We start from the raw sequence: 121,896 nt of genomic DNA, 5'->3' as shown, positions 1-121,896 counted from the left end.
AGTGAGGACACACACACATACACTCTCATCAGACGTACTTGTGGTTGGGAATCCTTGTGGTAATAGCTGACTAATGGCACCTCCTCAGCATTCCTGTTAGGGAACGTGCCTTTTTCCCTCCGACCAGTGCAGTCACTGGAATGTGACTAGAAGAGATTGCAAGATGTCCATTTATGTACAGAGCAGTGAGATGAAATCCACCATTCCCAGTGAATATGAATGTTTGCACAGATGCGGTGTAATGATGAGAACTACATGGTGTACAGCTACTGGTGCAGGCTATTTGTGTACAATATCAGCTGGTGACAAAGATAGCATTACGTTTCCACACATTTTAATCTGATCCATCTCTTGAAGGACATGTGATCTCTTGGGATTTATTAGACAGATGTTTGTGTTTTCATTTGACAATTCAACTTCCTGTTCCTTGTTAACTGAAACTACTGAGAGGCAACCAGTAATCTATGTTGTTGCCTGTGCTGGAGGTCTCTGAGGAGGTGAGCAAGGTTGCCAGGAGTGTGTTCTTGTTGTGTATCTTTGGCCGACAGATGAGCTCTGCCTGACCCTGCAGTGTCTCAGGCTGAATGAGCTATCCTGGCGTCAAAGGAGCATGACTGGAGTGCTTCAAAAGGCCAGGCTTTGTGCAACGACAACAAAGCAAGGGCCTCGATTGGGTTTGGGAGCTGGGACAGCAGAGCCGGCGTGTTTGGACAGTGAGTTTCAGAGAATACTGTATAGCCAACTGGAATGTCCTGTGTCATGTCCCAATCTGGGTCGTACTCTGTCAGCACGGTGATGATAAACCACAGCAATCTCACAGGTGAAACATTTGTGGATGCCACTCTGTTTCTGGTTAATTTACACGTGCTTCCTTTCAGAACTGTCAAACAGGATGCCTTATGTTGAGGGAAATGGAAGCTCTTATAAGAAATGACACAAAGGTCTAAATTTAGTATTACTCTGTAAGAAGAAGGAAGTGGAAGTACAATGTTATTTTATGGCAGGCTTTGCAAGCAAAATCTGCATCCCAGTTAAAAGATGATTGAATAGAGAAGTGCTGGTAGTAAGGGAAAACCAGAGGAAATCCTGTAAACAATGGTTGAACAAACTTGAGCATGAGATAATGTGGATGCGAGCAAGCCTCTCACCAACCCTGGTGATCACTCACAAAGCCTGATCACACAGGAAAATATGTGTCTGTGTGTGTGTGAGACCAGAGAAAGAGACAGAGAGGGACTCCGGAGAGGCAAAACAGACTACAGACTAACAGACTATTATTGGTTGATACAACCATGAGGTGAGACTTTTGGTGGGCAAATTATTCATCATCAATCACTGATTCCTATTTTATCCATTAAAAATCCATTTGAAAGCCTTAGGACTGTTAATACGCAATTGACTCCAAGCTTTGATACAGCCCAGGAGGACTGGGAGGGGCTGGATGGAGGCCTAGGAAATGGGTGGGGTGCAGACAGGGGGGCTGCACCACACACACCCACCTGGTGTTATTTTTTGTCAATCAAGAAGTGCTTCCAGCCCCTCACTGGATGTCAGACATGAAATTCAGTCATTCGGACCACTTCTGCTATTTGGCCCAACACATTCATCAAACGTATCTGAAGAACATCCAAATATCAGCACAACAGAAGTGCACACTCGCTCACTTTGGTCTCCATAGCAACTGCCTCCATCACTCTGCACCATGCTGTGTGTCCATGAGTCTGACCTATATGCCGGCCCGAGCCCCCACAATATCTTCAAGACCCTGCTCATAGTTCATCAAAACCTCTGTGGGAACAAATCTGATTCTTTCTGTTTGGCGGCTCTCTTATCCAGCTGTTACACATAACAAGATTGCTGGGCAGAGATTGGCGGGCGGCAGTCAGAGGATTAAATGTCAGACTGTGACAGGAAAGCCAAGGAAATGTCAGAATCTGTTTTGCTGCAATTGCAGAGCTGATATTTGGAAAGGCAACCGCTCTGCTTAACAGTTCCAGAGGTTGTCAAGCTGACAGCAAAATGTGATATAGCGGGAAGGTCTAATAAAGGAACATGATTTCACCATCCTGACATACAGTACCAACCAACAGCAGATTAGAACAAAAAAAAAAAAAAAAAAAAAGGATACTGCATCAACAGCAAGAATAGTCCACTACATCATAAATATTAGGCCTGAAGGATATTGCATACCAATGACACAAGGAGGCTTTGTCCCAACACCAACATCTCATTAGGCTAGGAGGTAAGGTAGTACAAGAACATGAGACAACTAATCAACTTTTCTAAGAAAATTTACACATGGTTATCACTAGCTCTGAGTATTTTAACAGTTTTCCTGTCAGTTTGCTGCTAGGGTAACAAATCTGCCGCCTCATCTATGCTTGCTAAAACACACAAGATACGGAGATGTATCAGTCTTCTCATTTCTCATTTCTCTTAGTTTGTACATCCTCGATTCCTTTTCTCGCGTCCTCTCCTCGCGTCTTAGTCCCTCCCACTTGAGATGTGAGCGGTGGATGCGAGGAAGAGACACGAGGAGAGAGGAGTCGAGGCAACCGGCATTTAACAAAATGAGACATCCTTGCTTCTGAGCTGTCATTTAAAAGCGACGTCAATTAAATATGACGTGTGGCACAGCTGCATCATCTGTCCATTGTCACGCGTCTATTATACGTCATGGTGCCAAAAAGACTTCTGCAAAGGATACACCTGTGCATCCTCACTCATAGCTCCTCCAGCAAGCCTCCTCTCCCCCCGAGATGTATTTTAGCATTTGAGACATCCTTCAAGATTAATTAATTAAGAGTTGAAGTAAAAGCAGGACAGAAAAAGGTAGTTATTGGAGTTACTATGATAGTGGTTTCCACTCTAGCCCTGGCCATAATTGCATTGAATATTAACGCAGTTCCTGTACCTCTATTCCATTGCTAGCTGCATAATCCACAACTCACTTTAGGTCATTTATATTCTGAATTAAAAATGTAGAAAACCCACCTTGTAAATCAGTTACTGCAGCACATAAAGAAGACCCGTGAATTCAAAAATGTCTTAAAAGCAGGGTCTCTGCCTTGTCAAACTGCATTAACTGCACCCATATTCTCATGCTGCCCATGAAAGTCTGAGATCACAGATCACTTCTTCCTTCATCTCAAAAAGAAACACAAACCCTGCTTACGCATATTTAGGATAAGCTCTGCCCGACTGGTGCTGATAAATATGTAAACAGCTGTTCTGCCCATGGGTGCAGCAAAGATAAACATCTGCCAGTAGAGGCTGACCTGTATACTCAGCCCAGCAAATGATCCTAATTGGCTTCTATGAAATAATTATGTAATCTCTTTAGATTCTAATGAAATTGAAACAGACAGGTAGCTGGTAGCTGTGCAACATCATGAAGGTGTGGAGAAAAATGTTTTAATGGAGGCACACAGACATTTCAAGATTGCACAATGTGTTTTATTGGCATCTAAGGAAACCAAATTTTGTATACACATGGATTTGCAAGATTAGTTTTCAGGAAAGTGACAACGTCTGTTTGAAATAAGTTAAAACATATTAACATGAACAATTAATTAAGTTCTTGAATTCTTTGTAACAACAGGAAATGGTTCATGTTGGTTTTTACCCTTATTAGAAACTGCATTGCCACTGATATTCAGTAATAAATATCTTTGACAAATGAACATAGGAAATTTTTACAGTACCATCTGCATGTGTGTTAATAGTGACACAGAGTGCATGCACTGGGAAATAAAACTTGAACTGGAATAACCACTTAACTATATATATATATATATATATATATATATATATATATATATATATATATACACACACACACACACACACACACACACACACATACACACACCGGTGTGATAGAACAAACACCCCTATGTGTATGTGGGATGCATCCTGCTATGAAACTTCTGTCTTGGTAATATTTGGCACCACTGCCAGAATCCTCTACCACTCCAGCAGAAGCCCAATTTAACTCCTCCATCATAAAGCCTGGTGATTATCTGCCAGAAGCAAGCCACAAACAGAAGGTTATACCATGTACAAGCCTACTTTGTGAGCCTTAATCCAAGCATGAATAGAGATCAAATTTTTAAAAGCTCGCTGCTGGTGAAAGCACGGGACAGGCTTTGTCATGCAGGTGTTTCTTGCTTTGGCTTTCCAATCACTTTCGCACAGCTCTCTCACTTTATTTGTCAGGCTAGGGCCATGCGTTGCGGCTGTTCTAGGTTGGCGCGGAATTTATCTAGAAACCGTGAGGCTAATTCGTCATCCACCAGTCGTCCGTCACTGGACAGTGTAACTGTCATCAGCTGCTGGGTGCGCAGGGTCTGGTCATCCTCGCACAGTCGCAGCTCGGCCCTGGAGGTCCCAATGGCAAGGATACACGCCTGAGGAGGGTTGATCACGGCGCTGAAGCCACTGATACCGAACATCCCCAGGTTAGATATACTGCCAGTGAGAGAAATGGAGAAGGAAGGGAGGAAGGGATGGGAAGAGAGAAGGGACAGTACACAAATTTCATCATCAGTCAAGCTCGGCAGGGGAGAAAATGCATAAAAATTAACAAAGTGGACATAATGGTGGTTCTCAAACCAGCTCCTTAATGCAAAAAAATTACATTACGTCCCAGAGCGAGTGAATTAATAATGAGAGGGTGAATTAAATATAGAAATGTAATTGGCTGTGAACATCTTATTTTACAAAATAGAGAACTGATAAGTAATGATTAATACAGCAGCACCAGCCTATAAATCGCTCCATAAATGTTATGTAAGGTGAGCAACACTGACCCGAGGGCAGTTTGCTGTTTGTCTTAATGAGAATTGTAGCTTAGGGGGATGGAAAACGAATAGAGGAAGGGCGTACACATATATCCTCAGGAGGACAAAGAGGGCTGCATCTCCATAGGAATTCATCGCTCCTGCCTGACACAGAAACCCCATTTATGTCTAAATGACACCATTAATTTAATTAGTTGAAAAGCCTCCCTTCCACTTTTCTGCAATTGATGGCACAGTAACTGATGGTACTTGTCACCCAAGACCACATTCAGTTCAGGCCTGCATGAAATGTAGAATATGCATAATATATCGACTATCTGTGAAACCTGATTTAAGTCATAATAGCGGAAATTTATGATGACTATCTTATCGTTGAGCTATAAAGGAAATTGTGAGATAGAATTAGGTGCGTTATATGACAGGGCCACTATTCTCACACACACACAAAAAAATAAGTTTATTGAATTGAGAAAATTGACTGTTACTTGAAAATTGAGTTATACTAAAGACTGAAGAGGAAAGACTGGAAAATAACATTACGTTTTATAATGCCATGACTTTCCATATGCCTCTTCTTTACACAAGAGATGATGTGTGTCATAGGCTTACCTGAAAGAGCCTCCCTGGTACTCCTCAGGTAGAAGTTTCCCATCTCGAGCCTTCTGGGCCAGTGCCTATGGAAACATTACACGTCACTCAAACTCTTTAGCTTAGTGTCAGCGAAGAAAAGATCCAAGAAGGTTATTAAGATAGGATACAGGATACATACAGTTATAAACAAATGCACACATGCATGTAATATATTTGACAAAGCTAATGTCCAAATCATTAGAAATACACGGGAGATACAACTAGAGCTCCTCATTTCACCATGTGAATAATAGGCATAAGCACACACAGTATTGGCTAAATGTTGTTAAATACCACACAATACACCACCTAATCAGGGAGGTGCTGTCTTTTTTAATTTGCTTTACAACTGTTGATTAAACCAACCAAGGAGTAAAATAGTGCAAACAATGTTTTAAAAAAATACGACTGTAATTTGATTTAACAGTCTACAGCCATTCTAGTAGCTCTTAGGCACATATGTGCCTTGAGCTAAAGGCTAATGTCAGCATGCTAAGAGCACCAGCACCTGCTTAACATCAGCATGTTAAGCAGGTGTAATGTTTCTCATGTTCTCCAGTGTGTTAGCATGCTATCATTTGCTAATTAGCACTAAACACAAAGTACAGCTGAGACTAATGGGAATGTCATTAGTTTGCAGGTATTTGGTCAAGTTATAGTATTGGACAAAATAAAATTTTGACCTGATGATGTCAGGGGATCACCAAAGTGATTACAAAGAATCCTGAGGGGGACATGAATGTCTGTACCAAAGTTCATGCCAATGCATCCAATAATTGTTGAGACATTTCACTCAAAACCACATATGTCAATCTCATGGTGGCGCTAGAGGAAAAGCCAGGGGACTACCAAAGTCAGTGGGATTCATCCTCTTGGTACCATGAATGCCTGTACAAAATCTTTTGCCTGTCCATCAAGTAGATGTTGAGATGTTTCACAGGATAAACGAAACCTTTGACCTGCTGGTGGCACTATAGGAAAAGTTAGGGGATCACCAAATTCACTAGAATTCATCCTCAGGGGACAATGAATATCTGTACAATATTTCATGCCATTGAGATATTTCAACCTGGACCAAAGTGGTGGGTCAACCGAGCGACAGACCATCCGACAATGCCATCCCTAGAGCCATGGTGCTAGCATAACTAAAAAAATAATCAAACCTTGTCGAACCTAACTAGTCAATAAGCCACAACGGACTTCTATTTTAGACAAACGTCTTATCCAGAGCTTTCAGTGTTGAAAGCCAGTTTCAGTCAGTTTTATAACATTCAGACCTTTGGGTGAAAGGCCACAATGGTCAATTTTCAAATATCAAATGTCCAATAGCAGGCAGTGAGATAAATAGAAACAATCAGACTGTGCATTGCTAAAATTAAGAAAGGGAACTGACAACACCCAGATGGGAAGATGAGGCATCTGGTGAGGAAAACTAACACATTACTGCAGCCAGGTTCTGTGAATTCATGTTCTTCCTAAGCATGAATGAGAGTGACAACCTTGGAGAAAACACAATGTATCTGTCAATAAAGAACAAAGTGGTGTAACAATGTGTGCATGCACATGATCCATTAGATGTTCATTAAGAAGCATTTCTGTGATTCTCTAAATATAAACAATTGTACCACAAATCAAGTATGAGCTTTTTAATCTGTACAGGCTACATTATACTACAGACCTCACTGTAATAATGAGTAGACTACTGTTGAAAAGCTATCATTAAATGTACCTTTTTCCAAGCTATTTCTCTCAGTTAGAGACCGCTGTATGGCCTGACGTGGTCTTCAACATGAATTTTATTTAAATGGAACTTTACTCAAATGGAAATGTACTTACGAACTAGAAAAGGTTAATGCAGGGACACAACCAACACAGAAAGTCGAGTATGACTCACATGATCATGAAACACAGTGGGATATAGTGGGCACATTTGAGATAAGAGCTCTAAGTACAAAAACAGTCTGATGTTCCACTCCCTCACGTCAATAGCCAGCAGCTCCTCTTTATGCTTCATTCAAACCACATGTTGACTTTAATTTGAGACCAATTTTGACCATTTTGAAGGCTTAAGTGGACTGAAATGTCTGCAGTGTTAGTGCTCATGCTTTATAGCAATTGCTGTGTCTGTATGTGAAATAGCGATGTAACGTTTTCATGCAGTGATTTGATCACTAAGTAAGGGTGCTCTGACCAGGATTTTTGATACCGATTACCATGTCTATTTGAAACCTTTTGTTTATTGTGTTACATTATTTATTTAACTATTCTTAACAACATTATATATTAAGTATTAAAATTAAGAGATGAGAAAGTATCATGAATTGACAACTGTTTATTTATTGGCAGGCAACATGTGCAACATATTCCACTATCTCTCTTAGAGACACAACTTAAATCATAGCAGTCTACACTTGGTTATTGGAAGCAGCGCAGAACATAACAAATATACAGTGTTTCCCACAGAATGGTGTTTCCCACAGAATGGTATATTTCTATTTCTAGTAGGTTAATTCTTATTTCACCATTTTAATTCTACTTAATTCTCCACCTTATTTTAGTGTTTACTCACAAACTACTTTAATTAGCTCACCTTGCTTGCCCCGCCCCGCCCCACCCTTTTCTGTTTCTTTCCCTGTATGGGTCTGCACTGTTGGCTTTCTTGGTCAGCAGTATGTTTTATAAAGTCACCAAAAAACCCACATTTTTCTTTACCAGCGATTCCATTTTTACAGCAGCAGGTGTGCCACGTGTGGAGGAAGCTTGTTCTTAATGAAGTAGCCTATCGTAACGTGGTACTGAATAACATCTGAAAACAGGTGTGTTCAGTGTTCACTGTTGCTTTACCTGGTGCAAAATATCCACGGTGTCCGTGTCTTCTAACATAATACCAGTTAATGTTTTCTCTCTCTCTCTCTCTCTCTCTCTCTCTCTCTCTCTCTCTCTCTCTCTCTGTGTTTCTCTGCAAACACTCGCTCGCTGGCCGTTAAGATACCTGTGTGTCATTGCGTCATCTGATCGGCTCTTCTAATCGGTCTTAATAGAGACCACGATCAAACTTTTTAGAACGAATATCAGCCGATTAGGATTGGTGGCCCATTGATCGAAGCACCTTAATCAGTAAGTACCAACAGACATTACATTATATGAACATACATAAAAAAAATGCAGCACACTATCTTTTTCTCTGGGGCTCACCATAGGGGCAAACTAATGTTACTAACACTGCATTTCAAAACTATCACTGGAAAACGTATAAAGAATGTTTTAAGCAACGTGTTTTCACAAAATAACTTGATTCACAGATTCACACAACTTGCTGCTGGACTGTTGGAAAACAACAAAAGCGGTAACATAAAACTTAATTTGATGGAGAGTAAACAATGTATGGTAAAATAACTGCAATCCTGTAATATAACACTATATGTCAAAAAATATATCTAACACCATCCAAAGTCATTAGACAGGGCACTTACAATGATACCAAATCCAAACACTAAACATCAACACTGAAAAACCCTTTCTCACTCTGTTAACATCTATGGTAATCGATACTAAAAATGGAACAGCTAATCTTTACCAAAGAGAGCACATTACAGCAATTCCATCAAATATTGGCTACAGTAACAAAAGGGATAGGGAAAAAAATGGAAAACAGAAATAAAGGAGACAGAGTAAAGACAGATTAAATAAAACAAGACTTTGCATTATTATTAAGTATTTCTGATTACAAAACAGTTATAAAATATTCTGTACTATATTGTATTTTAATATATCATATAACACTAATCGCTCACACTCTGTGCAATGCTATAAGCATTACTTTGTGATTTTATAATGTTTTGCAAATTTTTAATTAATTTTTAATTTTTGTGTTGTCTTATTACATATGGTGGACTGTGTTAAATGTCTTATTGTGTGTATATAATACATAGAACATAAAGGTTGAATGCTAAGTATGCTGTACTATGTATAAACTATGCATATATATGAGGAAAAATCTTGTACTAAAATGTCAGTACTTTGCACTTACTCTGCTATGTATAAAAAAAAATTAATACAAAAATTATGCACTCAAAGAGTTCATTAAAAACAAATGGGCGAAGTGTAAAAAAGTGTGTCAAATTGTAATGAAATACTTCACAACACTACTAATCTATACAACCACATGTTGAGGCAACACATAATTTCCATCAGCACTAAAGCACCATATTCAAAGCTAGTTTTGCTAACACTGGCAGTATAGCATTAGTGCGCTAAGATGTCTGTCCAGACAAACAGACAACACCTCACGGGGCTGAAGCAATCGCATCTATTGCAAGATCTGTTTGCATGGATTTATGCCATTACAGCATAGTCATAAATTTTGGAATCTGAGTAGAAGTATGTTTAAACCTAATTAAACACCCACTCACTCTCTCTCTCTCAAGAACTCTCACTGACACTCACAGGACATACGGTGTCTATTCCCCTAAAACCACCACACATATTCTTACCCCTGCCAAGTATAAATTGGTTTTGAGCACAACTACAAATGCTACTATACTAATACTACCTCAGCCACTGTCACTGCAACTACTATTACAGCTGCTACTGCTACGTCACTGCTACTACTACTGCTGCCGAGGCTGATGTGATATCAACACTGTTCAGGCTAACATTGTGTCATTAGGTTAAAACGCAGTCTTCCAACACTGTTAACAATACTGTTTTATGGAAACAGTCATGAGTCTTCCACATTTGTCTACTAGCTGTTGAATCAGACATCATATCTTCACTGAGACATAACAGGCATAAATATGGGCCCTGAACATTTAGGAATATTACACTAGGTCACTGCTGGTGAGAGACATTGCGTTCATTGTTGAAAAACTCATCTATTTGATCTCTGTATGTCTTTAAAGAGTGTATGTGTGTCTGTACATGCCTATCAGGTTTGAGAGCATATTTATATGTTTGTGAATAAATGCCTGTCCCCAGCTGCTGACTGTGAGCAGGAGAAAGAGCTAACCATTGTTGCTTTATACTCCATCTGTGGCCAGTGACAGCTGAGACCTGTAACCTAACAACCCAAAAATCAAACTATCCCAAATATAATCAGTTATCTACAGATCTATCCAATTGATCTGAAACTGCTATTTGTACTCTACATAATCTGACAGACAACAGGGAAAAAAAAAAGAGAGACTACTTTGTATGCAATGACGTTCTAGCCAGAAGGCGAGCACAACTCTACAGATGCCCACAAAGTTCGTTTTCTCATACAACTGGGCTGCAGTCATGTGTCAAATCCCTTATCTATTCCCACGTACAAATCAACAGGAAAACTCTATGTCTTCGACTGAAGTGATACACTGAATGCCCCCGCAGGTTGAAGTTATCACCTATAAACAGCAAAGCAAGCTTGAGAAAAATACCCTTGCGAGGAGGCTTTAGAAGACAACTCTCACATCAAGTTTACCTCATAACACATTATAACATAATGGTTTATTATGTTTTTTTGTCTTTAATTCCTCTGAACCGTGTGATTTTTACCTTAGCATTAGCTGAGATCTCCTGGACTCCTTTGTTTGCAGCATCCTTGATGATGGGGGTAATGAGGCCTTTGCAAGTCGCCACTGCGATTGAAATGTGAATTGAATCAAGTGCACGGGGTCCATCACCAGACCAGGTCACATTCACTTCTGGCATCTCCTAGGATAAAAAGTCAGAGGTCAGTCCAGTTCCTGACAGATATTAACAGGGGAATATAACTGGACAAAGAGAGATAAAATGCCTTCCTGATTTGGTTACATGGTGCTTCGGTGCAGTTCATGAGTGTGGAGAAGCAAATCAAAGTCTGATACAATACCAAAAAATGTTCATTTTCTATAATATGACCTGCAGTATGCATAGGAATCAATTATGATAACAATCAAAAAAGCATTATATTGAAGTAAATGTGGGAATTATTCAATTTGGTGGTGAACGTATACACTTGCTATCAGGCAAGCATATCTAAAAACAGATTTTCTGTATCTATAAAGACACTGTAGATGTCTATGCATAAATAATCTGAGGAATTTCAATGAAGTAGATCTTGATGAATCTGCTGTGGTAGAGCCTCATTAACATAATATTAGTTTAATCACAGAAAAGCTGCATCTGCCTACAAAAAGTACAGTGGAACACCTACACACACCAGTTTGTTAAAAAAGGTGGAACAAAATTGGTCTCAGAAGCCGCTTCCTCTTGTACTTAGGTCAACTCGGGTGAAAGTACAGTTGATTTTGCCAAATTTCTGATGTTACAGTGTTACACAAGAGAATCGCATTTCTCAGTTTAGGGCAGAAGCCAATCCAAAGAGGTATTTTGGCCATGTGAGATATTGCACTAACAGTAAAACATAGTGTCTGGACTGTGAGAGAGCCATGTGGTTCTTTGGCATTTTACAGTCACATTAACTGGGAAATATACACTTTTTGTTCCACATTCCTCACATTTACTGTAACACATGCACCAAACAGCTATGTTTCTCAGCTGTTGCTTGATCCCCATATAGCAGGATTTCATATTATATCTTCCTACACTTTGCATAGTGCAACATTGAGCTCCCATGACGTCTGGCACATGTTAATGCTTAAGGCCAACACATATTCAGTGAAGCAGATACAATATTCCATGATAAGTGATAAAGATACGTAGACGATAAGCAAAACTGTTCTTATCAGATGCCACTGAATAACTAAATTATAAGAAGACCAAATACATTTTCAACCTCCATTTCCCTCCATATATTCCTCAAATCATCATCAATCAGTATCTTTCTTTACAGCATTTATTTTGAAAAAAAAATATTTGAGCTGTAGCTGTAAACATGCATTTCTGAGATTTCTGTCCATCAATTTGTGTTCCTCAGAATTTCCATCAACTGACATAAAAGAGAACAAAATGAACAGAGTCTATATTTAGTCTTGTCTTATAATGGCAAGGCTTTTGCTACCAGTTGATTCACCATCTGAATAAGTTAGCAATGAGGACAACAGAATAATATAGAACTTAGTGACCAAATGATGTTGCCTTGGAAATCATATACAGTATGAATTACAGATTGCTGTGTGTCCACAGGCTTTGTTAAGCACTAAAAGTATATAAGCATAACAAATAAGTATAACCATGTGTATTATAAATATACACATGGTTCCGCGATAAATAAACAAGGATAAACAGGTTAAACTAACAAATTACAACAAAGAAGTGATTCTGACCAATACTTACTTTAAGTGTAACAGCAGCTGCCTTGATAATGAAATCATTAACAGACACTTTGATTTGTTCTGAAAAGACAAAGAAAAAACAGTCTGTTAGCCCAATTCAAGCTCTAATGAAAATCAAGTAATTTCTGCTTATCACCACGATAAAGGCTGTATGATGGCTGGATGGCTAATAAGAGGTGGTTCTAACTGCCTAGGTAGGGCCAAAGACAAATATTGGGTGACAACAAATGGACATATGGCATGTATTCTATACAAGACCTGTGAGTTATACTACACATTCCCTCAGAGGGAAGACAAATCTCTTATATCGCCTATATCTTGTTGACCTAGACTCCAGGTGATAAGAATCAGTCCCTCTCTGTATAAATCACTAGTCACTAGCATTTGCTCTACCCCCCTCTCCTTATGTGACACCAGTGGGTCAGGCGGGCTTGGCCTGGCATCGCTGCCAACTTTTACCAGTGTCCATTAGTGCAGTACCAGACCGTTATAAATGCTGTGAGCGGGATGATTAACGAGCTAACCGTGAAATCGCGCTGCCCCTGAACAATGAGGGTCCACAAAAACAACCGGGGAGAGAGAATCCCTCAGTACACACACAACCTCGCTAATAGGCCTGGAATGGCTGTCCCATTTCTTCCATGACAGAGACAGGATCCAGAGAGATTTACTGTTTGTTTGACAGCTAGGCAAAGTTAAGCTAAATAAAGCTAGTATGTTGAACTAAATGTTTAAAAATAGGAAATTGACAAAGTACTCTTACTATATCAATACAAAAAATGGCCCAAAGTAAGCATTGGTTAGATTTTAGGAATCCATGAAAGCCGTTAAGGATAAACGTTTTCTTGGCTGAAAGTACCAAAATGCTGAAAAATTACTGTTGTGACACATGAACAACGTTCCCTTTCTCTGGTTGTGGTGTAAGCCTCTCTTCACCTTACACACACACACACACACACACACACACACACACACACACACACACACACACACACACACACACACACACACATCCTGATGCAAGCCACACATGAAACTGCGGTTAGCTCAATAACAGTTGCTAGAGAAGACTGTGAGGCTGAGAAAGTAAAAGAGCAGCTTGCCAAAACATGAGGAAGACAGTGCTAGGTCCTGCTAGTATTTTATTTATTAGTCAAGCTCTACCAGGCTCAATCCATCGATACAGTACCTACCTTACTGATACTGTATGGATGGATGGACCAAGCTCTTTTCCTCTTGCTTATATTGCCCTCACACATATGCTTTTCTCCAGAGGCCTTTCATGCTTTTCCAGAATCTTTTATTACTTTATCTTGAATACTGTCATTTTTCACAAAAGGTGCACAAAAGAGCCAAACACTCTAAAGAATTCATTTGAAACACTATGAACTGGAGAGAAATGATTACTCTGGTAGAATACTGTCCTATAAGCACAAAGCAACAACTAAATGAATGAAACCTTACTGTTATAAATGAAAACAGGTTCCATTTCAACCAAATTATGTCACTGAACTGATACAATTTGCTTTCTAAACTGGAGTGAGCAATTTCAAGCTAGCAGAGGCAGCCACTCCATTAGTTAAATGTGAGAAACTGTAGATCAGAGTTATGTGCTATGTGTATGACTAACTGTGGGAGTGACATTATGTTGTATGGTGTGTGGTGTGAAGAAAGAGCAGATCTGACCAGTGTCAGATATGTTTCCAAGATTCCATTACGCAGCATTGAGCCCTCGGGGGGCGTTGGGCTTCTGGATCTGATTCAGCCATTTACGCCACATTTATACCCACTTCATAAACCATACAACATGTGAACTCTCACCCACCCACACCATGTCAGGTTATTCTTAGACACAGGGGATATACAGATGGGTGACAAATTAATGGAAAAACCTGAATAAATGAGTGGAAAAACATAACAAACGCAGATGCTTCCACACAGGTGCACTGTATGGCACAATTAAGCATTTAACATCCAATCATGCTCTATGCATGTATAAAAATTAGCAGGTCCAGTTGATTCTGATTTTGTATCAAGATGGCATAAGGAAAAGATTTAAGTTATTTTGAAAGAGGATTCATTGTTGGGGCACCGATGGCAGGAGCTTCAGTCACAAAGACTGCTCAACTGGCTAGTGTTTCAATAAGAACAGTAACTAAAAGGAAAACTATATTTAGATCTATGGGAAAGAAATCAGTAAATAGGGTCAGAAATTGTGGTCGATAGCGCACATTTGATGGCTGTGATGCTCGTGCATTAGTGCGATATGTAAGGAAAAACAGAAGAGCAACTCTTCCTCAGGTGACTAAGAATGTCAATGCAGGACGTGTTCAGACTGGGTCAGCAAGAACAGTCTGTCGGCAATTACATAGAGAGGGATATTATAGTAGGGTTGCAGGCCATAAACCCCTCATTACAAAGATGAATGCACATTTGAGAGTTAAGTGGTGTGAAAACCACAGGCACTGGTCTACGGAGAAGTGGGAAAAAAGTGATATGGTCAGATGAGTCATCCTTCACCATATTCTTGACAAGTGGGCGAGTGCGTGTGTGGCGTACACCAAGAGAACGGTACAGGCCTGACTACTTCACCCCTACAGTGAGGGGATCCGGTGGCTCTGTTGTGCTGTGGGGGGGAATTTTGCTGGCATGGCTTGGGTCCACTTGTCCCCTTAATTCAATTCAATTCAATTTTATTTATATAGTGCCATATCATAAAAGAAGTTATCTCAGGGTACTTGTCATATAGAGCAGGTCTAGACCATAATCTATAATACAGAGACCCAACAATAATAGTAAGACTAATAATAATAATTGTAGTAGCGGTTTTTAAGCAGGAACATGGGGGCAGTAGGTGGCCCGCAATCATAGATCACACTGCAAATCAATACAAAGTTTTTCTGAGTGATCACCTTTATCCTATGATGAAATATTTCTATCCTGGTGGGAGTGGTCTCTTCCAGGATGACAATGCCCTCATCCATAGGGCACGAGGGGTCACTGAATGGTTTCACGAGTACGAAAATGATGTGAATCATACGCTATTGCCTTTGCGGTCACCAGATCTCAACCCAATTGAACACCTGTGGGATATTTTGGACCGACGTGTTAGACAGTGCTCTCCACCACCACCACCACCATCATCATCATCATCATCATCATCATCATCATCATCAAAACCCCAAATAAAGGAAAATCTTTTGGAAGAATGGTGTTCCATCCCTCCAGTAGAGTTCCAGAGACTAGAATCAATGCCAAGGGGGACTGAAGGTGTTCTGGCAAGCAAGTGGTGGCCCAACACCTTACTAAGACACTTTATGTTGGTTTTTCCTTTAATCTCTCACATGCACACACACACACACACACACACACACACCAATTTCTCTGTATCAGAAAAAGAAAAGCCATCTCTACGGAATGGTAGAGATGTGTGTGTATGTTAGTTTGAACCAGGCGTACATGACTACCTTAACTGAGACGACATGTACCAGAGCTTAATTCAATGCAAAAGACTGTCTTCTTTGTCAAATGAGCAGTCATGTGAAAACCCTGAAATCCACATCTTCATGGAAAAGTTGTGCGCATGAAGAATAGTGCTAATGTGTACACACTCCCTCAAAGATTTGTGTTTTTACCATTGGCCAAGTCTTTGCGGAGGTCCATGACGGCAGCCATGTCACAGTCAACTGAGGCATACGCATGGGGGATGGTGGTCTTCGATTGCGTTAGTCTTTGAGCAATCACACGGCGGACATTTGAGGCCGGGATCTCTGTGAAAGTGCCCTGAGGAGGACACGTGGAGGGAAGGGGAGGTATATAATTGAATGAGGAGAAAAGGACATTTTGAGAGAGACAACAGGGAAAGACGGCAGACAAGAAAAAGAATGATAGTCAGACATATCTCAGCTGCCATCAATCACTCCAAAAATGCATGGCATTAACAATGTAAAGATGCTATTGTCAAACTTGTCACAATGAGTTCATGAATGAAAAATGTGTGCATCTGCACCAAGTCTTGGACATCAGTGGGTCATATTTTACAGCCTACACACTCATGAACACTATAATTTATCTTAAAAACAAAACAACAACAACAAAAAAGGGCTATAAACAAGAATAGAGTTCGCAAATAAAGATAAAATCTGTTTGTTGGGTACAGTGCTTGTGGTGTTCCACAGGCATACCAAAAGCAATTGAGCTATCAGAAGTTTTCTAATCTTGTATTATTTTAGCACTACCACAGAGAGAGAGAGAGTGACAGATAGCGTGGGGAGTGCTCACCGGTGCTCCTGGTTTCCCTGGTACAGAGAGGGGAGGTATGTTGGGTCTGCTGCCTGTGGGTGGAGGGGTAGCTGCTGGGGTGGGGACAGGACTTGGGGCAGCTGGGGCAGCCATGACTGGGGTTGCTTTGGGGGCAGGAGACATCTTCAAGAGATTCAACGCATCTCTGTTAAAGTAAAAACATTATATATGAGGGCATCATTTTATACAGTAGCGTTAACATTTTTAAATAATAAAATGTACACAATGATTTAATATTATTATAATGTTATTATTCTTTTACAAGACTAGACTAGAAACCCAAATATAACCCAATTGCCCAATTTCTAATGACACATCTGCATTGGTGAAGACCATGAGAACAGGAATTCCTGTGTATAGTATTCACTTTTTTTCAGTATTAATGTACATCTAGATTGGCATACTTTACTGTGGGATAAAACTGTGTATAAACAGGAAAAACTCTGGAGTTAAACTTGTGAGTAGGCCACTTGATATTTTTCATTATGGAGCTAGAGGGGGAGGGGAAGGAGGATGGATGGATCCATTATGTGGATGGAAATAAAAAGGGACAACAAGCTGTAAATATACCTGAACCACTATGGCAGCCAACACAGTGGAGCATTGGCTCAGAACTTGGACAAATATTATACCTGGATAAGATGAAATATTCATGAACACATTTTCAATTACAAACATTTACATGAGAACAAATGCTTCCCAGCCTCTTCTGAAATATTTTGCAGACTGCAATAACGCTTTTGTGTCAATTTTATTTGGGCCCATCTTTGTTGAACTGCACATGTAAACTGTAAGCTGCTGCAAAACTTTCTTTTCATCCTGTTCTTCTTCATTTCTGGAATTTATTAATGGTGGCATAATTTTTCTGTGAAAAAGTAAATCAAGCTATTTCTTTCTGAATGAAAAGTGCTGCTATTTCTTTTATTTTGCTTTGACCATTATAAATGAAATTACAAGTGAATGAAACAGAACTGGCACAGCTTATGACAGTACAATAATGCATTATTCACCCATATGCTCCCACTTGGCAAGCTTAGAAGTAGCACTCACCTAGTTTTATCTGGTTTGTATTTGTGAGACTTGTAGAATGAGGTAACTTTCAATTATCCTCCAGTGGATGGGCGTCGTGAGAATTATTTGTTAGTCACAAATAAACCCCATCAGAGTAAGGTCAGGCATATCAGTTTTATCACATTGGCCCGTTTATATATAATAGGGAACATTTCTCTGTATAAGGCATCTTCTACTGCTACATTTTCCACATACAGTATATTTCTAATACATCAAATTGCTGCCGTTTCATAAAGGTAGTAGAGGAAGTGATGATATGATTTGGTGAGGATACTGCAGACCGCTACACTGAGTATGGATAGACAGAGAAAAAGAGCGAGGTAAAGAAGGATGGAATCACGATTTACTGAAAGATCTACCCTGGTCAATCAGGTCCCTACTGGATCTACCCTGGATTCATTTTGGTCTTAGCAGTGAAACAAGTGGGAGGGGCAGGTATCAGGTGTGCCTGCTTGAAGCTCTCTGGTTCTAGTTCAGTGCACTGGGGTCCCCCTACCAACACGCATCCAGTCTTTTGTCTGGACCAGCTGCCTCTGACCTCACCATGTAGCCGCGAACAGTCTGGGCCCCACAGCTATTTTCTCCTATTTTTTTCCTCCCTCTCCAAGATGCATCTTTTTATTTCCTCTAGCACACTAGCTCCTTCCTTTCTCTCACTGATTGGAGTATTTGTTTTGGAGGGACTGAGGCAACTTGGAAATCCCCCCAGCTAACCTGAGAGGACCATGCTGAGTGTTTAATGATTACAGACCACCACATAAAAAAAGAAAACGGAGCATAGAAGTTATATGTGACTTATACTTTGAATGCTTGTAAAAAGAGGACGCAGCAAGCAAATTAACAAAATGATGATACAAATTAGATTAAACGATATTACAAGTAAAAAAGTAAAAAGAAAGATAAAAAAGGATCCAAAATGCTAAGTTGTGCAAAACCTGCCTTATTCTTGAGTGTGAATGTATTAGGAATATCCCATATAAATTCAAGAGGAACTCAAGACAGCTGCAGCCTACAGTGGCCACTTGACGATGACACCATAGATACCTTTTGTGTAGCTGGCTGGCATGTGCTATTCACACCAACCATTTACACCCTTACTAACAGCCGAGGCAAAGGAGCCTCTGAAAGACTGGGAGAGGAGAGTAGAATATTAAAAAGGGAACGAGGCAGTGCTCACATGCACATCACACACACACACACACACACACTAACAAACACACACACATAAAATGATCACCAAATGTACATATATGAATAAACTTTTACTGCCACCTAGGACAGGCGAAGATGGGAGAAAGGGTGTTCAGTCATTAAAGCTGCTCCACTGGACTGGTGTGCAATATGCCTTTTTCATCCGCATTAAAAAATGTAATGTATGAACAATCTTAAATACAAATTCAGGGAATTTAAACAAGCAATTATGGCTGAAATTGAGTCCAGTGTAAAAGAGGACAATGCTGTAGTCTGGTCATTTTCTAATAACGTTAAGAGAAGTTGCCTTTAGTAATATCACAGAGAAGCATCATGCATACACAGAAAGTACACCTAAGCCACATTAGCTAGTTAGTTTTGCAGTCAAAGTGTTGCAGCAAATGCTTTTGAAACAACAGAAGACTTTACAAAATAGAGTAACAATGTTGTTGGGAGACAATATGACAATATGGCTGACTTTGACATGCTACTACAAGGCAATAACATTCTTTTCTAACAGTCCTTTGTTATAGCCTTAGGTATAAGTCAATACTGTTAGATTGTGTTTTACCTGTAACATACTGTATGTATGTTACAGGTTACACGTAGGTTCTTTGTGTATTCTGATTAAGTGAACAATTTGAAGTAAAGTTAGTACTTTAACTGAAGCACAGTTCTGGTCCTGCACATGCCAGAGAGCCAGAGATAAAAAAATAAACCTGACCAATTACACCTAATAAATACTCTTTTGGGCCAGCCCCTATTGCTATGTAACCCCTTTTTGTGAGTTTTCCCATTCACAGTACTAAACTTCTAGGAAGCAATAGGAAGCAAAAAGTGAAATAAATAAAGATGTCACAATTCATAGACTTCACTATTGTTGTTCCTTGTTGAAGTTTCAAAATGGGTATCCTGCTTTAACTAATGTAATGCTTCATACTTAATAAATAAATCAGACGGGTTACTTATCAGTCCTTTATACACATCATAGATTTCTATTGTTATCCTCTCCACATAAATGGTTGCATTTCCCCTGCATTTCCACAGGGTACAGTCATACAATCGTTCTGTTTGTAAAGTATAAACACTAGTGGCATGACCCATTGTGAGGTAAAAATCATTGAAACCTTTACCTGTTACTGAGTTAGCCTTGCCTCCTGGCTACCATTGCTATTCATGACAATGATGAAAGATAAAAGGAGAAAAAAGTAGTGATAGAAATGTGTTTCTTTGTACCCAGTCTGTAACATGCTATGATCTCATTCCTGAGTTGCGTGACCTCTGTTATTCACTACAGAGGGGCCTCACTCGAGCAGAGGGTGGAATGGGAGGGGCACCTTTCCCTGGTTTCAGTCTTATCTGATGTGCCAAAGGACAAAGGAAGGGAAATCGGGTCTATTCTGCCCTCTCTTGAAGGAGCTAAGCCTATATGAAACTATTCTCTCCAAGGAGATTTAGTTTCCAACAAGAACAGAACTGTTCAGTCTCACAACATACCTAAGCTATAGCCTCTATTACCTAGGTTCAGCTATTCTGTGAAATCAAATTGAACATTACAACTAAATATCCAGAAGACACTGGCTAAAAAGGAAAAGGCTAAAATCACACCAATTTAAAAAGGTTGGTATCAATTGGCTACTCAGTATGTCCCAAATATGAACATTTTCCCCTCCAAATTATGCTAAATAGACCACTTCCAAAAGACTCCTCTTGTGCCGGCCACTGGTATGTGCATGGTCTTGCTTTACCATTCAGTAGTTGTCACTGGCTAACCTGATGCTATGAAGCTAAACTTTGGCCAATGAATTTCCAATCCAATTGAATTTTTAAGTAAGCAGCCATCAGACTTATCAATCAATTATTGTCTCACCTAGCATCTGAGTGAATGACACAGTTTGCATCTTTTAGCCCACGACACCAGCAGACTTGTAGTCTACAGAGCACAGATAACTAACTGATAACTTACTGTACTTCTATGGATGGATCATAGGGAACATTTTAAAGCATGTTTTTTTTCTATAATTATATTTGACACCCTACATATTACTGATTTATTAGCAGGTTTTCCCAACTAATAAAACATTTGCATTCATCTGTGTCCATTCCTGAAGTTATGTATTCAGCACCCTCAAATGCGTTGTTTTTCCAAACAGAAAAGCCACAAAATACACCTTTCATTCCCAAGCTAGGTGGTGCCTTAAAAGTGAAGCTTTGTGTAGTTCTTTCTATCTGTGGCTTGGCCAGCAAACTGTTTGTAACAGCAAATCATTCAATTCAGGAAGGCCTCTTAGCAAAGATACACATTGTTTTTTCGTAAACCTCTTTGCGTCCAGAGTCTTTCATCTCCTGCAGAACCTTCCTCTACTTTCTTTCAGAATCAACCGTCCTTTCTGAAGACTTTGTAAGCTAATTAGCCAGACTAGGTGTCAGTAAGGGAATTTGCAAGCCATTTGTGCAAATCTCGAGTCCAACACATGGTTTAAAGAGAGGTAAGTGAGCAATCATGCCAAATAAAATCCTTGGGATATAATTAAAACTACATTACTAATTAAACAATTTAAACTTCAAAACCTAAAAATCATGCTGACACCCACACACAGCACAGACCATGCTTGTGCTTATTAACCTAGACAATTAATTTCACCAAAGGAATGAGAGACAAAAAAAATATGAAACTGCCTTTTCTCAATGGTGTTCCTTTCTTGCTATCTAGGAAACTTTGTATCTTGAGTTGTGTCAATTTCTGTTGGCAGCAAGGGCTACATACCTGGAATCAAACTTCTAAGAAAAACACTAGATTTTAAATTGGCTAAATAAGAAGGCATATGAGACACTCTCTCAACTGTAAACACACTTGTAATTGGGAATGATAAAATGGGTGTTTGTAAACACATAAATCGTAGTGGTTATACTATAAATCCAGCTTTTTTGTTACATTTACAACAAGAGGAAAGGCTTCGCTGAATTTCTATGATTATCATTCTATACAGTGTTTAGTTTATGAAGCTTCATATACATTTCTCTTTTACTGTCTAAGAGACACATCCCCAAAAACATATGGTCTCTGTTTCTATGGTCACCAGTGGGTCCTGGAGACTGGGTTGCTATGGCAACCGAAGCTGCTTAATGAGATTCCCCAGCAGGATGTTAGGTGGGTAACGAGAGCATTCAATCAGGTCCCTACTGACAGAAGGTAGCCATTAGAGTGAATTCACCACATAAGCACCTGAAATTGTAACCACCTCTTAAGTCACATTTTTTCACTTCTAGTCTCGCCCACATTTTCATTCACACTGCCAACACTGTGGCTATAACCTGCCTTGCTCCGACTGACATTTCTTTCCTTCGGAGACACTGCAGCATTATGGTGGCCACAAGGGGACCCTTTCGAACTGTGCCCTCAGGCCTCTTACAATGCTAAACAAACACCTACTGCTGACACATCACTTCCTGTGTAAACAAATGAAGTAAATCACTGGCCGGAAGTCAAAGATGAAAAGATATGGTTAAAAAAATAATCCTCGATATATCACACTATTTTCAGTCACCAGTAGCTGTTAATTAAATTGCATTTAACTGAATTTATAATACAAAAAAAAAGCTTTTTATAACTGACTGAGCCCAATGAAACCGGTGTCAGCATGTTTGTTATGTAAGCAGGCAGTTTCTGTATCGTACATGTTTGCATAAAGGAGGGTATACCTCACATGGAGTATGTAACAGGCCTTGGAGTTAGCCCATTTATCCATACTCACTCCTTGGTGATAAGTCCTCTTGGTCCAGTGGGTGTGGCCAATTTTGGGTCTACACCATGGGTGTCCAGGATATGTCTTGCTGCTGGACTCAGACGTAACCTGGACAAGGAAATGAGAGTAAGGCACAATTTTACAGTAGTTCCATTTCAAGTTTTAAACTTCATGCTTTTGCTTTAAATGCCTAACATTAAGCCTGATTGTTTTGATTATAGAAAAATGCCAAATCCTATCTTTATTTATTAAGTCTTAGAAAGAAGAGTAGGTACCCAACAAACCAAGTCCTGGTCCAGCAAAAGGTTATTTAATGCATTTCAGTCTAGCTTTAGGAGATCATAGCACCTGCATTCACAGAACTTGGTAAAGGACCTATAAATTAGATCAGATGCCATCTCAGTTTTAGTTCTACTTGACCTAACTGCCTTAATTTAGCCCATTCCTATATCTATAGCCTAATAATCATGCTTGCTGCACAACACATCCACGTTTCATCTTTGACCCGTAAAGCTGACATAGCCAAGGTGCAAATCTGAATATGTGGACGTATTCAGCATAAAATGTTTGAATTACAAATAGCCTCTGTTTGTTCTGTGGCAGCTCTTTTGCTTTCCACAAGAGTATTTATTGTGTAAACAGGGGTAGGCAGGATCTCAGACATTTTGGAATTTGAACAGAGAAGTGTCTTAGACGGTAGAAGATACTGTAAAACCTGAAATCAGCAATGCTGTATACTGAACAAAAAGGGATGAGCTTTAGTTCACCTTTCATGTATCTTTATGCTACTGGACCTCGTTATCCAACTATGCCAGACTTCACTACAATTTAGTGACCACAGCCTGTGACATCATGATGGTCAACGGGGCCACCAAGACAAAACATACATCATAATACATTAGAACAGAGTGTTGGAAACGCCTTCAGCTCATGTCACTTTTTCCAAAGTGCTATGGGTTACAAAGGTTAGCTCTGTAAACTTGAACAAAGAGCTCTTTAATAGGAGTAGTTTAGTAATACTCTTTAAAATCAATATCTGTTAAGTAGCATGTCCTGATTTTGATGCTAACATTGCACTAGTCACAAGTATTAGCTAATTAGCAAATCAGATGTTTAACAGCACTATGACAATGAGCTGACCGACAACAACCTTGACATATAAACAAAACCAAGCTTATTTAGGGACAAAATGATCCGTTTTTGGGCTGAAACATACCATACAAATTGGTTAAGATGGCTAAATTGTAAGTTTAGATGTCCACAACCACTGCTGCCCAGAAGATGTGACCCTCCATTATGGCCATATTAGGCAAGGAGGTGAGTGTATAGACATGTATTCACTCTTGAGGTTTTAGCAAATCCACTGTCATTTGATTCATTTATACAGTCGACAAATATGATTTCAGCTGCTAAAAAGAAGGAAGGCGACACTCACTGTCCTGATGAGGCTGGTTTTGGTGGAGGAGGTGGAGAAGGAGCAGCAGGGGGCACAACTGGGGCAGCAGCTGCATGTATAGCAGGTGGAGCTGCAGCCTCTGGGGGGGGGATCTCAACCTGCTTCCAGTCATGCCCTTCCTCCACCATAAGGGCAATGAGAGTGCCCAGGGGCACGTTGCGACTGCCCTCCTCCATCTGTAAAGAGGGTGAAAGGGTGAGAGAGGCACTCATACAATAAAGGGAGAGCATTAGCAAAACTGATTCAGTCACAACTGACATTGCTAGATTAAAGGTGAAGGTCTCTTGTATGATTTTGAAGTAAAGAATAAAAAAAATTAATCAAGGGAAAGTGACGGTGAAGTTAATCAGGTAACCAGTTGTCATTAAACAGATAAACATTTCAAAAGCCATTATTAGGGGACCTCTTGAAAAATGTCACTGCCTTCTCATTCACATCAATTTCCATCATCTCATTTCCCCCCTCTGTTAACTTGAAAAACCTTACAAAAAACCAGACTGTGCTGGAATAGGTTCTTGGAGTGCAATGTGTTTTCATGCTGTTCAAAGCTGTCAACTATTGATTCACTATCTTGTTACAGGGTAATCCAAATCCATTGCAAGCATTTTGCTACTCTCCCCAATCTGTGCAAGGTGTTGTTCCTCAGTCAATATTGATCAGCCTAAATGAAAGGCCAGGCACAATACACAGGGTTGGGCTGCTGGACTTCATCTATTTTACGAAAGGTATCCACTTAGTGAGCTGCCTCTTAAAAGGTGTTGCTCGATACAAGAAGAAGAAGAAGAAGAAAGAAGAAGAAGAATAAAGGACTCGCAAGAAGAAATCAGATCCTGGCTGTGCTCTAGTATTTAATCATCCAACATCACCACTAATCAGCCAAGAGATGATTTGCAATCTGCAATTTTTATCAATTGACCAAATGAAAAAATAAGGTATAATTTCACAATAAAATGGTGAAAATTGAAAGCACCATTAGTAAATCCACAGTTATCAACATACTCCACCCCCACCCCTCCCTCTCGCAGGCTTGCAAAATCAAAAGCAGCATTCCATATCCGCCTAACTGGAAAGAACAGCAGAATATATGAACATCTGTGCTCACTGTTAGAAAGAGCTGCACTTCCATGCTTACTCTGGGCTACTTTAGTTACCTAATTGTCCTGCAGCAAGGTCATGAAGACAAAGAGACAAAGATGAACCTGCAAATCAGCTGTATAAAATGTATCATAATTCTGGTGCCAGTTTATCAAAATTATTTATCAAAACATATCACATTATACAGAATGTAGAATTAATTTGGACAACCCATCCACATAGAGTTTTTGTATTTTGTATTTGGTTTCTGTATTTTGTTTGTAAAGTATGTGAGGAAACACATTTGCAAGTACAGAGTGACTGGCACCCTAATAGAATGGTGCACTCTACAATTACAAGGTAGCTTGCGAATTTAATGCTGTTTTGCAGCTGACTCTCTATACTCAGTCCTGTTTGCAGCTGCTCCACCCCCCACCTCCCAGGATCAAGCACCACAAATAAATTCTCAACCTGTGGGAAATGTCAAATATTTATCCTACCCCTACTGTACTCTCGATCTGTGTAAATTTAGATAGCCTGATTGGATGTATACCTAACAAAAAACAAGGAACTGCAATTTCTAAAAGGCATATCATGTTGATGACCAATCAACGTTACAGTTAGCTTTACTGACAATCAGAATGTGTAAGTTGAGCAATACAAGAAAACCACGAAGTGCAAAAGTTGTGCCTGCAAGACAAGTGCATTTCTCACAAAAGTGGAAGCGCTACCATAAAACTTGGGTGGATACTTACAGTAAAATCACATGCACTGTTTACTGTATGCATGGTGGGTAGTTGCATAAACAGATGCTTAGGGCACTATAGTGGTGTGGAACTCAACACTGCCATCAAATGGCAATAGAACACATTGAAACCTATGGGATGCAGGACAAAGAACAAAATTAAGACTTTGGAGTGGCCTAGTCAAAGTCCTGACCTGAATCCTATTGAGATGCTGTGGCATGACCTTAAAAAGGCAGTTCATGCTCGAAAACCCTCTAATGTGGCTGAATTACTACAATTCTGCAAAGATGAGTGGGCCAAAACTCCTCCACAGCGCTGTAAAAGACTCATTGCAAGTTATCGCAAATGCTTGATTGCAGTTGTTGCTGCTAAGGGTGGCCAAACCAGTTATTAGGTTTAGGGGGCAATCACTATTTCACACAGGGCCATGTAGGTTTGGATTTTGTTTTCCCTTAATAATAACAACCTTCATTCAAAAACTGCATTTTGTGTTTACTTGTGTTATCTTTGACTAATATTTAAATTTGGTGATGATCTCAAACATTTAAGTGTGACATACATGCAAAAAAAAAAAAGAAATCAGGAAGGGGCAAACACTTTTTCACACCAGTGTATGAATGATACTCACACCTCAGCATTTGCAATGGTTCAAATATCCTCTGTTTGGCAAAGTTGGTTTCACTTATGCTCAAAGAGGTGCTGCTGACAAAGCTAGAAGTAAAATCCCATCTTCACTGTAAGCATGTCAAATTAGAAGAAATATTTCATCTTCACAGTCTTTCTGTACTTATATCTGGAGTGGTACACCATATAAACTTAAGAGTATGAAAAACTTCTAAAACAGTCTCTGTGATTACAGGGAGCATGGCAAAACACTTAACAACACTCTTTGGGCCAGATACAGTTTTTTCCAAAGATGTATAATATTTTGTATGAGTATGGTCAGATTGACAAAATTTACATTGAAGTGGGTGACCACTTCTGAATAAAACAATTGGGAAATGTGCAATCTCTGCTCTTCACGCTGTCTCCACAGACATCCTTTCTCTGATGCTTAATGAAAAAGGGCTCATGACTGTGAAGAAAGACACACTACCAGTCTGATCCAGTCTTTATCCTTTTCTATGGCAATATTCTCACTGTGAAAACTCTAACAGATCTCAGATAGGGCTCTTAAGGGACCTCACCAGAGCCCATCAGCTAGGCTAATGATATTATAGTCAGACTAGACCATTTATGAAGTTTAACCCACTTATCGCCAAGCTGTTATCATTCAGCCATACAAGCCCCCTGAGAGTCTAAACAGCTCAGTTACAATACGCTTCGCCAGTTATCAACATTATTTTAACTTTAACAGATTGTTGGTTGCTGTAGCGGTAAAGCTTTTGATGTAGATTCCATAAAACAGGTTTGTCATCCAGTTGTTACAGGGAGCATCAGATTGTGGTCAAACAGTGTATAGTCGAAGGTACAATTAAGGTGGAGTGTGTGGGTATGTTTATTTGTCAGGGTTCCTACACCTTAAGGCAAGTTAGATTGAAGACAATGCTTGTTCACTTGTCATTTTGGTCTCCTACTCCCAAGGGTGTAGTGCTATTTGCACTTATGACGTGTGAACGTGCACAGTTTGGAAGGTTATGATAAGGGTGGAAAGTTTACATGCATTAGTCAACTATAACTGACCACACAATCAAATGTTAGACTGACTTTATGAATAGTTTCATCGTGATGAGAATATTACGTGGCAGTCAGCCAAACATCTAACTAAGTAGTATTAGGCGATACCATGGGTGTGGTAGGTTGCTAATTTACTTGCCATTTGCTTACTTGTCCCGAACAAATGAAGCTGCATTCGAAACATCCATTCTGAGGAAAAGTTGCAGTGCATGCAGAGGTCAAGTTCATCTAATAAGCTAGCCTATGAAAACGTAGCTAAGCAAGCTTTTCTGCAGGCGTTGTGGATGCAGCACAAGCTGACCAAGTTTAACAGGCTGGCTTTGTAATAGGGCTGCACGATATGTAAAAAATCATATTGCGATTATTTTGACAGATATCACGATTGTGATATGATTCACAATTAGTAAGAATGATAATTTTTGCATCACAATTTTCATTTTCTCTGAAAAAACTATTAAAATCATGCTGATGTGACATTTGTTGGGGTCTGTACCAAACAAACATGTTTTCTTACATCTGGAAAACAAGATTTGTAGACCAAGGCATCTCTGCAGTGCTACAGTACTTCATTATAAAGCTGTTTTGTTACACATTTTATCAAAAAAGTGCAGCTTCTGCTCTTTTGGATGTTGCACTTGGCCATACTGCGATTTCAATAATATTTCAATTAATTGTGCAGCCCTACTTTGTAATGTTTCATTGCAAATACATCACAAATAAAGAAACTGCTGCCTTTTCATCTTTACTAGTTAGTGATAGCTAGCTATAGACTGCTGCTCAAAGGCAACCGGCAGCTACACCGGCAACTTTTAAAGTGGAATGTTTTCTTGCATGTTACTCAATGCTAGAATTGACACTGTGAATCAGTCAACACACCTTTAATGTCAATATGACAACTTTAACCATTCCATTTGTTTTTATTGGTTCTCTTGCATGACATGCGCTATACAACGTCAGAAAAAAAAAGATTCATAAAATCCTACTTACCATATCTTATCATTTTTAAGATTTTTGAAAGATTGATTTTAGACATTTTAATACCAATTAACAATCTGCAGGAACCCTGTTTGTAAAAGCAAGATGGATTTAGCCTAGAAAGGCATATAAACAGAAAAAAGAGAGAGAGATCTTGTTCAGAGAGTGTGACAAGGTTTGTGTCTGACAGAGCATGACAGATATCGCACAAAGAGGATTACAGCCACATCCTTCGTCTTAGCAATAACAGTCTGCCAGTCCAATGTAATCTCACACATAAAAACACAATTCAAGCTGCAACTCACAAGTCAACTCATTCTTTCTCAACATGTTTGTTTAGCTTTCTAATCATTAAAACAGTGACAATCGGGGTTTAAATTGGTCATTTCCCTTTTTCTAGCCTATATTTTATATTGCTCTCCACTCTTTGTTTTCGCTAAAGGCTAGATGCCATAAAAATAATGTGTCACTTCATTTCCATCCACTTTTCCCCAATGTACTGCTGGTCTTTCTTGAAAGAAAATATGGACTGTAAACTAATTCAATTCAGCCTTTTTGCCAACAGCCTACAGGCTATGTACTCCCATTTTGAAATTATTTGGTTAAAAATTCTGGAGCAGACAAAAGACACAGGTTTTTCATCCATTTGACCTAAGAATACTGCAAGGTTAGAAAGTGATTTATACTACCAATTGATAAATTGATCCCTTGGATGACAGTGTGTGGAGATGAAGAGAGAAGGGGACAGGGAATAATGAATGGGAAACTGACAGGTTAGCACTGCAAAACGTGTTGGATATCTTCATCAATTTATCCATCTACTGATACATGAATCAGACATCCATCAGTCCTTTCTGCCATGTACACATCAATCAATCAATCAATCAATCAATCAATCAATCAATCAATCAATCAATCCCTTTCTAGGCCAGTATTCTCCATTTCAAGCTCAATAGCATTCATCTTTACATACATCTGCACACAGAGGAGCGATGTGCATCTATAGTATGTATCTGCAAATGCATGTGTGTCATTTCCTACAGGCTATGATTGATTGTACCTGGGAAAGATTTTCAGATTGAAGCCCTCGGGTCAGGGTAGAGCAACACAGAAAGAGTATGATGAGATACAGTAATCTTTGTTCATGTTGCTGGTGCTCCTTCCCCCCCAACCTCCACATCCCAATATGAGCAGGATCTATCCTGTGTTCTCTCAGCCCCAAGAGTTGGTTGAAAATTGGTAGAGGGCCATAACAGTACTTGACCCCCATAAATAACCCCTGTGGAGCACGGGGAGTTCCACGTCTACTGCAGCCTGTGCAGGCATTTGGCCACAGGCAGGTAATTACTGTAGCCTCTAAATTAGAAACCTACTGAATGCTTGGAAAGGCACAATTACACCACGAAGGGCTAACACACTCTGACCCACAAAGCACTCTGACAAAGTGGATGCCACATTGGCCATGCCATGTAAGGGGACTGTACAAATCTCTGAAATATTGCCATTAGCTGCGGTTTTTCTTATTAACTATACACACACTCTCTATTACAGAGAGAGTGAGAGCTAGGGGGCTTATCTACTGCAGACCATCTTTCTCTGCCAGCTTCAGCTCTAAAGCCGCTACCCCCAATTCTTGGGTGGTTGCTATGGAAACTACCTCATCCCCACAGTGGCAAAGACAAGGATGGAGGAATGTGAGAGAATGGAAGCAAGTGAAGTGAAAGGAAGGAAAAACAAGCTATAAGCCAATGGTTTATAATTGACACTCCAATAATTAATTGATTAATTTAGCCATTTCTATGTTTGTGCCTGTGCATGTAAGAAAAGACTGTGTATTGTTCATGAACAATGTATCTGTGTGCTTATTTGTGATGTGTATTTGTTGGTGCAGACTGACAGTGTATTTGTTTTTTGTTAAGGTTGCACAAACACATCACGTAATTAAACCCTGATCCACTTGGGCTTCACCAGAATGTCAGCATGTCCAAAATTACATGGCCAGGGAACATGCTGTATTATTAGATAGGGAACACACACAGCAACACCTCACTGTCACTCCTCAGTTTTTAAAATAAGGAAGCTGAAATAGTTACTTAAATCTTGCTTAAACTTCTAGGAAATAATGACTTCCATTCCCTCTCACTTCACATAGTGGATTCGAATCTCTCACAGATCAGCCAATATTCAAAAGATAAAACATCTTCATCTTTCTGTTCAGGGGGACGAACATGTGGTTACGAACATGTGAGTACTGAGGAAAGACAACTGATCGCTCTGTCTTTGGCAGCCTATTAAAAATTCAAACGACAAACAGCACAATGGGGCGGATGGAAGGAGAGAAATATTTGTCACTGAAGACACCTCGTCAAAGCTTTGCTGTCACTGTATAGGGAGAGCAGATTTAATAAATGTAGCCAATTAGCATAGGCAACGAAGGAACCCTGAAACCTTCACACATAAATACTAACAGGACTATATTCTATGTGAATACAAACTCATTTCAAAAACATAACCATAACTACTGCAAATCGCTGACTTTACATAGTTTGAAGGCATACTAACACAAGAAGTGATAAGTGAAGCACTTTTGTCAAAAAGCACAATTTAAAATCCTGGTGCTGACACACACTTAAATACACAGCATTTAAATACTCCCTCAACCAACTGCTTTCATAGGTAACGCACCAAAGCCATACTCAGGGCTTAAGTATACCTGTTATTTGCAAATACATTCCCTTATCTAATCATCTCCTGCAGAAGAGGTTTATGTGTGTTTCTGCCCACTCACCATTATCTTTGCCAAGACACCATCGTCATTAGATTCCAAGGTAACAACAGCCTTGTCAGTCTCAATTTCACAAAGGGCATCACCTGCTGCCACTGCCTCACCTGTAAAAGTAAAAAAAAACAAATCCAAGAACTTTCAATATAATATAAACATTTATTTGCCATTTTAAGCACCTAATTCCCAAACAATCTTTTCATTATAAAATGGGTTTCTGACCTTAAAGCACAAATGATTCATTTTAGCTATGATTGTAAATGCATGAATCATGTCATTGGCAGTGTGTTCAAAGCAACTGCTCTTTCACTGGGTCTTTGCACACATAGAGAACAAATCAGTTGCCATGAAAATGAAAGAATTCCATATAAGGGACAAAAAGGTTGTGCAAGAAAATATTTGCTAGGGCTTTGGCCTACATATCAAATAAAAAGCCTAATCAATGTTTAATGGGAAAGAATGTTAGATACGGAAATGCAGCGTGTCAAATAGAAGCTGAAATCTTTGACTATCCTTAGAATCCCAGTAGATTCCCAGTGGTCCACCACATGAGAGAGCTGGAATATATTAGCATCTGCTTAGCAATGAAAGAGGATGGCAATTAGGAGCCACTGGTTTAGGTCTTCCATGCTCCTCTATCCATTTTGAGCAACACCTGTGTATTTTTCAACTGGAAGCCCATTTGAGTTATTGCACAGACAAATGGACCTTAATATTTCCTTGGACAAAAAGGAGAGTAGAACAAAAAAACTACTGTTGTCAGTTGTACAGCTCGTTTGTACAGGAAATTCTTGTTAGAAATCAATAGTTTAATGTGGAGATTAAAGAATGTTTTAGTTAACACTGTAGCCTGTAGCACTTTCTAGCCTTTAGCACTTGCAGTAAATCTATTTCATGGAGAGAGTCAAGAGTAGGCACAGTATGAGTGAATCATCTTTGTGACATATATCCATGTGTTAAGATGCGAGGAGGTAAGGTATATGAGATAAAGGTCAAAGGTTATCCAGATGTGACATCTGGTCACATTTCTATCTTCTGGCAGCTTTAAGAGGGTGCATTACCTGGGAATGTAGCAAAGAGTAGGAAACTCAAGGACGGTACGAAGGTAAAAATGTATCTTGCAAAACCTCAAATTAATACCTAAATTGAAAAGGACATGAGTTTGTAGGCTATGATTAAGGTAAAGAGATGAGTGGGAAGGAAAAAGGAGGAACAGGGTGGGTCAAGGGAATAGCAGATGGGGAAGGGTGAGTGGAAGGTTGAAAGAGCAGAGGGAGTATTGACGTTGGAAACCCCTGAGAGCAAACAGTAGTGGAGTCAAGATTGGATTTGTATGAGGCTTTAAGACTGCATGACCCCAGGGGTTAGGCGTGATGTGCAATATTAAAGATTAAAAAGGCGACCCCAAGACTTTTCACCTCTACTCTACCAGAAAGGCAATAGGCATAACAACAAAAAAAGATACTGAGACTACATATCTATGCAGGCCAGGGCTATGTTAACATACATTACCTGCACATGTGAATCTACTAAAATAAGATGCTGATATTGTTTCAGTTTTTTGAAGAAAATTCAAAATGGGCAACTATGTGGAAAAACAGCTTCTTTTACCTTTCCAGAGAGATGGTTTTATTTTATGTTAAATTCTAATTCAGGAAGCTAGAAAATAGGTGGTTTTCTTCAAGCAAGATTCCATTGTAGAACAATAAATCCCATTACCATCATACAAAATAAGTGCTTTTTGAAAGCTCTCTTATGATGAATTTATGGGTAGAAAGTAGCATCCTGGATGTGTTTTCTTGCCACTGAGAATTTATCTTTTCCTCTTTCCCTTTCTCACTTACACACACGTACATATCTCACCCCAAGTCAGAGAACACATGGCAACACAGCAGAGCAGCCAATCAGAATTCAGTATGCTGCCTCCTGATAAATGAGTGTGGCTGAGGCGCCTGGCTGAGCAGAGTTGCTAAGCAGTGATGAACAGTGACTGCCCTCAGGTACTCCAGTGCTCAGGCCTCTGCCTTACAGAGCAATGTGATGTCATCAAGTAAATGATTAATGCTACCGTTGGTCATCATCTGATGAGCACAGGTGCAGAGGGTGTTACTGTGAGAATTACATATGTTTGGACTAAACCTGCTAAAAGAAGCAGAAAAGTGTGGTAATGAGAACTGGCAAACAAAGTATTGTGTTTTACCTTCCTTCTTCAGCCATTTGACTATGTTTCCCTCCTCCATGGTGGGGGAGAGAGCAGGCATTTGCACTTTGAGTGGGCTGACACCTACAGGATAGAAAGAGAATAATACATTTTACATCAGGGGTCATCAGGCTTAAAACTAAAGCAGACATATTTCTATAAAAATCATATTCAGAATCTTCCTACAGACAGTTCTTTCAACATCAATTAGGCGATGTGAATTTCAAAATAAACCAAGTAACACGCCCTGAAGTAGCAGTCTTTGGTTGCAGCAAGGCCTCAGGGGGTGCAACACATTCAACTTGGCAGCAGAGCACAGGAAGAGACAGTGCCACTATGACAGAAGAATGTAGGCAGGTCACTAATGTAATTGTGATCCTGGTTGACACTGCACCAGAGGCTGCAGAGGCACTCGTACTCTTGCAGGCTTTTGAGACACCATCAAAGCCCCCACTGTCAACAGCTGCAGTCACTCAGAAGGCCAGGGTTCAAATGGCTCACAGCACTGTGTTGGACACTGGGTCCAGGCTGCCACAGAAAGCACAAATCCAAGCTGCAGAGGCATCACTGCTTTAACAGTCAAGCTTATTGCTTAGACATGGCACAACTCAAAAGGAACGCCCCTTTGTTTCGTGTATTCTACATGCTCAGTGAACTGCTCACATGTTGCAGGCATTTATGATGTATTGAAAGAGAACGTGATATAAATAGAATGTATAAGAGACAGAAAAAGCAGATGATGGGATTTTGTCAATATCTTTTGAGCTTTTTTTATTGGATGTGACCCAAACAGTTCAAATAGAACCTATAAGACCATGTTCTTGAGATATGATGCAGCTTGTACAGGCATAGATTTCTTAAATAATCACCATAAGAACTAAATAAAATCACAAAAGACATTTTGAGCTTTCTTTATATGTCTCCCAATTTAACAGTGCAAATTATTATTAATCCAATAGAAAAAATTAAGTATCAAAAAATCTTGTTTGGTCAACCCAGCAGTTTCCCCCCATGATTATATGTATTGGAACATAACACTTTTTAATCAAAGCTATTTTGAAAATCAAAGAAAGTAAAATAAATTCACTCAAAAAATCCAAATCGCACATTGACTCTGACATCAAATTATGTCAAGGAGGCAATGACTGATGGAAGTTTTTTTCCCTCGTCAAATTAGCCATTTTAGAGGCCATGTAGGGTTTGCTGCCTTTGCCTCATGTCAATAAATTCATCTTTCCATTAAAAAATGTGTAAATCCAGTGTGGCCATGTTGTGTGTTGGTGCCATCTGCTGGATATTTGGCAATGTCAAAAAACTTGCATGTGTGTATAAGGAAGACTAGTACAGCATATTCCAATAGTATCAAATTTTTTGTAAATTCACTTTCTAGATTTGCCTACAGTATCTGAAAATTAAGAATACCAATAACTGTTAAACATGTTTATCTGCCTTTGTAGAAAAGGTTTCAGTCGTAGTCATCTGGACAATGTTTTCAAATTCAAGACGTTTCGGCTCCCATCCGGAAGTAATTCTCAATTGTGAAAATGGTTCGAGAACTCAGAAATTTAAGCTACTCCAGCTACTGAGTAGCTTAAATGGAACACTCCTAGACGAATGAGAGACTACACCGTCATGTTTATCTGCCTGTTTATTGTCTGTGTGTCTGTGTGTATAAAGAACAATCTGTCTGACTCTTTTCTCATTAAAATATCAACATACTAATATTGAGTCTAACAGCAGTTAAAATGAATCAATCCTCTGTGTGTGTGTGTGTGTGTGTATAACATTTTGTCAATTAATAATACAATTAATAACATGAACGGCTACATTCCATTTAGGTGTGCCAATTCCAGAACCGTGCTAGTGTGCATGGTAATACATCCATGTTGCTTACTGGAATAGTTTAGAAATGGAGTCATCGTTAATGTGATTAGTTACTCCTGCTTTTCCTGCTAAGACACCGCAAACTGTCTGCAGTAAAACAACTGAAATCATGAGCAGCATTTTATCAGTCCAATATTTATAACATAAATGCCACATTTGAAAGAAAACCTATTAAACATTAACATAGCTCTAGGTTCTCAACATTCCCCTCAAATTATCCATTAGTTTCTTCCAACGACCAATTATTTCTGCCCTGAACCTGTGATCTCCTACTATGACAAGTCAAAATGTCTGCTGTGAATAAGACTTTTCAGTTTTGGACATTTATATATCTCATATATTTTCCAAATAATTTGTATTTGATTTTACCATAAAAGGAACTGTGAACAATCTAGCAAGTGTGAGAAACTACGGGTGGAATCAAATCACCTTCGGCCACCAGACTGAGACTGATCGCTTTGCGAAATAACGCTGGTTGCAGCCCGGACTAATGAGGCTTTCTGTCAGAGAAAATCAGTTTCATATAACTAACCTACAGCTTTTTCCCATCACAAAAAGGATGCCTGCTATCAAAGATGACGGACTTGAACCGAACCCAACACAAACAACTTTATGGTGCTGTTGGGTAGACTCCGACTACTTTTAATTACGTTTCCCCTCTCCTAATACCCAAACTCGTCAAAACCTCTCGAAAATTCACGATTGAGTTTAGCCCAAGTTTGTAACATTGTTACAGATGTGTTCTTTCCACATTGTTATGGGCACTGACTTGACCAAAATTAGTCCGTGTGTAAAGTAATCCCTTCACAATGTAAATGTTCCCATTGTTGATGGACAACGTTTTCCCGTAATCTGAGACCAAATAAAACCCTCACTATTCAGGCTGGATTGCGACATACCAGGCCTTCCGTTTAACAACACTGTTATTAGTGATCATGTTATGAAAAACGACAACTGCTCCATTAGTCGTGTAACCTAATTACACGACTAATGGAGTTAGAAAATGATGATAGCAAATGTTAGCGGCTGCCAGCATAGACAAGGACAAAAGCTATCCTTCTATTAAACTGTCATCACTCACCGAGGAACCATGGTGACTGAAAGAAGTGTCTGGCATGCTCTTGCCATGGGTGTGTGGCCCATAAACATTTATTAAAATTAGATAATCTGAGGCCAAATAAAATCCCTTGACGACCCAGATGCAAGGAGGCCGCCATGTTGTCGTCCTCCGTGGATGAGACGTGTCCACACAAATGCCTGACAGTAAAACAGCGGGGATTCATCAAATCCAGAAAACATTGAACGATACCCGACGGTCTGCGGCCTATTTAATGTAATTAATTATTATTAAATTAAAAAAGCATTATTGATTTAGTTTGTTTTAATCAAGCAGGCTAAAAAGAAGTAACTCTTTTGGGTCCTTCGTCGTTTGTACTGTTGTTCTGTTGCGTTCAAATGGTCGAAACTCACAGTACTCAGTGATCTACTGCCTTCTGCTGGGGAAAATGTCAAAGGCTCCTGTACAAAGTTGTTAGGCGTTTAAAACGTGTAAATCAAAATTAATTTCAGAACATTGTACGTGGATAAAGGGCTAATGCTCATAATCAAACTACTATTAAACATGGTAGCCCAATTTCTCACTGCTTATTGTTTTTATTGAACTTGTTTAGTGTATATTGCTGAATGTCAAAACCATGTCAGTAACTTTTTTATATATTATTTTACAATATGATATGATTTCATTGTTTTGATGCCTTGTGATTCCTACACAGATGACAACAAAACTTTAATTTGAAATACAGAGATTTAAGTCTGTAATGTATACAATCCATATATATAAATGTCATGTTACACATTTATATATTCCTAAGTATTAGGCACTGATGTCCTTTTGTTGATGTCCTTTTTAAATTCTCTGTCACAAGACTTGCTTGGTTTGTTGTTGTTGTGTGTCATTGCCATAATGAATATATGTAAAATGAATACTTTATGTATACAATAAATAAACCAATTAATAAATGTAAACATCAATAAGATACGGCAAGCCCTATTTTCTTGTCTCTAATTCAATTTATTAAATCAAATCAGCTTTTGGCTGATTCCATGAAAAACCATGTAAAATTCCACGAACACAAATCTGTAAATGTGTGTGGATGGGGGAAGGACAGGAAGTCATTATATGTAATCATACATGTAGCTAATTACAATTTCATGCGTCCAAATACACTTTTCACAAACAGTATCATCTGCTGTTTTTTTTACCTGTGGAAAGAATAAGATTCAGGTCAAGATGTGAAATAACTGTGATGTGATATGACCTTAATTTTATTTACTTTTCAAAATTACAAATAAATGTGATGCTTCGAATTTTTTATTTCACTTAATCACATGTGGGTTTGTCAAATGTGAGAAAAATAAAATTTCTTTGCACATGTCATTTTTCCCGTACAGCAAAACCACATGTGTTTAAACTTCATATTTGTAAAAAAAAAAAGGCAAATGTGACATCATGAAAGTCTACATGTGAATTATTTTGTGATGTGTATGCAAACAAGGAAATTAATTAGTGGGATGATGCTCTAAAGTACATGGGGAAACAAACATTAATGGAAAGTCCAAAAATCTGAGCAGGAAATTGGTTTTATAATAGGCTGGCATAACAAGAATATCTTTGTGTCACAGATACTTCCTCGTGTTTTTGTCATCAAAAATGCAGACCTGGCTGTAAATCACATGTCATTATCAACTGTTTATGTGAGCATTGTAACTTCACAGTTGGTTGTCGTTTCTTGTAAATCCAGAAAGAGTTGTTTGATTCTTAATTGCTGATTCATCACCAGCACATTTAAACTTTGGGAAAGTTGTTAATTTAACCTTTATACCTTCACTCACATGTTACTTTTTCGTTCATAAGATTATAAAGTAGTGTGTTATTTCTGACTGGGCAGTGAAGTGCGCCACAGTCCCCCCAAAAAGTAAAGCTGCATTAGTGACACAGTTCTAATCTGTCCAACTCACAGTTTGGGCTGAATGCCTCACAGGTCCATTTGAGTGTGAAGAGAAAATGATAAGGGGCCTGATAAACTGGTGCTGTGTATCTGCTGAGAGAAGACAATAGCCCCACTGAGCAGGCATGAGACACAGACACAAAATCCCAGCTGGCTGTCTTCATGCCCATGCTCAGGCTATCTTTCATCACTTCCCTGTTCTTCCACCAGCATCTATCTGATTGAATTAATGTACTCCCTTTTAAATAATAAAATAGCCCTTGCGTGGCTCATTCAAATCTGAAAATGATTTTCTGACAACAAGCGATAAAGGCACTACTGCATATTGTTTTTGGCAAAACAAAGGCAGGCATTGTTTCATCTGCGCACACAGTGCAGGAGGCAAATAGATTTTCCTTGTACATACATTTTGCTGTCATCTTCCTAGACAGTTGTCTGCACTAAAGTGAGACACATGGATTAAATATCTCCATAGTTGCATTTGTGTGTTTTTGTTCCTTCCCAGATCTATTACAACCGGTTTGGGTGCATGTTTGCCTAAGTGCCTGTCCCTAGTTCCCTACAACAAGGTGTTGTAAATACTTGTTACGCTGGTTTAATGGTGCTTTCCCAAAGAACAAAACACTATCGTATCTCGCTTACAGTTGATTCTCAAGAACCACTGAAGTCATAGGCCTCAGGGAATCAGCACAAAACTCCTCACATGTAGTATTATGCATATTAAAAGCCGCTGATATCCGATTTGAATCAGCTGTCAGTAGCTTTCATGGATCCTTACACACTGAGGGTATATGTAAAGCCTGGGTTTGCATTCACAGGGCAGTGGTCTGTTAGGAAAATCAAGCTCCAGTGCTGCAGATGTTAGATCAGTCCAGACAATTTGCCTAACTGTTGACTTATCTTCACTTGTTACATTAAACATGTCCCCATATTCACATTTCTCATTCCCAGTTCACAGCATCATTCACATTATTCAAAAGTGCAACTGATGCCGCAATTCAGATGTTTGTCTGTGCCTCTGATGATTATAAACTATCATTCATTTCCAAATTAATCTCTTTGTGCCAAGTTAATGTTCACGTACAATGCATAAAGTCTTAATGATGTGGTAATCAAATACAATGAAGCATTTGAGGTGAAGGGTAAATAATATGCTTAACAGTTGCACTTTGCTTCACAGCTATCAAACACAACCTCCTATTTCTTGTCATTATTTAAAAGCAGAATGAGTAGGATTTTCCAAAAAAAACAATGTATAGACGTATATAAAAATAATTCCTCTCATTATGACCCACTAGAAGTGTGTGGCGGTGTCTGTATCTGCAGAGACGCTGCCCTCTGCCTGTATTATCTTATTTTGCTGTGTTCAGGACGTTTCTGGGCATCAACCTCTGCCCCTCGCTCTGCCTCTGCCTCTGCCTCCAGCTCTCACTCCTTGGCCTCTTATTACCCGGGCTCAGTTCTGCCCTGGCTGACACTAATCGAAAAATCACTAATTTTCCCACAGGTAGTAAGGTACACTGCTCTTGAGTCGCTGCCTTATGTAGGTATGTGTTGCTGCAGGTGGTACACTGGGCTGTGTTCCGGCAACCACGGTCAGGGGCCATGCACTTCTGATGTCGCTGAGCCAACTTTGAATGTTGTGTTTACAATTCGCAACCGACAAATCCAATTCATTCTCATCAACTTATAATCATAACTTTTATTTTAGTGAAACATTAATCACTGCTATGTTTAATTTTGTATACATTTCAATTTTAAAGTGCATAATATGGATCATAACAAGTGCTCTAGAGAAACCATAAAGTATGATTGCTTCATGTGTATAATGTAACAACACAGAATCTAAACAATGGAATATGATGTATATGCACTTCAATTTGAATTGCATTGCTCTCTTGATTCATGTAATTCAACATTATGGCAATCAGTAGCTATTATTTCTCAATCCAATCAGGAGCAGTCACTGGTTATATTGTCTCTCTGTATGGAATGTTCTTCTCTAATCAGAGACAGTTTCCTGCTAACAGGAAGAAATGCTCTGATAATTGTTTAGAAATGCCATCAGGTCTGATACTAAAGCCAAAGCCAAAGTAGATCAGAATATTATCTGGTTCATGAATTGGCAGAATATCTCTCTACTGTCAGAAATAGAAAGCAGAGACAGATCCTACCCAAGTACAGGCTCAGTGACCATAAACAGGCAATCGAAAAAGGAAGACACAAAAAATCACAGCAACCAAAAGAAAACAGAATATGTGGTCATTGTTCGACAGGTGAGGTTGAGACAGAGATGCACTTCCTCCAACAATGTAAGATTAAATGAAATAAGGAATGTTTACTTTAACAAGTTCAACTCTGTAATCTCAGATTTCAAAGAACTAAATGAGCTCTCAAAATTAAAAATACTCCTAGGAGAAGGAGACAGGGCAGATCTTGCCACAACATCATTATCATTATCAACATGCCACAACCTGAGGGACAGTGACCTATACACACACACAAACACGCACACATTCATAAAAAAAAAAATGTTGCAATGTTTATGTAGTTTTCACTTACTTGTATTTGTATTTTTAACTGCAAGTCAATATATTATTATTTCATACATGCTTTGGCAATGTTAATATCTGTTTTCCATGCCAATATAGCCCCATTGAATTGAAAATACTAGAAGATTGTTCTGATCTAGTGCTTGATAAAGACATGTGGTGTCATTTCCTTCAGCTTGCATCATGACAGTATTGGCTAGCGACACTGATGTGTGTGAGAGCAGAGCGACGACACTGAAAGGGACGCAGCAGCAGTGGGCAAATTTTGAAGCCATCAGGAAAGATAATAACAGAACATGATGTCAATCAATGCCACGCTATGTAAAGAAGGGCTACAAAAGGCAGATAAATCAGAGTGATGATTAGACATGGATTTGCTTGTGAACACTGGCCAAAGAAAGGAGCCTTTTATTGACACTGCTTTTATCTTGTTGGCCATCGAGGCCCAGTCATTTGTCTGCTCCCAGCAGGAAGCAGCGTGGCAACTATGGCACGCAATGGCGAACACTTAACTGTTTGGTGTTTCACACTGTCGTGATAAAAGCAGAATGACCTGCACTATCTCTAAGCACATGGCTTTTCAAAGTCAAACTTGTAACAGATGCAGTGGGAACAAGGCTCAACTATGGATCTAAGTCACAATATTAATCAAGTCTGGGCAAGAAGAACTGCAATTTCGGTGGTAGATTTAACTCAAAATGCTGATTAATAATAGCACCTGCAGAATTTAAGAGCAAGCATATTAGCTTGCGCATACAGCTTGCGACACTGTCTGTGGATATCTTCATCATACGATAAGTCATTGACAATGTGATGGACGAGATATATAATCTCATTACCCACTTTATAAGCAATACTAGATAAGAAGAATTCAGGGCATACTAATTTTCTGTCTTCTTTACTTCTAAGAATCCTATTATTACTCTTATTAGCATTATATGTCAAAATCAATGCCATATTGTGAGCAAATCTTCAATAACTGTTGTAGGCCAGCACTATACAGACAGAAGATTACCAAATTATCTGCATACATGAGGAGATGAATCAATTGATTGATATGATTGATCAGAATACTATTTCATTGTCTCATAACAATTAAAAGTCACAGTCCTCTTCTTGATTTACACAATGACACCTAAATTGTACACATGCAATTCTGAAAAATGGCTTTCATAAAATAAAAACAATGACAAGCTTTATTTGAATTAAACATCAACAAACATTTACACACTTTCTTTACCGCTCAGTGGGTGCAAAGTATGAAATGAACGAAATAAGACAAACCATACTGTCATTTCAATGTAAATATGTATAGTTTTTCACTTGTTTATGCAGTCATGTACTTCATTGCTTATGGGATGTTATTATAATAATAATAATAATTTTTTAATTTTGTTTTTCGGCAGTGATCAAGCATCCTTCCCAAAGGACACTTCACAGTTTAAGTGTCAAAACACTCAGCATACATCTCTTTGCCTCATGTGTTTTGAATGCTATCAACATGTGCTCCTTTGGGAATTGCAGAAAGTACCTTAAAAAAATGGATTCAGGATTCACAATGTTTTATGTTAGCTTTTTGCGGTACTTTTTCTCCAGTGAGCACTTGTGTACGTGCGTGAGGTTTGACTGCTGACATGCTGGTATAATAAGCGAGTTTTCAATAAGGCACAGTAAAGAACATCTCAGTGCAGTGTCACAACAAAGGGATGAATTCAAAGAAACAAATAATGAGGCAAACATACAATTATTAACAATGTGTAAACAGTTCAAATATACAGTCTCTTTATCAAAAACAATGAAAATGAAAACTACACTATAAAACATCAGATTTGCATACAACATCAAAGAAAACATAAATTAATGAAATTGTCACTTCTCTGACTCCCTCCATCCTCTTGCATTCCTTCCAAACTTATAAACCAGTCTGCGTCCATCTACTCGTTCTAGGATTTCTCTTTTGTAGTAATATCTGTAACAGAGGACAGGTGAACTAGTAAATTAAATTCAAAATGAATTCATTACAGATGATCAAATTGTATGTGAAATTATAAATACTATATAAAAATGCAGTGTGATACTTTGTTATGTAGTCTGATTAACTGAATTACTTGTGGTTATTTTCTTAATTGCTATGCTCTGAATTAAAGCTTTCAATGGTGCAATATGAACAGAAGTGTTTTTATCTTTAAAGGATAAGTCTGGTGAATTGATCCTACTGACAAGTGCTGTCTGTGTATCCAACCAACATGGACACTAGTTTATTTTGAGTTGATACCACATACATTGTCCTGGTGGTGTAACTACTCACTAGCACACCAAATCTACGGCTAAAAATAGTCCCTAACAAATACGCTATTTCCTCTGGTTTGAGTAATGTTGGCTAAAAAGTTTTTGTCAGTTTCTTAGCCTTTTTAAAAAAATAAAAGAATATATTCGTTACCCATTTTTAAAGATTTATGTCTTCAGTGGGAAGGAATGGAATGGCTGCTGAAATCAGAAAGTATTGAGAGAAGGACAAACGCATTGCTGGTTTTGGTGTTTGTCTTCCACAACAACAACATACATAATTTGTGTGTTTCCCTGCCATTCAGTATGAGTAATCTGAATTTTTATATGAATATGATTTTATAAAGCAAGTGTATTGGACTATAGTTACTGCTTGTATTCAATCCAATATGTAATGAAAGTATGAGGTATCAATTACTCCTGGCTTATATTTAATGATTTGTTTTTCATTCAATGTCTTCATCAAGTGGCCGATAAGTAACTTTGTCAGTAGAGTTACAAGTTGCCTCAGTTTCTCTGTTGTTTGGCACATTTTTTTTCTTTCAAAATATGTTTCAGATTTCCTCAACGTGTAATCACATGAATTCAAATGAAAGGAAACTAAGTTAGTTTGGTTGTTATTCTTTTGCTTTTGTTATTCATGACAGAGAGTACCAATCTGTTTGGTGATGCCATCAAGCTGCAAATCCTTCTGCTGCACCACAGTAAAAAGAAAATTAGATTTGTGGTCACAGTGACAATACCTGCGGGCAAATTTTGTAGTTCCCAGTGGTTTGCACTACAATGAAATTAAGCTCATTAGATTAGCTCATTTGAATGTAAAGCTGTGACTATTGTTGGAGCCAGGAAGAGTTTCTGAGGAGAAGGCCATTTCAGTTTGTTTGGAAAAAAAGTTCAAAAAAATTTAGCCATTCAAAAATGAGTCCATTCTGGGTAATCAGTGATGGGAAATGGTAAATATGTGTTTTAAATGGTTGAGTTCACTGGTTTTAGATGTGTAATTCTTAATGATGTCACCTAAAGTACATTTCTTAGTCGTTACACTATGTTCTTTTCAGTAGCAAGTGCATTATAAGCTGCTTAAGTAAATTGGATTAGGAACAATGCAGTTTGAAATTTCTTCCTCATCACAGATTTTACAAGCTATTGCCAAATTAAAGCATGCCCCTGTGTACATGTAGGATGTTGACTGTATTGAAAGTGCAGGAACTTTATTTCTGCACACAAGTTTCACTCCCCTCTGGAGGGAAGTAACAACCTACATGATAACATTTAGTGGCAACAGTCTCTACTGAATACACTGAACAGCATTAAAATCAATGAGAGCTAAATGTCATCACTGTCTTAGTTAGTCTTAGTTATCAGATCAATTTTTCCAGTAATTTATAACTTGCTGTCTGGTTTTGTATTTGTGTAACTACATATATGATAGCTGTGCAGGTGTACCTCATTGCCCGGCTTAGTTTCTCATAGGTCATGCTGCTGTTATTCTTCTTCTTGCCCCATAACTGTGCCACTGCCTCTGACTTAAGGAAGCGGAATACCCCCTCTGTCCGATCCTCCCACTTGATCAGTCCTGGGTTTCGCTCTGGGTTCAGCAGAATGTCCCTGATGAACTCCCACAAGTGGGTCCCCCTTGGGTCTGCGGGGAAAGGAACTAGGTTCAACGGTAGGAATAAACATATCATGACATATGTGTTCTGGGAAAAAAAAGTATAATATGATGTAAAGATGCACTGATATTACTTACTGTTTTTTTTGACCTGATGAGGACGACTCAAAGACTTTTTGATATCTGAGAGAAAGAAATCAAAGTAGTGTTGAATCTTTTTATCTAATTTTTTAAAATTTGTAATACGTATTTTGCGGTTCTATTAAAAACCAGAATGTGTGAACTTGTTATGTTGTATGTATTGTGAATTCCTCACCAGGGCTAGAAGGGGTGGGAGAGGCAGGTGCAAGGGGGTGAATCAAGGGATCGTAGATTTCTAAGTTAACAGAGGAAAACAAAATCAAGTAATTTATTTCTTACATCATCCATTTCAAGTGAAGCATTAGTAGACATAACGCAGCAGATTGATATATTTATAGTACCTCCAGGAGGATAGCTGACATCTGGAAATGGACAGGAGAAGTCGACTATAATGGGGAAAAAAGGTAAGTAGAAGCATTTATTAAGACATGATGAGTCAACTGTGGGTGAGCCTATCTGTGTTGTGTCGAATAACTTGTTTGAGAGACTCTTACATTCTGGTTTGATTTCCAGTTGCCCTATTTCCACATGGTACTGCCCTGTGCAGGGATGAGAAAGAAAAAGGAAGTTAATTATTAGCACAAATCAGAGAATGAAATTTGTCAGTGTTGTTTAATATTTGAAGAGTGATCATTCACTTTCACATTCATGGTGAGACATCAAACAGCTATGAACCAAATCCTTGCTTAAAGTATTGAAAGCCTCTTTAGGTTAAATTGCATGTTACACCGTGAGGCAATTTGAGATTTTTAGCAGATTTAGTAGGGAATCTTTTGTGTTGCTTTATGGCATATGCAGATACTGTTTTACAGCCCAAAACAGGATGGTACTGTAGTCTCACTGCAAACAGAGCTACAACATTTACAGAATAATAATAATAAAAAAAAAAATCAGGCAGCAAAACAGAGAAGTAGCAACAAACATTTTTCAACAGGACGCAACATATATTTATGACAAAATTTTGATAACCACTGACACTTACAATTCCCACAGTGTAACTTACTACTAGTTTTGTGGTAATTGTACCCATGTATAACAAACAGTTTGACAATTATATTTGATGCATAAAAATGTAACCATGTCCCAATAAACTGAGTTGGTTTCTTAGAAGAACAATAGCCACATTGTGCTCTAGTTTAGTTTAACTTGACTTTCTCTGTAACCTGGAGGTTAAACCTGTTGTGCCTGGTCTCATGTCATTACTGCTGTTTTGAAATGCCATTAACCTAAGATCGTTGGATAAAATATGTTGCACTGATGTCATTTACCACATAATGTTACACAAGAATTTCCACCATTTTTTGCTTTAATTTCCTCTAAGCCACATTCTACACATAATAGTTATAGTTAAAAGCCTGAAAGTGAAGCCTCAGCCCTATGAACTCCAGTTTCTTTACAATAACCCTCATAGTCTAATTAAAAAATAGTGGATGAGCCAATTCTCAGCTTGTTTTTCTGCTTCATATCCCCTATGTGCTTTGTTATGAGACCCACTCTAGCAAGAGCAAACAACAAATCTATCATCTCTCTCGCTTTAAGCAGTCCTTCGGCCCTCTACAGCACCATGCAGTGCGACCCCTGAACGGCTCCCTTTTCAGCAACACTTTAGCAAGACTCTGTTCCAGAACCAACTCTAATCACCCAGCTTTTCTTTTATTGGGACTAATCAGCTTCCTTTTTTCCCCCTTTAGCCCCCCTCTCAGACTTTCAGACGCACCGCTCCACTTGAGCTCTGTGATGCTGTGGAAGAGAATGGGCCCCACGCTGCCAGCAGCACGAATGAAGTCCTGGTAGCTCAGGCTGCAGAGCTGATAGCCGTCCATATCAAAGTTTTGGAAGGGAATGTTCGAGGCATCGATCTGGTGCATGTCCATGACCTGTTGCAGCCACTCCCACACCTGGTACTTACTCCAGAACTGAGGCTGGGAGTCACGAGGCCACAGGCGACTTGTGTAACCAGACATCACCATTGGAACTGGGGACAGACATCAATGGTTGTGAAAGAAAACATTCTAAAAAACGCATTTGTCCACATCAGTGAAGTAATTATGTTTTAATGTAAATATGCATCTGATGAGAAAACATGAATTCCTCTACTGAAGGTATTTGTCAATAATTAATCTGAGCAGTTTACTGAAAGAGCTGTTGAGCTACTTCCCAGTTGGGAATCCCTAATTCATGCCTTGTGTTTCAGAGCTCTGGGCTCATCAGGTGAGCAATACATCAGTAGCTAATTGTTGAATGATTTTCATTTTGCATTGCAGTTTCATAACCAGTGAGAGAACTGGATTGTTGAATAGAGAGCAATCAGAATTCTTCAGCAGAACCAATTAGCATATTTTCTTGAGGCATTTTAGGATATTATTCAGACAATTTAATTAACCAATTTACGCCAGTGAAGAGTGCATACATAATGCTAGGAAGGCATACAGTTGATTCATTCAGTGTGTGTTAGTGTGGGTCATGGTCATGAGCCTTACCATCAGGGTAGGAGTTGGTAGGGCCCCAGGTAGTGGTCAGCTGGCTGTCCAGGGTGGTGGATGGAGTTACGCTCATATTGTAGCTGCTACACTCTGATGTACCATGGCCCAGGGGCTGAGGCAGGAGAGGAGTAGTTTACTGTATGGATAGATCAAAAATGAAACAATAATTTCAACTTCTTTAGGGTATCCAACGAAACACAAAACAACCATGCTTGAAATGTTCTAATGGTTACATTGTGATTTTAAATATTAACAAAATATTCTGATAATACATAAATGGTAAATGGACTGTACTTATATAGCGCCTTTCTAACTACTCAAAGCGTTTCAACTACATATCACATTCTCCCCATTCATACACTGATGGCAACTGCTCATCAGTTGGAGTACTAATCATTCACACACACTCACACACCAAGGGCACAGCCCTCGGGAGCAATTTGGGGTTCAGTGTCTTGCCCAAGGACTATTTGACATGTGGACTGGGGGAAGCTGGGATCGAACCGATCGAAACGATTCAACTGAATGTTTATGTACATTAAAATTATAATCCTTTTGATCATGAAATCAAACCCCGTTTTTGATACTATTTATGGCTGGTATTTTTTCACAATGCCATTCAATGTAACATTCTCTAATTATCTCTCTATATAGTAGTTTTGTTCATTAATGGTGAAGTCCGCCATTCCTGCACTGGATTCAGATTGCCAGGAGGGATTCACAGGAAAACTGCATGCATGTAATCCAGTGCAATTTTATCTTAATGATATCAGCCTCACAGTTTACTATTTGCTCTCTTTACACCGTATCGGAGCTGTTTTAAGTTTCTGCTAATGCAAACAGAAAATCCCACTGTTGCTGCTTCCCATTTAACAACAAAACACTGGTTGGTATCAACCAGGCCTGAAAACGTAAGGATTACAACTTTAAACTGCGTAAATAAGTTGATTTATTAAATTGTATTGTATTGAGCTACACAACTTACAAGTTGCTGCTGTTTGCATTACTGATGTTATTATATTTTCTACAAATATATTATATTTATTTAGTGTTTAGTGTAGCCTGCACATGCTCATGCTTCACATTTGCCGTTAGTATTCAAGGGTTTGCAGTGCTGTATACATATTGAGGTAAATAAGGCATGTTTGAGACTTAACCACTAGTATATTTGCATCCCATGTAAATAAAGCTTGTCAGAATTTCAGCAGCTTCACTGTTTTGCTCAGAAGGAGATGGAGACGTGTTGTACATGCACAATAGCTGAGTCAGGCCTGACACATCACTGCCAATATCAGGTTTTATGTTACTCTGTTAAGTTACATGGAAATGGATTCTGAATGTTTGGGACCTGAGACATAAAATTCCAGATTAAAACTTATTAGCATAGTCATCAATACTGCTGCTAAAATAGATGACTACTCCACAATTCTACATTTTAGTCTACATTGTGGGTTTTGTTTCCATATGTTCAATTATTATGTTGTTTACACAATCCGTGCCCCTTTTGAGTGGTAACATTAACCAACATTTTCACAAAGCTTTGTGGCTTTTTGAAGTGAACTTTGTTTTAAAATGTGCTTTAAACTGGACATTTATTCTCTGTCTAAGATAGGGAATCTTAAAAAAAAAGATGTTTGTGACTGTTAATGCTGGCGTTGTAAATGCTATTGGGTTATATGTCATAATCAAGCTGTAAAAAGGTCAATATGATGAGTGACACCTGTTTCAGATGGCTACACAATGAATCTAATTCTTTACACAGTGACCCATACTGCACCTGTTCTCTGGAAGATCTTGGTCACACTTTTATGGTAGGTTATAAACAAATTTACGCCAAGCCCTGTTACACATTTCAACAGTAAATAATGTGCTGCCAGCCTAACACATCTGTGACATACTGACAGGCAACCATATATCCTTACAAATCTGGCAAATCAGCTTTACAGTATAACAACCTAAAGTCAAGATCCCTGAATGAGATTTCTCTAGGAGATGTGGTGGCACATGCCATCATGCCAAGGTAGATCAGTTCCTCAGCTGACAATCTGCCAAATCACCTCAAACACCTTATGCTGTGTGTTAACCCTCACTGCTCTCTACTACTGCCAAACAGGTTATCTTATCAACAAGGCAGCAAGTAGTTTCTGTCAATGCAACAATTGTGTCGCAGCGCTAAAGAAACGAGACAAAGCCATAGTTATAGTTATGGATCAATAACCCGTTAGCTGAGTCATAGTGAAAAATCACTCCACTATATATGTCTTTGTGATGACGTGAAGAGATAAGCAACACTTATCTGAAGAAGTTCACACGAGTCAGAAGACTGTTGGTCATAGTAGCCCCCTGATAGTATTGAACCTAACTAGGGAGGTAGTTTTTCTGTTTTAATTCTCTCAATTTTTTGCTTTATTTTTTACTTTACATCTACTGTAAATATTGCTTTTGAAACTAACTTATAATTTAAACTGAGGTTGATGCCATGACATTAAATATGCAAACTTTCTGTGACACCAACAGCTCAAACAGAGTGAGGAGGTGCAGTGTTGACAGTGTGCTGAAAAATTACAAGCGTAGGGGAAAATATTAAAGATAATGCATTATTGTGCATAGCATTAAACAAAACATTTTTAGGAATTCCATATGCTCTCAGTAAATGTGAACAAATAAATATCCAATTGTGATACATGTGAGATAGCTGGAGGTCTAAACCCACTGGAAAAAAAATAAATCTTTTGCAGAATTGCACAAAAAACATTTGGATTTTTGTTTAAGATACAAAAACTGCCATTTTTAAAAACACTGAGCCTATTAGACCAGCCTTCAGTTCGATCATACTGTGTTCAGTCATTTTGAAAAGCACTGCTGGTTGCCCAGCACCAGTATGGCAGCCTACCAGAGCAGTAGAATGGGGTCCGACCAGGCCTGATAGATGTCTCACGTCGATCCACTCTCAACACTGCTAAATAGAGATCAATACAGTTTCTGGAGATTCCAATACTCTAGAGGACTAGTGTTTACAGTGAGAAGAGGTAAGTCCTTCTGCTTCCCAAATCGTTAAATTAACAGATGAAAGGTGGTGCCCCACCACAATGGGTGTTTTATCCTCCTAACTTCCTTATCCCATTCCAATTGGCCACCTGTCCAGACTCATACTAGGTAGGTATTTGCATAATGCACACCCACCCACCCACACACACACACACACCCACACACACATCTGACCAAGTTTTATATTCCCTATTGGCACTGTTCTCTTGCACTTGCTCTCTCAAACACACAAACACATGCTCACTCAAGCAAAAAAAAAAAAAACACACACACACACTCATGAGGACACATATGTACAGGCATTGATCCAAACACTCAAAAGCCCATAGAGGGAACGTTACATTTCTTAAAGTCATTGTTCATATAGTTGCTTAAAATAGTGTTTAACCTTCAGAGAAAATTCCCTCTGTGTTATTATGTTGCACAACATTTGTTTTCCTTATTTCATCATGTGAACGAGGTGCTGACAGTTTAGGTAAGAAGCCCTGAGAGGATTTGTTTTGTTTGCCTTTTTGAAAGTCACTGGAACTGCATGGTAGAAAAACATTAGTGGCTGTGTGCCTGAAAGGACTGTATGAAAACGCCCTCACCAGGGTTACACATTTACAAATGTCTCTCATTTTTCTACTGTGGCTTCTAACACAGTGGCCTCTTTCAGCTTGGAATTTGCAAACTAAATTCAAACCTTGCATGTGTTTGAGGGATCATCACTATTTAGGGCAAACTTATTAGAGCCTCACCTAGAACTATGGATGACCTTACGTCATTACAATCACATCAAACTTTGATATCCACAGATGTCTGAGTGACGACTGACAGATGACAATTACAGTAGTTTTGGTACAACAATGAAAGGTGTGGAGAATAAAAAGCAGCTTTATTATGTGTGAAATCTTTGCCAGTGTTCATATATGTTGTGTCAATATGTGTTGTCTTTCAATAATACTGTAAATATCATGTTAAGTCAATGTTATTGTTTTTTATCCAAAAAATAAAATCATGTTTTTAATCAAATCAGCCATTGTGCACTGCAAGGCTATACTATTAAAGAAAGACAGTGAATGTGAAGGTGAATTCCTCAAAACATGTTTGTCCTGTTTTGTCGTTGTTGTTTCCAACTCACATCAGCCAAATGCAGAGCACGTCTTTCCAAATCAGAACCGGATAGATTAAACAAACAGTATCCATGCAGAAGTAAATGTGTCAAGAAAGCATTTTATACTGAACTTTGTCACCCTTTATATCCGCTGTTGCCCTATACTGACAACGATCAGAGGGAGTTCAAACATTCTATTTTTGCTTGACTCCAATTAGGGTTTGGGCAAAATGTAACATCTTTGATCTGAGATCTAAATCTGATCTGTAGCCTTGTACCACTACAATACCTCTTGGGACCAGAGGCACTAACAGTATCATGTTGATAACTGAAGTGGCTTTGAGCAGGGTTGAACTGTATAATAGGCTGAAACAGGGAGAAGTCTGTCAGAAAGTATGTCAGGTTTCTCTCAGAGCCTCTTCAGCAGAGTCGTGTGGAAGGAAATATGAGGTGACGCTGAACAAATAAACTCAATTAATTTGTTATGCATCTATCGAGCCATGTAATCACATAAAGTCACTTCCAAGTCTTAATATTTAATCATCTCAAGAAAACTAGAATAAAACATGCATTGCACTATTAAACAGCATATTTTATTACCCAAATAGGTTGACATTAATGGCCTTTCTACCTTCCATAGCTCCCTGTGATCAACATAGTTCTGTGCTCTCCACTGTTCACACTGAGCTCACTTTAGAAGATCTCAGTCTCTCTCTGAGCGTGTGTGTGTGTGTGTGTGTGTGTGTGTGTGTGTGCGTGTGCGTGACTTGGACTCACGCCCACAGTTCAGCTTCAGAGGTAATGAGCGAATTCAGTATTAGCAAGATTATCTCTGAGAGCTCCCCTCATCTCCCCATGCACACCAGAACGCAGTCCTAATGGTAAAACCCACCACTCCTGATCTTCCTGCGACTCTCTGACATCGTCCTACCTGCACGGGTTACGGAAAAGTCGCCTCTGGCCCTCCCCGCAGCCCGTCTACTGCTTATTTGCAACACAGGTGCTATTTTCGGGATTTTTTGCAGCAGTTTCCCATCCTCTTTTTAAAGGGTAAAGTGCCTCCAGGGTGTAATTTGGGACCGCGTTTGGTGCCGCCCCACTGTGAATGCCTGACCAGAGTTTATTGCAGTAAGATTAATACGCCCATCAGCAGCGAACTAATGTCACACACTTCTCATTATGGCCAATAGTTAGGCCTGCTTCTCATTTTCTTTTCTTTTTTTTTGTTCTTCCTCTATCACTTTTTTTTTTTTTTTTTTTTTTGCCATGTCACAAGGAGAGCCTAGTATTTGGCATCTCATTTCATGGATCTTCGTTCTGCTTTTTCAGGGTGGATGTGGGTCGACATATGCAGAAGTCCACTGGGGGAATAGCAAAAGGGAGAGAGAGAGTGGGAAAGATCAAAGTCTGTCATATCAACTCCACTCTGTGTGAGTCAGCCTACCAACATCATGAGAGGCAGTGAAGACATCCCAGACACAAGAAAATGTCATCAAAAAGCTGGCATTATAGGCAGTTTCATCTATTTTTAAATAGAGAGTCAAGTAGAGGCTTATGTCAACCTCCAATAATAGTACACTACTGATCCATTTATAAAGAGGCTTATAACTTGCTTAGTGGTACTGTGAAATATTAATGTTTTATTTGAGGATGCGGTCAAAAGTCTCCCTTTGACAGGAAAGGCTGTCAAAGCTGTCAGTCAGAAGAAACAGACAAGACAGGAGGAGGGTACAGTTTGCATGCTCTAATGAACAGGAACTTATTAGCGGGAGTATGTCTATTACTGTTCCACTTGCCTCCCCTCTTTCATTAGCTGCTTATCATGCCCGTTAGTGTCTTCTTTAATACTTCACATTTTGATTAGCATATGATCCAAGGGGAAAGAAGGGAAAATCATTTTATTAGTGTCAATTACTGCTACAAATGACAATTTCACTGCCTAAATTGTAATTTTTACATTTCCTCCCTGTCAAAGAACAATGGCTGTGTAATTACAATAATGAGAAGTGCAACAGAAAAATGAATTATTCACAATCCTCTTCCTTTCTTGTTCTTTTAAACTCCACCATGTCTATTTGCTTGGCATATGGCTGGCTGTATTAATCACTCAGCATGAAGAGCACAGGTTCTGCATGTTTCAGAAGTGATATGTTCAGGTGCGGGAGTAGCATCAATGATGTAAAAATACATTTTCACCTGTACAGTGTCCAGGAGCCTGACCGCACATGAAGAGGTAGAGTGTAGATTGCTCTTCCGCCCATTGGTGACACTGTTGTCTCATACACTGCTGGGGATCTCTGAAAGCAAGGTTATGAGATGAGTGCAAAACACAGATGTGATATAAGACTGTGTAGGCGATGAAACATGCTTCCTGACAGTTACTGACTACGATGCCTGTGGATGGTGCTACTCATATAGGTTACAGTAACCTACATACACTATCTTTACCAATTCCTGAGGGACATATCTCAGCGGTGTAAGAAGGATACATGTGAGAGAAAGAGAGATGAGAAGGAGGGTCAGAGCTGACTTTGTTTGTTGTTGGTTGTGACATACACAGCAAGTGTCTACCCCTTGTCTTTCAATTAATACATCACAGAGATGGACCACCAACACAGTTTTTCCTAGGCATCAGGGACTGCTTATCTCTTAGTGTCCCAACTACTGCAGGTACAGTACATCAGTGAAACAGCCCGTCTTTTAAAACAAGACACCTCAACCCACACCAAGGCTGTAACCTCCGGCATGAATGTACAGAGTCATACTACAGGAACATCTAGCAGACCCTGGTCATTATCATTTGTTATTTGTCGTTATTAGGGAATAACTCAGTGATGTTTGCACTTTGGACCTCTAAGTTACAATTATTAATACTTAAAGCTGCTATAATCAGTCATTTTATATTACCAGTAGATCAAACTAACTGAAAGGGGTCGCACGCAGTGACAAACCCACAGATAATTATCACTCGACTTTGCAGTTCCCCTCAGCTCTTTAGAGCAGAATTGTTAGCAGTAATTGGTTGTTTTGGTTTTACATCCCCCAACTTCACTCTCACCGCTCCCATCAGCGTTGTATCCAGAGGCTGGCAGCTGTTTTCGGCGAAAAAGGCTCTAAGAACACACTGTATGCTACCAAACAGCAGACAGACAACATCTGCAGCTAGCTGGTGAACACAGTGGAGTATTTAGCAGCTAAAGGGCCAGATATTTCACTCAGGAGCTGGTAGAGAGCAAAAAAGGCTGGAAAAGAAGAATGAATATTGGACTATTTTTCAGGTGGCCAGAAACTTGACTCTAATTAGTATTGAGACCCACACCAGAAGAACAGCAGTGGAACAACTACAAACTGGAAATAAAAATGACTTTTTAAATAGCTGAACTTGCTTCCCTCTCTCTTAAGAACATCTCAGAAAGCTTTCCTTTACAATAAGATCTTACTGTCTGAGTGCAGAGAACAAAACCATGTTGTATGCTATACTGTTGCATGCATTTTCATTAAAATATAACTATGTTAGGAAGTGGCTGACAACTACTTGCTCTCATCCTCAATTAGCATTTTATTTTTGTGTCTTAATCTGCCATGGCTGAATTGGTTTAACTGAAAAAATCACCAATTAGTGCTTAACCAATTAGTATCTTAAATCAATCAAAGATATTACGTCAAAAGATTCTACAACTTGACATAATAATTCCATTTACATAAGTAACAGAGATATTCCGATTTTCATTCCTAATACTGGACCGAATCATATGACCCTATACAAAAAAAAAGATGTACACATTTATAATTAAATGTTGTCTTTATCTTAACTACTAGAACTACATACTGCATCAGTCAATATGTATGGTAGTGATGTTTATTTCATCCACATTTTTCCTTTATTTTTTTTCAAATATGTTCCTTATTGTAGTAAAAAATGCTTTTGAATAATCAACATTAAAGAGATTTTGTCAAAAATCCTTTGATATAGAGCTTTATTTGAGCAACCCAATATTTCAAAATAGCTCAAACTGTATGGTTTCACTCTTATAGAGACTTCATGAAATGTAAAACTAAATTTGCATTTTGAAATTTGTAAAAGACCAAAAGAATTTAAGGATACAAGGCTGAGATATTGGTCAATACAGCACTATCATCTCAACAGATCAACAATCTGCAAGGAAACTATTTCAATTTTATCTTGAATAACTACCATGTCAGCATCTTTGCAAGAGTGAGTCCAATGGAAGGAGGTGATAGAGCACACCACTAGCCACGATTTGGGTGAAATCATCGCTGAAAAGAGTGACAGTGGAATGGACATAAAAGAACAAGTCTGATTGTGTAATTAGTTGAGCGGTGGCAAGGCTTATGGGTATAGTAGTTGCCATGGAAACATACAGTATGCATCTCATCTTTGTCCACCCCTCAACACCACTACATGGTACAGGTTGTCTGCAATCAAGAACTGAATGAAATGTGACGAGTGGCTGAATTTAGAAAGATCAGTTGTTAAGCCAGAATTTCACATGACAACCGGTTCTGTAGGTTGAGCCATACTGTTAGTTAACCATGTGTGATGGCAGGGGGCTGATATTCTGGTCGTAGTGAATTAGCTGGAATGCCTTCAGAACTGTCAGCCTTTTCCTGAAATTACCAGATACCCCTTACTGCGTGTGTATGATTTTGCTAGTTTGATAATTCAGTGAAACTGCATGTTGTAGAGCAGATTAATCAATTTTGATCCTCCCCTGCTGAGTTAAAGCTGCTGTCATACTGTAGGATGATATTTTGCATTTCACACACTTTACAGGTGAATATGCACATGGGGAAGTAACAGAAAAAAGAAAAGAGCAGGATCCTGTGATAATGAGGTATAATATTTTTGGTGTGTCATATTTTATTGGTGAAAGAGAAAGCAGGGAGCATGATTTTTGGTTTCTGTGTGAATAGTACTGGTATTTATCATATTGTGGGAACTCTGTTCACACAGTTGCCTTGTGGGCACACAACTCCCATCTGGGGACAAGAAAGCTTTTCTCCACAAATTTGAATGGTATGGTTCAGATTTTTTTCAAGTCTACAACACAATACTCACACACCCATATCTACAATGTAAGAGTGACGCGAGTGGTCGCTGTTATCATTCCACCTGTATGAAATTGTCTCTTTGTGTTACACACCCTTACATGTCGCATCGCCTTACACACCCTTACATTTCACTTTGCCTCTCACACCGCTGTCACTAACATAAACACATGTACAGCCTGTTAATAATTTTTGATGTTATTTCAGGAGAAATATTTGGTAATCGTGCTCTACCTGTAAGCTAAAGTTAACTTGTGGTAGCACTTTCTAGTTAGCTTACAACATTATACTTCTGGTCACAACGTTAGCAATGCTACCAGAGTGGGAGCCTCTCGTTAGCTGGAGAGTGGTAAAGTGGCAGTGGAAATTATTTTTCACAATTCCTGGGGATATTTTGCTAATTTTAAACAGACTCCAAAACAAATCTGAATCAACCCTTTAAATAACAGTTGAGACTTTGTTTTAAGGTAAAAGTAGTATTTATGATTAGAAAAAGGTGAGGGTAAGCATGCAGAGGATTCATTCAGGAGATCCAATATCTTAATACAAATCTTTTCTAAAACAGAACAGAACAACCTGACCTGTTGCAGGATAGTGTGAATGTTGCAATGGGCTTATTCTGATCTTATTCTGATCCACATGTTCTCATGCTTCTCTCCCATAAGTGCTGACATGACCATTATGCCTCCATTAAGTATAAACACTAGTCTCTTTTTAGGGTAGTTAACCCTTTCTAATGATGCCACTAGAACTAGAACTAGAACACTTGAAATTGTAAATTCAGCAGCTTGTTTCTTTGGTAAAGGGTGTTTTACCACAGACAAAACCATGGATACATTTAATTTCCAAACTGTGTTCTACAGTATAAATACAGCAATTCATTTCTAGCAGACAAAGCAATTTCTCCCAAAAATAGAACCATTTGTGTCTATTGCGTTTTGTCCCTAATCAGTGTTAAAGTACTATAGTTCATCATGGCTCATTAAGAATCAATTAGTAGAGATGGGAAGGCTGGCTGCAGACAGCACCAAATGGGACTTTGCGTAGACAAACAAACAAACAATAAATTAATGAATCCACAGTTTGTTTTCCATTCACCGTTAGTTAATAATGTGTTTCCAGGCTCTGCTGCTTCATGATGCTTCAGACCAAATTCTTGGCTTTCTGGTTTCAAAAACAAAAGAGACAAGATCATTATCATACAGGACTGGACTCAATATCCCTCAATAACTGCAAAAAGTCAAGAGACTGAGGAGCTATGCAATTACATTGGCCCCTCTCGCTGACCATCACCTCATCAGTATACAGTTTTTGCTGACCTATTCCCTTATAGAAGCAGCGAGCGATGGATGATAGAGTGAGAGGGAGACAGAAAGCGATGAGGGGAGGGATAAAAGAAGTGTTCTTCCAGGACACGTGAATAACACATTTGGCTTCTAAAAGTGACTAAAGTCTAAGCCCTCCAGCCTGTCATTCCTACTTTTCCCTGTCTTTTAGTCTCACTCTGTCTCTCTGTCTCTCTCTCTCTCTGTCTCCATTATGAAGTTAATAGGTTCTCAGTGGGGAAATTTAAACTGTAATTTGAAAGCATTGCTGAACAACTTTGACAGTCTGAAAGTGGCACACTATGCCACCTGCAGAGTGAACAAACGAGGGGAAAGAAAGAGGATGTGAGAAACGGTATAGAAAGAAATTTGTGAGTAAGGGGAGGAGAGCAACAATTAGCATTCCTGAGGCTGCATGTGTAACTAATTATGTGTGAGCATTGTGACAGGGAGGCTGTTGAGTGCAGTAATGGGATCCCTGCTGCTTAATGAACATGTCACAAGCTTTTGTCTGAGCTGAAGGAAAGAGACAGTACTTGATGACCAGTGGGTATCCTGTGGACATTGTGCGTGTTGCATGTGTTTTTGTACATTGTGTCCCTTTGCATTTATGCATGCCTATGAGACCATTTGCTAGGGGGAGTGGTACGTCATTCCAAACACATTCTGATGGAGAGAACAGTCATTCTCCCTTGCTAATATTATCAACATTCAACATATTCTTTGAGTATTCCATAGTTACACACCTAATTTTGTATTAGGGCTCTTATATTCATACTATGAATGAATCAGCCATGAGAAAATCCTACAGCCTTTTAGATTCATGTGGCTCTGTATAAATCAATTCTTCTCTTGATAATCACCCTTGTATGGCTGTCTATCACTGTGACTTTTGCTGAAAAATATCCATGAAAACTTTTAAAAGGTGGAGTGAACAAATTATATGAGAGAGTGTGCACATTGCTCAGGCTGTGAGAAAGAAAGGAGATGGTAACGATCTAAATCTTGATTTTGAAGTCTACAGAGACTTTCAGACTTCCAATCTTTATCTTAATAAGTAATGATTGTTAATCATTGTTATTCAAAAATGCCCCCTTGCTGGCTCTGTCTTCATCAATAGTGGTTGCAGTGTTTGCATGCATATTATCATTATACAGGAAGCCAGCAGTCATTTCGTTTCTTCTACATGGCATTTAGTGGTCAAAACTTAGAAAACAAAACAGGATTGGTAAAATTTGTAAATTGGTAGCCATGCTAATGGCATGGCTCTAGGGATGCAATGTTGACGTATCTCAGCAACTATTGGATTGCCATGACACTTTTTTTTTTTTTAACAGATATTCAAGTTCCCCAGAGGATAAATTCTACAGACTTTGGTAATCAACTTTTCCTCTAGCACCAGCAGCCCAGAGGTCAAGGTTTTCACTTATTTGGTAAAATATCTCAACATTTAGTTGAGGGACTTACAAAAAATTTGTACAGGCAGTCATTGTTTTCAGTCAGTGTACCTAATGACTTTTGTGGTTCCATAATGTTTCCTCTAGTGCCACCATGAGGTTGGCATTTGTGGTTTTGAGTGAAAACTATTGGATAGATTGCAGACGATCGATGTCCCACTCATAACTTTGATATTGCCCTGACTTTTATCAAACGCCATCATCAGGTCAAACATTAATTTGTTCAATACTTTGGTTTATGATCAAATACCTGCAAAACCAATGATATCCCCATCAGTATCACCTATAATTTGTATAGCTATACTAGGGTTTACGGTTTAGTGCTAATTAGCGCATGCTAACACTAAACATTATACCTACTAAACATCAGTATGTTAGCATTATATTACTCAAATGTTATATTCACATGTTTGATTGAATCCATGCAGTCACAAAAAAGATTTATGCAAGTCATTGCCACTTCAGACGTCATCCCTGAGGTTTGAGTGGCACAGGAGAAATGCTGCTAATCTACATTTCCAAATTTTGACAAGTCCTCTTATAAGGTAAAAATATAAGGTAAAATATATACAATGTAGAGAAACTCCTCAAATATAATTAAGTCACCATAATCACTTTCTCAAGACGGCAGCGAGAAAAGAAAGATTAATGGTGTGGAAGAGTTGTGAGGGAGGGGACGTATTCTTCACCATCTTGCCCCTCTCGCTCACTTCCTTTCAGCCCCCATCCTTTTGAACAGCTGAAAAGGCTGAGATACATTATTGGAGCTAATCAGAGTTGAATGAGGAAAGCGCTGAGGTGAGACAGCAGAAATTACCTCCCTCCTCAGCCTGCCTGTTTTCTGTGCCCTCTTTCACTGAGCCTCTGTCCACATGTTCTCTGATAAAGGTGAAGGGAGATGATGGTGGTGGGGGTGCAGCTGAGGTGTAGTTGTAGAGCTGCGACTATTGCTCTCGTAAATCAAAAGGGTGATGAAATTATTTAGTAATACAGTGAAGCGAGAATGAAAAGAAATGAAGGTTACAATAGAGGGTGATTAAGACTTAATATAATTTAATTTTTTCTTTGTTGTCCAGATGGTGGCCCTTCTAACCAACATACCAATGACTTTACTTTAACCAGTGATCTAGTACAACATCCCCTCACATATTGATAAACCATGTCATAGTAGACTTTACAGTGGCTTCAATCCTCCATTAGGCCATTAGGTTGGGGGTGGGTGTCCAGAGGTAGCAGAGGGATGACAGGTGGGAAATACAATGCGTCTGGAAAGTATTCACAGCGTTTCACTTTTCCCACATTTTGTTATGTTACAGCCTTATTCCAAAATGGATTAAAGTCATTATTTTCCTCAAAATTCTCCAAACAATACCCCATAATGACAACGTGAAAGAAGTTTGAAATCTTTGCAAATTTATAAAAAAAAAAGAAGAAAAAAAAATCACATGTACATAAGTATACACAGCCTTTGCTCAATACTCAGTATTTTTGAGTATGATGCTACAAGCTTTTTGGGCCGTTTCTCCCATTCTTCTTTGCAGGACCTCTCAAGCTCCATCAGGTTAAATGGGGAGCGTCGGTGCACAGCCATTTTCAGATCTGTGGAGAGATCTGGTTCAAGTCTGAGCTCTGGCTGGGCCACTCAAGGACATTCACAGAGTTGACCCGTAGCCACTCCTTTTTTTATCTTGGCTGTGTGCTTAGGGTTGTTGTCCTGTTAGAAGATGAACCTTCACCCCAGCCTCAGGTCCAGAGCGCTCTGGAGCATGCTTTCATCAAAGATATCTCTGTACATTGCTTCATTCATCTTTCCCTAGATCCTGACTAGTCTCCCAGTTCCTGCCGCTGAAAAACATCCCCACAGCATGATGCTGCCACCACCATGCTTCACTGTAGGGACGGTATTGGCCAGGTGATGAGCGGTGCCTGGTTTCCTCCAGACATGACGCATGAGTTCAATCTTTGTTTCATCAGACCAGATAATTTTGTTTCTCATGGTCTGAGAGTCCTTCAGGTGCCTTTTGGCAAACTCCAGGTGGGTTGTCATGCGCCTTTTACTGAGGAGTGGCTTCCATCTGGCCACTCTACCATACAGGCCTGATTGGTGGAGTGCTGCAGAGATGGTTGTTCTTCTGGAAGGTTCTACTTTCTCCACAGAAACGCTGGCGCTCTGTCAGAGTGATAGTTCTTGGTCACCTCCCTGACTAAGGCCCTTCTCCTCCAATCGCTCAGTTTGGCCGGGCGGCTAGCTCTACGAAGAGTCCTGGTTGTTGCAAACTTCTTCCATTTAGGGATGATGGAGGCCACTGTGCTCACTGGGACCTTCAATGCTGCAGAAATTTTTCTGTACCCTTCCCCAGATCTGTGCCTTGATACAATCCTGTCTCAGAGGTCTACAGACAATTCCTTGGACTTCATGGCTTGGTTTGTGCTCTGACATGCACTTTTAACTGTGGGACCTTATATAGACAGGTGTTTGCCTTTCCAAATCATGTCCAATCAACTGAATTTACCACAGGTGGACTCCAATCAAGTTGTAGAAACATCTGAAGTATGATCAGTGGAAACAGGATGCACCTGAGCTCAATTTTGAGTGTCATGACAAAGGCTGTGAATACTTATGTACATGTGATTTTTTTGTTTTTTATTTTTAATAAATTTGCAAAGATTTCAAACAAACTTCTTTCAGGTTGTCATTATGGGGTATTGTTTGTAGAATTTTGAGGAAAATAATGAATTTAATCCATTTTGGAATAAGGCTGCAACATAACAAACTATGGAAAACGTGAAGCGCTGTGAATACTTTCTGGATGCACTGTAGGTGAGCCTGTGCCCTGGCAGATTCCCTGAATTAAGGTTTGGTGGCAGGTAGAGTCAGCAACCTCCTACGTGCTTACAGTAAAACACTGCAAGATTTCCTCTCAATCGTGTCCATCATATCAGCATTTACAGAAAATCTTAACTTCCTCATTCCTTCCTCTGAGATGTGTTTCCTCATTCCCTTGAGTTGTGTGTTGCTGTCTTCCCTCTCAACAGAGGCTCAGGGAATAATAAGCACAGTGAGACAAAGGGCTGAATTTAAGGTCTGAAAGCTGATCACAAAGAGGTTAGATAAAGGAAGTTTGTGGAGACTTGCTAATTTGAAGTTTATATGCTGACAGGAGGACTCCGAACCCAAGAATAATGAAGCGACTTTAAACAATTCTTTGTCGTGTTTATGAATCCTTTGTAGTTTATTGACTGGCCATTATATTACTGCTAGGGATGTTTGTTTCATATAAGTTTGAGAGTAGAGAGCGAGAAATAGACACACCCACCTGCACATTCATGCTTACACAAACAAACAGCATTGCCCTGTGATACATCCACCAGTATACTATCACCTCTTCAGCATCTGTCACCTCAGAGGATGATCACCAGGTTTTACGAAGTAGTGACAGCCCTTCTGCCTGTTCTCATTGTTCCTGCTGGCAGACCACTTCTCCCCCTGTCCCCTTGCATTATCTCTTTACACATGGTGCTCCTAGCCTTCGGATGGACAAGAGGGCTTCATTAGGATTTATTTTTGTTCATTTTGTGGTCTGCCTATGGAGTGTTATGGTGCCTCTGCAGCAGGACTAACCCTGCGGTTCAAACACTCTAACAGTCCATAAACAGAGACAAGGCCTGCAGATGACAACCTGCCACTGCCTGGGCTCTGTCATCTGCAGCTCACCAAGCCCTTTAAATAGGTGTCTGGGGTGTCATCGTCTCTGAGGGCTGCCTTATGGGGAGGTGTATAATAAAACCAAGACTATAAACATGAGTGTAAGTGGCACAGCCTTGCCTGTGGCTCATGCTGCAACTTTTGAGCAGCAGCAGCAGTAGCAGGAGCAACAGCAGAATCCGGGCTGTGTTACTTGTATGAAAGAGAGAGAGAGAGAGAGAGAGAGAGAGAGAGAAAGAGAGAGAGAGAGAGAGAGAGGAAGGATGAGAGAGAAGTAATGTAAGAGAGGCTTTATGACATGAAAAGATGAAGGCAGTAAATCAGCAGTATTTTGTCATCATTGTTCGGTTGTCCACCTGTGGCTGTGCGTATACTGTATGGTAGATTGTTATGCCACCTTATCATATGTTCATTATGTGCATTTAAAAGACTTGTGAATGAAAATGTGAATGAAAATTAAATTAAATTTAGTTGAATTTATCTGACACACCACAGCTTAATCTCAAACCACTGAGCCATTTTCTCTCTCTGAGGTTTATTTAGTTTAAGGTTGTGTTCCACCAAGTCCGAGAACTTGGCAGTTCTTGCAGTCTGGCCAATAATGATGTTTGCTGTGTTCACATTGTTGAGGAGAGATGGTCTTGGGTTTAAAAAGGCTTGTTTTCCAGCAGCTATAACTGCGTATGGCAGTATGATCCAGGGAGAAGAATGGCCAAGAGACAAAACCAGAACATCATAAGTGGCTACTGTGCTTTTATGCATATGTTTACTTGCATTTTTTTTTCTTACATTATGTTATTGATGTCTTGACCCTTGATTCCAGATGGAAGCATTCAAGTAGCTGGGAAAATAATAAATAAGGGAATAGAAGCTATTCACAGTCGTCCCGCTGATTTATGAATGCAAATGTTGTAAAAGGGTTGGTGTAGGGATTTAACGAGCTAAGTGTTCCGTGTATCTGCGTAGGATGAATGACTGATGCAGTTATTTTTCCCTTCAAATCTCCTTTCTCTATGATCTGTAATAGTGATGGCCAGGGGGAAGGGGTGAGGAAATGATGCACTGTATTACACGATCAGTGTCTGATCTTGTTTTCTTTCGGCTGCCGCATTGTAGCATATTGTTACCGTCACATGGATGGTTGTATTTGTGGCTCTTCTACCATATCTGCACAATGACCACCTTCTTGTAAAGGGTCCCTCTGAGAGTCATTATCCCTGATCCAATCATCAATGACAGGAGAAGGGAATGTAGAGGAAAGATGTAAGATGACAGGCGATGTGCTTTCTGATGTCCTCCTCGTGTCTCAAGGGGGACGACTCATAGCCCCCACTCTTACAAACAAATCTACAGAGCAACAAAAGTAATCAGGCCTCTTCAGCGTCAAACTTAAGGATTATGTTTTCTTTTCTGGGAAGCCACATATTTACTCATTGATGTGCTCCTTGAAGGGCAGCCTACCAGTTGTGTACAAGATAGCATCCAGGTCACTGGGGTTTAGAAGAAAGCCTCTTCATACGCCACATGTTCCATGACATTTGGATGTGATGTTGCTGTTGTGAAGGGACTAAAGTCCATATTTGACCCAAGGGCTGCGTGCATGGCGCAATGCTTTTTTCTTTTTGGCTTTGTATGCATCAGCAAGCTTTGTTTTGGTAATGAAAATGTTCCCTTTTCTTTGTAGAAATGAAAGAGCACCCATAGTCAACACATTTGTAAATATGTGCTGGATATTTGATTAAAATTGTTTATTTCAAATGTTGTATGATAAACCTTACAGAACACAACATGAGATTGCAATATAGTTTGTATTCCAATGATCACATTTCTCCATCTTGTGTTCCTTGACAGCCTGAACTAAGTGCACAGTAAAATTAATGTAGTTGAACTTTATTGTTGGAAATGAGACAATGAGACAACAAGAGATCTGACAGCTATGAAGAAAATATATTGTTAAAATGAAATAATAAATAAAATGTTTTAAATTTCAGCTTTAGAACCGTCAACAAATAACACAAGGCATCATAGACAAAACACAAACATTAGCATAGGGTATACAGTAGATAAAGGCCATCCTGTTTCATGTCAATTTATTTTTCATGTTAAGTTGAAAGGAGACATTCCCACATTCAACCCTTTATCCTTTAAATTATGTACATATCTGCATTAGGGATTTACAGTCATTGAAACATTTAATGCCAAGGCAGGAAGTAACATGATGGTCATACAGTATAGTGCAGTAAGTGAGTGTGTGGAGTTCAGGTGGATGAGGAGTGTGTAACTGCTAGGACAGGTGGAAGTCAGAGTTAATGTTGTTAGTATGTAACCTTGACTATATGATATGTCCCTAATCTTGACCAAGTGGTTTTAGTTTCATTAAATTAAACATATCCTAATCATGCCTTATCAGCCATGTGCAGATTTTGTAGCAATAAATGTCATCAAGGAAGATTTTGCAGATATGCTCACCATTCTGTATGAAATGTTGATAAAAAATGCAATCTGAAAGTTGTTATGTTTCACCCCAAATGTATTTTGCTGATGCAAACTAGTTGCATATGAATGTAAATTTGTAGGAGAAAAGACTGGAGGAATTATGCCACACTTGAGAGTATAGCTGGAGATGTTTGTGTATGAATTAACTAAAATATTTTGTTCTGACTGGCTGGAATTTAATGCATTCTGTTCAGAAGTGTTGCTGTGTCTCTTGTTTTCTTTTTACAGCTGGCTGAGTTGCTCTGCTGTAGGGAGCCATGCTTTCTTATATCAGCCGGGCTGCACAGCCAGGACGTACCTGCTGACACTGTACTTTGTCAAAGTGGTTCTGTATTTAATGCCATTCTCTATAGTCAGGCAATCTGAAACTCTGTTCTGTCTTTTTAGGGCTGCATAGCACTGCATTGGGCTTTTCCCTGTGTCCAAATGAATGTTGAAGTTTTGATGAAGTGTCGTAATTTGGTTCAGTCTCATTGGTTTGAGGGTCCTACTGAGGCACAAAAGTGACCTGGTGTCAGGAACAGTTAAGGGAGGAGGCTCTAAGGTTTGTAGAGTTTTGTGGTGGACAGGAATGAGGGTTTCTGGTTTTGAGATGTCACCATTTTTGGCAACATTTGTTTTAATCTAGTTAAGTAATGGTAATGTGCTTAATTAATCTCTGTTACTTGCAGAATGCCTTTGCAGAACTCTACAAAAAACATTTCCACTACCATAAAGGGGAATTAGTTTCAGAAGGGAACTGAAGCACTTGGCTTTTCTTTAACTGAACGTTTCAACACATTGTGCATCTTTTGTGTCTTCTTGGGACATTTCAGTACTGTGTGTTGGTATCATTGACTGCATTTGGGCTGTGATGATGCAAATAGCATTGAAAATCAAAATGCTATCCTGTCACCCAATGAATTAGTTATAAAGTCATGTGCTCCAATTTCCTTCTCATTTCAACTGTCATTTTCTTTCTCTGAGGGCACAGAGCAGGAAAAGGATAGTAGACAGTCGACAGGCTCAAGCACAAGTTCAAGTGCTTTGTGATTACAGGATGTTCATCCAGGATTGGTTCACTTTCATATTACCAAGCTGGAATTTTAATATAAATTGCATAGAATGCCCTGCATGCCTCCCTTCTCTGTTCATTAAATGCTGGATGCAGCTCTCATTACATCAAAGCTCAGTTCAATATATCACGTTAATGTGTAGATGGTTGTAGTTTTAACAGTTATCCAATTTGAGTGTCTGCAATTGAGTGTCTCCATTAAAAGTATGTAATGTTTCCCTGTGATCTGGATCTTTGTGGGATGTCATTATTTTAGTAGTTTAGTAGTAGTAGTTCTTTATGTTTTTTGTAGTTTTGCTTCCTGTCGTTGATTGCTTGCCCTTATTGGGTTCGCCTGTGTCTCATAGTCTCCCCTACCTGAGTGTATTTAGTCTGTGTTCTTCCTTTGTTCTGCATCAGATTGTCTTCGTTGCCTGCATGGCAAGTGTCCTGGTGTCTGGTTCTTCTCGGCCTGCCACTAAGTTTTGGAGTACTTATATGTTTCGTTTGGACCTTGCCAGTCCTTATGTTGGACTCTGTTGTTTGCTTCCTCGGACTGGTTTGCATTTGTTGGAATGCGTTCCGGGTGTTTGATTACTGCCTGGCTGAGAACTTTGTAAGCCTTTTGTTTTATTAAATGATTGAACCGTATACCTGCCTGTTTCCAATGTCTGCATCTGGGTCCAAGCCCTTGTGTTACGTGCTTGATCTAACAGGTTACCTTGTTTAGGAAATTGATAAAAATATAATTTAGGAGAGCAGTTAGACATACATTATGAATACTATAAAATTCACTAGTGAGAGAGCAATAACTTACAGCCTCAGAGATGGTGTCCATAAATTACTGAGTTCAGAAGCTATGCATTATGGGGCGCTATTTGCACACTGACCTGAACATGTTTAATTACATGCTTGTTTTTGTCGCTTAGCCTAATAACAAGCCATTATCTTGGGCTGTGTTAAGAATCTGGAAATAACAACAATTAATTTGAATCATAACAAAACAACATAATTAGCAGAGGTAAGGTGGCCACAAGGATCCTTTCTCTGTATGGCCTGTTTCTGCATTCAGTGTGACAGTCATTAGGCAGAGGCTGCAGGTTGTGGAGTTCGGCTCAGCTGACTACTGTACACAGCAACACTTGTCTTATCTGATTGCCAAGGATATGGTTGTATCAAAGCCACCAATCGGAGAGCTTTACCCCGCAGAAATCAAATAAGATGTGTGCTCAGTAGCATCTCTGCAGATTAGGCGGCTGAATAAAAAGAACTATAAGGAGATAGAACAGGTGTGAGATAAAATGGCACCCTGGAGGAACATCTCCTGCAGGCCTTGACAGCTTTATACGTTCATGCACATGCATGCACACTATACACATTGTACACCATTTTATAAAACACCTACATTCACTCACACTAACGTAAAAAAATATTGCAGCCATATGACTAGATAGTGCAAGATGTTAGAGGTAACACAAGTGGGGGAGGGTAGCAGGAAGGAAAATGGCCATCAATAAAAATAGCATCTGAAGTTTTATTTTTTTTATGACCTTGACAGTGACATTGCTGTTTCACCTCACTTGATTCCCTTCACACACACAAGCGTACTGTAAAATCTCAATCCATCAAGCCATATTCAACAGGCCTCTTGTAAACCATTCCAAGGGTACATTTATACGAAACATTAAACACAGCTTGGCTAGCTTTTGGTCTCTATTTACGTGTACTTCAGTGTGACCCCAATTACATCAGGTAAACTGCTGATTCAAACAACAGACTTTTAACAGACTATTAACAATAGTGGTAATAACCCAGATTGAGCTGAGAGCAGCAAAGGAAAAGATTTCTGCATGATGTTCATGTGAAAATACTACTCATGTAACATGATTAAATTGTGCCACATGTCTGTTTCTGTTGTCTCAGTAATGATCATGGACTGAGTTTCATTTGCATTTAATAAATATGAATGTTGTGAAGTATGTTTCACATCTGCTGCATGTAATGGTCAGTCATCTGAGATGAACACACCAGTCTGGTCATTTATTTATTTTTTATCCAGCAGCTCATGACAAATAATATATCAGCCCTGATAGTTTAAGTCATGCCTGTGTTATATTTTAGCTTCTTCTCCTGGAGTTATCTGACAGCTGGCTTCTTCCATAGGTGAAACATGTTAGGGTCAACTTAGAGTTGCAAAAGTGACGTGCAATGAAAGACTTAAAACAGGATCATGTGAAAGGGTCACACAAGAAAGAATGATTTATTACCCTTTGTCTCTCTCTCATTGTGGCACTGAAGACTGTGTGATGTATTGCATTTTATTCTCACTGAGAATTCTATTGTCTTCTAATGTGAATGATTCTGCATGGGTCGTACGGGACGGCTCAAGTGCTGTCAAGCTGTCTTTTATTTCACACATCAGTGGTCTCTACGCCTTGAGTATTATAGGCATGACGTGAATGCTTTTTGGATGGTTGATATATTATAATACTCACAGATAAAGGCGCAGTGCACAATTGGCTGCGCATGAAATATGATTTACCTATTATGATATCAAGACCAGAGAACTGTATGTCATTTCTGGTCCTGCATCCAATCTACATGCTCTAGAAAAATGCATCTGTGTCAGTTTTTATAGGTAATGTGCATTAGGCCGCGATAAGTGATTGTAACACATCGTCTTTGTGGTGCTCTCTGTGGGAATTCAATGAATAAATCACATTTTATTGAATATACCAGACTTTATTTGAGGCCATGCTGTTACTCATTATGTGCTTATAGAAGTTAACTTTGTGAGTGTGTGCTTTTTCTAATATGCACATTTTCAGCGACCTTCAAGAGAAAAAAGTCAACACCGGTGTATGTTTGAAAACAACTTCTGATTCCCCTGGCTTTGGAAAGTTACCTCTCTTTTAGAAACACTGCTCTTTTTATCACCTTGTTTTTCCTGATGTGCAAATGCAACATTACTTGGCCATCACTTTCTTTGCACTCTTCTTTGTCCCTCTTCCTTCTTCGTTGCCTCTTCTCTGTTGCTCCCACTGCAGACACCTAATGCCCTCTTCCTCCACCTGGTGTCTTCAAACACACACCTGCCTTTGACCGGTGAAGTTGCCACTCCGAATCCATCTTGTGTCAGGAATGTCATCTTCCACTCCCCCAATCACTGGTGCAACACCTCTGTATGGCAACAACACACCATTAGAGGTCTCTAGTCAACATGTGCACTTTCACAAGGCTGGCAAGGAGGTCCGCAGGGAGTTATCCGCGTGTGTGTGTGTGTGTGTGTGCGCGCTTTTTTCATTCCCTGTAAATCCCCTGAGAAAAAGCATTCACTCTATCTAAGAACACAACACTGAGGGCTGGTCACACCTCATTAATCAACCAGGAATCCTTGTTTTTTGCTGCCATACACCTGTATCCTTTGTATCAATCTTTCAACACATAAGGAAGATACGAGGACTGGTCTGTCTGGTGTGTGTAGGAGTAAGGTGAAACAAGCTCGATTTAACCACAGCTCCCACGTTTCTGTCCTTTCCTGTGTTCTTGTGACTACTGTCCAGGTTAGCCCAGATTTATAATTGGGTCCAGGATGGGACACTGGGTATGTAGATAATGGGACACCCCCATCACGCACACACACACACACCCACCTTCACCTATGATCCCCCGTCTCTCTCTTCAAGGCTACACACAACCTTTCTGTGTGTTTGTGTATGTGTCCCTTGAACCTATTAAGGTGAAAGCTAATGTCCCATTATGCTCACCAGTACAACCACCTATTAACCATAACGCATGATAAAATGACGGATAGCTTGGTTCAAGGCTCCTTCTGTGTTCACGTTTGGTTTCCAGTTAAGCTGTTCACACAACCTTGTATCCTGGTCTCTCTGCAGCTGCTGCACAGTCCTCCATTCCTGACTTTGCCATAACCACAAGGCTGTTAACAACAGGAGCTGACTGAAGAAGAGAATGAAAGCTGAGTGTGAGTATTCACCTTCAGGTGAGGTGGCACTTCATGCAATCCAGCGTGGGAGTGTGTGTGATATCCTGACCATTCCTCGTGTTTGTGTGACTGAATTATTAATACTTGACAAATGACAGCCATTTTGAATAGGACCTTCCACTCGACATCGATTAAATATAAACAATGCGCATGTGTGAGCAAATGTGTTTCTACCACTGCCATTGGAGCTGCAAGCCACTTTTAGCTTGGGAGAGGGAGGCAGAGATTGCGGTTGATGGCAGGGGTGAAATTTATAGTGCCAGACAGTCACTTGGTATGCAGGGAAGGGACAGGCAAGACTGTTTTCACATAATTGTTCCATCATCATCTTCTCAGAGATATGCTTTTGTTTGCAGGGTTTTTTTGTTCTTGTGTGCTTCTGTGTGTATCTTTATATGCTTGTGAGGGACAAAAAGAGAGTGTGAGTGGCAGAGAAGGGGGATACAGAGTGAAAATGGAATATAGAGAACATAGGAGTGCAAATTTGTGTTTTTAAGAGAAAAAGAGAAGTGGCAAGAGTAAGTACAAATGGAATATGGAGTGTATGACAGCACTTTGTTTGTGAGTGTGTGTGTCTACGTGTGTCCATGTGTTCACTGGTCTAAGTTCACCTGGGAGGGAGAAAGCTGAGAATGAGATCAAAGGCAAACAACTTTATTGGCGGTCTCCATAATTCAGCAGCTATACCAGGGGTCATAGTCTTTCCTTTGAGGTTGAGCTGCAGAGATGAATCTTTAATGCACTTCTGCCTAGGAATAATGGATGGCACGGGCCCGCTAGTACCCAGCCCTGCTGCAAAAGCTGGGAGCGGTGGAGAAATGATTGGGGGTGAGGGGGAGAGTATATGGAGGACATGTATGGACTGTGGACAGAGAGAGGAATGAACACAGCGAGGGCTGTGCAGAAGAGAAAGCATGAGAGGGAGGATTTGTGTTTAGTTGATAAAATATGTCAGCTCTCGTATGTGCATATCATGGTTGCCTGTATGGATGGTGTATGTGTGTCATGTGTGCAAGCATGCACTGCATGCTTTATCACAAGCCTTCCCCTGTACGTATATGGGGTGAATTTCCCCGGATGACAGTCTTTTCACAGCTGTGTAGCTCTGAGGTGCCCTTAGGGTAGAGGAATGATTGAGCTGCACCACCCCTTCCCACTGTGACCCACTAAGCCTCTCTACCCCATGTGGTCCCCTGGCAGTCCCGCCCCCGTCCACCTGCTCTCCCTGCACCTGGACTGGAACAGCAGACTCACTTGCACACTATCTCAGTGCACCTAGAGGCAGGGAAATGTTCAGGACCTCCTAGGGGAGCACGGACAAAGCTGCGGCACAGCAGGTATGCAGAACTATGGGTTTTGTGGCTTGGCACAGCAGATAATACCAGAATAAAGCTAGTGAGTTAATGTTACTGATAGTCTCTAGACCAAGCTGTGTTTTACAGCTTCCTCTCAGAGAATGATCCTTGTTAAGGAGGAAGGGGATTACTGCTTACTTGAACATGAACATTGCCAATGTCACCATGTAGCAAGTCTAAAAATTAGCTCAAACAGCCATCTACTATAGAAACAGGGCAAGTTTATGTTTATGTTGAGTTACCCATATGTTATCTTCCTTATGTGCTTCTCTGTACCCATAAACAGGCCATCTCTAAGTTTAAGTACCCCATGTTTATAACCCTGACGGCCCAGATGAGCTTTAGTCCTTCTGATGTTTAGAGTGCTGTCAGAGTGGTGTCACGCACTGCACTAACATGCTAACGTACTGCATAGCTGCGCCTGAGGGGATGGAGGAGAAACTATCGCAGTGGAAGCTAGAGTTTGCATTTTCCTCTCAGTGAACTAGTTTGTAAGTATATTGCATTAAATCATATCCACAAAGTGCAGTGTATTTACTAAAAGTAATGTATTAAAAGGGGAATGTTATATTATTAGAGAGAGTGAGAGAGTCACACTGAGGTTGTGAAACTGGGTCACCCGCAGCCGGAATGTGGAGCCGGCTCGTCTGAGCAGAAATGAGGTATAAAATACAAACAAATGAGCTTGCGATGCAATAAACCGAGCATCACACGTTGCCCCAGCCCTTTCCCTCTCTTACACACACATACACACACACAAGCACACACTTCACATCTCAGCTTGCACAAGATTACATCTCAGCATTTTACTTAATCAAAACCTTCCATTCCCTCCATCTCTATCTCTAAAGGTGGATGAGGGTGGGTAGGGCGTGGTGGGGGGAGGAGTAACAGGTTTTTTGGGTGGTGACAGAGCAAGAGAAGGAAAAGGACAGAGAGAAGGAGGGAAAAAACAGTTGTCTATAATCTGACAAAGAGTAGCTCAAAATATATTCCACGTTCAGTGGGTGTGAAAGCAGGCAGCCGCTTGGCAGCAGAATGCTCAGAATTGTGGAAGAGAGTTCATTATGGAATGACATTGACTCAGGCTGATTTGCTGAGACAAATCAGATTGCAAAAATGAGACATATGCATTTTTCCCCCCTCCTCTCTATTCCTATTCCCTGGCGTGCAATGAAATATTAACTCGTCCTGTATGGCAGCACCTTAAATTGCATGCGCGGCTCACACAAAGGACCTAGCAAATGTGCCATTACCTCGTTTTAATCTGAACCATTTTCTCGGCTGCCTGCCTGCTCTCGCCTACCCAGAGGACAGATTGTTGATCTGAGGGATCGAAATAGGGAACAGAGAGACAATCCTTCAGAGAGAGACTTACATTCCTCTCTCACCTCAATTTAAGGACACCCACCAGCTGATTAAGATTTATCATTTATCAAAAACTGAGATGAGCTGTCAATGAGCACGCAGTGACATGAGGATCTGCACTGTGGCAGGCTTGGCTCACAATGTTCTAGCGTTGATGATTAAAATGTGGATGATATCACTGCTGATATCACATTGACAAATAAAATCTGTGGTTAATCTGTATCTAAGAATAGCTATTTGAATAGACATCCACACTGAGCTCCATAGCACAATGGAGCACAAAATGCTGTTATATTTAGTTGGATGACACAGCTACTTTTAAATTAGGAATTCTAAGGGAGAAGAGTGTATAATTACGCAATTCAGTTTGAATACAATAAAAGTATTCTGTGATATTTGAATTTGAATACATTTTTTGGAGGGTGTTTCTTCAGGTACCATAGAGACATGAAATATGATCCAGGAAGTCCAGTTTGAGTAACAGATCCAGTTTAAAGGCTTATCAAACTGCATAGTGTCTGGCAAAAGTTGAGCCAGAAGTTGCAACGTTTTTGCCGGAGCCCTCTGCATTGGCGCTTCTGCTGTGCAAATGGACTGGCCTCATTCAAATGAATGAGGGGGCGGCATTTTTTCACACAGGGCTAAATTTGGTCTTTTGCAACATTAGGTGCAGGATTGTAGTACTCCTGTACCTTTCACTGACTACTCCTCGTGCTTCCTTCGTGTTAAAATTTGATAGTGGGAAATTGTATTTCTCTCACTTTTTTAGTGCCTCGTCTTTTAAAGCTTACTCATACCCTTGTCATTGTAAACCATTTTGAAAAGAAAAAAGACCAAGAATTATATAATGACAATTTTTATGTGCTATGAGTAGACAAAATAATGGCTGTGATTAATGGGATGTCAATGTCTAGGTATCTTTTCTTGAATCTTAGTCCCCCACCACCATCTTTCTACATTGGTCATCTTTCTCAGGGCAAAAAGGATTCAAAGGATACCTTGACTTGAAAATGTATAGTCTGTTACCTATGCTGTTTCCACAATACATTCAAATGAGCCAGATAATTTCACAGCAGTCTAACTTTATTGCATTCTTATTATCTCAACTATGGTGCTACTGCTACACCTCTAGTTCCCCTCCTAATGCTTCTCTCAGGGATTTTGTTGGGGCCTAATTAGCCATGTTGATGGATTGTATAGACCGTGTGCTATGCTCCTTACGCAGGGTGGTGGGCTGTGGGCTGAGTCTCTAGAGTCTATGTTAACGCAGTAGTTCCCTTTCTGAGAGCGCTAGCCATTAGCAGGCCTCCCACCCTGCCAACACATGGGATTATGGGAATAAAGGAATGAGACTGCATGACCTTGGCCTCACACAGCCTCTCCAGCATCAGCGCATCACATTGGGGTTGTGTGTTTGTCTGAAGCTCTGTGTTCACGTGTGTGTGTGTTCGTGTTCGTGCAAGAGTCTGTTAATGTTGGGAATGCATGTGCTGCTCTCTGAGCTATAAGGAAAAAATAGAGAGAGAAGGGTTCACACTTAAACACTTCCTTCAAGGGCAACACTTACAGCACAGGCCACCTATTCTCTGAGACCTTTGGCATCAAGTCAATGAGAAAAACAACTGAGATCTAAACATTATATGAATGCTCACCTCACCGCATGCTGAGACACCGACATTCTCCCCAGGATGAGCTGAAATTTCAAAGCAAACAATAGGGAATGGGGAATTGCACCTCAGAGTACTCAGCAGGAAGTCGTATTCTATCTTTTGGTATGTCAACCAATCAATTAACATCAAAATGATCCCATGGCACTTGACAGCCCTGCAGGAGCTTTATGACAAGCCTTTAAAGCCTCACTGTACTGTTACCTTGAGAGAAACACTCCAACCTGACAATGGGTTGAGTAGTGGAAAACAGGCCAGGAGACAAAAATGAATGCTCTTCTTTTCTACTGACGTATCTCACCTGCTGCTGGATAATGTGACCCAGCAGCAGATGATCTCTGTCACAACTGATCCCTTGTGCTGAGCACTTACGCTCAGCTGCCAACAACTCTATTTAAGGCGAATGCCATACATCCATCACCCGCAGAGATGAACTGCTGGTGAGTACAACATTTACAAACCATTTGCTTCTTTCCTTTTGCTGCTGTCTCTGTCCCTCCATTGCTATTCAGTTTCAGTCTCTTCTTTATCTTCTGTAGCATATCTTTCCTGTTCTACACTAACACAACACAAACACACAGACACGTATCAAGTGTTTGCCTGTATGCACAGGCACAGACATGCAAATATCAAGTTGTCTGGTGCAGATGGTGGTTGCACTTATAACCAGTAGAGGGAAACAAAGCGCTGTCATTTCCCCCAGTGCAGCTGCAGTCATGGTGGCCATCATCTGCTGTTGCAGTGCATGCAACAAGCGTACCATTAAAAGTCCCTTATCATTCTACACCCACAGAGGTATGTTTTGGGAGCTTGTTAATCATTTCAAGCAAAATTAGCTGCAACCAACACAGAGTGCCTTTATATTTAAAATAATTGTTTGAACATGTTTGTATTTGCAAAACAACATCAATTATGATGGAGAAAATTATGCAAATATAAAAGCATCAATATAAAGATAAAAAAGGTGTTAAACTGTTTTGTCAGACAATATTAAAGGTGTCTTACTCAATGAAGGTGTGTTATGCTGCCCAGCAGTTTAAAACTACAGATTATGTTGAGGGGAGAGGCAACACTCCACATCATTCACTCCTACCCACTAAGCAGTGTAGAGGTACAGGTGATCATTCTCCAGTCCAAAAGCTTATTCTGCAATGCATTTAAAATGAATCAGACCAGAATGTGTGAGATGGAGAGACCCATTCATTATAGTTATCTGCACAATACTAGAACAAGATTTTTCTTTCACCCTTATCTTTTTCCTCCACAATTTAGTTTTTCTTATTCACTGCTGAGCATACTTTGCAAGTTAACTGAAAAGGAACATTGTGTGTTGACCTGTGACCTTGTGATTTGGGCAGCAATAGAAGAAAACGCTTGGTTAATGTTCTCCCCATCACTGACTTAATTTAAATAGTGCACATCATCGGAATACATTATTCATATAATCAACTTGCTAATCATCTTTTTTACAGAACATCATCTAGGGAATGGCTATTTTTACTTTGCTCATTTTGATGCCTTGTTTTCATTCACTTCCAGCTGAGCAGAGAGTGACAATAATAACAATTAGGTAGATGCACAGAAAGTTATAGGTGATGTGAACATCAAGGGAGAGAACAAAATAACAGCAACACATAATAATGAATTCTAATACAGAACAACAACACCCACCCTGTGTGTACAGACAATTTTAGTCATTTGATGTTCATCCTATCTGGCTCAAAAGTGAGGAACAGAATGTATCTATGCCGAATTTCAGTCATAGTACTTTGCACCTAAAACCCCAGAAAGAGTAGTGAAGAGTTTCAGGAGGTGGACTAATATGTTACGACAGGTGCCAATGTCCATCATATCACTGTGTTGATATGCATGCTGCTGCTGTAAGCCAGCATGCCTGGCTCAGGCTTCCATTGCAGCCCCTCTACAGCTGACCAATCTCTCAGCGATGACAGGTTAAAACAACATTTTCAGCAGGATAGACAGTATGGCTCGGTTACAGAGACATACAGTAGACTGTTAAAACTTGGAACAGTCTTCTGATAATGGCAACATCAAAGTTGCTTTCAGTGTCGTAAGATTCAAGACAGCTTTGCAATGATCAAGGTGGATGTGGTTGGACTATGTTCGTAACTGAATCTACACAAACACTCAGATCATATAGTTTTTTACAACTTGACAAGACATAGCTCAAGGCTCCTGATGAAACCTTGGAACAAAGCAGTGTACTCGTTGGCAAAGTAAGAGAAGTCAAACATGCAGTGCTACTGACTGACTCTTTCTTAGTCGTGATTGTCTTTTATCAGTTGTTTCTGAATCAGCATTTCTTCATTCTGTTTGTTTCTCTATGGTTGGTGCCAGAAGGTGGAATACTCATTAAATCTCATTGATGGGGGGAAAATGCTAGGTTCATGCTATTTTGCATTTCATACTTGTTTGATGTTTTCATTTCTAGTGGCTCACTTTTTCACTTTCTGATTTCCTCATTCCTTATATTTTTTCAGCAGGCAAAAGATTCATATGAAGGCTTAAAACAGGCTCTGTGCGGGACAGATAGCAGAAGGAATTAACAGCCATTTCACGCTAGCACCTCGGTCGCCGAGCAGGGCAGTGGGAGAGGGAAGCAGCTTGAGTGCAGCAGGGGCAGTGACGGCCCCCGAGACACTCTGTAATTGTACTGCTCTGAAGAGCAGGTAGGTGTGCAAATTACCAAATGTGCCGTGTAAGCCCATTTCAGCCAGCTCAATCACTGTCAAGCATTTCCAAGTTTTGAGCAATTTCATTTTTGGTTTGTTTCTGGATTTCTCAGTGTCGTGAATGGAGCAGAATTTTTCTCTGTGGGTTTAAATACTACAGAGATGATATGTTAGATGTGCCATGTCTCTCTCTCAGGTGACTTCAATCAATTACATTCATTAAGTTTGTTTGATCAAAGGAAATTTCCATGTTTACTACTACTGTATATAGAGATATTACAGCTACAAAATTTGTTTTTTTCAGTTATAACTGTGTATACAAGAGCCTGGGTTTATAATCAATTAAATATGACTGATCATTATTATTATTATTATTATTATATAAGATTATGACCTTTTTGATAAGTCTAAAAAGTAGCTAGATTTGCTTACATGTTGATCAGCATTATATTTCTCTCTACATTCTACACCATTTTACATTTCACTTTGCCACTCTGTCCAACTTTTTACTGGACATAAATTCCTTCCCCTTGATGTATTGCCTTTATATAAGAAAGTGTCAAACCTGCAGGAATGTGAAGGATTGCAGGGCGACCTGGGAGCGCCTCGGGGTGGACAAAAAATACCAGCTGATGTCACCCGGGCTTACACTAACAGAGCTGCAGCCTCTGTAGGCAGAGTGGGGTTGAGGACCAGAGAGAGAACAAAGGAAACACTGACCCCTGGGTGTGTGACAATAAGGTGACACTACAAAACAGGGTAGACTGTACACAGAGTAGGCCTGGCACTGTGCACTGTGATTTCTATCTGGCCTCTCCAAGCATTCGCTGTCACTGACAGGCCACTCGTGAGGCATGTGCCAGGACTTCCAGGGCACAGGTCCTGTGAGCTGTCAGGTGTGGGGAGTAATGCTGACTGAGCAGGGGTTGGGGGTGGATAGTCCACATCACTGACCCGAAGCACTTGAACATTACCAACATCCTTGCACAAGGTAAGCTCATTGAGAATGACTTCTTGTATTCAGCACTCAGTACAATACCTGTGTAATATTTGGTAACAAATTCAAGTAATTTATTTAGCAAGTTTTAGTTAGTCATAGTTATAAAGCATCTTAAAGCAAAAGTTTGACACTTTGGGTAATATGCTTTCTGGTGGAAAGTTTGATGAGAAGATCGACACATTCTCATGTCTGTATGGTAAATATGGAGCTGCAGCTGGTTAGCTTAGCATAAAGACTGGAAACAGTTAGCCTGGCTATGTCTGAAGGTAACAAAATCCTCCTACCAGCACCTCTAAATCTCACTTATGAACGCATTATATCTCATTTGATTAATCCATATAAAAGAGTATAAACATGACACTGTGCACTGTTGTATAACCCCTGGTATTTCCATGTTTACTACGAATTGCCGTTCAGTCTTTGACTGTTTGGGAAATATGCTATTTACTTTATGGTGGATAGTTAGATGAGGATATTTTCTGTGTGGTAAATATAAGGACAGCCAGTAAAGTTTTGCTTTAATGTTTAGTGCTTTGGTCTAATGTCACATCCAAAAAGTTCAAATCAGGTGTTAATCCCAAGAGGTTTGAACATAAAAGTGAACAATTTAGGTTTCTTTTCATGTTTTGTAGTTTCTTAAATCCCATATAGCACTGTAACACAGTACTATTAGGCATTCTAGCCCATGTAAATATTATTTATGATGATGCATGATATAATGTAGCATGTTTCTAATTCAGAAATTGAGTTGGATGTGTTTCTACATTGCCTCAAAATTCAAGATCATAGCTTATAGAGGATTTTAATAAATTCAAAAGCCTACAGTATGTATTTGTCTGCCTGCCTTGGTTCAGTGATACACAACAGCATGGGACAAATACCCATGACCCAACCTCTACTTATTATGCATGTGGGTTTTTTTGTTTTTTGTTTTTGCTACCTATCCATCACATTGCCATGGGCTAAGCCCTGTATAATTAATAGTGATTTTTTAAATTTATTTGTAAAAATTACTTTAATTTAGATCTAACCAGAGAGAAGTTAAATCTGTCTGTTAAAGAGTGCAGGTGTGTGCAAGTGTTCAATAATTTATGCATTTTTTGCAGTCTGGAGCATGAATGACATTTGCAATTCAAAATAATATCAACTGAATGAAATAGGTATGGTCTGACATTTCAGCTGATGTAATTCATTATGAATCAACTAAATTCCATCCAAAATTCATTCCCACAGCATGTTTCAGATTATTGGCTATTATTACATTATACCAGTCAGATCGCAAGTTTAAAACAAAACAACATAAAAAGCAACTACAGAACCCTCTTGAGTCACATCTGCCACATCTCCACACTTTCAGCTGCAGTAATGGGGCACAATATTACACATAAGGCTGATGTCTAAATCCCTAGTGTGTGTGGGTAAGTTTGATTTACCTACAAAATGTGTCTAGATTTTTCCAAACTCAGAGGCAGCTAAGCTCTCTTAGGATAGGATTCTGGCCTTGACTTGATATGTAGCAGATTTTGTAGGCGCTATAGGCTACTAATCATTAACACACGCCACAAGTTTCAAGTTTTTTGTTTCATATACAGTATTTTTTCACAGCTTTCTGACTTTTTGGCTCTAAATTTGCTTTAAATTGGACCTCATACCAAAGGAGATGACAATACAATATACAATATAAACAATACTTACCAACAATCTCAGGGATTTGGATTGATCAAGTTTTACCATAAAGTGATTTTTCTGTACATCTTACAGGAATACTGTGAAATACAATAGATTTAAATGGGAAATTTAAATCTATAAGCTAAATACATGTTATTTAAGGAAAACTAACCTACTTTTTGATTTCCTACCAAATTCTGATTAGTTTTTTTTTCAATAATCCTATGTTTTTCTATGCTCTACTCTTTGGGTCTGGATATTCTGCATTTTCTGAATCCCATTTTTCATCTAAAAACCTGTCACAGTGAGACATTAAAATAGAATTCCTGTGTCAAGTCATGTTGCTTTGACGATAACAACAAAGGATAGGGACCAAAACGAGAGACAAAAAACACTTACTCCAGTGGCCACAATCCGCCACATTCTGTGGCTTCGAGTGCCACTCAAATAATGCTCTATTTGGAGCATTGCGGTGGCCACCAGCATCTATGGTGACAAATGCACCTCAACTGTAAAATTGGGCAGGCATGTTGACCCATGAGCTTCCGCTTTGGCCGCAGCTCCTCAGTATTCAGCCACCCAACCAGATCAGAAGCAACACCATCTCCTCCACTCATCTCACAATAGAGAGCCTCTCTGCCCATTTCACTCAAGTGCTCACGGTCCGCAGCGCAGCGATAAGACGACCTGTTGACGTGTGGCACCTAACTCTATGTGTCATGGTCTAGAGTGTTTTTCATTCTGTGCTTGTCACCGTAGTGGGTGGCCAGTTGCCACACTTGATTAGTTCTCTGAGCGGACAGAGATACTTCTACAGTGTTGTCGAAAAGAAAATGGTAAAAGAAAAATCATTGAGATTCACCAAGCAGCAATCTATGTGAGTGACTACAGCGGATAGGTTGCTCTAGTTCTACTTTGACTCATCACCTGAGCACAAAAGTGATGAATGTGGACTTGTAGGCCACTGTAGACAGACTATTGGGCACAGGGACTAAAGATGAATAGTTGGTTCTACTTTCAGCTGAGTCATCTGTGAAATCCTGGACACGGCTTCATATTTTGCTATTTTACAACTCCCACAGCTCTTGCAACACACATCTTCTTTTCTGTTGTCATTATTTGCTCTGGGAATACATTGAAGTCACCATTAATGAAAACACAAATACAGGACACCAGGCATTTAGGACTTCATCCCTCATCCACAGAGGGAGCAGAATCTACCGGGCTCTTATCTAAATGTTGACATTTGAACCTGAGAGTAATATCTCGAGGAATTATGGTTTTAAGCTGTCCTTAATGGTCGAGCCGATGGATCGAAATCAGCATTCATCCTGTAGCAGCAGACTTGCTGCTCCTAGAAACACTGAGAAGTGGAGAGACTTGATGAATAATATATCCAAAAGGGAAGGCAATATGACAGTAGGAAATTTAACACACTAATACAGGTACCGACGACAGGGCGATCAGGACTTAATTAAAGACTTTGAGGAGTAGAGGGCATGATTTAAGGCCAGAGATGTACTACTTTCCTGCTGACATCAACGATGAGCTAAGGATTATGGGGGCACTGCAACTGGGTGTGTTTCGGGAGACCTTGTGCCCTCTTATAACTCTTGTAATGAGTTTCTATTTCTGCTGTGGGATAATTACCACCCTCCACGTGTTAACATGATGTAAGTGTCTGGAGAAGAGTCAGCTTTCTAATAATACATGTGTTGGCAATGAGCTTTATGTCACCTCACACAGACCTCTGTTGTTAAAACACTGGACCTCTTAAAAGGAACTAAACAGAAAGGCATTCAGGGGGCTGTATAGGCAAAGCTACTGCTGTTTAATTATGTGTAAGTAAGTACCAGCATCTTTCTTAGTAGAACATCCCTCTTGTTGTACAGTAGCTGTTTAATAGAGATGCACTACACATGACAGATGTTGGGGTGAACCGGACAATCACTCAGAGAAACTACAGGTACAATCTATTACACAGGAGAAATGAAGGAAACGGGTAATAAAAACTCTACCACTCTCCCTCAGCTTTTAACAGCTGCATCGTACATCTCTCTTGGGGGGCCTGGAAAAATGTGGCTCAGGCTGCTATTCATCTTTGGTGACATGTTTATTTTTATTTACACTTTCTGTCCGGCTATTCAAGCATAATTTTATTTGCAACTGCACGTGTTGCCATGGTGTGTGGAGCCTCAACCTTTTCGCACATGGCCACAGATGCTGAGTGAAATCATCAAAGCTAATAGAGGAATTTCAATGATATTTACTCGGCATTGGAAAGGGAATTGCTGCCGTGTTTATGTATTACATGGTGCTACATTAATAATAAATAGTTGTAAGTAGTAAGAAAAAATGAAAGAATATGTTCGAAGAAGTACTGAATTCTGCCCCGCTGTTGGATCCTGCTGTGATGATTTTGGGCATACAATTATAGCATTTTTTCATTTCACTGATGTTTCAGTTTGTCATCTGCATGTCAGGTTTTACAATTTTAATTTCGTGGAGCTCCAGCAGTGGAGCAGTCTTTGAAATGCTTTCATTTGAGGGAGAAATGAGTTGCTGTTAATATTGAGTCAGGTTTTTGTGAAAATCTTAATTTTTCAAAGGTGAAAGCTTGTTGCTGTGGCACTCATTCAGGATAATTCAATAAGTCCTCATAAACATTTGAAGATATTTTTATCAAAGCAGACATAATGTCATTTTGAGGGTGAATTAAGCAGCTAGAAACAATCAACAAATCAAATGAGAACTGATGCTTATTTTTCTCTTTGAACTCCTCCAGTTCTACATATCTTCCACTCAACTGGTCCCTTCTCTTTCTCCACCTCTCTTTCCTACCTTCACTTCCCCCTCCCATAGATAGTGAATGTAAAGTTGATAAATGGAGCTAATTGTTTTATGGCATGGCTGGCCTGATGCTGGCAGCGCAATAAGGCTGAATGAGGAGGCCTTGGGGAGGCCATTACCCTTCCCATTGTTATAAAGGACAGGAGGATGAGGCTAGGCCAGTGCACTCTGGAGGGACTGGGTCACTGATGGAGACCCTCTAGCACTGTGCACTGTTGCAGCCTCTGAAACACACACATACACATATATGATCACCTCTAGAATTAAATAAAGGTTGGTGCAGTTCAAATCGTCCCAGTGCCGTTTGTGTAATGACTTTCACAACACTACTTTAACAGAATAGTACTGCTTTGTTTTATCACAAATTTGGAATCTCATTCCCGTTTAGTTAGAAATTTAAAGCTGCCATAATGAATATTTCAAATCTCAAATTCCTATGAGTAATGTGAAAGGGGTCACTCGTAGTGATGAACCCACAGAGAAGTACAACCCAAATCTTTAGTTCCCTTCAGCTCTACGGAGCTTTTTAGCATCTTTAACTCGTTGTTTTGGTTTTACGATCCACAAATTTACTGTTTTGGTTTACTCTCACCACTCACATTAATCTTGTTTCCTAACAAAGCAGAAAGTTGTTTTCAGCGAAAAAAATCTATTTTCCTGTCCACCACCAAACAGCAGACAGTTGGCGAATAGCTGGTGAACATGGTGGAGTACTTTGCTGCTGAAGAGCAAGGTATCCCTAAAGCGAGAATGAATATTGAGAAAGGAGAAGTGAAAAAGGAGAGTGAATATTGGACTTACATTCATCAGCTGGCCAGAAACACGACTCCAAATGATGCTAATGTTTTTTTTTGCTAATTGTTCTGTATCTGTTAGATGTATAAATAATCAACCGTGTGCTAACAAGTTTGCCATATTAACTTTATATGCTGATAATATGTCAGTGTTTTGTTTACAGTGTGTTTACTGCCTCCAAGTGACCAAAAAATTCAGCTTATGCAGGTTCAAGTATTTCACTCACAAGTGTGGCATTTTGACAAGATTATTATAAATACACATTATACCAGCCCAGCATCACACCTCACGATTAACATCTAATGCCAGCGTTCAATGCCAGTAGTTATGTAGCTAAGTAAGGGTGGAGGTTGGGGCATTGACATTCAAGCGTCCATCACAGACAAACTTCAATTAATGTTTGCTTTTTTTACCGTAACTACCATGTTTCCCTAACATTAACCTTACATAAATTGACTGTATGGCACTCTTGCAGTACCATACAGCCAACTACATGTGCATAGATATACGTACTGTATAAGTTCTATGGTCATTAATAGCAGTGGGCCCAGTTAGAATAAAATAATTTAAAGACATGCTACCTCTGCACGAATACAAAAATATGTGACAAAAATATATGTATTATATCTGCGTTACAGATGTACAGGATGTTACTGTAATCACCTGAGCAACCAAATGTTTCATTTAGTCATATATAATTTTTCTGATTTTAAGATTCAGATAGTCATTCCTCAGTTTGCTATATTTGTAAAGATAACACCGTGGTAGATAAGTCACCAACTTCTCAAGAAATTGCCATGTAGGACTTAAGGCAATCAAAATGACTGCTATCTGCTGCTATTTTAATAATGACAGCAAGTACATAGGTTATTGCAATCAGAGCCATTATGTCCCTGATGTGCGGAAACCTCTTCAGAATGTTTTTACACATTTCTATAAAGGGTAAAGTCAGCAGGGCAAAAGTTGTAAACACTGCAGGCATCTGTAGAGGCAGCCCATGCATTATAGTCAGAGCTGCCAGAGTTCCCATCCACTATTTTTATGCACATCTTGAATTTGAGCCAAAGAAAATCTGAAGGTAAACATCAGGTTCATAAAAAGTTCATACACTTAACTGAGATAGAAAAGTTGGCATAGTGATAAAAAGAAAATGTGCTAAAGTGAGATTGAAATGATTTTTTTTGAATAAATGAGGCCATGGTGGGATTTCTGTCAGTGTAGACTCAGCTCACAGCATCATTCATTCACCTGTTGCACACCTCCTCACCACCGCCACTGCTTACTCACTGATTCATATATCATGAATGCTTTATTTGAACGCTTTAATAAAGTGGTTCAAAAATGAGTTACTGGTGTTTATTTGATTATATATTCTTACATAACCTTGTTGGACCCTCTCCTCTGAGGGAAACAAATGTTTATTGGTATTGTCCCTTGTCCCATTTTTGGAAATTCGTATACAATTTGTGCAACAACAGAAATATCCCTGCTCTGCCCTGTTGCACTGTCAACAGTGACTGCACAACTGCCAACTGTTTGGATTTCAAAAGCCCAGCCTGAACCATAGCAAAGTCCAGCTTCACTGCCAAAATACAGCATCAGTTTGCTGCATTGGAAAACACTGCTCTTTCAGTTTACAGCCAATCTGAACTGGGGTCAGGTGTTGCATCACCTGGACAGTAAATAACATGGCCCAGGCAGTGGACTAGGCCGGGACAACAAGGTTTTCAGGGTGATAGCATGCTTGTATTTCCTGACCAAACACATTCACTCTCCAGTTAAGAGTGGAGGTCTGGTCGCAGGGAGAACATGCGGTGGCCCTGTAGGGACATTCAACTGTCTGCTACAACCATTGTCTACTCAAGTGGCAGCATTGGTCATCTGATGAGGAGTAAGGCAGCACACAATATGCAGAGATTTTGGGAGATTGAAGGGTCAAACTGAGGCAGTGTCACCTGACTATGACCAACAGCGGAGTCTCTTTCCTCTCAATGCTTCAGCAGAAAGTGAGCTAGGATCCCGTAATTGGCTATGGCACCTCCCACACTAGTGTCCGGAACCTGTAGAGAAGTCCTCACCTGCCTGTGAAGAACTGGACAGGTAGTGGTCAATCAGGTGCAATACAGAGATAAGCCATCTTACCTGTGACACTGTCAAGGAAGACACGAGGGCAGGCCAAATTAGCATAATTGACATGAATTAGAAACAATTGCATTGATTTACTGATACCTGTCTGACTAAGATCTGACACCTGTTGGTGACTTGAGAGTTAACATGACTCCAAAACACTTTCAACAATAGTATTTTAGCTGGCAGCAAACAAAACTCCCTATGTTGGTCCAAATTCTGGTGTTTCACTTCTTCTTCCTCATCATGGGATTTATAGCTTGCATCGACTACACATTTGCTTTGCTGCCCCTTACAGTCAGAAGGAATGTATCGGGTCACCTGCTTGCTCAAACCACTAATGCATGTGCGAGTAGAGCATGAGATACAACATGGATTTACTAATAAAAATATTGCTCCAAAATGCCTAAACATCATTAAAACAATCACTGAAAAATACTTTAACAGTGCAGTCCATACACACGCACAGGGATCTTTTCACTCTTATTGTGAAATATGTTCTGCTGTCCCATTTTGGTCTTGTGCTTGTTGCATATCAAAACTGTTCTTTGCCATTTAACCATGAAACCACAGAGCTTCTGACATGATTAGCTGTTCCATGTAACTGATTCTTGTTTTTCACTCTTTGCTCCTGTTACTGTTACTGTCAGAGAAAAAATAATTTTCTCCTTCCCCAGTTGTGTTCATGTCCTAAATGTACTTAAAGTTGCTGCAGAACAATGATTTTGGATTTAACCATGGTAATCTCTCCCCTAAGCGACATCTGAACAAGAACATTTTCAGTACCATTTTGGCATTGCGTGTCAGCTTTCAGTTCCAGCAGAAATGTGTTTCAGTGTCCTTCCAGCTTGGTCATTAATGTTTGTGTAAGGCTCAGCTGCACCCCTGTAAACCCAACACACAAAGTGCTGCTGCTGCCAAGAGAAACACAAGTACCACCTTTCCTAGCTCACCATCAGTGGAAATGCTGAGTTTCTTCCAGCTGTCGCTGCCTATCCAAATCAAGGCCACACTTTCCCCCAATGCATTTTTCTCCAATCACTGGAGCCGATTACAGACATAGCTCATCAGTTTCACAATGGTAGTGGATATGAAGGGAGTTAGTTTGTCAGAGAGCAATCAGTGCCAAATGGAGCCTCTTCACGCTTTGGTTCACCCTTGCCCATTAGTTAACCATGATTGTCTCCTTCCTCTAACAAGTCCCCTGCACCCTTCGGTTATGAAAACTCACTATGCAAAAAAAAAAAAATAAATAAATAAAAAATAGCAACTGATAACAATGTTAAATGCATAAATATATAAATATGTGATGGTTAAAATATAAACATTAAGGCTTTCTTAGTGTTTGCTTTTAGTGTTAATTTGATGTCACCCTCTTCAGTTTTCTTCTCTGCATAGCTGAAATTCAGCATTAGAAGAGGAAACCCCAACACTACCAGATGGTGGACACGGGATTAATGCAAATTAACTTAACAGCTTCAATACAGTGAGTTCAGTACCATGGCCATGGTAATAAAAATGATCTCAGTTTGAGTTTAACATATGAAAACCTTCATTACAACAGCATTTTCTTTGTTAGGCAAGTCACTAACAGTTGTCAAGCTAGGTACAACCGAGTGTGAATTTCTCCTGAAAATGTCTGTATTATGTTAGTGGGTAGAAGTAATTATCGATGGTTGCTCTCCCTGTAGACTGATAAGGTGGCCAAGCTGACAGATGGATTGCTGTGCTCTGCATATCTGGGGTTGGGAACATTGATCTCTGGGATTAATGCTGGCCCCAGAGGAGTTGATGGCAGTCAAATAGTGTTTCTGTAATTATACATTTACATGGAGCTACTATCTCTAAAGGTGCTGACACGCACAACTTAATGTTGCATAGCTCCTCAGGTGGGAAACGAATAGGTTTTATTTTCCTCACTTTTACAACATTACTTTGCAAGATGACAATGATCAATCCATTCTTCACAAATGCAACGATTTAAGATATTTCTAAAAGATTCATGGAATCTTTTTGTATCCTACCACATAAAATTTACTCAGAACTATGCTGGCAGCTAAACCTAAACCTAACCAAGTAGTTTTGGTGTCAAAATCAACTTAACGTAAACATGACGACAAAGCGACCTATTCTGTCATCTAGGTATGAGGATGTGTTGACTATTTTATTGTTAAAATGGTTGCTGATGATATTGATGAGCTCACTTTGAAACTCACTGGACTGTTATTTAGGCTGACCTACCTGAATCAGTACAGTACATACATTTTTCACGGTCACAATCATTTTCCATCTACAGCCTGCTGCTTGGCCATTGTAACAGCAAGCACTGAGATCAAAGAGATGGTTCTCACAAGTCAAACATTATAATGCTTGGTTTGTCCAGAGATCAAAGATCCAGTTTGAAATCAGCGCATAGCAGGTGCCCTCATCCTGCCTATGAGGGGAGGATGAATCCATGAATCTGTAGGTATTCTGTGGCTTCAGATCCTCACGTGGTGGTTGGAGAGTTTTGTCTTATATTGAATAAAGAATCATTTTGATCATTTGCAAACTGAGCTAAGTTTTTGGAATTACAACAATTGACTGACTGGCTGCCTCTTTAGGAAAGAGCAGCAAAATATACTTTAGTTGTCTCAGTTTACAAATAATCTTAATATATTATCTCCTTTGGGGTATCTACATTTGTATTCAGGAAATATAATAAACCATAAACAAACTACCACAGATATTTCTTGTGTTCTTCAGTTTGTATGTATGGTGAGTCATTGAGCGTGAATGTACCACAGATTCTTAACTCAATTAAGATGACAATAGTTTGGTGCAGTATGAATGCAGCAGAACTATTGTTCATGGTGTACCAGTTGAATAATTGATATTGGTGTTTGCTTCTATTAATTGGCAGAGGGGCAGCTAACGCTGAATCATGTGAAGGACAATGATGCAGTGGCTAAAGATAAGCCCTCTCAGTAATTACTATTGACATTGCTTTAAAGGTAAGCCACGAAAGAGTTCCTGTGGGGTATTGGTGTTCTCTTTTCTCAACAATTATACAACAGAAGAGAAAAGGTCATTTCAGTTAAACAACAAGAACAAGTCATATTAAATGAGATTTACAGAAAAGACATCATTTTACTTTGGCCACACTGGTTGTCAGTACAAATTCCTTCTGGACTTCACAGTCCACAGTTCACGTCACAACTACAAGTCGATAAATGGACAGATCAGGAGTGAAAATGAAATTACACACAATTGACCAGGGATAAATGTCAAAAGTGTCTGTTCTTTCAAAATATTTGCCCACTAATCATTTCACTTTATAAACATTTGACCTTACACAAATGATTGACTGCGCTTATAAAGCAGAGATATACCGTACACATATTTAGTTGATTTAAAAAAAATACATTTTCTCTTCTGTTTCTCTATATTTTATTCTGATAGCTTATAAACACTGGTCTTAGTGATGATTAGGAGAACAGAGCACAGTGGTGCTCTGAGCTAAATGCTAATATCAGCATGGTAACATGTTCATAATGACAATGCTAACATGCTCATGGTGCTGAGGTATCATGTTTACCATATTCACCATATTAAACATGTTAACATGCTAACATTTGATAAAACAAAGGGACTAATATACTGTAGTGGACAAAGTAAAACTTTGACCTTTTGATGGCACAAGAGGAAAGGTCAGGGGTCAAGTTATTCAATTCCATTCTTTGGGGAAGATGAATGTGTGTATCATATTTCACGATAACGACGTTGTCGACATAGTTCACTCAAAACCACAAATGTCAACCTCATGGTGGCGCTAGAGGAAAAGTCAGTGGATCACCAAAGTCATTAGGATTAATCCCCCTCATTTGTAATGCTCACTTTTTTTAGTTATGTGCTGTGATTGAAGCACAAAACATACCCTAAGTAAGTACACAAATGTGGATGCTTCGAGTTACACAAAGTTGATTTTTGCTCTTCGCTACATTCAAAAGTGTGTCACCTGAAATTCTAAACATGCAGTTTCACTGTGTCACAAGCGTCACTGTTAAGCACAGTGAGGTGGGCAGTAAGATGAAGCTGTCTTCTTTAATTTGTTCTTCAGATCTGTCTCTGTGTCATGGCTGCCTGGTTTGATGAGTCTCTTGCTGAATTGCCCCCTTGAGGACACAGGTGTTGTCATGCAGTTGTTGATACACACTGATTAAGCAAGGCCTAGTATGAAAATAATAAATAATATGTTATATACACGGTATACCTGTAGCGTAACAATCAGCACTGCTGCTCTTGTAAATGATAATTTAAATGTATTTGCGTGCCCCTGTGTGTTGCACACAGTTGTATGGAATCCATCTGAAGTTTTTGGTCATTATGTTGTTAAATTTCTGCTTGGATGAGCAGAGCATCCACGCAGCTGCAACTTTAGGCAGGCTACACGAATGATGGAAAACTGGGAGGCAGTGAAGTGAAGTGACTCACATCATATTCAGCTGAAGGGCCCTCTCCTGTCAAGCTTGATTTACAATCATCTGTCATCCTGTTGTAGAGATAGGTAATGCTACATATGCATGTATCAGACCAGGTGACAGAAAATAGTAATTGAGGCTTGCTATGAGACATCACAACAGTGTGTGCTTGCCTTAAAGTATTGCTCACATCAGATGCAGTATGACTGGAACAGACAGTTGGTCAGGCATTTCAGGCTGATCTTGTTGACAACTAAACTAAATTGATATTATCGCAACATTTTTCTTGATTTTGTTTTGTTTATGTTTGCCTTTGGACCTGCACCATTAACTCATTGTCCCTGTTATTATGGTGCAATACCACTGCCATGTGTGAGGCATATGCTTCCATCAAACTCTCATTAACCTTGTGTCTGATTATGTCCTGCATGGTGAGATTACTCTCTGAGATTTCCCTCACACAACAGAGCTCCATTTACAGCTCCATGATGATTAACAGTCCAAACAAACAGTTGCCCTCCAGACTGAGCTCAGACAACTGTGACTACAACGTGGTCTTCAGGTGCTGGAGAAAACAAAAGGCATGTACATTATTTTTGTTCTCAAAGTCGAAAAAGAGTTTCCCTACGGGGATCAATAAAGTATTTCTGATTCTGATTCTGAAAAGATGATATTGATTTTTAGTCATAGTGATTACATATAAGGAGCAGATTGTGGTGATGTGAAAAGAAAAGTTTGATAGTTTGGGAAAGCTTATTCGCTTTTTTGTCGAGAGTTAAATGAGAATATTGATACCACTCTCATATCTTGTACAGTAACTATGAAGCTACCACCAGCAGCTGGCAAAGTTAGCTTAGCACAAAGACTGTGGGAAACAGCTAGCTTGGCTCTGTCCAAAGTTGACAATATCCTCCTACTAAAGCTCACTAATAACACATCATATCTTGTTAGTTTAATCTGTACAAATGTGTAAAGATGACAAATTGCTGTTTTACCTCAGGAAGTTAATGGTTTCAATGAAGAAATAGCCCAGCACATAACATCCCCATAAAATGGCAATTTTTCCATCTTTACACTTTGGTTTTTGTATGGATTAAACAAATGATATATGATGTGTTAATTACTGAGCTTTAGAGGTGCTTGTAGGTGGATTTTGTTACAGAGCCAGGCCAGCTGTTTCCCCTTTTTCCAGTCTTTCTGCTAAGCCAATTTAGCTGACTGCTGGATGTGGCTTCATATTTAGCATACAGATATGAGAGTGGTATTAATCCTCTCATCTAACTCTCAGCAAGAAAGCGAATGAGCATATTTCCCAAAATGTCGAACTTTTCCTTTAAGTCTATAAGGCCCGATTGCTTCTGTCTGTGATACATACTGTATGACCCCTTAAAGGTGGGGCATGCGATTCTGGAGAAATCCAATAGCATGACAAATACCAGAATATAGAGTGAACGACACAGCAAGTAATATAACTAACGTTAGCTAGGTTGTGGGTTAGCAAACTGTCGCTACAGTTGCTGCTGCGAAGCTAACAGCCAGACAGTGATACTCACAACTCTCCTGCTGCTATAGCTAACATAATAACAGCATATCTTGGCAAACTAGAAAGTAAGCTGAGTGTCCATGGGCAAGTCATTTAACGTTACCTGACACACAAATCATGGCTGGAACAGTGTTGTGTGGCTTGGTCCGAGCCACTTTGTTTATTTCCCATTCACAGAGCCATGGCTGTGTACAAACACCGGAATTTTTTTTCAGTGCACACACTGAACGGACAGCTAGCGTACCATGAGGGGATATTCAATGAATTTGACAAAAAGACGTGAATTAGATTAAAATCACATACCTCACCTTTAAGCTGCAGAGTGCACAGCATTTTTCCTTTTTTGAAGATTTTCATTTGAGTAATTCTTGTATGTATAACTGGTAACTGTATTGCTCCTAATCCTTTCACATATGTGACACTGGTGCGCCTCCACTGCTCAGTTCTACTTGTCAGGAAATTAACAAAAATCTGTAGGCCATGCCTTGAATGAGCTAGAACCATAAGCTTGTTCAACTGCCTGCATCTGTGCTTTGATTTACACAGTCAGTGCCAATTGGCCAAGTTTCTTGCACACCTCGCAGTATTTCTTTATCCTAGAGGTCAATACACTTTTTATGTCCAGAATCTTCTTCACACAACTTTTGTGTGGAACTTTAGATATGGCTTAGATATTTGGCTCAAAGAATGACTCATACACAGGAGGCAAATGAATATCTGACTGCCTTTATACAACAGTCATCAGTGTTTACCTTCTGTGATAATTGCCTCACTCTACTTGAGATGAGAAGATGAACTTCTATTAAGGGGGTGATGTGTATATATAGTAAAGTGCCTGTTGCATAGAAGTCTTGCCTGCTCATAGGCTGATCATCAAAACAATTTGTAGACCAAAAAAAAAATGTATCTAAACTGTAACACATTTACAATAGTTAAACTAAATAAATCGGTTGTGCTCCAAAGAAAAGTAGCCTTTAGACTAAAGGGCAATTTGAACTTTGACAGTTTTTGTGCTCATTGAATGAACACAATTTCCATAAAATACACTGCTGTTTCACACTCACTGGCATTTCCTCACATTTGGATTTTCTCACCTCTCATGATTCACAGATGGCCAATGAAGAGGTCCATTAACACTGGCCAGAAAGAGAAGCTGAGATAAGTTTTAAATGGTATAAGATGGAGAGCCATCTATTTTCATCGAAGGGCAAAGTGTGGAAGGTTACCAATTACACAGCTAGTGGTGGGTCTAACTTCCCTTTCCTCAGACAGTAAATAGATGATGTGCATATACAAAATCTGAATTGATGAAATTAAGCAATTTATGCCACACCATTTAAAATTTAAATTGAAGTGGATAAATGGGGTGAGGGTCCTCCAAAATGGTGAGCTATCTGTTTGCATTCATTATGGGTCTAATAAAGTTTGCTGACGTGCCAGCATGTGATTAATATTTGTTTTAATTTCATTCAAGCTCTGAGTTAACACACAGCAATCAATATTTAATGTTTTCAGTGAATATTTATAATTGTGCTGCGAGAGAGTAATTGGTTAGCAGCACAATGGCCCAGATTCTCTCGGTGTGTGAGAAAGGAAAAATAAACATTTCTGCCATCTATTTCAGAAAAGACAGAGCAGTGTTGAAGTTTACATGGGTATCAACACACTGAACAAGTTGTGTATGTCCTTAAGCAGGAAGTCGAGCAGAACAATGTAATGCAAGTATGTATTGTTGAATTGCGGTGTTAATGCAACATGCCCCATCAGTCAGTTCAAAGCCAGGCCAAAATATCCCATCACAGTATTTTTTAAGAAAAACACACACACACACACACACACACACACACACACACACACACACACAAAAAGAACATACACACCCAGTATGATCCTCATTTATATTTCTATATTGTTGTTTGATTGTAATAACTTCTAAAAGCATCAATAACTGTGTTTGTTTTTTTTTTTCAATGGCCAACAGAAGGCTTTATTATTTTTCTTATACTCTGGCAACAGTCCAGCTAAAACTTCCTAATGAAATGGATCTGAAGCAAAGAGAACTTTGGAAGATGAGCTGACTTAACAATTTTACTCTGAGAAAGCTGCCCTCAGAGTCCAAGGTTAAGAGAGGCGAAGGGAAATTAAGTAAATATCGCTGTATTGTTTGTCTCCTAAGATTCAGAGATGAGGGGGCAGGGTGACATTAAAGGGAAAATTCTGCATTTTCTATGTGGATGTCAAGTCAGTGTTGATGGTAAATGTAGTTAATTTAAGCAATTAATTCCTCAGTAAGTGCTATATTGACAGAGAAGTAGTTCTTCCTGCATCCAGCACTGTCATTTGACAGGACAGTGACATAGTTGGAGGCAAGGAAGAACTACAGGCTACTTCAGCTAGGATTTCTAGTCTCTGCCTGCAGTGGGGAAGTTTTTGGTTTAGAAGTGGTTATTGTGGTGATATTCACGGTAGAAGTGCAGCTAGACTCAGTTAGCTTTGTTGTTATACAAAAGCCCACTGGGTGAGTGTGGGCGTCAGAAGCTAGTGCACAATGCATCCTGGTACACGTAGGAACTGCCAGCACGGTTCCGCTGGCAGTGCCACTGAGGAGAACTCAGCTTTCTCTGTCAATATAGCAAGCACTGAGGAATTTATCGCTTAAATTAAATACATTTGCCAACAACATTGACTGGACATCCACATAAAAAATGTTGATTTTTCCCTTTAACTGCTGCTGTGGGGAGAGCAACTGGATTTTAGAATGTTTCTGTATTAGACCACTGATCCATTAACATCACAGTAAAGTGCAAATTAAATTAATGAAAAATAATAAACCAACTGATCTTCACATTAGATTTAAGCATCAATGACACCAGTAGCATAAATCATATTTTTATTTATTTATCTATAGGTAAACACTAAGCATTTTAAGTTACAAAAAAGACAAAAGTAGTTATGTCAGTTATCTTTTCTGAAGAAAGTACAGATGGTAGAATTGCAGGGGTGTTCCTTTTATATGGAAATTAAAATCAAGAAGACAAAATCAAATAATGCAAGTGACCTCAAAACAGATCTTGATGAGTGTTGAAATATCTTCAACACTCATCAAGTCATCAAGTCATGCTTGGTTTTCATGGCTAATCTGTTACTTGTTTCCCACCTCTTTAAGCTACAAGCTTGCTTCATCAGAACTGCTTTTTCCTTGATGGGCTAGATGGAGCAAATTTTCATCTTGCAAAACATTTTTCCCACTATCAACTCTCGGTTATCTACCATAAAATACTATGTGCTTACAGTACTGCCTTTTTAATTCTTAATCTGAGATAAACTGATCTCTTCTTGGTAATTGCTTGAGGGTCGTAGAAAAATAGAGATCTTAAGTTAGTTAGTTAAGATCTTAAGTAAGATCTGAAAAAAGCTAACCTGCAGGGGTTGGATGGCGTCAGTCAGTGTTTGTAATATCAAACTGAGATCTGCCAGTGATGCTAAAACAAGGTCATACAATAACGGCGATACCAAAGCAACAGTTATTGATCTAGTAGATTATCAGCCCTCTGATGAATTGAATTGAATTTTTATCTTTGTTTGTCATGATTTCCTAAAGATTCCCCAGAGGCACTTGATGTCTGCAGTCTCCTTCTTTTGTCTGCTGCTAAAACCAGTCTCTGTAGTGCACAACTGCAAAAGCATCTCTGTAGCACCTCTTTATAAGTCTACAACAAGCTTCAATATGCTCACAACCATGCCACCTGTATGCTTGGTCACACCCGCTCCTGAGTCCACATCAGCTCCGTCCACTAGTGTCTCACTAGGATCCCAGGTCAATAACACTGCATCAATCAACTTTTTTAATCAGAACCTACAAGACCTTCCAGAGTCAGTTTAGGATAACTTTTTTCTACTAAAACTTTACCAAAATATTACTTTCTTTCCTTATAGTAACAAAGTTTGCCTCTATGAGTCAAAGTACCGATATATGAGATAGATGAGGGGAAAAGTTAATGAGATTAGGATTATTAGATAATGCACAAAGCATCCTTCTGCATTATAACTTCAGAGTAATTAAACCATTGCTCCTGCTATGAGGCTTAAAGCCACAAAGGACTTTGGTGATAGTTTTTCATTAGTTTTTTTCTTGTTAAACTTTGCTTAACCTTTGTCTTAAATTTGATGTTGAATTATAGAAACCTAACAAGGATATGTGGCATAATAAAGCATTAGATGGTTAGTGTCTCATCTACCAATGTCTCATCATATTGCCAATTAACCCTAATGTTCGCAAAACAATATTTTACCACAACAACAACGCAGGAAAAAGATCTGCTATAACTGTACAATTTACTCAAATGGACATCATTGCTAATGTACAACTTAATCACATCAGAAAGTTCTACTGCTTCGCTTGTGGGTTAAATGTGGGTTAATAAGAAATTAGACAAGGAATACGATTATGGACCACAGTATTTTGAAGTTATAAAAGTCATTAAAGGAATTGTTCATTATCATTTGTTAAAAAATCAGTTCCGCCTTTTCCAACATATTAAGCATGCATATCAGAGGATTGTAAAGCACTTCTTTGTTTGTCTGTATGCTTGCATCACTGTGAGAGTGAAGGTACTTCAGTGCAATTTCATTCAGGCAAAGTGCAACTTAGCCCAGACTGGTGAGGCCTAAAACTTTTATAGCTAAATATTGCCTGGCATGTCCCAGTCTGATCAGTGTCATTGGTTTCATTTGTCTCGAAAGACCAGCTGGTATGCCTTCAGGCCTCTTTCTGCTGTAAATGCTAGCAATGTTGGAGCCACACTCCAGACATGTAGCTGGAATTCCCTGAACAAAAGTGTAACTGTTAACAAGTTAAGAGAAGACGGCATCAGTCAGAATATTTCCTGATAAACATAACTGCATGCTGGCTGCTCATTTTCTTCTGGTTTCACTAACGCTATATTCCACCACAAACGAAAATGTAAAGAAAATGGTGCAGTTGGCAACAGTTATCAACAACCTGGGTTATTATGTTTCTGTCTGCTTAGTTTTCTTTCAGTAGATGGGAAGGTGGAAAAGCCAAATGGCCTCACAAAGGCTATGTCTGTCTTCCAGGGTCATATCATGGCCCTGTCCAAAGTCTAGCTGACATCACCCAGTGTCAAAGCTGGGTGAGGTCTGGTGTGGTCTGTTGAACTTGTGACTATACTCATCTGTGATGTTGCATTGCAAAATAGTACATTATGAAGTGTTGCATTGCACAGGGTGGGGAAAAAAGCGTACAGCAACTGTTATGTAGCAGCGCCAGCAGGGTTGTCAGCTCAGGTGAAGTTACTCTTTAAAGACTAATTTCTCATTTTGTCATCGTTTCACCCCAGAGACAGAGATGAGCAGCAGGTAAACTGCCCCTTTCAGAGCACACATTCCACTAGGCAAACAAGTTTTAGTTTTAAATGTACAAAGTTCCCTCTGAGGATTGATCCTCAGGACATTGTCCGCACTCCCTCGTCTCCTTGTAGAGAAACAAATGGTCAAAGACAGTCTTGAGCCAAACTACACAAAGGAGGGCTCCCCACGGGATCACAGGACTATTATTGTTTTTATATTTTTGTACTATTCCGCAGGTAACAATAAATCTATAAAACCAAAGGGATACCTGAAAAGTTAAATGAAAAAACAAGTCCATATATGTCGACCTGAAAGACAGAGAAATAAGGCAACGGAGACGAGAGGAGGACTAGAGACACAGAAGCATTTTTCACAACCAGCTGCTCAGGTACAGTACATTAGACAATCTGGAGAAGAGGGCTTGGCGACCCGTGTCCCCCACCTTTCAAATCCCATCTCCCTCAATGAAATCAGGTGTCAAAGTTTGCAGAGGATGTAGTGAAAACAAGCCAAACTCGATCATGGCTGGAGCTGTCACAGCTGTTGAGAGGGCTGATAAAATAACCTAATAAAGAAGAGAGAGTTGTCTTCAGCTCAGTATTGCCATTGTGTACAGCAGTGCAGAAACATTTTACAATGGCATCCGTGCATGAGATTGTGAAAGAGTAAACTTGCTTAACATTTTAAAGCATAGCAGTAAATCTGCGTGGTGTGTGTTGAACAATTTGGGAAGCAGCATGGAAAGTGTATTATATTTTATAGAATACCGATAGAAAATGCTTGTTTTGATACCAATGTTTCAAACCGATTATAATGGAAAATTCTAAAGCATTTGAAAGATACCAGCTTGATTTTAAATCAAAGGAAAGTAAGTGCTCTCCAATAAACAGTGATACATTGAATTATTACAGAGAGACAAAAGCAATTTGTAGTAATTAATCCTTAAGATTCCAGAAAACCATCTGCAGTTATATGATCTGATGATTGAAACATGCTACTTTTATCAAGTGTTCCAGTGATCTAAAAACTGCAGGAGCTTTCCTTACTTCCCTGATGTCAGTAGGACTGCAAAGATCATAACTAAGGCTGGGGACCCTCCTGAGAAAATTAGTTTTCCTGCAATTTATAAACCACAGTCTCTAATTCTGAAGTGGCAATGTATTTATTGCAGAGTACTTCCATCTGTTCATTCTGAAACCATTACTTCAAAAAATCTTGAATGAGCAATTGTCGTAACTATAGTAATAAGAGTTCTGTGCTATTTGCCATATATAAACATATATCAGTTACTCTGACAACAAGCACTGATGGCACATGAACATGTTTGCCATAATCACAAACACTATTCCAAAATCCTATTTTTGTCACCCTCATTTTAAGGCTTGATTTACTCACTAAAATCTCTCTAAACATAATCTTCACACTGTCCAGCTGCTAAAATTCAGAGAAGAGAGGAGTTGATAAAAATGTCGATATGTTCATCTAGGTGGCTTTCAGTTATTACCATTTATAGTAATTAGCTTTACCCTCTGATTGATGGAGGTTATAACTGCAGCCAGAGGAAGACCTCCACTCCAGGGGGCAGTAAAAACAAAAAATAGAAGTTTTTTTACTGCTATTGAACATTAGCAGTAAAGAAGCAAATACAATAATTCAACCTGTTCTCACTCCTAACTCGTCAAATACGGCCGCTTGGTCAGTGGCTGTACACTTACCTATCAAAATATGATGCTGTAGGTACCGCTTAGATTCAGTTTTGCAGTGCAGGGCTCTGAAGTCAAGGTAGCAATAGTAAATATGCAACGTCCGGTTAGATTTTCAAAATAAAGCTTGCTAAGGAACATTTCATCACACATGGTTAACGAAACGGTCGCAGTTTGGTTAGGTTTAGGCACCAAAACTACTCGGTTAGGTTTAGGTTTACGTGGACTTTTCTCGCTCTTTATACTTACTCACCTGACTTCGACGGCACATCAAAACATTATGCTAGACAGGTGTGTCCAGGAACGAGGCTAAGGGGTACCCGTGGTGTCATAGTTTGATGAGTACGGCCATTGACAAAGCGACTGCATTTGACGTGTTGGGAATGAGACCGGGCTGAATATTTATCTTTCATCAAGTAATGGGTCTCTGTTAAAGAAAGGTTTTAAGTGGTGTTGGTGTATTAATAATAATAATGCAATTTACATGCATTTCTTTTTTTTGTTGTTGTTAGACTACTATTAATTTGGAAAGCCCAAAAACCAATTCCATTACAATATGTAATTCGCTAGATTGATATAAGTACAGCATATAAATGCAGGAAAAATGTAAAAAAATGTATAGTTCTTTATTTCTTTATGTATTCATAAGTGTGAGGAGAAATTTCCTATTTATCCGCTTTACTGTATGTTTGGCTAATTTGCTGTTTGGCTAATTTGCTGTTTGGCTAAGTTGATAGCACCCCTGGTGTTTTTCTAGCGGCTCTGAGCCACTGTTTTACTTTCATAGGACTCACGACAATAGTTCTTCTGAATCCCAGCAAAAGATGAATAAAGTACATCTACAATGGCTGTTTAAGTTGCTTTATTACGTGGAGGCTGTACAACAGTGTATTTGGTCCCTAGTTACACAACCGGGGCTGTATTTGTCTAGCAAAAGGATATTTTGTGCATGTGTGTACATTTGTTTACATGTTACATGTGTTGTCTGCTGATTTCACTGGGGATAACAATGTTAGCGTTGCAGATACTGAGTCTTTTCATGTGATTTAAAAGTTGTTTTAATTACTTGATATGTTACCAGTTGAACCGGCTTTGTTTTGGATCACACTGCCTTGCTCGTCAGGACATGCCCCAGTCCGCTTCTGATTGGCTAGTAGTCCTTACCTAGTTACTGCGCATGTGAAACTCCCAACAAAGATCAAATAAAAGTGAGATGCCTCACTCGGTAGCTGAAACAGAGCTTTCAAGACACAGGGTGAAAATAGGTGCTGCAGCAATGTGCAGTATGACAAAAAATATGGTGTTTTTTGAAAATTAAACCATGTAAACCTATTCTGGTACAACCCCAAAATAAAATTATGAACATGAAAATTAGTATAATATGACCACTTTAAATTTGACTAACTAAAGACCGTCCTCTATTGGCTCAACTAAGCCTGAGCTTAGTACGTCATACTTGAATTCACACCCATATCCAGAGGACAGGTCCTGTATTAGTTTTACTGCTAAACTTTGAAAGTTGTACCATCTTGTCAGCCATTGTTTTCTGGAAAATAGGGCCAGCCTCTCATAAATTCACCAGAGATAATGGATTGCACTGCAATGTGTCATCCACTGTCATTTTCCTTTTTGAATGTGTGCTCCTCTGTCCCTCTGTCGTGACACAGTACACTAGTCACATGTGACACAACAAATATCATATATCACCTGTCACCTCAATGTATGAAAAGCAAAGGACAGGGATTGATAGATAATTATTGATTCCTTCACAATGCCTTCACATGAAATTTGATGTAATTTAATATATCCATTGTCAAATGGCCAATTGCCTGTGAATTATATACGTTTGCAGTTATTAGTTTTGAATGGCATCACTTATCATACCCACTTATTTTTTTGTGTGCTGCAGTGCTGACATTTAGTCTATAATGCACAAAATGTGCTCTTGATATCAATATCAACAATATGGCAGCAATTAACTGATAAAAAGTGTAATATTATCCTCTATTTATTACCCTCTATGCAATCAATTTCCATGTGATCTCCTGTATAGACATAAAGTATAGACAAAATATTTTAATAATTTAATTCTTCTAGTAACTCATTTGTTAATTTTACCTTATATTCTGGCCTCAATCTAGAATATCCAGAATGTCAGAAATGGCAAACATGATCCCTTTCAAATTATAATACAACATTGACGTAATTCATGTGATGAGCTGTCTATGAGGCACATCTAATTCTGGCTCGTCTTTAACTGCCCTCCATCTATTACGTTATAATCTGATATTTGTTCATAAATTAGACCCAAGCGGTGCCATTAATTATGGGCTAAGATCAATTGTTGAACTGTTATTTTAGACTAGACTAGTCTGACTTCAGCAGTAGAGGGTTGGGCATAGTGAGGGATAGGCAGAGGATGACACCACAAGGCCATAAAGAGTTGTGTCTTCCCCATTAATCAATGCCTTCCACACAATTTGCTGTCTGTGAATTGGGACTGACCTGTCTCAAGGGTCACTTTCCAATTTTTGGCTGCAGTCAGCCCACATCATGCTGAGCTCTGTGCTTATGTCCAATGTTCCTTTTGAGTGATTCCATCTTTAAGATCATGGCTGCCACGTTCCTCTCTGTGAGGATGATATCGTCACTGAAGGAACTCCTACACAACAGCGCTGGGGATTTAAATAGGTTATTGACCACTGCTAATGGTGGCTGGATAGGTATAGGATGATTGTGTGTACCTTTTATGGTTTTGTTCATTCATGTGCAGCACCTATTCCAATGCAAAATGCTTAAGGAAAATGCAGTATACGGTTCAATATTGTCGCAGACCATCTGAAGACAGCTGCTGGCAGTGGTGTAGTGGTGTACTCTTAATTTACACCCCAATTTTTTTTAAAACAGCCCGTCCAGCAAAGGATAAACGCCCTGTGTTATAAACAATGACAGACTACTCTTGCATATTTACTTCACCCAAAAATCAGTCAATAGTATTTGCACATTGTCACTTAACTTCAGTTCAATTAAATTTTATCTGTATAGCACCAAATCATAACAGAAGTTATCTCATTGCGCTTTTCATATAGAGCAGGTCTACACCGTTCTCTTTATAATATTATTTACAGAGACCCAATAATTCCCACCACGAGCAAGCACTTGGCGACAGTGGCAAGCAGAAACCTCGACCCCAGACTTCCTTTTAGAAATGTTTTAATATAAAATACTATATATTTATACTATGGCTTGGCTAAATACTTGATAGTTATTAGTTATTGAGAGATGTGCATTCATATTGCCCAATATGCCCAGCTAATCAAATTTTTTAATAAATACTTAGTAAATAAATACTGTATCCTAATAGTCAATGTCAATCCATTGCTTTTCATCTTACATTAGTTGTAACTAAACCTTGACTGAGAAAGATAATCATTGTCTTGTTTTAAAATGATGTGTGCCTATGAGGAGTCACGCCCATATATTGCCTGGACTGGTCCCCGCAGAGGTTGTTGCTGAAAATCACAAGTTTAATTTTGTGCATGCGCATATGTACGCATGTTCACACACGATGCAGTTATCTTTTCTGAGCTGCAGTTTATAAACACTGTTGCCTGTGAGCGTTTATCAAACACAACAAATACTTTCACTTTCACTTTTGTCAGGCACAAAGTCACAGAACACATCCCTGGAAATGGCTGGCAAGGAAGCACGAGACAGACAGACCAAGAGATGCACTGCACAGCTAATGCTAGCAAGACAGACAGACTAGAGAGAGACACACTGCAAGCTAGCACATCAACTGAACATTACTGTTATTTGCTAACAAACTTGTAGAGGAGAGAACACAGGTTTAACTGATTGCAATTCCCGCAATTAACTCTCATGGTATGTTTTTTCTATTTTCGTGACCAGAAGAATAGTTCCGCTCTACATGCCCCCTCCAATCGCCTAACGTAACTGTTTCCTGAGTAGGACACTTTTTAGCTAACATTCTATTAACATTTCCTTTAGCTATTAACATACATTATCGTGTAATGTTTTCAGTTAATTTAATCGTGTTAAATTATGGTCTAACTTCTAGGGTCAGGTTTCCTGCATCGGCCACGCCACCAAACTGTCGGCTCCTTTCCTCTCTTTCCAGTGGCGTGATCATAGAAAAAATATATGTAAAAAAACAGGCTTCTCATTTCTATCTGACAGCCGTTGATTTTGCCATCTGAAAAGACAGCTGTTGCTAGAAAGCTCATTAAGGATTACATTAGATCAATGAGTTGGTTGAAAACACTGTCTTTTTAATGTTTAAGCTGACCCGTTTTAAAACGGGAATCTTGTTAAACACTGTTATTGTTCTAACATAACCCTGTTTGGCTATTTAGCTTATTGTTCATTTTCACTTTTAATGTTAGAAAAGAAAAGGGTTTTAGAAGGAGGACTTGGCAAATGTATTGATATCTTGGGTAGCGTTGGCTGGAGTTTCTGGTAAACTTCCCCAAAATACAATAAAGTAAAGTAAAGAAATACTACACAGTAGTCTTGGTAAGCAGGGTTTTTTTTTTTTTTTCGCTCCCTGGCCTGGGAAGTGACTCGGTTACTACTGTAGGTAGTAAGCTAGTTAGCTGAACACGCTAATGATTGCAGCTTACGTTAGAGCAGATAAACAGCACAGTAAAAAGAAAGACATCACCCTCAAAACTCTTTAAATGCCAATTATTGTTCTTATTAAAGCCCCATGCACTCCACTTCGGGATGTGGAGAAAAAGCTTGACAGGCCTGCTGTGCCTAATTATGGCTGTTAAGCTATGACTGGACAATTGCTGTTCAGAGGAGAGGGGTTTAGCGAATGGAAGTTAAAGTAAGAGTACTCATAGTGCAGTAAAATAGTCCCTGTCAGTGTTTTACTATTATATCTGATGTTTCTGGATTAATATTACTGCTGCATTAATGTGTATGTTGCATTTTACTGCTGTAGATGTTTAAGGTTGTGGTCACTTTGTTGGGTAGTTTAATCTACATTAATGCATCATGGTCTATAAGATCATCTAAAAAGTCAACTGAGTTCAGAAAAACAGCCTGTTTTAAGCTTTGTGACAATGCATTTTCCACCTAATCCAAGAAGGTTTTTAATAATTTATTTAATTTAAAAAGTTGAAGAACTTCCTCAACCCATAAAGGAACACTTAGTTTTACAAATTTGGAGATACATGTTTTTTACTCATTCACTGGACAGGAAGTAGATGAAAAAAATCTAAAAAGTAACTAACTATGTAAAGTGTGTTTTTTTAACAGACATAAACAGTCTAAAGTCATTGCTTAATACTATGGGATGTTGAATTCTGGTGAATATAGTATCTTTGAGTGAAGGGCATGGTGCTACAATGTACATTTTGAGCTATTATTTGTATATAGTGGGTACTAGAATGGGGGCCAAAGGCAGCAGGGCTTGCGCTAGTCACCACCCACCCCTAGAACCCCCACACTTTTAAAATTGCTGCTCCACCCCTCGTGAATGGTCAGTTATTTGAGGGACAGCTCATATATCTGCTTTGTACTTAATTTATCTTACCTGTATTATAGTGTATTATATTTTGATTTGCTTAGTACTTCTATTCCTGTGTGCACTGACGTGATAGTGAGCAGCTGTAACAAAAGAGTTTCTCCTCGGGGATCAATAAAGTATTTCTGATTCTGATTCTGAAATCTACTTAAATAAAATTAACAAGCACACTACCACACATCAACTTTGGGAGCCAGTTATAATCTCATATATTTATTTGAACTTATTCAACCAAATCACCTCTATTGCATTCATCAGAAGAGCAGTATGAGGTACAGGTCCACTACGGCCTCTTGCCATTACATCCCTGGTGGTGGAGTCACCTGCCAGCTTGAAAAGACACAAAATTGCCCACAGGTTTCTTTTTCTCACCATCTCCCTTTTAACTGACAGTAAAGGTACAGAGATTCTCACGTTGATGGTAATTGGTTTGAATAAGGATGTGCACATTAATGGTAATGATGTTTTAAGATATTTTAATTTCATATGATGTGTAATTGAAACAAGGTGCTCCAGTGCTTGAGGGGTATTTAATTAAAAACCGTTACCTAAACCAGTCTGAAAACACTGATGAGGGAATTAATTATAAACATGAGTTTGCAAACACAAAGATTATTATTGTTTTGTAATTGATTTAATTAAATTACACACTTGTTGCTGTACCTATGGTTTGAAATAATGTGAATACATTTCCAGTGTAAGCAAAATGTGTCTACTCTAAATACTATGTTGCGTCCAGAAACAGAAACACAATACCCTATATGACTTAATGTACATCTCACTTGTTCACTCATTTCCAGACCAGTTCTGCCAACCTGTTCCACCTATAGGAGTACAAGCAGCAGTAGTTTAGACTAGTTTAGAAGTCATAGTCATAATTTTAACTTTTAAACTACTTGTAAGCAATAAATGTTACAGTTGCATTCTTTTGTATTTTATAGCTGCTGTTTTCTCTGTTTGTATTTGAGGATTTATATTTAAAACAGGTACTGCCTGTTAGCTACATCATAATGGTTACAAAAATAAACAAAATGAGTGTGACAAAATTGTCTTACACTAACCTTAAATTAGAAATACAACTCATGAAACTATCATTTATTTCCCTTACTGAACATGTATGAACTCATCATTTATTAAGTGTCATACACTTAACCATCAAGTGAGACTAGTAAGCATAATGTTAATTGTTTAAAGAAATCTTTACCTGTCCTAAGCTATCTTTGACTCCAATAAACGAGATACAGAATCGAAATGAGTTCAATAACACCCATGTTTATTGCTCAATTATGCAGCACCAAAACTAAGTGATCCTATTCCATTTTTTATTGTTGTTTCTTTTCTTTTGTACCTGCATCCCAACCCTCCTTTTTTATTTGCAAAAATAAAATTAGGCCTCAACTCCTTCCCTTTTCAAAGTTAACAGCAGGACAGTTTAGGAGGACGAGATGAGATGCAGCAAACATTATGAAGTCTGTACTTCTCCCAACTCCACAATGAGGGCACATTGTCTGTTTTTCCCTTCTCTTCTTAGAGAGCTTGGGCTGGGTCAGCAGCTATGCTTATGTGAACCTGTAACGCCTCATGAGACATGATATTGGGCAATACAAATAAAATTTGCTTGACTGAACCGCTTTCTGTGCAGTTGGGAAGGGTAAGGAAAAAACACTCAACACCCCTTTATTAGCTCTACTAACTAGGTTTAGCAATCATAACATCTGCCAATGATATTCATTGCAGGCTATAGTGGTTACATTACAGAAACACTGACAAATTAGCCAACTGCCTTCTTGTTCCTGTTGCCGTTGGTTGTTTCTGTTTCCTTCTTTTTAAGACAGTTTCAAGCTCCCCTTTGGCACACACACTCGCCTCCCTCTGCACAAGTGTAAGCAACAGAATCCAACAAAAACAGTCAAGTGAAACTTGCTACAGCATACTGACTCCCTCAGCAGCACAGTGTTTATTGTCCCGGCTAGCAGTGCTGCTGGTTGGCCAAAACTTTGGCAGCCTGACCCGCTGCCTCTATTTGTTGTGTTTTCTCAGCAGAGGACATTGGCACAGAAAGATGCTCTGACAGCATTATAAAATGTGAATAAGTAAAGTAACCCATAATATCCTCTGTGCATATGTATACTGGGAAGTCATCCTGGCTGTGTGAAATGAAGGTTACAACTCCAACAGTGGGTTGAGCTGTAGTAATACCATTCGTTTTAGTATTCAAATCTTGTACTCATAAAGTAAAGGGTGCATTGCATAGCAGTCTGTTTCATAGGAGGGCACGATGTTTATACAATATATCTTTTAGTTGAATACAGTCTATACCAAGGGGTGAGAAGAAACCATGTTGTCCATGCAACACTACACATAGACACAGCCAACAGGCCACTCCTCAGCAATAATACACATTTTTCCAGTGTCAAAACACCTCATTCAATCTTACTCTCAACACAAATCATTGAACAAATCCATGAGGTTCATTACGTCGAAATCCCACAACATTAATTGTAGTTTCTTGTTCACCAAGAAAACAGAAATACAGACTCAAGCTACTCTATCACTGTGACTGGACGAAAAACGGAGTGACGCAACGGCAGTCTGGGTTTTCGCTAATGCTACACCTCAGAAGACAATGAAAGGGCCGACAGACTAAATTTGATGTACTTCCATTGAATCCTGTTTTTAAGCCATGTGTTGTCTGCTGACTCTTGTTGAGTTCTTCAGCTCTAACAAAGCTCTAAATATGTAGTGCATGTGAATATGATGTGTAGTGTAGTATATGTAGCCTCAACTAAGCACTTAATGAAGCATCATCTGTAAATTAAAGCTCATACTAAATCAGTCATTTCTACAAGTGCAAATTCCAATTTGCCTGCTATACCTATTAAAAACACAGGTTTAACTAACATCTTCAACTTTTTTTTTATGTGTGAGATCATAATCATAACACAATATAGGATACAATCTATCCACAAAAGGATTTCATCCTTGAGGTAGCACAGAAGATTTTTTATCTTTCCACAAGAAATGGATCGCTTATCAACAGGGAACACCTGAAGAAGGAAAAAAGGAAAATCCCTTTGAAGAATGAAATCTTGTAAAGGGATGGGATTCATTCAAGATAAGTGTGATTGGGATTGATTTTGTCATGCTGATATGTAAGCTGATTTACATATAGAGCTGGTGAGCTAAAGTTACAGTAATGGAGAGTACTCTTGAATAGTGAAATTATTCTGGTTACTAGGATGCTTTGGTGCAGATTACTTTAATGTGAAAGGTTTTTCTCTAGCAAACTCCTTCGTAGCACCACAACCCACCTTGAACAATTATGTTCACCCCTTATTGGCTGTTCAGCTGACCATGACCCGATAAACATTAATTTATTATTTATTTACTGTCTCACAACCCTCAACCCTCACAAGAATAAGCCAAGCACACAGCTAGCGTAAGGGGCGGATCTAGAATTTTTCTAAATCAGGGGCCATACTTTACACAGCAGGGCCTGGTATTATGAAGGGACACTTCATTTCCTGCATTCTGTTACCTTTTTATGCATGTAAATAAACACAAAACCTACCTAACCTACCTGGAATTGTCTTTGAAAAGGCAAACACAAAATTCAGGCACCAGACAACAATGTTATTTTTTGGGTAGGACAAGTACAATTCACCCCAATTCCTACACCTATGATGCAGACTCTTCTCCCATTTTTGCCCTCTTGACGGCTTAATTTCACAGAACATTGGGAAGACAGAATTGTCCGTCCATATTTATTATAGTCAATGGACACAACACACAGAGCTAAATAAAGCAATTTCACTTTATTGTATTGTACATTTCGGTATAATATACACATATATACACACACAAGATCACAACTTTCTTAATTTGAGCAACTTTGCTTCACAGCACTTCATTGGCTGAATTTTGAAAGATGCGCAAACAGGGCACTTCAGGAGCCAATCAGATTTCAGCTAGGGCTAATGCCCCCGTGGCAATTATACTGGAATTCAAACACTGGATGATAGAGCCTGTGTAGATCATGTGAAAAGAAACATGAATACAGCACAGATAGGTTCGTGCTGGACCCCAAGCACACAAGAAAACAAGCATTACAAGAATGTTACAAAGAAAAACACCACCCAGACTCTTGACTAGGAAGGTTATACCCACACAAACTGAGCAGAAATGGTTTCAGACCCCTGTTATATATGATAAGAATGACATTTATGTAGCTATTTACCACGTGACCCCCAATAAGAGTAGCGCTCCATCATTTTAGATAGTATCTGTTCCTGTACAAGTTAGTCATTGCAAGAAATCTACTCTATTACTCTTTACTCACTTAAAGTTTTTTCTAATGGCTTGAGCACATTTTTTGTTACTGTTGGCTATTTTTGCAAAACTCTACACATAAATAAGAAAGCCCTTCACCAAATCAGCAAAACATTTTAGCTCTTTTGCAAAAGCTAATAAACCTTGCTTAACTCTTCAAACCTTCGTAAAAATGGTATTTTCTTATCAAACAGTTAACACAAGCCATCACATTAATAAGCACACAATGCGCCAAATACACACTGATGGTATGAATAAAAAACACATCTGGCTTTTGCTTTCTCTGTGCATAAGCTATGTCAGTTTGAAGTCATACTTTTGTCATAGTTCTGTAAACATACAGGGATCCAAACTTTAAGTACTGGTGTTTATTTACACATATCAAAACAAAACAACAACAAGTGTTTTTTTCCAAGACAAAACACAAAATAGTAATTTCACTGAAAAAAAAAAAAAAATCAGTTTACATCGTGTCGTCTCTCTGGGTCCGGCCACAAAATTTCGTCTACATCACATGCAATGTCCTCTAGTCCAAGGCACCGGGGAAAATATCTTCTGGAATGCCATATCCAGGCCTGACATGATGCCTGGTCAGTATCCCCACATGCCTCCTCCATTGCCTGTAAAAGGGCTATGCATTGATGGGGATGACGGTCATAGACCTTCCAGCGCCAGGCAGAGAAGAACTCTTCAATTGGATTCAAGAATGGAGAGTATGGGGGGAGGTTGAGTACAGTGAAGAGCGAGTGATCTGTAAACCAGTTGCGGACCAAAGCAGCCCTATGGAAACTAACATTGTCCCATGTGATGACATATCTGGTCTGCTCTGGTCTCTGAACATTAGTGAGCATGTCATGTAAGGTGTCCAGGAATGTAATAATGTGTGCAGTGTTATATGGGCCTAGGGTTGCATGATGGTGAACAACACCATTTTGACTAATAGCTGCACACAAAGTTATGTTACCACCACGTTGTCCTGGGACATTGATCATGGCACGGTGTCCAATAATGTTCCTGCCACGTCTCCTTGTTTTAGTGAGGTTAAAACCTGCCTCATCCACAAAAAGTAGCTCATGTACAGTACTACAGTATACACTTCCAGATTCAGTACCAATGATACTATAGCTTACCTGCACATAGTCATATCGTAGTTGTTTTACACGTTCACTGTTTCTTTCAAAAGGGACTCTGCAGATTTGTTTCATTCGGTTTCTGTTGCGGGCAAGTACACGACTTAATACAGAAATGCTCACATTGTGTATGTTTTGGAAGGTGTTGTCATCCTCAATTATGCGCTGCTGAATTTCTCGTAGCCTTATGGAATTATTTGCAATCACCATATTGACTATATGGGTCTCTTGTTCTGCAGTGAACATTCTTCCTCTGCCCCCAGCATCTGGACGTCTTGCAATTCTGTAAAATGACAATTTCAGTATTTTTACATGTATGGTATTGTTGTGTTTCGCATTAGAGTATGGCAGTGCTACAAAACTTAGTGCAAAGTGACTGTACTAACCGATTTTCATTTCGAAATGTCCTTATGATGCTTGCTACAGTGTAGCGGCTCAAGTTAGGCTAAACCCGTTGGCCCGCTTCCCTCAGGTCATTCCATGGTTGATTACATGGTCCAATATTGTAGCTCTGATGTCATCAGTAATTCTATTTCTTACTCTTCTTACCCTTCCTCTTCCCTCTCCTCGTCCTCCTCTTCCTTGTCCTCTTCCTCTAACTTCACCTCCTTGTCCTTGTCGTCCTCTCCCTCTTGCTCCTTCACCTTCGCGTCCTCTTCCTCCTCCTCTTCCTCCTACTTCTTCATCTCTGCGTCCTCTTCCTCCTCCTCTTCCTCCTACTTCTTGACCTCCACATCCTCTTCCTCCTCCTCTTCCTCCTACTTCTTCACCTCCACGTCCTCTCCACATGGACAGCTTACCTGTGGCTTATTTATATTGCTTAGGCTGATTGCAAAGTGAACTAATTATCTAAAACAGTTTTCACATGTGACAGTGTGCCAGACAGTTGGCAAAATAGTGTAAATAATAGCCATATGTTACAGGTTAACAGCTTATATGCTCTCTCTGGAAACAGGAGAAATAAATGAGACAGGGCAAACTCTGCGTCCGGTTTTCATCTCGCTCAGCAGAAAGAGGAAAACCGCGAAGCGGACAAAACTGACGTAAAGCCCCGTGGAGCACAATAAGTGCCACACTACCCCCTGCTGGCGAACTCCACAATTACTCCTGACCTCTATTTAACATGTTTTAGTGCATGGATGGTGGAACCAGGTTAATTACCCCTGAACAAATATTCAAAAACATTCATTATAACATTACAGAAACTACCACAAATGTGATAACACTTTAGTGGGCATCACACATACATGTGTATAGTTTTGCTAGGAGTGTGTTAATCATTTGGAAATTGAGTGTAAAGCAGTGAGTTGTGTTTACAGTTCCGCAAAAAGAGTGCTGTGCAGTGGATTGTACCTACAGTTTTGCAAAGTGTGTGTTACAAAATTGCAAACTGAGTGCAAAGCAGTGTTTGTGCTTTTAGTTTTGCAAACTCAGTGAGTGGTTTTGCTATAAGTATTAATAGTTTTAGAAGTTGTGCTATAAGAATCAGGGTTAGGGTTTAAGCATTCAGAAAAAACTGTAAGGATCCATGGAGATTTTGATGTGACAGCATAATGTATGACAGGACAAATACCTGCAGCATTATTACCTTCTTGATGTGTTAAAAGACATATTTCTCTCCACTTCCATTGTCAGATATCAGATGAAACATGCTGTTAGGGGCCTGATTGGTGCATTATGATGGCATGGTGATATAGCTACACACATCGCTGAATATCTACAGGAATGTATTGATCTATAATACAAGGTGTTTTTTATGCTCGGCTCTCTATCGTGTCACAATGTCATATTGAATGATCGTGTGAGAGTGAGGCTCAGTCGGCTGTCATAGAGCAGAAAAAGGCTACTTACATCTATTGATCTCCTGTCCCTCCAGCTATGGCCTATTGGGTACAGACATAGGTCTGAGCTTCATATTACTAGTCATTTTTGAGAAGCAAATCCAAACAATTGCTCATTTGTGCTTTGAGAATGTGATTATTTCATACTCTTCTGTAGTGCATGTATCTGTAGCCTATTATTATTTTCCTTGATTGTATCATGTAGTTTTTGCACACAACACTGTATAGAAGCTTTACGTGGTAGACACTGTGTGTGCGTGTGCGAAGGTGTGTGTGCTTAACCGATGAAAGAGAACGCCATTCAGATAGTGAGTGATAGTAGTCAGAAAAGTGTAATTCATAGTAGGTGTTAAACACTTGGGTGTTGGAGTAACATGAGGTATTTACGTACATGTCTTTCTTCTATTTCATCAGAATCACTGGCCTTGAAGTTCAGCTCATGCAGTCTGTGACACGTCCTCTGAAAAGCCTATTCATGCAGAACATCTTTCAATTTCATAAGAAAAAAAAAAACACCTAATAATGAAAGTTCGGGAATAATTGCAATGCTTCATATCACCTGCTATAAGTGGAAGAAAATAACGACTTTTTTGTGTTGGGGCCTGTTCAGGTTTTTATTTAACATGCTAAAACTACTTGAGATGAAGGTTTTAAAGGACTGCATAATTGACTGACATGTGACATGTAAAGAAATGTAGTTTTGAAAGGGAACCTGTCACTGTCAACATGGATTATTGACAGTTGGGGCTATTGGCACTTGTCTTGTTTTTGAATAATGATTATGATGATGATGATGCTGTAGGTGGAAAAGACGCCCCAGAAACGAAGAGACATATGGGTCAACAGAGGTACCATATCCCTGTCTGAGAACTGCAGTGGAGTCATTCAAGGTTTTAGGATTTTGTTTTTTAGTAAATAGACAGCAGTTTTGAAGTTCTGTTGTAGTTGGGCCCAAAATAGCAAAGAATAAGATGAGCATGAGGAAAACAATCAGCCACATCCATCAGCTGAGTATTTGTCTCAGGTGAATAGCTTTTTTTAGATTCAAGATGCAATACTTCATTGCCATGTCAGCATAGATACAGTTAGTTGATAGGAATTTCACTGCTATACATCAGCATGCCAGTCAAGAGCACACACACACACACACACACACACATGCACACACACACACACACATACACACACACAAAGTTGCCACAGAAGCTCATTCATAAGTGGCAGTGTCTCAATTTTGCATGTCCCCTACAAACTCACCAGTAACGTGCTTGTAAGCAGTTTGTTGTGGCCTGATAGCAATTGCATTTCCTATTACCAAAATAATGAATTCATTTTATAAAACCTAAGCATATATCATTCTCATTATAACTGTGATACACTGCCATTTAACTTAAAACAAATTAAGATATAGTTATGTAAGTTATATTATACTATAGCAACAGAAATACTTGCTTCTGATGTGCTGGCAGTTTCCATTAAAATATATATTTGTGCACCTTAAAAACAGTTCTGGTCAACAGTTTAAAATCAGGGGACAAAGTATATTACAGTTTTTTTCCAGTTGCTAACAAGCATTGTTCAATACTGAAACCACATTTTCAAAACTCTTCACACAGTCTGCATTACCAGCATGAATGTTGGCCAAACAGCTAATCTCACCTACAAAACTCACTCAGACCAACATAACACTGGCAACAGTTCTCATTCAGAAAACACACATTTCATTCACAACACACTGACCTAAAAAACACTAACAACAGGGAGCATTACATGATTGATGAACTTTTCTTTTTTAAAGTTTCAGTGATTTTCCACATAAATACTGTAACACAATTGCACTTTATTGAAAGCATTTGTAACATGAATGAATCTGAAATTAATCAAAATGTAATTTTTTTTATATGAATATAGCACTTGAAAATTATAACCAAAAGGTTAAAAAAGAGGGGAAAAACTCCAGGGCTGCAATGATAATAAAAAAGAATAAATAAAATACATTCTACACATTACTGTAACAACATGTGTAGTTGTTCATTATAGTAAATTACAGTGATGGTTCTAGTCTGCTCTCTCTGTTCTCATCAACATCACATCTGATGTCATCTCCGGCATCTTGGAAAGTTCCTCCTGGGATGTCTGGTCCATCCCTGGCAGTCTTCAGGAGAAATGTCTTCATTGCCTCCAGTATTTTAGTATACTTTCAGTATTTTAAAATAATTACTGCATAAATGCTTGGAATTTGCCATCATTTTGTTTTGAATGTGTTTGTAATCATTTTGAATGCAGTGTGTTAGCATTAGAAAAATGTGCTGAAAATACATAGTGTTTTGCATATTGTGGAGTACGAATGGGAAAAGAGTTCCTGAATTTTGAAAAGTGTGGTCACTGAATGCATTTTGTCTGAAAGCAATGAAAAATGGTTCACAGTTTGGTCTGCATTGACTTCTGTTTCACTGACTGTGTGAAGAGTTTTGAAAATGGGGTTTCAGTACTGAACAATGCTTGTTAGCAACTGGAAAAAACTGTAAACTATCGGTATCGGTAACCATAGCAACAATGCTTACATACTTTTCGTGATGTGTCATCAGTTTGCTGTTTGGTGAAACTAACCAATCAATGGGATAAACTAAATTCAAACAAGCAATAAAGCTTCTATGTGTAGGGTTTCAAAGATTCTGACTCCATGAACTCCTAATGGTAGTATCAGAAAAGTATTGATGTTTTGATATAATTTCTTTCATCATTCTATATATGAAAAATACATGTTCCAGATAGTACGTCATTCTGAAAGTTGTTGTAAATATACATCACGGTATATAATGTAAAAATAATAAATTATTTTGATATCACAGTGTAATCCTGGCTGGCTGTCAAGTAAAATGTTCACACATGCGTGGTACAAATCAGGCAGGAATAAGTATGCACATGTGCAGAACAGATTGGGCAGCCAGTGCGGATCGGGCATTGACGAGCAGAAGTGCGCTGGTAAGTGACTTCCTGTGTTACAAGAGAAACAGTCCGTGTTGCAACAATCCTCTGATAGGTTTGTGCTGGTGACAAAGTGCAGCTCCCGAATGGCATTTGAGGGTTGTTTTTGTTTCTGCCTACGACTACCCGACTAATGACAACGTGGAAGACTCATCGACTAACAGTTTAGTTGACTATTAGGGGGCAGCCCTACAACAATGCACGTGACAGTCAGTGTATAGTAGACTATATAGTAGTCATCTGTAGACTTATGGTGGAGTGAAACTTCAAAGTGGGTAAGTAACTGTTCATCCTCAGTGACTTGCTGTTCAAATTCCCTAATTATCTCAAAGCGGTGTTCTGTGACTTCTGAGGCATGTTGTATTGATTCAAGCCCATGTACTACACTTGTTGTTTTTGGGCATGATTTGTTTGGTGTACTGTATGACTTGCAGAGGAAGACTGATGATGAGGAACAGGATTCTTCTGTGCATTGGACATTGGCACACATAGCTGCTTATTCTCTACAACAGGTGCCTGCAGATAAAGTTCAGAACAATAGCTTGATAAAATATAAAATAAAACACACTACAGGCCAATAATAAATCTTGGGCGAAAAAACTACAACTACTGCTGCTTATGTAGCCGTTACCTTTTTTGTCCCAAGTGGCACATCAGGGAGCAGGGTAACATCAATACACTTCAGTCTCAGATCAATTTGTCTGTTACAGAAAGTGATAAAAATAGAACGGAACAGTGTGAGTATTTCACTGAAAGTCTTAAAATAGCCTGGTTTCTACAGTAGTTTCAGATGATGCCAGCAAAGGCCAGGTAGAGGAGACATTACAGTGTGTGCTAAAGGCCAAAATGCATATATACATACATACATACATACATACATACATACATACATACATACATACATACTCTGGGGACCTTGAGAGACACAATGAGCAGGACAAAAATGTAAAATGCCTTGAATGTGTGAGCCTCGAAATATGGAACATTGTGGGGAATGACTTTCTCACCGTTGAAAACATACCTAACTTACCTAACATTTTATTCAACATAATATGAAGAAACTATTTTGATGTAGAAAGTATTATATTTGATATATTTATATCTTTTCATTTCAAACCAGTGTCCAAAATTTACTTTTTGACTCACTGGCCAAGGGGACTGGTAGATGAAAAAATCCACCAATAAACTGCCTTTTTGTGTCACATATACATTAGTTTCAGTGCATTTCATTGAGATAATAAGGTATTATGTTGAATACAAACTTAAAGAAGGCCAGAGTAAAATTTGAAGCAAAATCATTGTAATATATTGATCAACGGTTAATCAAGAAGTCTTGATCTCAAAATTCCACTAAAGCATTTGCTATTAAATGGATCAAACATAAAAGTAATGGGTCAAACACAGGACTTTCACACAGAAGACCAGGGTTCGTTTCCATGTGAAACCAATAGTCAGCGTTGATTGTTTTAAGGACTTAGTAGTATATTAACCCAAACCATGTTCTTTTCCTAAACCTAACCAAGTAGTTTTGGGGCCTAAACCTAACCAAACTGCTACCATCACCTGAAATTTTTCTCAGCAAGCTTTATTTTAAAAGTCTAATCGGACATTGGATATTTATTATTGCAAACTTGACCGAGTCAGAATGAGAACATGTTGAAAACGTGACACTGCCACAGTGGACCAGTGTGTGTATTACCGCTTTGCCGTGAAACCGGATTGCAGCAGCAGACCAGCGGCAAGTGATAGATTACCGCCGTATCTGATGTCCCGTACGGTAAACAGTGCCGCAAAACTAGGAGCGCTCAAGATGTTCAGTTTCACTGTACTGTTTATACATGTGTAAAAACACATATGTCAGGGTGTGTGTGTGTGTGTGTGTGTGTGTGTGTGTCAAGGTCTGATACAGACAGCAGAGGACAGAAGCAGCATGCCTGACACCAAAACCCAGCAGAGACTCTCATAGTTTGTTATTACATGACTATTTTGGTACAAACATTTACCCGCCAGTGTGGCGGATAGTCTTCTGGGATTTACTCGCCAAACTGAAGTTTCTATACAGGACATTGGCACAACAAGGATGAAAACAGTAAATCCATATTTGTGGTGTGCATCTTTTATTGTTTAACCACCACAAAAAAAGAAAGAGAAAAGAAAACATGCTTTTTTTCTGTAACAAAGTTATGGTTGAACATTTGACTATGAACTTACGGCCATAGATCCTGGTGACTTAGGGATGTCTTGCCATATTGTTTTCCTAATCACAGACTCACAAAAGAGCTTATAATGTTACTACTGATGTGCCCTTGTGCAAGCTCTTTAACTCCTAACTGCTCCATGGTGGCTGCTTAGTGGCCATCAGATCATTAGGCTGTGGTTGCATGTGGCAGCTTGCAGGTTTGAATGTGCAGACTATGCTTGTTTAAACACACAATCTTAGCCATAATCAATAAATTTCACCAGTTTTCTAATGTACTGATTAGCTGTGTGTGCTAAAATAAACATATTTTGGAGAAGTGAGAAATTTATTTTGTCAATATTATTTTAGAATTTGATAAACAGTGTATTTTTGTTTGCGGGGTATGAATAAAAAGCAAAAACTGCAGTGCAAACCAGCTTACAATTTCAAGTGAAAGCAGTAGTGGCTCATCAAAATCAAAGTAACATCAAATAAAGAAACAGAGTTGTTGACCAAAGTGGCCTTTTCTCCATTTCTGATAGACCTTTTATAATTGGTCTTATATAAGGATGTGATGTGGACAGAATCACAGAGGATTCAAATGGTGCCTTGAGTGCTCTATGCAAAAATTATGTACAGTATCTCACAGAAGTGAGTACACCCCTCACATTTTGGTAAATCATTTATTATATCTTCTCATGTGACAACACTGAAGAAATGACACTTTGCTGCAATGTAAAGTAGTGAGTGTACAGCTTGTATAACAGTCTAAATTTGCAGTCCCCTCAAAATAACTCAACACACAGCCATTAATGTCTAAACCGCTGGCCACAAAAGTGAGTAAACCCCTAAGTGAAAATGTCCAAATTGGGCCCAATTAGCCATTTTCTCTCCCCGGTGTCATATGACTCGTTAGTGTTACAAGGTCTCAGGGGTGAATGGGGAGAAGGTGTGTTAAATTTGGTGTTATCGCTCTCACTCTCTCATACTGGTCACTGGAAGTTCAACATGGCACCTCATGGCAAAGAACTCTCGGAGGATCTGAAAAAAAAAAAAAGAATTGTTGCTCTACATAAAGATGGCGTAGGCTAGAAGAAGATTGCCAAGACCCTGATACTGAGCATGGTGGCCAAGACCATACATATGCGGTTTAACAGGACAGGTTCCACTCAGAACAGGCCTCACCATGGTTGACCAAAGAAGTTGAGCGCATGTGCTCAGCGTCATATCCAGAGGTTGTGTTTGGGAAATAGACGTATGAGTGCTGCTAGCATTGCTGCAGAGGTTAAACGGGTGGGGGGGTCAGCCTGTCAGTGCTCAGACCATACGCTACACACTGCATCAAATTGGTCTGCATGGCTGGCGTCGCAGAAGGAAGCCTCTTCTAAAGATGATGCACAAGAAAGCCCACAGTCCTTAGTTTGCTAAAAGACAAGCCGACTAAGGACGTGGATTACAGTTTTTCTCAATCGATTTGGTACATTTCTCCAAACTCAGGTAACAGCTCTCAAAACAGTTAACACAGTGATCAGTACACTTTGTAATTGTCCTAAACAGATAGTAAATTCTCCTTCATTTCATACAAATCACATATCAAAAGCATAATTTTCTCAAAACACTGTGCACAAAAATCCCAAATTTTATCACAGCAGTTCATACAGCCAACCAAATCTTTAATATATCAGGAAAAACATTTGTAACTTTTTCATTGTTCTTCACAAAGATCACAAGCATTTTTGTACCATTTTCAAAACACAACAAACAAAACTCTGTGAATTGTAAAATAGTCAGTTGCACACCTTGTGTCTTCAAATAACGCCAAATTGTTATCTGATGAGTTAGTAATCCACTCAACACAGAAAAAGCCAATTTCCTAATTGTTCACACAGCTGTCTTACGTAATTACAACAACTACAAAAGGGGAAGAGAAGAAGAACAAAGAAGACAAATGAGGAGATACAGTAAGACAAAAAAAAGAAGTATGAGCAGTGGAAACAGAAGAGGTTTAAGAGTGAGAGGTGGTGGCCAGGGTAGAGGGAGAAGAGGAAGAGGAGATAGAGAAATAGAAAGAAGAGCTGAAGATGGAGGAGGAAGAGCGAGAAGAGCTGAGGATGTAGGAAGGGGAGAAGAGATTGAAGAGATGGATGGATTGGAGGGCAATGGTATAGTGGAAAGAGAAAATATAAGAAGAGGTGGACAGGGAGGAAGAGGAGGGCAAAGAGGAAGAGGAGGCCAAGGTGTAAGAGGAGGGAGGAGAGGTAGAATGAGGGTAGGGTACACGCGTGTTTCAAATGAAATCAGAGCCACACTTATTGACCATGTCATAAATCATGGTCTCTCACTGAGAGAAGCTGGCCAGAGATCCACAGTGGCTTCAATTATCCGTACATTTCAGAGGGAAAACCGGTAAGTAACTATATCATTCTACTTTTACAATGAGAGTCCATGTAGTCATGTTTGACATAGGTCTAGATCTCTACAGTAAATGTTCCTGCTTGTCCAAACCTTTTTCAGAATTGAAGTTAGAGAACATTCAGGTGGACGAACAAGACTTTTTTCAGTTGAACAAGAGCATGCCATTGTTGACATGGTGGTCCAGAACAACACCCTCCGCCTCAAAGAAATTCAGCAAAGAATAACACAGGACAATCAACTGTTCCACAATATCCACCAATGCAGTCTCTCCACAATTGACCGTGTTCTAAGAAGAAATGCTATCCAAATGAAGCAAGTATACAAAGTGCCCTTTGAGAGGAACTCCGTTAGAGTGAAGGAGTTGCGATTCCAGTTTGTTCAAGTATGTGCAACCCAATTACTGCAATTTTACTGTCAACTCAAAGATATATTTTTCCTGAATTTTAAGTATGTGTCCATAAACTATTCCATGCTACTATATGTGAAAAGATTTAGGCATATCTATGTATACTGCTGCTTCAAAGTGTGAACTCAAACTTCAGCAACAATTTCACAGTAGTATTGACTGCAATGAATGCCATTACTGTAAGACACAAATTTACTATATTTTACCTTGTGTTCTTTTTACTCTAGAGAATCTTGGAGTTGGATAGTAGTGCAACTCATTATGAGTACCTGTATATTGATGAAGCAGGCTTCAATCTTCAAAAAAAAGGAGAAGAGGGAGAAATGTGATTGGCCATCGTGCTACAGTCAATGTCCCTGGACAACGAGGAGGCAACATCACTCTCTGTGCAGCAATTTCTACAACTGGTGTTGTGGCAATTTCTACAACTGGTGTTGTGGCACCATATATATATATATATTTTTTTTTTTGTGTGTGTGTGGGGTAACAACATATTGTTATACACCTGAACTCCTCATTAAAGAACTTAATGAAAAACATGTATTTTCATTTATTTCTTTGTGTATCTTCAGCTGAATTTGTTATAAAATCAACAGAGAACACACTTTTAGTTTTGATGTTAATATTGAATTTTAATAAATGCATTACTAGAATAAAATGCTGTGTTTCATTGTGCAGTGAATACTTAACGGTTTTGCCAGCATAAGAGTGTGTTTAGTTTGCTGTGTTAACTGTTTTGAGAGCTGTTACCTGAGTTTGGAGAAATGTACCAAATCAATTGAGAAAAACTGTAATGGAACCATGTCCTGTGGTCTGATGAGACCAAGATAAACTTATTTGGTTCAGATGTTGTCAAGTGTGTGTGGTGGCAATCAGGTGAGGAGTACAAAGACAAGTGTGTCTTTTCTACAGTCAAGCATGGTGGAGGGAGTGTCATGGTCTGGGGCTGCATGAGTGCTGCCAGCACTGGGGAGCTACAGTTCATTGAGGGAACCATGAATGCCAACATGTTCTGTGACATACTGATGCAGAGCATGATCCCTTCCTTTCAGAGACTGGGCCACAGGGCAGTATTCCAACATGATAACGACCCCAAACACACCTCCAAGATGACCACTGCCTTGCTGAAGAAGTTAAGGGTAAAGCTGATGGACTGGCCAAGCATGTCTCCAGACCTAAACCCTATTGAGCATCTGTGGGGCATCCTCAAACGGAAGGTGGAGGAGCACAAGGTCTCTAACATCCACCGGCTCCGTGATATCATGGATGGAAGAGGACTCCAGTGGCAACCTGTGAAGCTCTGGTGAACTCCATGCTCAAGAGGTTAAAGGCAGTGCTGGAAAATTA

The 121,896-nt window shown here is 39.2% G+C and overlaps 3 protein-coding genes and 1 long non-coding RNA gene across 5 annotated transcripts; all 4 read right to left on the bottom strand.

The window, feature by feature from the left end:
- Positions 1–3,962: 3,962 nt before the first annotated feature.
- On the bottom strand, positions 3,963–37,043 carry pdhx (pyruvate dehydrogenase complex component X). The gene is made up of 11 exons (XM_044193818.1): positions 36,871–37,043; positions 33,906–33,989; positions 31,712–31,812; positions 24,431–24,627; positions 23,005–23,103; positions 16,967–17,132; positions 16,321–16,468; positions 12,687–12,745; positions 10,965–11,123; positions 5,412–5,476; positions 3,963–4,470 (listed from the first exon to the last, which is right to left on the bottom strand). The coding sequence occupies exons 1-11, from the start codon at positions 37,004–37,006 to the stop codon at positions 4,215–4,217; spliced, it is 1,470 nt and encodes a 489-aa protein (XP_044049753.1). The 5' UTR covers positions 37,007–37,043; the 3' UTR covers positions 3,963–4,214.
- A 5,484-nt stretch (positions 37,044–42,527) lies between these two features.
- Positions 42,528–50,975, bottom strand: ehf (ets homologous factor). Of its 2 annotated transcripts, none has more exons than XM_044194256.1 (9): positions 50,765–50,975; positions 47,869–48,007; positions 47,106–47,363; positions 45,883–45,927; positions 45,730–45,774; positions 45,564–45,623; positions 45,386–45,430; positions 45,082–45,292; positions 42,528–43,318 (listed from the first exon to the last, which is right to left on the bottom strand). In XM_044194256.1, exons 2-9 carry the CDS (start codon positions 47,942–47,944, stop codon positions 43,219–43,221), a joined length of 840 nt encoding a protein of 279 aa, XP_044050191.1. In that variant the 5' UTR covers positions 47,945–48,007; positions 50,765–50,975; the 3' UTR covers positions 42,528–43,218. The 2 variants fall into 2 exon arrangements, with proteins under 2 accessions (XP_044050191.1, XP_044050192.1); XM_044194257.1 differs by having other exon boundaries at positions 45,082–45,277; positions 50,765–50,971.
- A 47,372-nt stretch (positions 50,976–98,347) lies between these two features.
- On the bottom strand, positions 98,348–100,118 carry LOC122875355. The gene is made up of 2 exons (XR_006377810.1): positions 99,720–100,118; positions 98,348–98,569 (listed from the first exon to the last, which is right to left on the bottom strand). It is a non-coding gene; the product is annotated as an uncharacterized LOC122875355 (long non-coding RNA).
- A 9,645-nt stretch (positions 100,119–109,763) lies between these two features.
- On the bottom strand, positions 109,764–111,227 carry LOC122875034. Its single transcript, XM_044193739.1, has 2 exons — positions 111,107–111,227; positions 109,764–111,003 (listed from the first exon to the last, which is right to left on the bottom strand). The coding sequence occupies exon 2, from the start codon at positions 110,964–110,966 to the stop codon at positions 110,049–110,051; it is 918 nt and encodes a 305-aa protein (XP_044049674.1). The 5' UTR covers positions 110,967–111,003; positions 111,107–111,227; the 3' UTR covers positions 109,764–110,048.
- Between the last annotated feature and the right edge of the window lie 10,669 nt (positions 111,228–121,896).

The sequence above is a fragment of the Siniperca chuatsi genome, linkage group LG4 (assembly GCF_020085105.1).
Source record: "Siniperca chuatsi isolate FFG_IHB_CAS linkage group LG4, ASM2008510v1, whole genome shotgun sequence".
NCBI lineage: Eukaryota > Metazoa > Chordata > Actinopteri > Centrarchiformes > Sinipercidae > Siniperca > Siniperca chuatsi.
The sequence above is the reverse complement of the archived record's forward strand: the minus strand, read 5'-3'. Positions and strand labels throughout refer to the sequence as shown.

What these genes read in the sequence shown, in the direction of transcription:
- pdhx (XM_044193818.1), bottom strand. Translation starts at nt 37,006, where the DNA reads ATGGCGGCCTCCTTGCATCTGGGTCGTCAAGGGATTTTATTTGGCCTC. An exon ending in CAGGGAAACCAGGAGCACCG is followed by an intron (nt 16,469 to 16,966) that starts GTGAGCACTCCC and finishes TGTCCTCCTCAG; the next exon opens with GGCACTTTCACAGAGATCCC. An exon ending in AGATCTCAGCTAATGCTAAG is followed by an intron (nt 5,477 to 10,964) that starts GTAAAAATCACA and finishes ATGTTTCCATAG; the next exon opens with GCACTGGCCCAGAAGGCTCG.
- ehf (XM_044194256.1), bottom strand. Translation starts at nt 47,944, where the DNA reads ATGAGCGTAACTCCATCCACCACCCTGGACAGCCAGCTGACCACTACC. An exon ending in CACAGAGCTCAAGTGGAGCG is followed by an intron (nt 45,928 to 47,105) that starts GTGCGTCTGAAA and finishes ATCCCTGCACAG; the next exon opens with GGCAGTACCATGTGGAAATA. An exon ending in TGTCAGCTATCCTCCTGGAG is followed by an intron (nt 45,624 to 45,729) that starts GTACTATAAATA and finishes CTGTTAACTTAG; the next exon opens with AAATCTACGATCCCTTGATT.
- LOC122875034 (XM_044193739.1), bottom strand. Translation starts at nt 110,966, where the DNA reads ATGTTCACTGCAGAACAAGAGACCCATATAGTCAATATGGTGATTGCA.